Source organism: Leucopleurus acutus, assembly GCF_964270905.1.
Source record: "Leucopleurus acutus genome assembly, chromosome: 3".
Lineage (NCBI taxonomy): Eukaryota > Metazoa > Chordata > Mammalia > Artiodactyla > Delphinidae > Leucopleurus > Leucopleurus acutus.
The window spans coordinates 70,210,817-70,354,995 of record NC_139145.1 but is presented as its reverse complement, the minus strand read 5'-3'; the positions used below and the strand labels follow the sequence as shown (position 1 = coordinate 70,354,995).

Here is a 144,179-nt window from a genome sequence, read left to right as displayed (position 1 = left end):
TGTCAATTATGTCCCAATAAAACTGGAAGAAATTTTTTTAAAAAAACACTAAACATTTAACAGAAACAGATTAGTACCTCTATAATGTACCCAATATAAATCATGTTGTAGGGTAATATTAGGATAAGATTATGTGTTTATGATACATGCTAATGAAAAAAGTAAGTTTGGGAAGGTTATATCATATTTAATCACATTTTTGTTTATATAGACATACGAGAAATTATGACATTGTATAAACTAAAATGTCAGTAGTGGTTCTCTCTGGTAGAATTGCAAAATTTTTATTTACCCTCCTTTTTAAAAATCTCATTATCAAAAAGGAATTTGCGGGCCTCCCTGGTGGCGCAGCGGTTGAGAGTCCGCCTGCAGATGCAGGGGACATGGGTTCGTGCCCCAGTCCGGGAAGATCCCACATGCCGCGGAGCGGCTGGGCCCGTGAGCCATGGCCACTGAGCCTGCGCGTCTGGAGCCTGTGCTCCACAACGGGAATAGGCCACAACAGTGAGAGGCCCGCGTACCACAAGAAACAAAAACAAAAACAAAAACAAAAAAAAGGAATTTGCATTTCTTGTGCATTGAGAACAAAGAAAGTTTTACACCAAAAGAAGAATTAAAATAACATGTGGAATGTTTGTCAGTCCACAAGTTAAGCAAAACTGAAAGCTGTAAAAGTTTAAAAAGAGTGAGAGCTCAGCAGTAGTCTAATATCAATTGAAATAATACCATGGTCATAAGAATGTGAAACAAGAAAAACAAAAACAAAAAACCTCCTGCAAGTGCATTACAGTTTGATTGTCATAGTTATATTGTATAGATAAGCAAGAGGTTTGTCACAACTAATTGGATAAACAATATGTGGTTTGTAAGGCTCACTTATTCTCTGTGGGCAACTAGCCACTGTCTGTAACCTCACTCATTCAATAACTATTTAATTCAAAGTATAAGTCCAACAGATAATAAACATACCCTGGAGGGATGAAGTATGCTAAAATCTAAGCACACAGTGATATACTGTCATTTATATTTAAAGCAGATGGTTGAAAATCACCGAAAAGAAAACATTCAATGGAAAAGTAGAAAATGATCAGATTGCATATTGAAAATATTTTTGCAGAAACAGATTAACTAAACCATGATTCATTCAAATATAAAACATCAAAGTCAAACTCTCTCTCTAAATACCTGCATGGCATCTCACCCTTTCTAACCTGTTTTATACCAGAGAACTTTAATCACAAGATGCAGTTGGCAGTATTTCAGAAATGCTGTTCAACAGTGCAAAAGCCTTTCTTTGGAAACTAGGATTAGCTTACGGCAAATATGGGTATGTAAAAGTAGGCACTGAGTTATGCAATATTTATGCAAGTGGAATTCTTCCAATATTTTCTGGAAGAGAGGTACTTTTCAATAATGCCATTCTGTAGGCCAACATCTTAGAGAAAGTGCTTATGAGTATGCTTTTTTTTTTAAATGAGTGTTCTTAAGAATAAAAAGGCAAGAAAGTGTGAGAGCAAGATAAATCTCAATTTTTAAGTAACTGATGACTAATTTCAATAAAGTTTATTTAGAAATAAAATAAGCTCAGGATATATTTTATATGTAAGTTCTCTCCACTACCTTTTATCCATTGATTAAATTCTGAAAAAAATTGCTCAGATTTACAAGCTTCTAACCCCTCTCCTTCAGTTCACAATAGCAAGCTTGTGTGTCAGGAACGAACTATCTCCACCTACATCATGTGTGCAGTAAGCCCTCTCCATCACTGTCTCCATCTCTTCACTGTGTATTACCTATTTTCATCTTGAGCCTCTTCAGTCTGATCCCTGATCTGATGGTAGAATTGAACTATATGTCCCCTCCCACCATTATACATAGCCCTAAACTCCTATTTTCCTATGTTTCTTTCTTTTTTTTTTTTTTTCGATACGCGGGCCTCTCACTGTTGTGGCCTCTCCCGTTGTAGAGCACAGGCTCCGGACGCGCAGGCTCAGCGGCCATGGCTCACGGGCCCAGCCGCTACGTGGCATGTGGGATCTTCCCGGACTGGGGCACGAACCCGTGTCCCCTGCATCGGCAGGCAGACTCTCAACCACTGTGCCACCAGGGAAGCCCCTATGTTTCCATTTTTTATTAGTTTTTTCTTTTTCCTCTTGACTCCTGAAATCTGATCATTATCTGAAATTCAGTCTATAGCCATTGGTTATCTCTTCAAAAGTCTTCTTTTAGAGAACTTATTCACTCTCAAGTTTTCAACTCTCAATTTGATTCCTAAATCCTAGTCCCAACTGCCAGCTGGGTATTACCATTAAATTATGACCTCATCTAGAATAGAACTCATCATCTCGCTCTCTAAGGTCACTATTCTCATTCTTCATTATTTTATTACTGAGTTCTAACAATTCTTTCATAGAGTCTCTGAAATCCATCTCTCGATTTCAGTTTACAATTACCTTTCTTAGGCCATGGCCTTATCATCACATTGATTTCTCCCTGCCTGGTGTCTGACATTGGGTCTCTCAAAAGAAAAGCTAAGATAGGCTTGCATATTAGCAGTTTATGTGGGCAGTGATCCCAAGAAGCATGATTAAGAGGCTGAGGGAGTGGGACAAAGAAGGAGGGAGAGCCAGTCCAAAGATGCCTTATTGAATTGGCCCCTACTGTGAGTAACTGATGCCAGGTCTCACCAGGATCTTCTAGTGAGCCTTATGAAATGCATCTCTGGAAATCCACTGGGAGATGAAAGGAGGAAATATTTATTTATAAGATCCTGTCCCCCATTGATTAAAGATGGCTCTGCTGGCAATAACCCCCCTGTACTTCCTGACTGTACATGCATGAGACTATGCATTTCTACTGGCCTTCGAGAAGCTCTGGGCAGGAAGTAGTAGGTAACTGGCAGGAGCTTACATGAGTTTTGTCCAGTTATAGGTCTTTTGTCCAAGACCTATAAGATGTGGCACAGAGGGAAATGAGTAGCTTATAAAAGGCATATGATGTATCTTATTAATTTGCCGTGTGTATGTCTCTTGTCTCTTCAACAGGACTCTAAATGTCTCGGTGGCATATACCTGATCAGTAGAGAATTTTACCAACAAATACTACTGCTACTTCCAGGCTCTTCCACCAGTATTGATGCCAAAGTACCCCCTGCCACACACACACACACAGAGTTTTTAAAGTTTGTATTTCGAATTGGTTTTTTCATGATATCACTGTGCTCCTATTATCTGGTTTCCTTAAGACCACAGAACATGTATGTAGGAAGTCTGGCTAATTTAGCAACATAGCCTCTGGCTAAAGAAATATACAAAGGGAGTGGACTGTCTAAAGTTGGAATGCTGGACTCATTATCCTTCACATTCCAGCCAACTAGCCTAGTAACTTAAATAACTAACCTAGTAACTTAAGGTTAGTTTTCATCACATTTTCTTATTTTTACATCCTACAGCTTAGACAGATATTTTTTGCATTCTCTAATCTAGTCCATCAAGATGGGTTGGAAGACTTTAGCTGTTATAATGATCTCAAACTATGTTTATGTCCTACATAAATAGAGTTTATTTCTAAAATGTTCTAAAAATGAAAAGTGAGAAGACAAATTCACCTTTTTAGCCTCTGGCTACAATATAACATCCATAGAATTTATCAAGCCCTTTACTTACTTGTCAGTGGTTTTCAAATGTTGAAGACAAGTTAGCAGAATACCTCTCCTAGAGGAAGTCTGAGGAGTTCTTCTGACCTGCAATAAATGTCCTTAACGTTTTTAAGGGAGAAAAATTCAAGAATTTGAAAAATGTATTCATTCACTTAACAAATATTCATCGAGGTTGTTGTGAAAAAGCACTACAGTAGTCCCCCCTTATCCACTTTTGCTTCTCACAGTTTCAGTTACCTGCAGGCAACCGTGGTCCAAAAATATTAAATGGAAAATTCCAGAAATATATAATGTATACATTTTAAATTGTGCGCCGTTCAGCATAGCATGATGAAATCTCGTGCCATCCTTCTCCATTGTGCCTGGGATGTGAACCACCCTTTTTCTGTACATCCCACCCATTAGTCATTTAGTAGCCCTCTGGGTAGCAGTATTGTGTCCTAGTAACCCTTATTTTACTTAATAATGACCCCAAAGAGCAAGACAATGCTGACAATTCAGATATTCTCTTACTGTGCCTAATTTAGAAATTAAACTTTATCATAGGTATGGATGTACAGGAAAAAACCTAGTAGTATAGGTGGGGTGCAGCACTACCTGTGGTTTCAGGCATCCACTGGGGACGTATGGGCCATACCTGCCATGGATAAGGGGGACTACTTCACTTCAAAACCTAGTTTTAATCGCTTCAAAACCTAGTGTTTATTGTTCTACTTATAAAAAATTAACTATACTCTCTGCAAAATAAATAAACAAACAAAAAACTTAGAAACATAAAAGCACCTGTAATCATACCACTCAAAGAGAAACACTATTAATCTCTTATGGATGTCTAGTGCTTCTGTGGTGGAGTCCTCTAGAAAATGCTTTCATGGGAACAAATAGAAGGTTAAAAAAATTCAAGAATCTCTATTCCAGTAGACTCCATGTTTTCCCGTCATCAGGATTATGTTTTACTCTCCATGGTATCTACCCCAAGGGCTGACACATATTATGGGTTAATAAAAATGTTTGGGGGGGCAGTTCCTGAGTCTCATTAAAAACTAAACCAAAAAAAAAAGAAATACATTAATCAGTCCAGTTCCCCAGAGTGTCCGCTGTTAAGTGAGACATTTAGAAGGTTTAGTCACATTAACTCTTTCTGATCATAAAGGGACATTCACCAACTGTAAATAGAGTTTCCATAGGTTCACCACAAGATGATAAGTTTTGGTGTTTATTAGGAATGGAATTTGGTGGCACAGGCAAGAAAAATCTATACTTACCTGGTTGTTGAAAATCAGGAGTGTGGTATCATTTGAAGCACATATGGTGATGGTGTCAAGTTCTCAACACTCCTTCATATCACTTCAATCAGAGGAGTAAGACAAAGACTGATTTATCGTATCAGCGACTCATTTTCACATATGATAAAAGGTGACTATATTGGGGGGATCTTCAAGATGGCAGAGGAGTAAGACGTGGAGATCACCTTCCTCCCTACAAATACATCAAAAATACATCTACATGTAGAATAACTCCTACAGAACACCTACTGAACCCTGGCAGACTTCAGACCTCCTAGAAGATGCCTGAGGGAGACCTACACACAGAGGCGGGGCCAAAACCAAAGCTGAACCCCAGGAGCTATGTGAACAAAGAAGAGAAAGGGAAATTTGTTCATGCAGCCTCAGGAGCAGTGGATTAAATCCCCACAATCAAACTGATGTATCCCGCATCTGTGGAATACCTGAATAGACAATGAATCATCCCAAAATTGAGGTAGTGGACTTTGGGAGCAACTGTAGACTTGGCATTTGCTGTCTGCGACTGATTTCTTTCTGATTTTTATGTTTATCTTAGTTTTGTTTTTAACGCTTGTTATCATTGGTGGCTTTGTTTATTGGTTTGGTTGCTCTCTTCTTTTTTTAAATTATAATTATTTTTTTTTAAATTTTTTTTTCTTTCTTTTTTCTCCCTTTTCTTCTGAGCCTTGTGGCTGACAGGGTCTTGATGCTCCAGCCTGGTGTCAGGCCTGGGCCTCTGAGGTGGGAGAGCCAAGCTCAGGACATTGGACAACCAAAGTCCTCCCAGCCCCATGTAATATCAATCGGCGAGAGCTCTCCCAGAGATCTCCATCTCAATGCTACAACCCAGCTCCACCCAAAGGCCAACAAGCTCCAGTGCTGGATGCCCCATGCCAAACAACTAGCAAGACAGGAACACAACCACACCCATTAGCAGAGAGGCTGCCTAAAATCACACTAAGTTCACAGGTACCCCAAAACACATCATCAGACGTGGCCCTGCCCACCAGAAAGACAAGATCCAGCTCCACGCACAAGAACACAGGCACCAGTCTCCACCACCAGGAAGCCTACACAACCCACTGAACCTACTTCATCCATTGGGGGCAGATACCAAAAACAATGGGAACTACGAACCTGCAGCCTGCAAAGTGGAGACCCCAGGGGCTTCCCGGGTGGTGCAGTGGTTGAGAGTCCGTCTGCCGATGCAGGGCACGCGGGTTCATGCCCCTGTCCGGGAGGATCCCAAATACTGTGGAGCGGCTGGGCTCATGATCCATGGCAGCTGAGCCTGTGCATCCGGAGCCTGTGCTCTGCAACCGGAGAGGCCACAACAGTGAGAGGCCCGTGTACTGCAAAAAAGAAAAAAAAAAGGAGACCCCAAACACAGTAGGTTAAACAAAATGAGAAGACAGAAAAATACAGAGCAGATAAAGGAGCAAGGTAATATCCCACCATACCAAACAAATGAAGAGGAAATAGGCAGTCTACCTGAAAAAGAATTCACAGTAATGATAGTAAAGATGATCCAAAATCTTGGACATAGAATGGAGAAAATACAAGAAACATTTAACAAGGACCTAGAAGAACTAAAGAGCAAACAAACAATGATGAACAGCACAATAAATGAAATTTAAAATTCTCTAGCAGGAATCAATAGCAGAATAACTGAGGCAGAAGAACAGATAGGACAGACAAAACACTCTTTAAAATAAAGACTATTACAAGAGACAAAGAAGGACACTACATAATGATCAAGGGATCAATCCAAGAAGGAGATATGACAATTGTAAATACTTATGCACCCAACACAGGAGCACCTCACTACATAAGGCAAATACTAACAGCCATAAAGGGGAAATTGACAGTAGAACAATAATAGTAGGGGACTTTAACAACCCACTTTCACCAATGGACAGATCATCTAAAATGAAAATAAATAAGGAAACAAAGGCTTTAAATGACAACTTAGACCAAATGGGCTTAATTGATATTTATGTGTCTTTCCATCCAAAAACAACAGAATACACTTTCTTCTCAAGTGCTCATGGAACATTCTCAAGGATAGATCATATCTTGGAGCACAAATTAAGCCTCGGTAAATTTAAGAAAATTGAAATCTTATCATGTATCTTTTCCGAGCACAATGCTATGGGACTAGATATCAGTTACAAGAAAAAAATGTAAAACAAAATGAACACATGGAGGGTAAACAATATGCTACTAAATAAACCAAGAGATCACTGAAGAAATCAGAGAAGAAATTAAAAACTTCCTAGAAACAAATGACAATGAAAACACGATGCAAAACCTATGGGATGCAGCAAAAGCAGTTCTAAGAGGGAAGTTTATAGCAATACAATCCTACCTCAAGAAACAAGAAACATCTCAAATAAACAACCTAAACTTACACCTAAAGCAATTAGAGAAAGAAGAACAAAAAAAACCCCAAAGTTAGCAGAAGGAAAGAAATCATAAAGATCAGATCAGAAGTAAATGAAAAAGAAATTAAGGAATCAATAGCAAAGATCAATAAAACTAAAAGCTGGTTCTTTGAGAAGATAAACAAAATTGATAAACCATTAGCCAGACTGATCAGGAAAAAAAGAGAGAAGACTCAAATCAATAGAATTAGAAATGAAAAAGGAGAAGTAACAACTGACAATGCAGAAATACAAAGTTTCATGAGAGATTACTACGAGCAACTGTATGCCAATAAAATGGATAACTTGGAAGAAATGGACAAATTCTTAGAGAAGCACAACTTTCTGAGACTGAACCAGGAAGAAATAGAAAATATGAACAGACCACTCACAAGCACTGAAATTAAAACCATGATTAAAAATTTTCCAATAAACAAAAGCCCAGGACCAGATGGCTTCACAGTCAAATGCTGTCAAATATTTAGAGGAGAGCTAACGCCTATCCTTCTCAAACTCTTCCAAAATATAGCAGAGGGAGGAACACTCCCAAACTCATTCTATGAGGCCACCATCACCCTGATACCAAAACCAGACAAAGATGTCACAAAAAAAGAACACTACAGGCCAGTATCACTGATGAGCATAGATGCAAAAATCCTCAACAAAATATTAGCAAACAGAATCCAATAGCACATTAAAAGGATCATACACGATGATCAAGTGGGTTTTATCCCAGGAATGCAAGGATTCTTCAATATATGCAAATCAATCAATGTGATACACCATATTAACAAATTGAGGGAGAAAAACCATATGATCATCTCGATAGATGCAGAAAAATCTTTCAACAAAATTCAACACCTATTTATGATAAAAACTCTCCAGAAAGTAGACATAGAGGGAAGCTACCTCAACATAATAAAGGCCATATATGACAAACCCACAGCCAACATCGTCCTCAATGGTGAAAAACTGAAACCATTTCCTCTAAGATCAGGAACAAGGCAAGGCTGCTGACTCGCATCACTGTTATTCAACATAGTTTTGGAAGTTTTAGCCACAGCAATCAGAGAAGAAAAAGAAATAAAAGGAATCCAAATCGGAAAAGAAGAAGTAAAGCTGTCACTGTTTGCAGATGACATGATACAATACATACAGAATCCTAAAGATGCTACCAGAAAACTATTAGAGCTAATCAATGAATTTGGTAAAGTAGCAGGATACAAAATTAATGCACAGAAATCTCTTGCTTTGCTATATACACTAATGATGAAAAATCTGAAAGAGAAATTAAGAAAACACTCTCACTTACCACTGCAACAAAAAGAATAAAATACCTAGGAATAAACCTGCCTAAGGCGACAAAAGTCCTGTATGCACAAAACTATAAGACACTGATGAAAGAAATTAAAGACAAGACAAACAGATGGAGAGATATACCATGTTCTTGGATTGGAAGAATCAACATGGTGAAAAAGACTATACTACCCAAAGCAATCTACAGATTCAATGCAATCCCTATCAAACTACCAATGGCATTTTTCACAGAACTAGAACTAAAAATTTCACAATTTGTATGGAAACACAAAAGACCATGAATAGCCAAAGAACTCTTGAGAAAGAAAAAGGGATCTGGAGAAATCAGGCTCCCAGACTTCAGAATATACTACAAAGCTACAGGAATCAAGACACTATGGTACTGGCACAAAAACAGAAATATAGATCAATGGAACAGGATAGAAAGCCCAGAGATAAATCCACGCAAATATAGTCACCTTATGTTTGATAAAGGCAGCAAGGGTATACAATGGAGAAAAAGACAGCCTCTTCAATAAGTGGTACTGGGAAAACTGGACAGCCACATGTAAAAGAATGAAATTAGAACACTGCCTAACACCATACACAAAAATAACTCAAAATGGATTAAAGAACTAAATATATGGCCAGACAATATAAAACTCTTAGAGGAAAACATAGGCAGAACACTCTATGACATAAATCACAACAAGATCCTTTTTGACCCACCTCCAAGAAAAATGGAAATAAAAATAAACAGATGAGATGAAACTTAATGAATGAAACCTAATTAATTAATGAAACTCAAAGCTTTTACACAGGAAAGGAAACCATAAACAAGACGAAAAGACAACCCTCAGAATGGGAGAAAATATTTGCAAATGAAGCAACAGGCAAAGGATTAATCTCCGAAATATACAAGCAGCTCATGCAGCTCCATATCAAAAAAACAAACAATCTTATCCAAAAATGGGCAGAAGACCTAAATAGACATTTCTCCAAAGAAGATATACAGATTGCCAACAAACACATGAAAGGATGCTCAACATCATTAATCATTACAGAAATGCAGCTCAAAACTACAATGAGGTATCACCTCACACCAGTCAGAATGGCCATCATCAAAATATCTACAAACAATAAATGCTGGAGAGGGTGTGGAGAAAAGGGAACCCTCTTGCACTGTTTGTGGGAATGTAAATTGATACAGCCACTATGGAGAACAGTATGGAGGTTCCTTAAAAAACTAAAAATAGAACTACGGTATGACCCAGAAATCCCACCACTAGGCATATACCCTGAGAAAACCATAATTCAAAAAGGGTCATGTACCACAATGTTCATTGCAGCATTATTTACAATAGCCAGGACATTGAAGCAGCCTAAGTGTTCATCGACAGATGAATGGATAAAGAAGATGTGGCACATATATACAATGGAATATTACTCAGCCATAAAAAGAAATGAAATTGAGTTATTTGTAGTGAGGGTGATGGACCTAGAGTCTGTCATACAGAGTGAAGTAAGTCAGAAGGAGAAAAACAAATACCATATGCTAACACATATATAGAATCTAAGAAAAAAAAAAAAGAAGTGGTTCTGATGAACCTGGGAGCCGGATAGGTATAAAGACTCAGACATAGAGAATGGACTTGTGGACACGGGGAGGGGAAAGGGTAAGCTGGGACGAAGTGACAGAATAGCATTGACATATATACACTACCAAATGTAAAACAGATAGCTAGTGAGAAGCAGCTGCATAGCACAGGGAGATCAGCTCGGTGCTTTGTAACCACCTATAGGGGTGGGATAGGGAGGGTGGGAGGGAGACTCAAGAGGGAATTTACATGGGGATATATGTTTGCATATAGTTGATTCACTTTGTTATACAGCAGAAACTACCACAACATTTTAAAGCAATTATACTCCAATAAAGATGTTTAAAAAAGGTGATTATATTAGTAAAATTATCATTTTAATATTTGTGCCAGAAGATTGAAATCAAGCCCATTATTTTCCTTTTGTTTGGGAATTACACAGTACTTTCCTTCAGAAAAATTTGTTTTCCAGCAGTTATTCGTATTATGGATATGAACAATTAGCCTTTTTTAATATGGAATATTTTCCCTTCTACACTAGTATTCAAAGGAAGATTCTGATACATCTTTGGAGAAGAGAACCCATCTTTGTACCCTCAGGACATAAAACAAATATTTCCAATCTTCTTCAAAGAATGGAGATGAGTCCCATGTTTGTAAAACCAAGTTCTCTTTTTCCCTGAAGGAAATGAAACCAGCTTTTGTTTTTTGACAATAACTTTTGCTATAGTTTTACTATGCAGTCAAGCTTTTTATGACAGGAAAGCGTAGATCCTTTGAGTTGAGAGATTAAAAAAAAGTAATAGGTCTGACACAGGAGGCCTGGGGGCGATGGATGATGGTACCATTAGAATCAGTTATGTATGACTAGTTGATGCCTGTGATAACAGAATTCAACCTTGGTCCTAAGTCCCTAGCACTGGTTTGTTTAGCTGAATTTCTTCCTCGGTCCTGGTTCTCATTCTGCTCCAATACCGCAAGAGTAAGAATCCTGTCCAGCCTGTGTGAGGCTCCTTTACTGGGGCTTGGTATCAGCCTCTCCCCTTGAATGGCAGGTCAGTAAGGAGGACCATTATTTAGGGACAGGCCATGCAGGTGTTACTTCTGGTTTGTCTTCCAAGGCCAGCTAACTGCTTTACCTAGAATCCATGTTGAACAGTTTTTTTCATCAAACCGTCTGTACCAAGATGGCAGATCATCGGTCATTGAGAAGTCAGGCCTCTTCCTCACCTCTCCACCTTGTGAAAAATCAGCTTTATCCCAGTCAGTCCTGAGAGGGCCAAGTTGTTCAGTTAAGAGGACAGGTTTTCAGACTATCCATCTGTTAGCTAGAGAAAATAATATGCTATGGGATGAATGGTCAATAGCATAATATGAGAAACTAAGAATAATCAATGTCTTTAAGATCCCATCAAGAAGGAAAAATATATGCAAAATAGCTTCAATCACTAGTTTGTAGCAGTTTTCAATAAGGCACCTCTGTTTTAAGTTATGTATCTCAAAATGTGACAAATGCCACTTTTTCAAAATAAGGCTTAAAATCCTGAAGTATGGAGTTTGAATTATCAAGTCATCTGAATGGTATAGTAAAGGAAAATTCAGGCTAATTGACTGAAAAAGCCCTCAATTACCTTGGCAATTTAGAAAAATTGTCCTATCCTGATTTACCCAAGTAATTATGGTTATAGACCTGAACTATTGCCTTTTTATTGTAAATAATGTTCTGATTTGAGTTGGCAATCTTTTAAGTGACGTTTTAGGGGTCAGCTTCTTTCTCAGGAGACAGAAAACTTAAGAAAGAGGTCTTTTAGAAGACCTTGCTTTGTAATAGTTGCTAGTAAACCAGGAATAAATTCCACAACCACAGAGACTGAGTCCGAAGTTGAGTCTATGCTGACATTTCATAGATAAAATTCTAATTTTCTAGTGTAAAAAGACATAATCAAATGCAAACATAACTGGTTTTAAAAGAAGTTAATGATTTATTTAATTGAAAATATTAAAATTGTTTGTTTCTAATCAAATTTCCCAAGGCTGCCAAACTAGCTCTCTCTTACGCATTTTGTCAGGCTGTTGTAAATGGATCTTGACTTTATTTTATTCAAGTCTACTGTAGAATCACTGAGGGGTTCTTAGCTCTAGAATTCACTCCCTCTGGTGGTCCAACAAACTGTAAACTTACTAGCCTTCAGGGAATGGCATTAAATATTTTCATCTTGGCAACTTTGAATGCAAAATGATATAATGCTTTCATGTCAAATGACCAACTATAGTTTTTTTAAATGCATTTTCATAAACAAAATACAGTATATGTTTTTAGAAACTAGTAAATAATCCTATTAATATATTTATACCAATTGTTTAATATCATAATAATAAATAAAAGTTTTATTGACAAACAAAATAGCAATTACCAATTTAAAGTAGTCAGTTAATAAGCCTGTTTATACTCCATTGCATTTGTGTAGACAGCACCTAACATATTTTTATATTGATAATGCTTTCCCAGGCAAAGTAAACCAAATATTTATCTGGTGAGTTGAGGCAGCAGAAGAGAACTTTGGCAATTTATGTGTTCAAGCCAATTTGAAGAGAAGTTACATACCTCCTGCAAGTAATATAACCTAATATCCAAATCTTCTGACCTATCCTAAACTTACTAGGATTTTGCTTACTCCAGCTCCTGAGACCGTCTATGAAAGTCTATAACATTATCAAATGGCAAAAAAGATGATGTCTATTAATAAGGTGTATTTTTCCCAGTAACTCATAGGGTGCTATAAATGCTAAGCATTTATAAAACAACCGATGACATGAGAGGATTACCAAAGCAAAGATAACATTTTTCTGTTTCTCCTTTGAGGGCCAAAAAGCCAAATAAAATGAAGAGGATATAGGTAAAAAAAAAAAAAAAAAAAAAACCCTCAAAAAACCCCACCTTGAGTGACAACCCAGAACATCCATGGGAAGCCAGGTAGAAGGTACAAAAGGTAGGAACAGATCTTAGCAGATATTAATTTTCTTGAGTCACCCAAATTATTTAGGACAACTGCAATTAATTCTAAGGCAAGTTTAACACTCAAGAAGAAACTGATTTGGAAAAGTTAGGTTGAGAGTTTAATTGCATATGAGCAAAAAGGGATGAATCAGTAATTGAATAACTATATAAGAAATGCTGATCCAGGAATTAAGCAAACTGGCTGAGATCTATTAAACGGTTCAATCTTCCCATAGTTTCTCATCTGCTACTGGTGTCAAGGCAGAAAGACTAATTTTCAAATATCGATAGTAACCGCAAATATATTTGGAGTGCTGTGCTAAGAGCTTCACCAGATTAACCTCAGTTATTCTCACAGCATCCTGTTGAGACCTACTCAGACCCCCAGAGTTGGTAAGAAGATAATTTTAAACTAAAGACAGTTGAGATTTATTTTTGAATTTTATTTTATTTTTTTATACAGCAGGTTCTTATTAGTTATCCATTTTATACATATTAGTGTATAAGACAGTCGATATTTAACAACAGATGCAGAAAGAAGCCTTTTCAGAGCTTCTCTTACCAAAATAAAGGGAGAACTTTCTGGGAGTGAGGATGTCATAAATTCCCTCTCTAGGGGAGCTTTACTGGCCAGAAAGAAGATGGAGAAGACCACCGGCACCTGCATCAACAAACATTATCACAATCTTTCTTACTTCCCATTTGTTCCCCTAAAAACCCATTTGTTCCTCCCATAGAAGCCTTTTCTCCCCCTGCTCATTCCTATTGACTGTTTGGAGAGTCTCATTTTACCTTGTGCTCCCACGTAAATAGTTGATTAAAAGCTGTCTTTTCTCTTGTCTTTTCTCTTTGTCAGCTTAATTCACACATCCTCAATTATTGAACCCAAGAGGGTAGAAGAAAGGTTTTCCTCTGACAAATCCTGCAATGTAAGTAATTTCATCTTCATTGTAGACATGAGGAAACTTAAGACTCATAGAAATTAGGAAACTTGCCCGAGTTCACTGAACCAGAGGAATCAAGATCTAAATACAAGGCTATATTGCTCCAGAGTATATATGCTAGTTATCAATTCATTTAATTATTCATATTGGGTCTAAAGTTTCTACCATCCCAAGTGCTTAAACACAATTCTTCCAAGACCCTACCATTGAAGTCTTCATTCTGAATGTATTGGTATTTACCAGGAGGGACATTATTCGGATGACTGCAAGGTTTACCCAAATTTTGGGGTAAAAACAAAGTAAACAAAGCATTTAACTTTATTTTACTTCCTTCACAAACTGGTTTCTAAGGTTGGTATGTTTAATTCACTGGAAGAAATTCTTTACATACAATTGGAAAACTGACTCAAGGTGAAAGAATCTAGCATGAGTAAGACTGCATTGGTCACATGTTACAATGAGGAAATTGAGCAGACAATACACAGGACCTAGAGCAGTCAGAGACCAATGTCTCTGAAGCCCTAGACATGCCCCAACTTTGCAAAGGTGAAGAAACTGCCCTAGAACATCCATTACTAACCGCCATAAAGGAAGGCAGCCAGCCAGGTCACAGAGAATTAACTGCAGCTCAGAGGATGAAGATTAAAGGAGGAGTAATCTGGAGATGGGGGTCAAAGGGAAGTAGGATAGAGGTGCAATGGCAGAAAGGAACTTCTTGTGATGGACACAGAAAAACAAGTAGCCTGCAAAGCAGTGGAGTAGGTAGCACCGCAGAGCTAACTGTGTTACAAGAAGCTGGAATAAATATTACCACCTTCCTCCAGTGGAAACAATTGGGATGAACATGGAGAGATTTCCAGGATATTTTTGAGAAAAAAATCAAATAACAAAACAATATGTACAATATGACACTATTTTTGTTTTTAAAAATCCATAAAGTATCCAAAGAAGACATACAGATGGCCAGTAGGCACATGAAAGATGCTCAAAATCACTAATTATTAGATAAATGCAAATTAAAACTACAATGAGGTACCACCTCACACCAGTCAGAATGGCCATTATTAAAAAGTCTACAAATAACAAATGCTGGAGAGAGTGTGGAGAAAGGGGAACCCGCCTACACTGTTGGTGGGAATGTAAGTTGGTGCAGCCACTATGGAAAACAGTATGGAGGTTCCTCAGAAAACTAAAAATAGAATAATCATATGCTCCAGCAATCCCACTCCTGGGCATATATGCAGAGAAAACTCTAATTTGAAATGATACATGCACCCCTATGTTCACAGCAACACTATTCACAAAAGCCAAAACATGGACACAACCTAAATGTCCATTGACAGATGAATGGGTAAAGAAGATGTGGTACAGATATACAATGGACTACTACTCAGCCATAAAAAGGAATGAAATAATGTCATTTGCAGCAACATGGATGCAACTAGAGATTATCATACTAGGTGAAGTAAGTCAGAAAGAGAAAGACAAGTGCCACATGATATACTGACATGTGGAATCTAAAATATGGCACAAATGAACCTATCTACAAGACAGAAACAGACTCACAGACATAGAGAGCAGACTTATGGTTCCTAAGGGGAAGGGGGAAAGGGAGAGGGATGGACTGACTGGGAGTTTGGGTTGGTAGATGCAAACTATTACACTTAGAATGGATAAACAATAAGGTCCTACTGTATAGCACAGGGAACTGTATCCAGTCTCCTGGGATAAACCATAATGGAAAAGAATATAAAAAAACCAATGTGTGTATATATATATATATATATATATATATACATATATATATATATATATATATATATATATATAGCTGAGTCACTTTGCTGTACAGCAGAGATTGGCACAGCATTGTAAATCAGCTATACTTCAATTAAAAAAAAATCTATAAAGCAGTATATATTTCCCAAGGGTACATATGAATATCCATCTGTAAATGCATAATAAAAAGACTGGAAAGCTATTGTGGAAATAAACAAATGAGAATGATAGAAGGATATTTATACAGGGCTTGCTATAGCAAGGGAGTCAGCCACCATCACTGATATTTGGCAGAGGCTGAAAGACAGGCAGGGGAGTGGTAAAAAGAAGTATTATAGTGGGAAAAGGGAAGTCTTCAGGTATTCTGTGATCAGAAATTGTTGGCATGGAAAGCTAGAGGCTGGCTCACTTGAAGCAGGGGTATCTTATGTGATTGGTTTAGGGAACGTACTTTGCTCTCTCTAGTTGGTCCTGAGTTGGAAGCTGACAGTCATCGACCAAGCTCAGACACTTCTGGACCAATTGCTGCCGAACTTGTGGTTTGACTTACCAGTCTGGGTGCTAGAGAGAGTGTGTGTCAGAGTTCTATTGATACACATGGTCTGGCTCTTGTTCATTTGTATATTCAGTCCCTCGTTATGCACTAAACTGATATTACTAGTTACCATTAGCAAGGTGGGAAGGGGTATGGGTCATCAAAGACTAAATTCCTTACCTGTAATGTTTTACTTTCTTATAAGGAGAATACATTTACTCATTTTTTAACTGTGCAATTTTTTAAAATTCTGAAGCAAAATGCAGAAGGACAGTAGTTGCCATTTCTAATTTTTACAACACTGCAAGATGGGTCCTATTGTTATTTACTCTTGAGAATACTAAGGCACTAGGAAGTTAACCTGCCCAAGATGACACAGTTGATAAATAGCAGGCAGAATTTAGTTCCAGGTATATCTGATCCTAAAAGCTACTTTTCATTATGCCATGCTGCTGCTTACAAAGGTATAGTTATTCCATCATTAAAAGACAGAATGGTCAGTTATACCATTTACAAAGGGTAAGCATAAGACATTTTGGATTAGCACAATATTAGCATCTATTAGTACATTAGACTCTATCCACCAATATGATATTAGAACTCAGAAATGATCGCTGCCCTTTTCAAATTGAATTTATAAAGCTATCATATAACAGTCCTGAATGAATTATTACAAGTCTGATCCTTCGTATTTCTGGAAGGGTAGCTTTGGCTTTTGAAAGAGATAGCATCTAAAATGCAGTTATAACTAGTGAGAAAACGGGATAGTATAGAACCTTTTTCTATCTTTCAAGAATTCCTTGCAGAGCACAATTTATCACCTATACTGCTGAGGAAATGGCATGTGCCAATTTCTCCTCTAGGAGATGCTAATGAATCCATTTCCTATAGGTTTAAAGCACATGCACAAGTTGACTGTTTTTCATGTGTTAATGTAGCTAACCTAACTTCATCAAGTTGATAAAGAGCTTATAAATGTGTTATATTTACCTCTGGCTTAAGGAGTGCAAACCAACACTGAATTCTCCTCTTTCTTTAAATCTTTAATTGGGATCACAGGTTATGATGGCCTATGAGCTTTTAAGTAATTTTCATAACAAGTAACTATAGTATTCACATGAGACAACAGATTAATTATCTATAAATATTTTTGTTATTTTTATGTCTTGAATATTATCTCCGTGATTTACACAATAATCTAGTGGTTCCACACTGAAAAGGCACATTAAAGTCATCTGAAGAGTTTAAAAAATAATATCACTGCTTCACCCCTCTCCACCACCAACTCTCACCCAAGAAATTCTGATTTAATTGGTCTAGGGTAGAGTCTCTGCATCTCTATTTTTAAAAAGCTCAGCAAGTGATTCTAACCTGCAGCATGAGTTGAAAAGCACTGCTATAGATAGACTGTGAAAATTAATAAACAGAAACCTTAATTAAAATAGAGTCAGGAGGCCAGAAGGGGGAGCTCTCATGCCCTAAGAGGAGAGCAGAGACTAACAGGACTCCTTCTTCCTGCTTGGCAAGAGCTCAGCCAGTGAGAGACTGTCACAACTCAGCCAATGAAAAGTCACTATACTTCCAACTCTCAATTCTTCCAAAGGACTCTTTGTTCACTGTAACTCTCCCAACTTCCTTTCCCCTCTCAAAAGAATTCTCCTCTCCTTGTGGTTGGGGACTTGCTCAGGGCACACGAAAGTGGTAGACTCCAAATTGCAATTCTTTTGTTGATCCCAAATAAAACCATTCTCGCTGGAGAAATAACTAGCAGTTTATTTGTTTTAGGTCAGTTAAGACCAAGATAGTTGTAATGCAAAGGATTTCATGACGCAGTTGTTTAGTTTGTTTGCCAGCATCCATTCCTTTGGGGAACCATTGTCTCCTCTGCTATGAGGTCTTGGCAAGACTGACTTTACCCCTACCCATCCACAGCCAGTCCTAGTCTTACGCACACAACCCAGTTCAAGGTAGTCCAGAGCGTGGCGGGACACCTCCCCCGAGAAGTTTCTGTCAGTTAATGGAAAGTGTGAATGACAAAAGATGTTTATCCTCTACCCATCTTAGGTTCAATGGCCGGGGTTTAAACTGACAAAAGAGAGATTAACAAGAGAAAAACATACAGAAGTTTATTAACACATGCATTGCACATACACACGGGAGAGTTCAGTGATGAATAAGTAACTCAGAAGTGTATTTAGAAGTGGGGCTTGTATATGCTCTTAACAAAAGAAAAAAATTTGTAGAGAAGTGACAAGACAAAGGAAAGGGTTTTAGACTTCTAAGGGTAGCAAACTGTGGGAAGGTAAATATATGGGGAAAACTAATGGAAGATAAGGGCTAGTTGGTAAGGTATAGTATGTAGATTCCTCTGGTGCCATCCCAGGGCTGATAAGAGTCTAGAGTTATCGCCAATGACTAAGGGTTGTTCTGCCCTTTGTGGTACAGATGGGGAGGCCAGAGAGTTTTTCTTGTCTCTGTTTTTTCTCAATTGCCTTCAGCTCAAAATAATCCATAGGCCAGAGTGGCATATTTTAGGGTGGTACACTCTGAACCCTTTCAGAAGTCCTCTTCTGTGACTGTAAGCTGTAAGGACAATGTCAGGAATGGCTTATGGCATCTTTATTACTGCATGGAGGAATCCTTCACCAATGGAAGAGAAGTAATGCTAACGTACGAAGAGAAAAAAAAAATCTAGAGTTGGAGAAAGAGCTCTGATTTTCATTCAATAAATATTTATTTACTATGTGTGTTGGCTGGTGGTGAAACAGAGCAGGACCCTATGGTCCTTGCCCCTTACGTCCTCCACCTGCCTTTTGTCTGTGGAAAAACTTCAGCCAAAGAATAAGTTTAATCAGAGATGTGAGAAAATGCAGAGACAAAGGAAAACAGTCTAACAAGACTAAAAATTAATAATTTAGTCATTAAGCATAGTTAAGGACCTTCAGTTCCTTCTCGATTGTTATAGGTAATATTCTGAGCCATACCCTGTGAGCTGCCTTGTAGATACTGAAACCCTCACCAGATGGAAGAAGTTAACTACATGACTGACCAGAGTAGAGCCATGACATAAGCTGCCATAATTCTAAGAATTGGCCTCAAGGAAATGGGAACAAACTGACCCTGGAACTAAAGATGAATTGTACTTAAAACAATCAAGATGTCGCTGGTCAGACTACCAATGACCAATTTCAAGATGACTGTCAGAGCTGACTGTGCTGTCTCTGCATGTAGCCCCCTCTCTCTGTCTATAAAACTCTTGCCCACTGATAGTCAGTAGTCAGTGGTGGGGTGGGGGGAGTCGGCCTCAGGCGTCCCCTCCCCCACCCTACCCCGTTTGTTGTCATCCAAAATAAAGCAAACTTTCCTTTCCACCAACCTTCTGGCCCCCACTTTCGGTTACAGTGGTAGATGACTGATAATGAGCCCCTGGATCCATCATTAGAGTTTCTATTAGATGTTCTATAGAACTAGCTTAAGCTATTTCATGCCAGTTTGAGTTGGGTTTCTATCGCTTGCAACCAAAAGTGTCCCCAAAAATATAATACGTGTTTAACATTTTTGTAACATCAGAACCATTTTTTGAAGTCATGGAATAGCTTACTCCCCTCTCCTGTCTTCCAATCATGGTTTTAAAATCTTTTTGTGTGTGAAATAGAACAGCCTTATTGCCAGTTGGAGAAAGTTTTAGTGGTCTGGATAGAAGATCAGATGAGCCATAATAACATTCCCTTAAACCAAAGCCTAATCCAGAGCAAGGCCCTAACTCTCTTCAATTCCATAAAGGCTGAGAGAGGTGAGGAAGCTGCAGAAGAAAAGTTTGAAGCTAGCAGAGGTTGGTTCATGAGGTTTAAATTTAGAAGCTGTCTCTATAACATCAAAGTGCAAGGTGAAGCAGCAAGTGCTGATGTAGATAGAAGCTGCAGCAAGTTAACCAGAAGACCTGGCTAAGATGACTACACTTGGCTACACTACACAACAGATTTTCATTGTAGATGAAATAGCCTTATACTGGAAGAAGATGCCATCCAGGACTTTCATAGCCAGAGACGGGAAGTCAATGCCTGGCTTCAAAGCTTCAAAGGACAGGCTGACTGCTTGCTGTCAGGGGCTAATGCACTTGTGACTTTTAAGTGGAAGCCAGTGCTCATCGACCATTCTGAAAATCCTAGGGACCTTAAGAATTATGCTAACTCTACTGTGCCTGTGCTCTATAAATGGAGCAACAAAGCCTAGCTGACAACACATCTGTTTACAATATGGTTTACTGACTATTTTAAGCCCACTTTTGAGAACTACTACTCAGAAAAAAAGATTTCTTTCAAAATATTGTTACCTAACTAAATTTGTGTCTGCTCACCTGCATGCAGCAAAGCCAATCTACTGACACCAGATTGGGGTGAAGGAAAGTGCAGCATTTATTGTAAGGCACCACACAAGGAGTCCAGGACAGCTAATGCTCAAAAAGCCTGAACTCCCCATGGATTTCAACAAAGCATTTTTAAAGGCAAGTTGAGGGAGGGGAGTCTCAGGGTAAGTGATCAGCTCATGTACAATTCTCTGATTGGTTGATGGTGAGGTAACAGGGTGGTGTCACAAGGGTTAACATCATCAATCCTTAGGCTCCAGTAAGCCTGAGGGCCTGGGGGTCATCAAGTAGTTAACACCTTCCATTTGGTGGGGGTTTTAGAATCTGTAAAACAACCCAGGAAATGGGCTTTAGATACTACTATCTAGGTACTTCCGAGAGGAGCTAAAGTAGAGGATATGGGGGAGAGGTCTGTCCCAGGAAGCCCTCATAGGATCCTGCTTGGTTACAATATTACTGCTCATAGACCATGCACCTGGTCACCCAAGAGATATGATGAAGATGTACAATGAGATTCAAGTTGTTTTCATGTCTACTAACACAACATCCATGCTGCAGTCCATGGATCAAGGAGTTATTTCAACTTTCAAGACTTATTCTTTAAGAAATACATTTCATAAGGCTATAGCTGCCATAGATAGTGATTCATCTGATGGATCTGAGTAAATTAAAAAACCTCTGGAAAGGAGTCACCTTTCTAGACGTCATTTAGAACATTCATGATTCATGGGAGAGATCGAAATATCAAAGTTAACAGGAGTTTGGAGGAAGTTGATTCCAACCCTTGTGGATGACATTGAGGGATTAAAGACTTCCGTGGAGGAAGTCACTGTAGATGTGGTAGAAACAGCAAGAGAATTAGAATTAGAAGTGGAGCCTGAAGATGTGACTGAATTGCTGCAATCTCATGATAAAACTTGCATGTATGAGGAATTGCTTCTTATGGATGAGCAAAGAAAATGGTTTCTTGAGATGGAATCTACTCCTGGTAAGGATACTGTGAAGACTGTTGAAATGACAACACAGAATTTAGAATATTACATAAACTTAGTAGATAAAACAGTGGCAGAGTTTGAGAGAATTGACTCCAATTTTGAAAGAAGTTTTACTGTGCATAAAATCCTGTCAAAGAGCATTGCAAGCTACAGAGAACTCATTCATAAAAGGAAGATTCCATCAATGTGGCAAACTACATTGTTATTTTTAAGGAATTGTCACAGGACCCCAGCTTTCAGCAATCACCATCCTGATCAGTCAGCAGCTACCAACATTGAGAAAAGACCCTCCACCAGCAAAAAGATTACAACCCACTGAAGGTTCATATGACGGTTAGCATTTTTTAGCAATAAAATCTTTTAATTAAGGCATGTACATTTTTTAGACATAATGCTAGTGCACACTTAATCAGTTACAGCATAGTGTAAATATAACTTTTTATGTTTGTTTGTTTGTTTTTTTGCGGTACGCGGGCCTCTCACCGTTGTGGCTCTCCCGTTGCGGAGCACAGGCTCCGGACGCGCAGGCTCAGCGGCCATGGCTCCCGGGCCCAGCCGCTCAGCGCCATGTGGGATCTTCCCGAACCGGGGCACGAACCCGTGTCCCCTGCATCGGCAGGCGGACTCTCAACCACTGCGCCACCAGGGAAGCCCTAAATATAACTTTTATATGCTCTGGGAAATGGAAAAAATTGTGTGACTTGCTTTATTGTGCTATTCACTTTATGGGGGTGGTCTGGAACTGAAATTTAGCCGTCTTTATAAATTTACAAAACAAATGACAACATGTGAAATAGGCTTCTAAGCAATTTTCAAGTTATGTACAACCCCCAAACCATAAAAAAGATTAAAACTTAGTCCACAGAAGTTACAAAAATTAACTACAAAATAGGAAAATATTTGTTAACACATAATAGGCCAAAAGTTTATTTCTTTAATTTATCATGAGTTTTACAAATCACTAATGAAATTGAGCATGAACTTGCGGGGCCCTCCTGGACACAAAAGCCTTTCCTTGTCCCCTGTTTCTTGTTTGTAGGAAAAAGGCTTCAGCCTCCTGGACCTTCCAAAGGTACCAAAGGGCAGATTCATAGTTGCTAATCAGAAAAGTGAGGGAATGCAGAAACAAAGGAGGAGCAATCAACAGACAATAGTGCAGCAGTAAAACAGAGTTCCAGCTCCTTTTCAGGGAATACACATAACAATATATCTTTGAGTTCTTCGGTAGGAAATAAGGCCCCCACCCAGGTGGAGGATGGTAACTCCAGGCTGAGCACCGAAGTCCTAGAACATTGTCCTGTTACCTCACCACCAACCAATCAGAAGAAAGTCACACCTGTAGCCCTCACCCCTAATTTTGCCTATAAAAACTTCTCCCAGAAAACCATCTGGGAGTTTGGGGTTTTGAGCACAAGCCACACGTTCTCCTTGCTCGGCCCTGTAATAAACTTTTCTCTGCTCCAAACTCCAACGTTTCCATTTGTTTGGCCTCACTGTGCATCGGGCACATAAACTTGCATTCAGCAACACTAAGAGAAAAAAATGCAACTACCCAATACAAAAATAGGTAAAGGATATTAACAGGCAGTTGAAAGAAAAAGAACAACAAATAGAATCATCCTTAACTTCACTCATAATTAAGTAAATGCACACCAATATTTTTCAATGATCAGAAAAGCAAGCATAAAGTATTCTGCTAATGCACAATGTTGGCAAAAGCAGGTGATGGAAATGTAAATTGATACAACTTTTTGGAGGGCAATTTTGCAATATCTATCAGAATTTAAAATGCTTGTACACTGTGAACTGTAAGTCTACAGCTAGGATTTCATCCAGTGAATAAACTCTCAACAGTTACCAGGCATATGTTCCAATGTATTTACTGATCCATCATCATTAATAACAAAAACCTGGACATGACCTAAATATCCATCAGTTAGTGTGCTTGGTTGAATAAATTATTATATACCCAAACAATTCAACATTATTTAGTATTGCAAATTAAGAGTTATACATGCTGTTAAAAGAATGGAATCATACATGCTGTTACATAAAGTGAATATAAACAAAAAATACTGTAACAGGAAAGAACAAAATCTGACTCCATGTTGGATCTGTTTCTTTTACTTTAACCTCTGCTCTCAGTTGCTTTTTGTATGTTGTCTATAGCTACTGGCATACATAATGGCCTCCCTGGGGGAAGCCTGCCTCTCTGCCTAAACGTTAAACTACAAGTGCCTTTGCTGATCTCACAGAGAAACATTCTGACCCTGCCCACCTGTGAATGGCTGCAAGAAAGAAGAAATTAACACATCCTCTACCTGAGGCTGGCCAAACCAGCAGATGTTTTGTAAGACTTATGGCCTTTTTACTTTACTTTCACACCTCCTCCCCCTCTCTGTTCTATAAAAATAAAACTAGCATCAAGACCCCAATAAGATGGTACTCTAGGACATTAGTCTGCCATCTTCTCGGACTCCCGGCTTTCCGAATAAAGTCGTATTCCTTGCCTCAACACCTCATCTCCCGATTTTTTGGCCTGTCATGCAGCGAGCAGAGCGAGCTTGGACTCAGTAACAATACCATATATATTCTCATCTGTTTATGTACATGGAGAAATATATATAAACAATTTTCCAGGAATCATACAAAAGAAACTGTTAATTAGGCAGTCAGTTAAGGCAGAACTTTAGGGAGAGGAATTAGTAGAGACTTTACTTTGCATCTTATGACTTTTGCTTGATTTAAAATTTTATTTTACCATATATATTTATCTATATTATATATTTATGCTGTATTACATAGTATATTTGATATATATACATTATATGATTATATTATATGAATATATCATTGATAAATTATATATTATACTATATTTTATATATTAATACTGGATAATTTATAATATAATAAATATTTTATATAGTATATATTAATATATATCATCCATATTGAGATACCTTTTTAAATCATGACTGGGAAAGAATGGGTTTCCATCCTTTCTAGATGGTGTTTTAAAATTTATTTTATAGAAACTAACATAAAGCAACTATACTCCAATAAAAATTAATTTAAAAAAAGAACATCATCCAAAATAGCTTTAACATAATATCATTTTCCTGATTATTTTAATTATTATTTCCTTCTGGGTGCTTATGGTTTGTTCATTCTACAAGCATCCATCTTTCTTAGCAGATAGGCAAAAGAGATGAAAATGTGTGGTGAATAAAATGTACTGTTGTTTCTATAAAATAAAATTTAAAAATAAAAACAAAATTTATTTTATAATAAAATACAATACCATAGTATAACCAGTTTGTTTTCCTCTCTCAAGAAACTTTTAGCAAATATTTGAAGATATGGTAAAGAATCTTAAAAATAATACCATTCTTGGTACAACCACTTGGAAAAGTTTGCCATCTATGGTTTGTCACCTTCTATAGATGGTTTGTCACCATCTATAGAAGGTGAAGAACATACCCTACGAACCAGCAATATCCTCCTAAATATAGACCCTACAAAAACACGCATATATTCACCATCACGTGTACTAAAATGTTCACAACAAAAATGTTCCCAATAGCAAAAACAAAAGCTAACGTGGAAACCACCAAAATATTCATTAACAGTAGAATGGCTACATAAATTGTGATATAGCCATACAAGGCAAAGCTATAATGTTGTGAAAATAAATGCACTATGACACATCAGCGTGGATCAACTGTACAAACATATGCTGAAAAGAAGCAAGACACAACGAAACATGCAGTATGAATCCATTTATATTATGTCTAGGGGTGTATATACAGATAGGAAAACCAAGGAAATGACTATCACAAACTATCTGGGAGTGGGACAAAAGGGCTGTAAGGAGGAAAAGTCACACTTGGGGGCTTTTGGAGACCTGGCAATGTTATGTTTGGTTACCAAATCATGATTTATACAGATATTTGCTTTGTAATTTTCATCAAAATGTACATATATGTTTAAACACTTCCCTGTATCTGTTATATATCATGATTAAAAACTATAAAAATAAAACAAAGCACCTAATACCATTCTGCATCAAAACCATAGTTTACACAAAACCAATATTCTGTCTATGATACCAAAGAATATTTTATGTTAGTTTCCAAGGAGTCGTCTTTTGGGCTTGCAGGATGAATTCTAAGGTTTGGGCATTTATAACCCCAAAATAAAGTACAGAGAAACTGAATATAAAACTGTGCCCATACCATCACAATAAAAATCAGTCCCATTACTGAGTATATTTAGAATAGATGAGAAGATAGAACTTCAGATTATTCTTCATTATTAGATCTTTAATAGTTCTTCCTAAATCAGATATAGGCCATTCCTTTTCAAGAATATAGTATTTCTTGATGAATTTACTACATAAATTGCAAATCCTCTTAAATATTCATACTAATGTATTCTTCCTATCATCATTGCTTATATTTACCCACCCTGCAAAAAAGGAATCTGAGAGCTGAACAAAAGAAGTACGTGAGGTATGTCAAGAGGCTTAAAATCATCTAATTAAAAGAAAATCTCTTCTCAACTTAAGCTCCACATCCAAATATATATTGGTGGTGATGGTGAAGGAAGAGGAAGAGAAGCTTTGAATTGCTATGGTACACCTACACACACACACACACACACACACACACACACACACACACACACACACCATTTTGTATGGGGAAGCCCCCACAAAATGTTAGCTATGTATAATTTTCACTTAATATTTCTAGGTACATTTTCAGTTCCATGTTCAACATAATTGCCATTTTAATAGAATGTTTTATAACCCTTCAAAATGCAGATTTCTACCCACTGGCAGGACTCATCATCAAAGGGAATTCCAATTCCATGGGTTTTGGCTGGCCACATGACTGCCCAGTAAAAGATGACATTTCCTAACCTGCTATGCATAGCCAAGTGCCTAAATTTTGGCCAGTAAGATGCAAGAATGCGAGTATGTGTGTGTGTTAGTATGTCTCTGTGTGTGTGTGTTTGTGTGTGTGTGCGCGCGCGTGTGTGTGCGCACGCACGCACGTGTGTGTTGTTAAGGAAGTTGCTTGTTTTCTACTCTCTAGTTCCCCCTTCCCACTGACTAGAAAAAAGCAAGATAGGAAGCAACTGCCTCTGACCCAGAGATGAGAGCTCCTGATGAGAATGGCGGAGCTACCTGGCCAGCTTGAGACACAGTTCTGCACTACTGTCTGAGTAAAAGATAAATGTTTATCTTATTCCTGCACTGAAATTTGAGTATACTGTTAAAGTAGACTTTAATATAAAAGCCAAAATACTCAAATTATTTGAAGAAAATTATTAAATCATTGCCTTATACCAAAGCAAAAGTAAATGTTATAAGAATTAGGAGATTAAACATAAAATGTTAAACTGAAACATATATACATACTAATTTTATGCACATGGTCTTGTAATGGCAAGGTTCTCTCTAAGCATTTTATAAAAGGTAAAAATCACAGAGGAAAAGATTGAGATACTTGATCACAATCTTAAAAATAACTGCATGTCAACACTAGGATGAACAAAACTACAATGCAACTGATAAACTGAAGAGAACCAATTTAGTTTAAGGTTTATGTCTGTGATACCTAAAAACTCCTAAAATTGGTAAGTAAAAGACATTGGAAAAATGGCAAGGAACATTGATAACTATATATACAGAAAGATGTTCATGTTACTGGTAAGTTTTAAAAATTACAAAACAAAATATATAATAAAGCTTTTTGTAATATCAAAAAGCAAGCCATGGGAGCCAACTCTGGTTAACTTAAGAGTGAATTACTGGGAGAATATAGGAAAGCTAAAAGCAAAGAGAACTGGATGCAAAAAGGACAAGAGAAGTAGTTCCAGAGGGACTACTATACAGACTTTTCTGAGTGCTATCACTGAAATAAAAGGACAGTTCCATGGAAACAGTTTGAGGTGGAAGATGAAGTTTCGCTGGTGACTGCTTTCGGAAGATACTCCTGTAAGGAAATGAGGAGGCGAGACTGGGCAGAGGGAGAAGCCAACTAACGCTGCAGATGCAGCTGAAGCCTTAGCCAACCCCACAGGGCGCTCGTCAGAGTAGTCCCAAGGAGAGGCAAAGGCCTTTGTTTTGTCCCTTTCTCCAGTCCACCCTTCGGCTGCCCATAGACAAGGCAGCTCTCTAGTTAGGGAGGCAGTGAAGTACAAGCAGCTAACAGACCCAGCAACCGGACTTACTTTCTGACTTTGCACCACACCCCGCAAAATTCAAAAGTCTTAGAGAACCAGACTGGCACATTTGGTCATGTGCCCACAGTTAGGCTGGGGCAGTCAAGGTCCTCCAATGTTCTGTCCTTCCAAAACTGCACAGAGAGGCCATACCCAACACCCCACCGAAAAAACATTTGTACGCTATTACCAAAACAAGGCAGAATGGAAGCCAGACTTCTAGGATACAGAATATGTCTATTATAGATATCAACAGGCAATTCAGAAATAATGATATGTAAATGATGAATAAACTTTTAAAAGTTCACCCTCACTAGCAAGTGATGATCTGAAAATTAAACCTTGCTAATGAGACTGACAAAGATTAAGAAGGATCTTTCTCAGAATTTCTAAGGATGGTGGGAGACAGGCACTCAAATACAAAGCTAATAGAAGAATAAACCGATATAACCTTTCTGAAAATCAATTTTGCAATGTATGCCAAAAGTTTTAAAAATACACATACCCTGAAATTTCACGTCTAGGAACTTAGCCTAAGAAAATAATCAATTTTAAAAAAATTTATATGCACAAAGACATTCAATGCAACATTGCTTGTTATATTTATAAAGGAAGGAAATAAACTAAACATTAAAAAACAGGTGATAGATTCAGTAAATTATGGAAAATCCAAATACTGCAATATTATGAAGCCATTAGGACTCATGCATTTGCAAGATAATTATATATACAGAAAGATGTTCATGTTACTGGTAAGTTTTAAAAATTACAAAACAAAATATATAATAAATCTTTTTGTAATATCAAAAAGCAAAAGGTAAATGCTATTGTAGGGTGATGGCATTATAAGTACTATTTCCCTTTGATTTTTCCTATGACTTCTTTATTAAACATGTGTTACCTTTATAATTAGAAAAATATTATAAAAATCTAATTAATTGACCTCATAAATGTGGATTTTTAAATTTATATTCTGGAACTTTATGTCTTTAGAAATTGGTTGAAATAGTGGTGGACTTTCAGTTCAAAACTCTTAAAAAACAAAAAACATTTTTTGACTTATCGGAAGAGTTGTTACTCAGGGCCATCTTCGAAGTCAGATGTGGTAGCCCAGTTTCAAGAAAAAATAATTACTTGAATTGTAAGTCTGTCCTTAACTTTATGATCATCTGTTGTTTTTTCTGTTTTGTTTTGTTTTTTAAATTTTGGCTGTGCTGGGTCTCAGCTGCAGCATGCGGGATTTTCCTTGTGACATGTTTTAGTTGAGGCATGCGGGATCTTTTATTTGCAGCAGGCGGACTTCTTAGTTGCAGCACGCAGACTTCGTAGTTGCGGCATGTGAACTCTTAGTTGCGGCATGCATGTGGGATCTAGCTCCCCAACAGAGGATCAAACCCAAGCCCCCTGCGTTGGAAGCACGGAGTCTTACTCACTGGACCACCAGGGAAGTCCCTGTTGTTTTTTTAAGTGGAATATTGAATTTAATAGTTTTGGCCCACATATAAAGAAGATTAAATTACTTGGAAAGATCCCAGAGAAAAGTAATAAAAATAATTATGTACCTAGAAATTGGGCTCTATAATGACGTGCAAGAGGAAATCATTTAGAAAATAAAACCAAAAATAACCTTACATTTTATGGGTTTCCATAACCTCTGAAGGACATGAAGCAAAAAGTCTGAATTGTTACAAGAATAATTTAGTTTAGCCATTAGGAAGAATATACTGTTCTTAAATAAGTATTTGAGCATTTATTACATGTCTAATACTATGGCTGTAAGGACTTGTAACCATGAGTATGTGTTACTAAAGGAAAAAAAATTTGTTTTTTTAAATGTCAAAGGTAGAACAAGTACTCTATTCCTCAATATAGGGGTTTACTATATAATCCTTTAAAATCCCTTCCATATTTATGACTTTGAATTTCAGGAATCTTACACAATTACAAAAACATATCTCAATTATACTTGTGGCTTTTTGAAAGCGAAAAACTGGAGTAATCATTAAGGAATATAATAGAGGATAAAAAGTTAGAGATTTTTCATTAAGAGTGCAGAAAATGTAGGGAATTCACTGGTGGTCCAGTGGTTAGGACTCTGCGCTTTCACTGCCAAGGGCACGGGTTCAATCCCTGGTCAGGGAACTAAGATCCCACAAGCTGTATGGTGCGGCCAAAAAAAGACAAAAAAAAAAAAAAAAAAGTGAAGAAAATGAAGGTATGTAATTTAGTTATGGGGTACATTACAATATTTGACTCCATAAAGTAGGTGTAATTTAATTCTTAAGGCCTGTGTGTTTTGTTAAAGTGTTGGTGTGTGTATTTTTAATCTTTATTTTTGGGAAAGTATAGTGAAATACAGACAAAACATTCCTATAGCATACTTTAGTATGTAACATACATTTAGTGCATAATGGTTTTAGTAACAAACCATTAGTTTTAAAGGGCACAGTAGGAGGAAAAAATGGATTTAAGGTGAATAAAAAAGAAATCCTCAGTCTGGGCTGCTGTTCTATCTTCCAAATTAAGTGGCAGTGCGACTAAGGAGCCCATGTGCCGCAACTAAGGAGCTGGCAAGCCGCAACTAAGGAGCCCATGTGCCGCAACTAAGGAGCCCACATGCTGCAACTGAGGAGCCTGTGAGCCACAACTAAGGAGCCCACCTGCTGCGACTAAGACCTCACGCAACCAAATAAATAAATATTAAAAAAAAGATTAAAAAAAAACAAATTAAGTGGCAGCAAAATAATTATACTAACAACTGCTTAAAAAACCCCAAATCTGTAACAGAAAAAGACAGCTTACATGCTACTCAAAAATCATTTAAAAGCTTCTCAAAATCAAAATGAAAAGCAAAATTTAAAACTAAACAGGACACACTCCCCCAAAAGATACAATTTAAATGTTTAGCCTTAGAGCCATTTTTTTAAAGTTTCAATAAAACATTATAATGCTTCAAATAATTATTTAATGTTTATATATATTAGGGCTTACCATGTATCAGGCACTGTCCTTAGCACCTTATAGATAGTAATTAATGTAATCCTCATAACTCTATGAGTTAGCTATCATCATTATCTCTATTTTACAGATGAGGAAACTGAGGCACAGAGGTCAAACTAGTCCACGTCACATGACTAGTAAGTAACCAGTGAAGCTGAGATTCAAATCCAGGTTGTTTAGCTATGGAGACCATGATTGTAATCACTTAGCTATTTTGTAAAAGTATTTATTTGACATATTAATATTTGATAACAATTTTGAACTTTACTGCAAATGTTCACAGCCTGCAGAATTAGAAGTAAATCAGTGCAGACACAAATAACTTTTCCAATACAAAATTTTAGTGACTTCCTTGATTAGCTCTTTTTTTTTTTTTTTTTTGCAGTACGCAGGCCACTGTTGTGGCCTCTCCCGTTGGGGAGCACAGGCTCCAGATGCGCAGACTCAGTGGCCATGGCTCACAGGCCTAGCTGCTCCATGGCATGTGGGATCTTCCCAGACTTGGACATGAACCTGTGTCCCCTGCATCGGCAGGCGGACTCTCAACCACTGCGCCACCAGGGAAGCCCCAAATTTTGTTTCTTATAGTTAACTAGGAGTTAACAACATTTATCACTTAGAATATTTCTATTAATTAATAATGTTGGAAAAATATTGCATATCTTTTCTGGATTAGCTTTATGACAAACACGTGTAGGTGGAGGTAGGGAATGAGAAAAGAGATTGTGTTTACTTTAAACGTATTTGTCATGAATTTACTGCTTGGATAAACAAAACATAAAAGATTTCGATTCAGTAAAATCTTGGGCTATGTTTTCTGAAAGACATAATTTACAAATACTAACAAGTGTTATTTAGATAAAAAGCAAGTCAGATTTTGATTAATGTTTAATTCTATGACTGACTTTAAAATCTTTATATTTTTAATTTAAGAAGAATATGATCAGACTTAGATAAGAAAACAAAATTGTAACATTTATAGCATATACAAGCTTCTCTAGGGTAACTTATTTTTCCCATGATAATCAATTTCTCAAGGTCAATACCATTGACCTAACCTGTATGCTGATTGCTAGCTAGTAAAAATGGGAAACCATAACCAGGTAGAATGTGAGCACAGCAAGCACATCTAGCTAAAACGCAGTGTAAAAAAAAGATAAATAAAAACTGTGACTTTAAAGCTCCACAAGGTTTTGTATCTCACATGCTCTAATGGTGCAAGATGTGAAGAGTTGCAGGTCAAACATAATTTTTATCTCCTTTTAGGACATTTTAGCATTTGTGAAATGAGAAGCTTGGAACAACATCCTAAGTCCCTTCTAGTCCTAAAATTCTCAGTACATTCGATACATAGTAAGGATATTGGTACATACATGGCCAGACCGACTTCCTGGCAAAAGGGGAAGATGAGCAAAATGCCTGGGTTACTCCTCCATCGTGGCCCTTACAACAAGTCTGTTCTCCTCAGAGTGTCTCTAAATTGACAACTGGTAAATCTGATAAATGTTTGGTAGCAGTGAACTACATGAGACTTCTCCTGACAGTGTTTCTACAAGTTTCACATGCATACTTTGATTCTATCTCCTGGAGCCCTTGCTCCCTCTCTCATTACCCTCTCATTATGTTGGCTAATATATGTTACTAAATTCAATATATATTCACCTCTCATCTTTTTCCACCTCTTGGCCCAATTTAACACAGCTGATCCTACTTTGCAAATGCGTTCATCTGGTTTTCTTCTCATATCTCAGGCCACTTCTCCTTTAATCTAGTCATCAAATGTTGGAATCACACAAGTCTGGGCCCTAGGCCTTCTTTTGAACTCTATACCTATGCTGTTTTATATGGAAGCCACTAGCCCATGGGGCTGTTTAATAAACTTAAGTTAACAGAATTTAAAAATTCAGTTCAATTGCCCTAGGCATTTCAAGGGCTCAAAAACCCCAAGTGGCTCATGGCTATTGTATTGGGCCACACTGATACAGAATACTTCCAACATTCTATTGCACGGCGTTGCTCTATTCCATCTTACTAAGTGACCGTATTCATGCCCATGGTGTCAGTTACTATCATCTATTTGCAGAAAACCCTCACATTTGAACTCTCATACAAACTTCTTTTTGAGCACAAGACCCATGTAGCCAAATGCTGTCTTAATTTTCCACTTGGATGTCTCAAAGCCCAAAATGCCCCAGACCAGCTTTCTCATATTCATCTTCAAACCTAGCTTTAGAATGTCCTTCCTCACTAATGTCACTGCCAACTAACTCCAGGTGAACAAGTTTGAAAACTCGTTATCCTTCATTTTCCCTCATTCCTTCAATCTGTTTCCAAGTCCTCTGAGTTACATCTTAAGTACCATATCACTCAAATTTTTCCCCTTCCTCATTTCCCTGCATCCTCCATAATCCAAACTCCTATAACTTGATTAGTGGAGAAATCTCCCTGGATTTAAATCTTGGTTTTGGCTGAGTGACCTCAGACAAGTTTCTTAAACTCTTTTCCTTAACCAAGCTTTTCATCTGTAAAATAGGAATAATACTATAATGTTCTTCATAGTGTTGCTGTAAGAATTAAATAAGACTATGAACGTAGAGTTTAGCACAGTATACAGGACATAAATTCCCTATAAATGTTAGCTACTATTATTACTATCAGCTCATGCCTAGATTACTGAAATTGTATCCCGACTTTCCATACTTATTCTTGCTCCTCTCCAATCTTCTGCCCACAATATAATAACTAGAGAGAATTTTAGTAAATGTAAATCTGATCATTTGTGCTCCCCACCCCAAATCTTCCTGGAAACCCATTTTATAGGTTTTATAGGGCTTTTAGAATAGACTCATCTTTTATTACTCTTGTCCCTTAATCCCTATTCTTTAACCAAACTGACCAAGTTCATTCCAAGAGGCCTTTTGCTCACCGTATTTCCCTTTTCTCAAACCCCTATGAAAGTTATAGTTTAATCCTAGTCATCCTTCAGATCTCACTGAAGAGTCACTTCCTCCCTGACTAAGTTTGGTCCCTCTCTTTTGCATTCTCATTGTACCATATTCCTGTCCTAGAACTTCTCGGTTTGCCATCACACGTTTATGAGTGACTATTATTTGTTATTACTATACATTTCTTTGTTTCCTCCAACAGACATATCCGTTTGAGCTCATGATATTCCTCCAACCCAAGCCTGCTCCATTCACCATCTTCTACATCTCAGAAAATAGCAATACCATTCTTCCAGTTGCTCAGGCCAAAACTCTTGGATTCTCTACAATACTCCACATCCATCAGCAAATTCTATTGCCTCCACTTCAGAGCTTGACCACTTTCCTCCCATTTCCACTGCTACACACAGTGGTCAAAGCCACACCTTCACTTCCCGGATTGCAGCAATACCTCTTAACACATCCCCTTGCTTTTTTCTTTGTCACCACTGCTTACCCACTTGTGTATTTACAACAAGGCAGCTAGACTGATCCTTTATATATCATCAAATCATGTCATTCCTCTACTCAGACCCTCCAATAACTTGCCGTTGCTAGGGACTGTACTGTGTCTCCCCAAATCCTTATGTTGAAGCGCTAACCCATGTGACTGTATTGAAGATATTGCCTTTAATGAGGTGATTAATGTTAAATGAAGTCATAAGGGTGGAGCCCTGATCAGATAGAAATGGTGCCCTATAGAAGAAGAGACATCACAGTTCTCTTTCTACCATGTGAGGACACAGTGAGAAGGCAGCCCAAGCTAACATACCATCCCACTCAGAGTAAAAGCCAAAGAGGTGCTATACATTCTGGACTGTCATGTCCCCAACCCCTAAACTCTCTGACCTTTGATTCTCCCCATCCCTTAAGCAGCTTCAGCCACACTGGCCTACGTGCAATTTCATCAACATTTCAGGCATGCTCTCACCTTCAGGCCTTTGCTTTTCCTCTGCTTGGAACACTCTTTTCCCAGGTATTTGCATCACTCATTTCCACACTCAAATGTCACCTTCTCACTGGGGCCATCCTATGAAAAATTTTACCACCTCCATCTTACACACATACCCCATTCCCCTTTGCTTAGCACTCACTACTAGCATGCTACATATTTTACCTATTTATCTTGTTTATCGCCTCTCCTGCTAGACTATGAGCTCCACGAGAGAAGGGATTGTCTGTTTTGCTCATTGCTAGATCCCCATAACACAGAGCACCTCATAGTAGGTGCTTACTATTTGTTTAGACCAGTGAATGTTGAATACCCACAGCCACCAAATTAGCTCTGGAGCTAAAAGGTACCACATGCATCAACTACTAAGGCAGCAATCTTGTAGTAGAAACTGTACTGCCTAAAGGACCACCTGATTGTTCTGGCTTCTTCTAGTTTTCTAATATTACTACAGCTCATGAGGGACTTTAAAAACTGTGGCTCCATGATCCAAGAGCGGTTCCTTCCTCTCTCCATCTTTACAACAGAGATAATAAACTGAGATGAAAAGTTGTGAATGTCAAATAAAATCACGGATAGGACAATTTTTTGAAAATTGCCTGGTTGCATCTTTCTTGACGGTATTTCCAAACAGTTCCGCAAACTCAGCCTCTCTTTGATCATGCTTCCAGGATTCAGCAAAGGATGTGTTTATCCCCATAAATAAAATTTAAAATTACGTAAACATCAATACAAAACTAAAAGACAAGTGATGGAAGAAACCATTCATGGTTATCTGTTTATGTAGGGCTGTGGGTAGAATTTAGGTTAAAAATGGATTCTACCGCTAAGAAAGTTGCAAAGTAATTATATTCCCCTATTTTTTAAAGAAGAGAAAATAGGCCTGCACAGGAGAAGTACCTTTCTGTTTTACTTGAAATAGCGGAATTCTTCACAACTTAAACCACGTCGAAACTTCCCGGTTAGTGCTCCACGGTTAGTTATTGCTCTCAATGTATTCATTTCTATGCTTTTTGGAAATGCCTCCAGTTAAAAATCGTCTTGAAACAATACGGTATCACAACTAGGCTCCCTTCTCACCTTCAAACATCACAGCTTTTAAAATGAAGGTGTCATAGGAAATGTGGATACACCCAATGCATCACGACTGGAATTAGTATCTGGTTATGGAAATCTAACGCTGCCAGGCAGGTAAACGCCTCAAAGGCAGCACAGAGGAAATCCTGCCTCCCTCTAGGCTCAGGCCTAGAGTGAGTGAAGGGAGTCGCGGCGGGCCGGAGCTCCGAGCAGGCCTCGCCGGGGGGCGCGCCTCCCCGGGAGGCGCACCTTGCCCGCAACTTCGGAAGCACCTGCGGTCCGGACGGGATAGCCCCTGGCATCACCCGCAGGAGCTCAGGGCCGCCCGCCGCTCCTGCATCGCCTCGGGTACCACGTGCCGCAGGGTAAGCGGCCCGGTAGCCCTGGCAGCATCTCGCGAGATCTCGCCGGCTCAGCCCCATATTGAGAGCTTAGAACGTAAAAAAAAAAACAAAAAGCGAGCGGGCGACTGCCTCCGGAGCCGCCGCCGGAGCATCAGCAGTCGGCGTGAGCCGAGGCAGGGCCCGCGCGCCCTTTCTCTGGCCGGGTGGGCCGGACACCGTCCGCAGCCTGGTCTGCCGTGGCCTGTGCCGTCGGCCCACTGACGCGCTGACCCAGGGGCGGGGAGAGAGGGAGGAGGCGGGGGGCCCCGCTCCTCTTCGCCGCAGAGCGGGGCGGGGGAAGGAGGTGGAGGGGTGGGAGGAGGGCGACGGAAGAGGAGGTAGCGGCGCAGAGATCTTCCCGGCTACGGCGGCGAGGCGGCGCTTGGCCGCTCCCGGATCGCGCTGCTCATGCTGCCCGAGGCCCGGCGTGGACGGGCCGGACGCGATCCCTGAGTGGGGTAGCGCAGGAGCCAGGACTGGCCGGGAGCCGAGGGAGCCTCCGCCGCGCGCCACTGCAGGACCGCGCCTGGGCGGGCTGAGGGGCGGACGAGTCGCGGGCCCCGCCTCCCTCGTGCTGCAGCGGGAGACACCAACGCCGCGGCCCCGCCGAGGCTTTAAACAGCGGGGCCCGCCCCGCGCCCGCCGCACTCGCGCGCAGACTCCACTGCCGGAGGCGTTCGTGCCGGCCTGGGCTAGCGGCGGCGCGTGCGCGGCTTGGAGAGTGTGACTCCCTCACCTGGCGTTGCGGCCGCAACCACCGCCGGCCGGGGGCGCGGAGGGCGTGCAGCCCGCCAGGTCCGCCAGGCTCTCCGGGTCCGCCGAGCGTCGGGCGACGATGGAGCCGGGGCCCACGGCGCCCTCCTCCGGCGCCGCGAGGCTGGCGGGGGTCGGGGAGACGCCTCCAGCCGCCGCGCTGGCCGCCGCCGGGATGGACATGCCCGGCACGGCAGTGCCCTTGGTGCCGGAGGATGCTGCGACTGCGAGCCGGGGCGGCGGCGGGGTCCGCGGGGAGGGCGCCGCGGCGGCCAGTGACGGGCTGGGCAGACCCCTGGGGCCCACCCCGAGCCAGAGCCGCTTCCAGGTGGATCTGGTTTCCGAGAATGCCGGGCGAGCGGCTGCGGCTGCGGCGTCGGCTAACGCTGGGGCGAGGGCCAGGGAGACCCCCGTGGACGGGAAAGCTAGCGGCGAAAGCGGGCTAGCCAAGGGCAGCGAGGAAGCCAAGGGCCGCTTCCGCGTGAACTTCGTGGACCCAGCTGCCTCTTCGTCGGCAGGCGAGAGCATGTCGGATGCAGCGGGGATCGGAGGCGACGGGCCCAACGTGAACTTCCAGAACGGCGGGGACACAGTGCTGAGCGAGGGGAGCAGCCTGCACTCGGGCGGCGGCGGCGGCAGCGGCAGTGGGCACCACCAGCACTACTACTATGACACCCACACCAACACCTACTACCTGCGCACCTTCGGCCACAACACTATGGACGCCGTGCCCAGGATCGACTACTACCGGCACACGGTAGCGCAGCTGGGCGAAAAGCTCCTCCGGCCCAGCCTGGCGGAGCTCCACGATGAGCTAGAAAAGGTGAGCTCTCCCGGCCCTCTCTGCAGCCCTCTCGCCAGCCCCCCCCACCCCCCACCCCAGCCGCTGGTCCGCGCTGACCGCGGGATGTAGCTGCCGGCTCTCGTCTGCTGAGGCGGCGTGAATGGACGTGCACAACTCGCTGGCATCTCTGGATTCAGCTGTCAAGGGTGGAATTGCAGAGGAATGTAACTTAATCTCTTAAAAGTTGGCAGCGGGTTAGGCTAGTTACGTGATACCGGAGAGGCTGCATTTAACAATCTCCCCCATCCAGTTATATATCTTGTGTATGCTTTTTTTTCTCACCCACGCTTAACAATTACCATCCCTCTGAATGACAGTTGTACTTTTAGGCCCCGAGAAGGGAATGTGCAGGAGGTTTAGGTGGTGAGGACGTTTCTCAGGAGGGAGTGGAGAGCACCTACCATCCGTGTCTTTTTTTAAAGGTTGTGTTGTGTGGCTTATGTACACCCGTTAGGGGTCCCAAGAGTGGGAACATTAGTATTTGAAGGGAAAATCTTAGCAGGGTGTGTTTGTGGTGTATGAATTATTAAAGCTCAATTCCTGCAATCTTGATATAGAAATCTTAAGTCTTGGGACAAGCTCTTCCTGATAATGGCATAAATCCACTTTTATAATGTAAACGTTTTGGAAGAGGGTTACATCAAAAAGGCGGGGGGCAGAGTCTAAGAGAGAGAGAGAGAGAAATAGAATTGTTTTTTCTGTGGAAGATGTCCAGAAAGACCTTCTGGGGTCTTGTCTAAGTAGTTATACTTGGTGAACAGAAACCATCCCTATAAACTCTATTGATTTCTGTAATTCTTCTTTTATGGCCGCATACAACTTTTATTTTTTCAGGGTACAAAATCGTTCTTTTGAGATGACATTGATGCTTTTGAGATTTGATTAATAATTTTTTATGATTTAGGATTACTTGAAGACTGCCTTTATAAGTGTATAATGACTACATTGATGGAATTTTGTGAATGCGAAGAGTTAGCACCATATAGTTTGACACGATCGAAGTGTCGGAAAGTTTAAATACAGAAAGTATGTAATTTCTTTTGGATATGATTATTTGACTTCATACAGTCATTTCATACAAGACTGTACTTGTCCCAGTATTTGAAAATGTAACATTCATAACATTCATTGAAATAATTGCCGAGGTCCCAACACTTACAGCTTATTGATTGTTTAAAAGCCTGACATCATTTAGCTTTGGGTAATACTACTTCTTTCATTCTGTTACGGTATTTTGTCATATAAGAAGAAAAACGATTTTTAAAACACTTATTTTACCCATATTCCTGTAGTTTCTTTCCAATCTATTATATTTTCCTTTCAAAACTCAAAATTCTCATAAAGCAGATTATATAGCTGGTAATTTCCCTTTTAGAGCATTTTTATTATTGGAAATATTATATAGATAGTTTCAGATTTCACCAAAGCCCTGTAGTTTAGTAGTAAAACAGTCTGTATTTACCCATAAGTCTTAAAAGCTTTTTTAATTGAAGGATATTATATACCTTGATCTTGTATGCTTCCTAGGAATGTTTTTGTTATTTTAAACTAAATTCTGTCAATAACAAAGCCCTTCCAGTTCTCCAGATTTTCAGGTTTTTGTTTGTTTGGTGTTTTTGGTCAGTTCACAGTATATAAAAAAGAACACCTGTATTGTTTAGATGTATAGTAGTTGAAGAAGTCACCTAGCTTCTCAGCCTCAGCTTCCTCACCTTTCAGAGTTATTTTGAAGATTAGGGGGAAAAAATGTATGCAAAGGCCCACGTTCAGTGCCTGCAAAATAATGCCTAGTATAGTTACCATTTGAATCTTATATTGGCCCTTAAGAAAATACATCGTTAAACTTTAGGACCTCAGTTTTAGATTCTTCTAATTTCTGCATTTTTCAGTGAATGTAGTATCTAAAATGTTATGTTCAGAATTCATTTGTGCAGCATGTAGTGTAATGAGTTCTTTGTAGTTTTTTACCTTTTACCATTCGGGCCCTTTATGGACAGCAAAAAAGGTTTATTAGGTTAAATAAGCATAGAACCTCCTCTTGAAGATACTTTTGTTTAGAATTGAGTGAATGGATTAAAGAGATGTGTCATGTTAAGGAATACAAATCTGGCTATAGATAAACCACTGCTCAAGGAGGGCAGGGGAGGCCTGATAGTATAGGTTGGCTCGATTCCCAAAAGTTGTTCTTCACTTTTTAGATTGACTCTTACTCCTTAAAACCTTTTCTGATGCTTGTAGCTCTAGGTGAAATCATAATACTTAGAATTCTGTAACATTTAATCTTAGCTCTTGAGTGACTGTCATGTAGTCTGCTTGGGTCACTGAATGCTTAAATATCTACCATGGATCTCACTTTGTGCTAGGAACTATGGAAGAACAAAAGAAGTAAAAGAAATGCACTCCAGAAACTTGTTGGGGGAAAGGACTATAGTGTCTTCTACATGAATTCCTTTTTTTGCCCAGCATTGTGACTTTTTAAAGTATTTTGCCTAGAAATCCAACTGAAGGGGAATAGTTAAATAACCATGGTGCGTCTTGCTATATTATGCAGCCATTCTAGGGCCAGGACTTATGAGTTCTCCATTTATCAAATATTTATTGGGGAGAAGAGTTTCTTAGGTGTGGGCCACCTGGCTGTGGCACTGTGGGATGATGCCGAGATTAGCAAAACAGATACTGACTCTGTCATACTCAGGCATACATTAACCAAATGGTTGCACAAATAACCTAGTTACAAACTTTTTTTTTTTTCCCCCAGTGCTATGAAAGAGAAGGGTTAGAATGCTGGTGAGGATATAATAGGACCTAATTTTCATTGGGGTTTGGGAAGCCTTTTTTTTTTTTTTTAACTGTAATTAGGTATTACCAAATAAAGTAATAAACAACTCAACTTAGAGTGCAAAATGAAAGGACCTTATTATTTTAAAGGTGCAAAAGCAAGAAAATACAGTATAAACTTATCCATTTTTAAACAGTCGTCTGTGTGATGGGTATACAAAGTATGACATTGAAGCTGAAACCTGAAGGCTAAGTTGATGATAGGGCAGAACAATATTCCAGGCCAAAGGAACAAAATCTGTGAAGATAGTGAGGTGAGAGAGTGGTATGTCAAAAGAACTATGAGGAGGCCACTATAAGATTTTATTATAAAGGTAGTGCGATGTTATTGAGTTTTGTGTGAGGTAGCAACAAGATCTGTTTTGTTTTGACAGCTTTTGATTGCTGGATGGAGAAGGGTGAGAATGGAAGCAGCTTTTACTGTGGTCTTCTTACAGATAGTAAGGATTGGGGGCAGAATGAGTGGGATGTAGGTGGATTGGATGTGGGAGTGAACGAGAAGCTGATTCCCAGCTTTTGGACTTGAGCAGCTGAATAGATGGTTGGTACTTTGCCTAAGATGGGAAAGGCTGGAGAAGGAATATAGATTGGGGAGGAAAGAAAGAATGCTTTTGAGTAGCCTGCAAGATATCTTAGTCCAAGAGTCATTTTGAGGGAGAAGGGGCAGAATATATTTTATATGTATATGAAATATATGTGTGTATGTGTATATACATATATATTTACATACATATGTACATGTATATATATTTATGTATTTATCATCTAAAGTCGTGCATGAAATTACTTGGGGAGAGTGGGTAAATAAGAGAACAGAAACAGGGTCTGGGATTGGGCCTGGGGAATGTCTAAAGGTCTACTAGAGATTGTGTCAACACTAGCAAAGGAAATTAAGAAGGAGCTGTTAGGCTGGTGAGAAATAGCCAGGTGAGCAGTGTCAGGGAAGCTGAGAGAAAAGTGTTTTAAAGAAGGCACAAAGTCTTCAGAGATATGCCAGTAATTGATTTTTTTTTTAAGTACTTCAAAGAATAAAACCGAAGTAGTGATTCCTGCCCCTACAAGAAGAAAGTAAAAAGTGGGGGGTAAACAAATAAGTATTTGATAGACAACTTCAACATGTATGATGGAAAGCATGATTATCAAATGTGGAAAAGTGTGTGGTGGAGAATCCATAATAGCTCCTACTGGATTTGAAGCAGTTTTAAAGTAGTTTGAAAAGAGTGCATTACCACTGCAGTTTTGTCCGTAGGCCAAGACTTGGAGCCTTTTGCTGGTGGTATGTCAAATCTTTGTACGTGGCCTCTCTATTTTAGCCTCTCTTATTAATAAAAAGGGAAAGGTCAAGGGAACAGCTGTATCAAGTGTCTTATGTTTCACTGAACTTGTTGGTTTTTTCATTTAATTCCTAAGAAATAAGTTCTTATACACATTTTACTCATGATAAAATGGGGTCATAAAAAGTGAAGAAATTGCTTAATGCCACTCTCACAGAAAGTGGTACAGCTGGCATTCACACCCAGGTTTTTCTTATTAATGCCAGGACATAGTAGCTCCTCTTTATTGTTGTTTCTTCTTTCTCCCTATCCCGTGGACCTGCTCTGAGATGGCAGGGACGTTGAGGGGGACATGTTGGGGGTTGCCAACATCACTCTTCTATCTTGACCTCCTGAGAGTAGAATGGTTACATAACTGAGAGAAAAGAGGAGGAATTCTTGTGACAATGTAATTACTGACTAATATGACTGTCTCTTTCACTAGGATCTGAGCTGGTGTCTCATTCATCTCCAGACAGAGAATAGGTAGTTAATAAAGATTCGTTTATCGAATGTATCAGGGTGGGCAGTCCCTCCCACTTAACAGGGACTTTAAAACACTAAACAAGTGTAGCTGCTGCTCTAAATGCGCTGTGCTGAGCCGTGGACAAGAAATTCCACACACTACTAATCATGTCAGTACAGAGCTTGAGTCTTTGCAGGTCGCCCTGGGGGAACCAGAATGGGTCACATCCCTGGGGATAAGGAATAGAGTAGGTCCAGGAATGAGTAAAGGTGGGACCTTGATCAGAAATTGTTGTGCAGGGCACAAACTTGCACTGTTTCACAATTTTGCCAGGGGCCCCACCCTCTAAACCCATGCCACCAGAGCTGAAGTCTGGTTTACCTGTAAGACTGTACACATTCTCCAAATATATACCAACTAACTGCCTGGGGAGAAGGAAAGATAAATTTGGGGATTTAAAATCTGGCAAAAAATCTATACACTGCTGTCGTAATCAGCGTCTTCTCTATGTGTGTTTGGGTTCATAGTCACATTCCCAATCTTGTTAGACCAGAATTTGAAGGACCAAAAGAGCATTTCTAGGTTCTTATGTATTTAGTATGTTTGTTTTCACTAATTTTTAATTACATGTTTCATACGTGTTTGTAAAGTCCGTAGCACTAGTCACATTGGCTCCATGCTGAAGTGAAATGAATATGAATTTAGTTATTCAACAAATCTTGATTGAGCATCAATAATAGCCCTGTTCTGAGTGCTGGGGTTACAGCAGTGAGCACAACAGACTTGTGGAGCTTTCATTCTAGCAGTAGGAGAGAGTAAACAGATAGGTCAGTGTAACTGCCGAGAAGAAACCGAAAGGTGGATAGATGCTGATAGCTGGGGTGGTGTTATTCTGGGGGAGTTAGAGAAGCCCCCTCTGGTACATGAGCAGACACTAGACGGGAGTGAAAGATCAGCCCGTGAAAACACCTGAGGGGAAGAACACTAGGCAGAGGACGGCAAACACCAAGACCTTGAGATGGCAGTGTGCCTGGGGTATGCTTGGCATGACTGAGAAACAAGAGGGCCAGCAAGACTGGAGTGACTAGCAGGAGAGTCATAGGGGAGGAGGTGAGAGCAATAGTGAAAAGCAAACAGTGTAGAACTTGGTATATTGTGATGAAGACTTGGGGTTTTACCCTGAGTGAGGTAGGGAGTCATGGAGAGCTCTGAGCACAGACTTGACATGACCTGACTTACATTTTTAAAACATCACTCTCATGCTGTGTGGAGAGTATCCTGTAAGGGGGTAAGAGTGGAAGCTGGGAAACAAGTTAGAAGCCTACTGCAGTGTTTTAGTTAAGATGATGATGACTTTTATGAAGGTGATAGTGTTTGATACAATGACAGCTGTTTAGATGCTGGATGTGTTTAAAAGGTGGAATTGTTGGGATTTGGTGACTGTTTGGATGGGGGGTTTTCCCCTGTTGAGAATGGAGTCGATATTTATGAAGAGGTGGGAGACTGGGAAGAGCAAGTTTTGGAGGTGGACTCAAGAGTTGGGTTTCATTTCTACAAATTAGTTCTACAATGGGGCAAACACTTACAAAATTGCAGCTACTGGTTTGGGAAATAATAGAACCTAAGAAAATGGGTTTTAATTTGTAGTATAAAAATGTGCTTTTATGCTGCAAATTTCAGGTAAAACCATGAGAACCGGTAGTTTTTCAAATAGAGTATAAAGGGGTGGGGAACTAGTGGGTTGACTCCACAAAGTGAGAGAGTGAGGAATGGACGAGGAAAACTACTTAAATACTGAAGTTAAAAATATATCAATGGTTTCCCATTAAATATGAAATTTATCATCTGCCATTGGATTTATGATTCTTCCATTTTTCACTAGAACCTGTAGTAGTGCTTTCTTAAAGCTATTATGAAAAACTTGGAGCCCATGGAGGACTTGGGGATTTCTGATTAGAAGAAGGGGGAAGTCTGAAAGGCAAACATAGCTTAGTGGAATCTTGTCTCTCAGCAGAAGCTGATTGTGGCTGGTGTAGTCATAGTACCCTTGGGCTCAGAAATTTCTCTGCCTTAAATTTTCACTATGCTGTTCCTGAACACTGACAAATTAGCTATTCATCTAAAGTAAGAATACTAGAAACCTCTGGATGGTTCTTTGTTGGGTTGGTATGAATTGGTTCCTTCAATGATGTAGCTTCTAACAGAGTTTAGCGTGCGAGTCACTTTGGGGCTTTTTTGTGGGTAGGTGGCTTGGTAGAGCAGGCTTTATTATACTCCAGTGGAGGAAGACTTAAAGGACCTATGAGGACCCTGATCATCTGCTGTAGCATAACTTTTACCCCATCGTTTCACCTAAATAGTTTTTTTTTAAAAAAATTTATTTATTTTTGGCTGCATTGGGTCTTCGTTGCTGTGCGCGGGCTTTCTCTAGTTGCAGAGATTGGGGGCTACTCTGTGGTGTGCGGGCTTCTCATCGCGGTGACTTCTCTTGTTGTGGAGCACGGGCTCTAGAACGCAGGCTCAGTAGTTGTGGCACATGGGCTCAGTAGTTGTGGCTCACGGGCTCCAGAGCACAGGCTCAGTAGTTGTGGTGCATGGGCTTAGTTGCTCTGTGGCATATAGGATCTTCCTGGACCAGGGCTTGAACCCATGTCCCCTGCATTGGCAGGTGGATTCTTAACCACTGCACCACCAGGGAAGCCCCTCACCTAAATAGTTCTTATTAAAGTCACCAGTGACCTTCTCCATCCTTATCACCAATTCCAGCAAACGTTTTTTCTCAGCAGCATTCAGCCTTCCAGCAGCATTTGATATTCTTTTGAAGTCTTCTTGATACTTCCTTGGCTTCTGTAACATCACTCTCTCCTTTAGTTTTACTTCTTTCTCTCTGGCTCTTTCAGCCCAATGTCTTCTGCATTTTCCTTCGTCTCTAAACTGGCCATCCTCTAGGCTTGATTCTGGCTTTCCTTCTTCCTCTGCCGTCTTCTCTCTCTGTATATCCCCTGTCTATATCACCTGTAGGCTAATTGCTCCCCAAATTTTGTCTCGTACTAATACTACCTTTGTGAGTTCTGGGCATCCAGAGCCTGCTGGACGTTTTTGCTTCCTGCCTAAAGGACACCCCACACTCACAAACTTATGATTTTTCTTCCTCTACCTCTGAAAACAAAACCACCCAGGCCCTCTTCCTGTGCCCTGTGTCTCTGTGAATGGTACCACCATTCATCATATTGCACAAGTGAGAAAACTGAGTGATCCTTGACACTTTTTTTCACCTCTCTTCATCCAGTCCATCACCGAGTTCTTTGTATCACCTTTATTTCCTAAATATTATTTTCATCCTCACTGCTACCATCCTAGAGCAATCTGCAGCATATCTTTCTCCAGTAGCCTTCTATGGTTTCCCCTATTCACTATGCCCTCCTATTACTATTGAGCCTGGAGTGATCTTTCTAAAACAAAATTGATCATGTTATTCCTTGGCTTAAAACTAGCCCTGCATTGTCTAGTTCTGGCCTGCCTCTTCTTTAGTGTTTCAATTTCTCAATGGCACAGTACTTCCTCTGGCCATAGTGCCTTTGTATGTAATACTATCCATGAATTCTTCCTCCCTTCTCCTCCATACCACACTGATAACTTTTCAGTCTTAATATTTCACTTCAATCTTTATTTCCTGAGAGAGGAAGCCTTTATTCTCCAGTCTAGGACAAACCTCTTTTCTCTTTGAGCCCTTATTTCACTTAGTGGGAGTATGTCTGTTAAGATGGTTATTTGAGTAAACTTGAGTTGACTTCAAGTTCCATGAGGAGCAGACTATGTCTGTGACTGTTTATCATTATGTCCCTACTACATAGCAGACCCTCAGTCAATACACGTTGAATAATAGAACTATTCTTTATAAATTATTGTAGTACAGAAGAATCTTAAACTCTTTTATGTACCTTATATTGTCATCTAGAATCTCTAAAGGACATTTGACAGGCAGATGGCCCCAGTTTGCACATTTGGAATTTAAGACACAAAAGAACTAAGTAACCTGTCCAAAATCATAAGACCCGTAACTGGCAGAGCCACGGTTGGAACTTGCAACAACCATTTTGACTCCCAGTTGATGTTAATTCCAATGTCCTACAGTTTAATACTATGTAAGTTCTTGCTATTTTGGTTTTTTTTGTTTGTTTGTTTTGTTTTTTTAAATTCCCATGTCAGTTGTGTTTTAGTTCATTGAAGATAAAGTAGAAAAGATTTGGACCCCTCAGTTTCACTGTATGGATAGATCTTTTCCCAATAAAAAATTTTTTTAAAAAAATTTAAGTATAAGAAAGTTTCTTATAAATGGAATCATAATAAGTTTTTTTTTTAAATTTCTTCTGCTTTTCTTATCTGTATCTCCCAAAAGTGTGATGTAAATGTTTAAATGTTCTAGTGTTGCACTTTTCAGTACTATAACCACTAGTCACATTTGGCTGTTAAACTAAATTTTTTTATTTTTTTTAATATTTATTTGTTTATTTATTTTTGGCTGTGTTGGGTGTTAGTTGCAGCACACGGGATCTTTCATTGCAGTGTGCAGACTTCTCTCTAGTTGTGGTGCGTGGGCTCCAGAGCACCGGCTCAGTAGTTGCGGTGCACAGCCTCCAGAGTGTGTGGGCTCTGTAGTTGTGGCGTGTGGGCTCTGTAGTTGTGGTGCGTGGGTTCCAGAGTGCGTGGGCTCTGTAGTTGAGGCACGCAGGCTCTCTAGTTGTGGTGCATGGGCTTAGTTGCCCTGCGGCATGTGGGATCTTAGTTCCCTGACCAGGGATTGAACCCGTGTTCCCTGCATTGGAAGGCAGATTCTTAACCACTGGACCGCCAGGGAAGTCCCTAAACTAAGTATAAATTAAAGTTAAAAATGTATTTACTTGAGCCAGATTTTAAGTGCTCGATACCCACATGTTGGCTAGTGGCTACCATACTGGACAATGAAGATACAGAACATTTCCCTCATCACAGAGAAATCAGTTAGCCAGTGCTGTCAGGGGAAGTGATATTTAAAGGAACTTTTCCCTTCCCTCATTCCTCCTTTCTTGGATTTCTCCCTTCCTTTTCTTACATGTTAAATAGTCACCACTAGTTTAAAATTATTAAACAGTCAAATTTTCTCTAATTTTGCATGAGATCCTTCCTTAAATAAAGTTGTCTAAACATATTAGGCCCTCAACGAAATGTTTGTTGAATCAGTGGAATTTATCTCTTTCTGAGAATGGAGATCTGGGTCTTTAATATTGCAAAGGCTGTGAAGAATTTCTTAATGTTGTATAAAGTGTTAAGTTTCCAAAGCACTCTTAACTCATGTATCTGTATTTGATCTTCAAATCTATCTTTGGAGGAAATGGGTTTTCAGAAGGTCGTAGAGTAGCAGTCATATTTTGCAAGGTTGTGGTTTGCCTAAGCACTTAACTAATACTTGGTAAGGCTGCATCTCTTTGAAACTAGCTCTCTGTCTCCCTTTTCTTTTGGACTAGTGATTCCCAAATTTCTAAAAGAATTACCTGGGGAAAAATTACAGATTCCTCTCTCTCAAAGAATATACATGCCATTTTAAAAAAGCTTTCCTGGTGATTCCCAGAGAGCCAGGTTTGAGAACCAATGTCCTAGACAGACTTTGGTTATCATTATGACAGTAGTACATAGTTATGGGTTTTTTTGTTGCTTTGTTTTGATATGCTGATTGTCAGTTTGAAACATCCTACTATAGGAACCTATCAAAGATCTGGATTTAATCCTTAGATAACTGTATAATGAATTGTATAATGTTACCAATTATTCAACATCTGTCATGTTTCAGGAGCAGTCTGTAGTCTGTGCACAGTAATCTTCCAAACCAGTTAGTTTACAGATAGACAAACTCAGAGGCTAATAGCAACTTGCCTAAGTCTCACAGCCAGTGAGTGGTAGATGCTGGATTTAAACATAGACACGTTAGTGAAAGCTCACATGTGAGGTGCTAGGACAAATCCTGTAGGGAAGTCAGACACACGAGTACTAACTGGTAAGTCTGAATCCTGATGAGTTCACATGGAATAGTTGGAGTGAGATATTACCTCTCTTTTATAGAACCTAATGGTTTCAGACACAAATAATCAGGCTTTACTATTTTAGAAGTTAAGCTTTATGATAAATTATTCTTAGTACTGGCTTACCTGTAAGTTTCCAGAAATAATAGATTTGGCTTGTAGCACTTGAAAAATTATCGTCTCACCTATTTCAGTCCCAATTATTTGCCAGATTTGCTGATTAGAAACAAAGCTGATTCAGTAATTAAGCAAAGCAGCAACAATAACAACAAAAAGGCCTCATTTAAAAGGGTTCAGCACACGTGCACTTGGGGACTACATAGTTAAACTTTATACACAGTTATAACAAATATGGCCTTCTGGTTTTCAGAACGAGGGCAGATTAGAAGGGAGAATGAACACTGGCAGAGGTGGATTCAAAGATGACCAGCATGTTATACAGATAGAAAATAAGAAAATCATAAAAAGCAGAAAATAGCAGTCTTAGAATAGCTCTTGAGTAGACGCAGAGACAGGACCTGAGTTTTGGTTGTCACAGTATCTCCGTCTAGCATAGTGCTGGCACAAAGTAACCATGGTGTTTTAAATCTCAATACAAAAAGAGTCAGCCAACTACACATTTGGAAAATTTCAGTCTCATGTCATCCTAGAGTATTGCATTTTAAGAGGCTAAGTATTAGTCCTTTTCAGAACCAACACTTTAAAAATTTACTCCAAGGGTTTTGTTGTACTTCGTTTATTTAAAATGTTTGTTACCGTATCATTATGAAGAGAAGATAATATAGGAGGTTTGAAAAACAGAGAAAGTTAAAGACCTCAAATCCTTAACACTTTTACATTTTTATACATGTAAAAATTATGATTTTATATCCTACTCTTCCCACCTAGCATTAAATAACTAATCATAAGTAATCAGTTTCCTATGTCACCCATAGTAATCTTCTATTTAAGTGAATGTTTTTATGATAGTCTCATACATGTATCGTATGATATGTGTACCATAACTTGCATTTTCTCTGCAGACTCTTTAGTTCGTTTACATTTATTGTGATTTGGCTGTTATTAGGCATGGTATTTTGCTATTTGTTGGTTTTCATACCCGTTTTTGTTCCTCTAATCCTCTTTTCCTGCCATCTTCTATGCTAATCAGATATTTTTTAATATCCATTTTAATTCTATTTACTTTCTTGTTATATATCTCTTTGCATTATTTCAGTGGTTGTTCCACTTACAGAGAATATTGAATTTTTTCAGCTAAAATATAGGAACCTTAAAACAGAATACTTTTCTTAGTACTTTGGTCATCGTGTAAATTACAAACCCAGCAATACAGTGTTGTACTTTTTGTTTTCAACAAAAGTCCTATGACTTTAAAAAAAAAGGAAAGACTGCTTATATGGTGTTTTATTTCCTTTTTTTTTTTTTTTCCCCATTTCTTCTTGTAGATCTGTGTTGCCATCTGATACTATTTCCCTTCCTTGAGTAGTTGTTGTAAGGGAGGTCAACTGGCAACAAAATTCTTTGTTTTTATTATCTGAAGATGTCTTTACTTCACTTTTGAAGGGTAGTTTTGCTGGATGTCAGTTTCCTGGTTGCCAGAGTTTCTTCTTTCAGTGGTTTGAGTATGCACTTCCAGTGTCTTCTGCCCACCATTATTTCTGATAAGACAACCATTAATCATACCATTGCTCATCTGTATATGATACATTGGTTTTCTGTGGTTGCTTTCAAGATACATTCTTTACCTTTGGCTTTCAGGAATTTGTACATAGGGGCTTTTCTCTTTGTGTGGATCCTTTTTGGGTTTAAATTTCTTCTATCTGTAAGTTAATGGGTTTCACTGCTTCCTCCAGCCATTTCCACTCTGCTGTTGAATCCATCTAATGAATTTTTTATTTCAATTATTTTGATTTTCAGATTAAGAATCTCTAATTTTTAAAATATAGCTTCCATTTCTCTGTTGAGATTCCCTCTCTGTTACTCACTGATACCGTATTTACCTTTAATTTTTTAGTATGTTCATTATAGCTATTTTGAAGTCTTTGTCTCTCATATCTAACATCTGGGCCCACTTGGAGTTCATGTCTAATGACTTTTTTTCTTGATTATGGGTTATATTTTCCTGTTCAGTAATATTTGGGGGTAAAGACTAGACTTCTATGTAGATAACACATTGTAGCAACTTTGGGTAGTTGTTTTTTTCAGTATTCTGCTAAGGATTATTGGTTTTTGTTCTAACAGGTACTTAAGTTGCCTAGATTCAAACTGCACACTGAGTCCTCTATCCCCACTATGCAGTACCTGATATCTCTGTTGTGTCCTGTGTTTTCAGCTGCTGCTTTTTTAGCCTGTCTCTTTGGGTGTGTGTGTGTGTGTGTGTGTGTGTGTGTGTGTGTGTGTGTGTGTGTGTGTGTGTGTGTGTGTGTGTGTGTGTGTGTGTGTGTGTGTGTGTGTATGTGTGTATGTGTGTGGTGCAGATCCTCCCCTGTACCTGTGTGATTTAGTGGTCACCTGAGATTTGGGGCTTACCTTCGCTATCATTCTGTTTTTTTTTCCCTAGAGATGCCCACTTAATTTCTAGTTCCTCTTTTGGCTCTTGGGCTCTCTTTTCTAATATTTCAAGCTAGGAAGGCTTCACTTTAAGCCATCCAAGTTGCACACACTTGGGGAAGTGCTCTCAGTTGAAAAAGAAAGCAAACTCAGTGCAGCTGTATCTACCTAAGAGTATTTCTTTTCTGGTCTTTGCTTTTTTCAATCTGTCCTAGTTTTTTTTCCATACATAAATAGTTTAGCTGTCAGTCAGGGGTTTAAATCTTGGCCTTCCCGCTTAATGCGTGTGTAACCTTCAGAAAAAGAACTTGTCACCTCAGATTCTCAGTTTCCTTCTATAGAAAATGGGAAAGATGGTAATTCATAGTGAGAAATAGCACATATTCATGTGAGAAATACATGAACTATCAAGTGCATACCACGTGCTAAATGTAGTTTTTGTTATCGCGTGGTTCTCCATGTATATTGCTTTTCTAATACTTTACCCATTTAGGATATTGCTAAGTCATATATTTATATCTTTGACAACTTTTGGTTCTCCTTATTTTAAAAATAAAACAATTTGAAATGTAAATGACACAGTTATACCTTCCAGTATCACTTAATAATATAAGTTTTCTGGTAAGTTGAATTAAAATGTTTTTAAGCTATTTGTTGACATTAGCAAGTTGTGTGGGATTTGAAATAATGTATAAATTATGCTATGCATAATGCATTTTGTTGTAACTCAGTCTTGAACACGATGGGCTAGGTAGAGGACTGAATTCTTTGACTGCAATCAGCAGTTCTGACTTGGTTCATTGTAAAGTCACATGGTCACAGCATCCACTTTTATCTGTGGCACTTGAATTTTGAGCTTTGCATTAATGCCACTGGATATTAATAGACCATTGTTAACCAGAGCAGATTGGATTCCTGTAAAACAATACTTTGTTTTGAGAGCATAGTCTGTATGGGGAGCATTACACTGAATACACCAATCACCGACAGCACGGATAGGAAATGTTGGTAGCTTTGGGGTGATATAATTGGCTAGTACTTAAAGAAAAAAGGGTTAGAATAAGCCCAGCCACTTTGGCATCTAAATTTGCATATGTATGCGTCCATTTTTAGTTAGTGATTTGGCTTTGTTTCATAATATTAATTTAACACTTTAGCTTACTTTGGTATTAAGAAGATGCTATTAAACTATATGAGAAATTTTTATCTAAAGTATCTTGTTGGATACTTTAGTTCAGAAGTTTGTTTTTAGGATTTAAATACCATTTTTTGGTGAACTTTAACTTTTTTGAAGTGTAATTTTGGTTTTTTTTTTAAATCAATAATATGCTGCTTGTAAAGAAAGCAGTGAATTCTTTTATACTAACTGTGCCCTGAAATGAAGATTCCCCACTCCTCTGAGTGTCAGTAACAGTGATTTAATTTGCTTAAATAAAGCTAGGCCCACAAGTTATGCTTCTGTTCTCCTACTGTGCAATTTAATATTAACCCTAGCTAGTGTTGCTATGATGTGCTTATCAGTTGCCACCAAAGAAAACAGCACAGGGAGGAAGCTTTCATTTATTAAACACATTTTTAGCACTAGAGAAGTTACAAAAGATTTCTAGTAGTGTGATCATTGGTCCTCAAAGCCAGGTTCTTCACACTATATCCTATTGACTTCTTGATGGTGTAGGTAATAAATCTTTTACCACCATTCAGAATGGAGATGCCACATTTCTATATATAGGTCAGTGTTTTTGTTTATTCTTCCAGAGGTAATCTTAAACTGCCAGTATTATAGGAAGCAGTGTAGTAGAGTCTAGATTAATAATGTTTTGCAGTACTGATTTTTGTGTATTTGTTCAACATCCAGTTATTTAAACTCACCCCATGGGCAGTTGAAATAATCACTTATTTGTTGTTTATAATAATAGCCAAAATTTATCAACCACTTACCCTGTTAATGTCAGACAATGTACCAAGCAGTTAATACATTTTGTTTTTTAATCTTTTAAAAGTCTTTTTATTTTATTTTTTTAGACATTTTGCCCGTTGCTTTATTTATTTATTTATTTTTAAATTTTTATTTTATTTTTGGCTGTGTTGGGTCTTTGTTACTGCGTGGGCTTTCTCCAGTTGCAGCGAGCGGGGGCTACTCTTTGTTGCGGTGCGCAGGCTTCTCATTGCAGTGGCCTTTCTTGTTGTGGAGCTCGGGCTCTAGGCACACGGCTTCAGTAGTTGTGGCTTGTGGGCTCCAGAGCACAGGCTCAGTAGTGTGGCTCATGGGCTTAGTTGCTGTGCGGCATGTGGGATCGTCCTGGACCAGGGCTCGAACCTGTGTCCCCTGCAGTGGCAGGCATATTCTTAACCACTGCGCCACCAGGGAAGCCCTAAAGGTCTTTTTAGAATGGTGGTATATAGCAGAGAAAAAAAATGTAAAGACTAAATGCATAACTTAATCAAGTGATCACCACCCAGATCAAGGAATAGAACATTGCTGGCACTCCAGAAACCCTCTGTGCACCCCATACTGATCTCCCTGTGCCAAAAGTAGCCACTGTCCTGACTTAATGGTGATCATTTATTTGCGTCTGGGTCTTGGTATTTTGTTTGTTTGTTTGTTTTTGTCACCTTTATGTATTCTGGAAGACCATTAGTCTAGTTTTGCCTGCTTTAAAACTTTATAGGGAATCATACAGTGCTTTTTTATCTGTCATCTTTTGCTCACTGTTATGTTTGTGTGTATTTTTAATTCATTCATTTGTATTGCTAATTATCTTCCATTATATGAAATGCTACAATTCTGTAGTTGTGGATGTTTGAGACTGTTTCTGGTCCTTGGCAGTTTTTAGCAATGCTGATATGAACATTTTAATATAAGTGTCCTACTTCATTTAAGTGTTGTTTATCTATAGGGATATATCTAGGATTAGAATTGCTGGGTTAAAAGGTATGCATTTTTTTCAGCTTAAGAAGATAATGCCCAAACTTCTTTTCCAAAGTTGTGTACCAATTTATATTCCCACCAGCAGTGTATGAGAGTTTTTGTGTTCTATACAATCATGATATTTTCTCACTTTATCTTCTCAAACACTATGGGATAGGTACTATTATCTCCATTTTACAGATGTGGAAACTGAGGGCCAGAGGTGTTAAACAACTTGCCAGAGTTCACATAGCTAGAGATAGCAGAGCTAGATTTTGAACTTGGATCTGACTCAGGAGCAGACACTTAAAATTTTACTTGTTCCTATTTCAGGACATTATTTGGAAAACGGGGATTGCCCATAAAGACTCAATATTCATTCACTATGTCTTTGATTAAAAATGACAGGGAGAGGTCTGTACCCTTGTGGACCTTCCATTTTAATACACATTGAAGGAGTGGAGGTAGGTACATATATTACAAGAGCTGAGTAAATAAAAAAAATAATTACTGGCTGTGATATATGCTATGAAGAAGAAAAAAGGGGCACTGCTGAGAAGAAACTATATGTTGGGTGGTCTGGGAAGGAGGCTACACTTGAGCTAAGACCTAAAGTTTGAGAAGGAGCCAGCCATATTCAAAGTGTGTTAAAGACAGGGAATAGCAGGCAAAAAGTCCCCCAGGAGAAAATACTTTAAAATCAACATTTCAGCAATAAAGCAGTATTATATCAAATTAAATATTTGATAGAACTCTCAGAAATTTTCTAACTTAAAGGATAGGATTTTGAAGGTGTATAAAAAACTTCAAGGAAAATTAATAGAAATAATAAAGTGGTGTATGACTGGAAAAATACAGAGACTTCTAAAACAGACTAATATTTACTTTTTCTTTAATCATGTCAAATCTTACTATGTGTGGTAATAAAACATTGATGACAAATCTCAAGGATTCTGTGTGGATAATTTTCTTTTTCAAGGCTTCCTGAAAGGGCATGGATGTGTAAGTGGACCCAGGGGTGAAGAGGTTGCAATGGTAAAGCATGTACGGGAAGAAGGAACCTAGTATGACCAAGAGCATTTGATCAGAAGGAGTTGCTAGCTTGCGCTGCTAATGTCGGTTTTTAATTGGAAAAAGAAAATTCTAGGTAACATAGAAACTGAACGATTTATTGGTCTAACTACCCTGTCTACCACCATAGCCTCCAAATAAGCTCCTAAAGTTAAATAACTCGTATAACTCTAGTTAGGACACAATTTCATATTAAACATTTTACGTGCCTTCCAGGTGGGTTATATCTGTACACTAGCAATTTTTTCTCCTCCGTAGGAGGTCTGATCCAGCTGTCTGTAACAGTCCTGTAGGGCAAAGAGTTTCGCACACACTGTAGACCCTGGGGGAATTTCTACAAAGAGCAAAGAAATTTTTAAAAATACCCTCTGGTGTCATACACAGCACAGAACTTCTGCTGTCATTTTTATGAGAACTGTGTCAGAAATCCTTAGCTTCTGTAGATTTGGAAGCAGAGGAAGGAGGGAAGGATGAAGCAAGGTAAAGAGCGAAAATAGCTGAGGAATTGGGAAGTTTGAGCAGGACAGTTTCTTAAGTTGGGCGATTTGTCTAATGTCTCCTTGTCCAAAATAGGTAACTTTAAATAATTCACCTTGGCTCCCTGTAATATGTGGAATTCTACCATTTAGAAGATTCTCTGCATTGCCACATTAATAGCTACACGGTTTGGGGTAAGTTAACCTGTCAAAAGACTGTTCCCACATTTGTTAAGTGGAGATTAGATCTGTGTCTCAAAGATGTGCCAGTTCAGGGAAATAGGGTGTGAAAGCATTTAGGGAAGTGTCTGGAACACAGTAGTATTTCAGTAAATGTTGGCTGTAATTAAAGGAAGCCGGAGAGATTATGAGGGTCTCCTATACTACAAATTCTTATTTTACCCCATGAGTAATGGATAGCCAAACCTAGATTATGTACAACTGTATTTTGTGTGAAACTTTTGTTTCTTGACAGTAGAAAAACTACTATTTTGATGTATCTTGCAATATTACTTAGAACAAAAAATCTGGTGTATATCACAATAAACTTGAATTGGGTTGGATTCTATGCCAGGGTTCACCTTACCCCAAATATGCAAAACCAAATTATTGCCTAACCTATAAATCAATTCTTATCCAGAGTCAAACTCTTTAAAAGTCATGGAGAAAAAAAATCATCCTTTTCCCTGTTATATTTTCCAAGTGTGTTTGTAGTTATAGGAAATAGTAAGAGAATTGCTCAGAAAAAGATGGAAGAGGCAGATTGTTACACTGCTAAATAGGCTTTTCCATCTTGTTTTTCATTTAGTACAAATATTAATTGGGGAGAATTTAAAACTTCTGGAATGGATTATTGTCTCAGTTCTGTTTATGTGTGATCACCCTTGATGTTGAACTTGTGACCTTTTTGGTAGTTGTAATTAACAGAAATTTTTAGCATTTAGATGATATGGTCTGCCAGAATAATTTGAAATCAGATAATTTGAATGAGGGTAGACAGTTCTGTATATTTAAAAATTTCTCTTATTTCTACCATAGCTACTACCCTGTACATAACATCTTCTAAATAAGTAGTTGTTAAATGCATGCAAAATTTTATAAGCTATATATCTGCCCCCCGAAACGTTGTTTTCCAGTTGAGGTAGTTTTTTTTTTTTTTTCTGTTGCTTAAGATTATTTGGTAAGGTTGATTTACTGTGTAAAAAGTAATATCAGTTGTGATTGGGATCCAAATTTTATTTCATAGATCAAAATGCTAGGATGCAGTGTAGTTCCCTAGTCTTCATTTGGCAGGGTAAATGATTGTTTGATGCATATTTTGTGGCAGCCAGAAAATGATTAGCCAATACATATAATTTTGTTATATTGAAAAAATAAAGCCATCTCATATCCTATCTGTATTCCTTTGCAGCTTTCTTCATCTTCAATAATTTTAGCTTTTTTTATGTAAACGAATACCTTATCTTACCCAATCCTCACATTAACTATGTAAGTTAATGTATTAGTTTAATAACCACTTTCTAGTTACAGAGATAATGCTAATAGAAAATTTTGTTTCCCTATGGACTTCCCCGGTGGTGCAGTGGTTAAGAATCTGCCTGCCAATGCAGGGGACACAGGTTCAAGCCCTGGTCCGGGAAGATCCCACATGCCATGGAGCAGCTGAGCCCGTGCGCCACAACTACTGAGCCTGCACTCAAGAGCCCGCGAGCCACAAGTACTGAGCCTGCGTGCCTAGAACCCGTGCTCCGCAACAAGAGAAGTCACCACAGTGAGAAGCCAGTGCACCACAACGAAGAGTAGCCCCCGCCCGCCACAACTAGAGAAAGCTTACACGCAGCAACAAAGACTCAACACAGCCAAAAAGAAAAAAAAAGAAAATAAAAAAAGAAAATTTTGTTTCTCTAAATAAATGAACCTTAACACAGAAGCATGGATTCATAATGGATCCATAAAACATGATCAAGATTTAATGCAAAAAAAAAAAAAAAAAAGATTTAATGCAAGATATATTTCAGAGATGCAGTGTGGGGACAAAAGGAGGAGGACCCTTAGTTGCAAGAGGAGTTAAGGGATGCTCACTGGCATGGGTTTTGGTCCTCCGTATTAACATGGAGGACCTTTTTATAACATTCATAAAAAATGAATATATTTGGGTTTGAGCTTCCCAGCAGGTGCCACAGGAGCAACACTGACTGGGTGCTGAGAGCATGTACAGCCTCAGGGAAAAGAAAATGCTGCCTTTGCTCTTATAGGGTCAACTGAGTGTGTAATCTTGTTCTTGTTGAGAAGTGGCTGGGCATTGAAAAGCCAGGCCATCTAGGAATAATTTTCCTACTAAGCCTTTTGAAGTGTGTAACTGTGAGTCACACTTTTATATGTCTAACATGGCACTGAAACTTAAACTGCTGTATTATAATCAAGCTGTATCAGTTGGCTTGATAGTCAAGCCCGAGAAACCGCAGCTGCTTTATGTGGCTGTAACACATTGATCTTTATTTACGGTCTTGAGACTCCAAGGAAATGGTACAGGTAGTCAGGGATTATTATCTCCATTTTACAGATTAGGAAACTGTCACAGAGAGGCTGTGACTTGAAAAGAGGCATCAACCGTTTTTTGTTTTTTTTTTAAACTGGATTAAACAATTAATAGAGGCTTCTTGGTATAGTAGAAAATGCCCTGGATAGAAGATAGAAAACCTACCCATCATCTTTAGCCTCTGCTATAAAAATATCAACTCTGGGAGGGCTGAAAAGTCCCTAGCGTGGTTCTTGATAAAACTGATTAATAAATATTTGTTTAATGAATGAGTGGAAAGATGTGGTTGTGGTTTATGCTCAGAAACTGCTTTTTGCAACTGTAGAATCTTCAGGTAACAGAAAAATATCAGAAGTTACTTTAAGGGACTGGTACATTTCCCTCTTCAAAAAGTGTCCATATTTGAGCACCCTTAAGTCTACCTGGAAACAATATTGTGGCAGCCATAGACCTAAAGAGATAGTTTGGTACAGCTTTGCTCAGTTGTTCTTTGAAACACCAGTAAGACAAAATAAAAACCCAAACATTTTCCCCTTCTCCCAAATTTTAAAAAAATTATGTAGGTTACTGTCTTTTGCCTACTATGGCCTGAAATTGCTGAGCTAAGATACTTTTGCCAAGTCTTTACCAGTTTAACTATAAAAAAGAATAAATTTGTATAAAAATGAATATATTTGGTAATAAGCTTTGCCAGAAATGTGTTTTATTCTAACTGTATTCAAAAGTTGCACTGTCTAGACAGTCTTGATTTTTCTTTGTACAATGATAAGCACCTTTATTCAACTTTGGACAAAACATGATCATGAATCATTCTGAGCACTGCACAATCATCTTTCATGGGTATTAACATCCTTGTCCAGTGATGTCGCAAAGACCATCTACACTACCTTGTATACTGGAGATGAAAGTCTTGTGGACTTAGTAACTGGGATGTCTGAAGAAAGAAAATAACTGACATTTTAGTGTAATGTGTACCTAAAGCATTTATCAATGAAAAGTGTGTTGGTGTGCCCATGATGAGGATGTACACAGAAGACAATACTGCACTCTCGGTTACAGAGCCAGTGAAAGCAGTGTTAAGGTTTCTAATTGTAATTTTTTAAAAGCTTGGATAAGTATTTTTTCCTAAAGCTTTATTGTTCATCACTTTAAAAAATCTGTCTTCATCCTAGGTTGTCTCTAAAATACTGAAGAAAATTCTGGTGTTAGGGAAGAAACGATAGCTTGATTTTTTAAGAATTTTTTTACTGAGAAATCATCAATAAGCCTAGCCTTTGTGTTCAGTTGTATTTTTTTTTTTAGGTCAAGCAGAGTGTGAGTTATGACCTTTGATAGGTAAAGGGTAATTTAAATTAGTGAATTCAAAACAAGTTAATTTTTGGATATTGGAAACTGAAAAACTAAAATTTTAAGACGTGTATTGCAGAATAAATCTAAAATCAATTTACATTTTAAAGGATTTTAATTATTAAGAATTTTTTGATGGAAAGTTTATTTTTAATTTTATTTAAGAAATTTTTATATTGGAGCATAGTTGATTAACAATGTTGTGTTAGTTTCAGGCATATAGCACAGTGATCCAGTTATACATGTATCTATTCTTTTCAAATTCGTTTCCCATTTATGTTACTACAGAATATTGAGCTGTGTTCCTTGTGCTATACAGTAGGTCCTTGTTGGTTATCTGTTTTAAATATAGCAGGGTGTACAAGTCACTCCCACACTTCCAATCCATCCCTCCCCTCTCCCCTTCCCCCCGCCCCCATGGGTAACCATAAGTTCGTTCTCTAAATCTGTGAGTCTAGAACATACTATATTTCTCATCAGATACCTTTTTTGATATTTAAGTGTCCACTGAAACCTTTAAGAATTAAAAACTAATCCAAAAAAGAGAAACTGTTTCCCTCTCCTTTTCATTTAGAGGAAAGTTGTTTGTAGTACACTGACAATTTCTTTTTTCTTATTTGGTAAGAATTGGAGTAGTAAAAGTAATGAACTATAAAAGTGGCAACATCAGTATTTTACACACAGGGCTGATATTGAGAGGGGAGGTCTGATCTGGAAAAGTATGGGAGCCGTCACTTATTACTTATCACATACAGATGGTGTTTAAAGCTACAGGTCTGGTGAGATGACCATAGGAGAAACAAGAGTGAAAAAAAAGAGATGGGTCTAAGACCAGGTATTGAAAGGACTCTTACCATTTAACTGCTGGGTGGAAGAGGCTAAGAGAGTGTGGTATTTCAAAAGAAGTTTGAAGAAAGAGGGAGTTGTCAACAGTATCATGAGCTGTTTCAAAAGTCCTTTGAGACAGGGACTAAAAACTGTACATTAGATTTATTAGGTTTGGTAGCAGAGAAGTCCTTGGATGTCTTAAAACTATTCCAGTGTTGTGGCATGGTGAAGCCAGGTTGGTGTGCATTGATGAACGTGGGGTAGTATTTCAGCACGTTTGGGACATTTGGAGGTGGGGTGTGTGGTGTGCAGCAAAAAGATAACTATGGTTAGAGGACAAAGAATGATCAAGTTGAGGTAGAAATTTGAATATACAAGGGAGAGTATCCACAGTGCAGAAATTCTCCTTTTCTCTACTCCCTGCAAAGAAATAAATGACCATGGAAACCAGAGTTCCCTTTCATTCTTATGTTTTCTGTATTCTCAGAAAAATGCTCAGCTACTCAGGTTTTCGTTCCCAAAGTTTCTCTTTTCATTCTTTTTCCATAGCTTCACCCACTAGCTCTTTATCCCTGGCCCCTCTCCTAATTTCCAGTCATGAATTTTTTAACAGCCTGGTGGAACTCTTTGTTTCATGGCTCCTCAAATTAAGAAATCCTTCCAGTTACTGAGGGTCTACCTCTCTGTGTTTTCCATTGTTTCCTCTGTCTCTTCCTCTCTTCCCCACTCTTATTCTCATGCCCAGTCTTTTTTTTTTTTTTTAATTTATTTTTGGCTGCTTTGGGTCTTTGTTGCTGTGCACGGGCTTTCTCTAGTTGCGGCGAGCGAGGGCTACTCTTCGTTGCGGTGCACGGGCTTCTCATTGTGGTAGCTTCTCTTGTTGCGGATCCCGGGCTCTACGCGCGTGGGCTTCAGTAGTTGTGGCTCATGAGCCTTTAGAGCGCAGGCTAAGTAGTTGTGGTGCACGGGCTTAGTTGCTCCGCAGCATGTGGGATCTTCCCGTACCAGGGCTCGAACCCGTGTCCCCTGCGTTGGCAGGCTGATTCTTAACTACTGCACCACCAGCGAAGTCCCTCATGTCCAGTCTTAATCCTTGCTTTGTAGACTCAGATTTACAGTGCTACTTTTTGAAAGATTATTTCCCCAAATAAATTTAAATTAGTTTGTTCCACCTCATTTAATATGGTGTTATCCAAAAAATCATGTTATTTTTGACATTGTATTCATTATGTGAAAAACAGTAAAAAACACAAACCCTTCATTTCTCTGAAAATGGTAGGTAGATTGAAGATTTTATTTATGTACTTTTCTATCAGTATAATTTATAGTTCATAATTGTATATGTGAAATTTTCCTGGTAATAAGATTTGTATACAATATTTTGTGTGTGTGTGTGTTTGTGTGTGTAGATAAAACGCCATACTCAACAATTTCCTTATTTCTCTGAAACTAATGTATTTATAGAAACAAAATGTATTCTACCTTGGTTTCCTGTTATTTCAGGAAATAAATATAAACCCAATTTTATTTAACTTAAATCTGTTGATTGAAATATAAAAAATAACATACTCAATTGATTTTAATTTTTGAATTGTATTTTAAAGATTAGTAACACTTCAGAGCTATTGGAACATGATAAGGAAGTTAAACTTAAATTTTATTTGGATTCATTTTTGTTTTAAAATATGTTATACATGCAGAAAAATCTTACGGTGTTTTTTGAATATAGTTGTTCATAGTATTGTGGAAACTGGTATAATTACTGCTAGATCTTCAATTTTCAGGTGGAATTCTAATAAATACAGCAAAAAGACGCCTGCCTGCTTCTGAATTATTAAAAAGACATGCACATCAGAATTTAGCCTTGGAGAAAGTAGCCTATTAAGTACACACATCTATAGTTTTCTTTTAATAGAGATGGGAATAGAAATACCTCTCTGTGTATAATTATAGGCATTGTATTTTCTTGTGTATTATTATAGGCATTATGTTTTCCTGTAATACTTGCAGGTTATATAATATTTTATGTTATTTTATAACTGAAGAGTACCAAATATCCTAGAGTGAAATCTAAGGAACTTCTGTCTACTTTAAAGTTGATTGAGTTAATAGGCAAACATTTTTGTTCTGGCTTTATTTGAATAATTGAACAGTTGAGCCATCAATTCTCTTTTTTTTCTTTTTTGGGGGCAGCGTTGGGGGAATTCATCAGTGATGTCCTACTGTATAGAACATAAACAACAGTGGACGTAAAGCCAAAGTGGGTTGCTGAGCTACACAGGCCCCTGATTACATTTTTTCCTGTTTGTACGTATTTCTCACACGTTTAACTATTACTGGTTTCCATGTTTATACCAAATTCTAAGCACGAAAGAGGGATAAAAATAGACACATGGATTAAAATGAGGAGTGACAGTCTGCAGACTGATACAAAAGAAGAGGTGGGAAAGACAACCAGAAATAGTCATTGCAAAAAGTATTTCATGGCCCAGAAATTCTTCTAGGTATATACCCAAGGTAAATGAAGAACACATGTCTACACAAAAACTTGTGCACAGATATTCACGGCAGCATTATTCATAATAGCTAAAATGTAGAATAGGCCCAAATGTTCATCAGCTGATGAACAGATTTTAAAATGGGGTATATCCATACAACAGAATATTATTTGGCAATAAAAAAGAGTGATATGTACTATAACGTGGATGAACCTTGAAAACGTTATGCTAAGGAAAAGAAGCCGCACACAAAGGCCACATGTTGTATGATTGCATTATTCCATTTATATGAAATATCAGAAGAGCAAATCCATAGAGATAGAAAGTCAGTAAGTAATTGCCAGGAGCTTCAGAAAAGGGGAAATGGAGAGTGACTGCTCACGGGCGTGGAGCTTCTTTTGGGATGATGGAAATGTTCTAAAATTGACTGTGGTGATAATTGTACAACTTTGTGAATATACTAAAAATCATTGAAATATGCACTTTAAATGGGTGAGTATGTGAATAAGAGCTCAGTAAGGCTGTTTTAAAAAGTATAGAAGATTGGGGTGATTACAGAATTTTTATGAAGTGTCTTATATGCCATAAGCCTGGGGCATCCTTTTTAAAGTACAATAATCATTTGATACAGTAGACAGTAGTTATGAAACTGTGCTGTAAGGGAAATTATGATGATTTATTTCTCTTAGGATCTGTTTTTAAAAGTTTGTGAGCTATCAGAATTAGTCAACATTAAAGTTCATTTTTAAGTTCTTAGTAATCTTAAAATGAGTTATTTTCCATGTATTTCATGTAGTTGAAGTTATAGCTATGTCTTTTAGCGTAAACGTGGAGATTAGTTTAAAATTTGATTATTTAAAAGAGCCTAGGTAAAATAATTTCAAAAAAAATATACTTAAAGAAATTACTGCATCTAAGTTGTTATACTGTTTCTTCTATTGCTTAAAAATCTAAGAATTTGCAGTAGGTACATTATAAAAATATGGAATATAAGAGCTGATCTAGGTTGATAGCACTTTGAAAGGCCATATAGCAATAATGCATTAAGGGAATTAAATGAGTCTACTTGGCTAACAGAAGTCAAAGAAAAAAAGCAAGTTTGGATTATTACATAGTTTTTTCTCTGTTGTAACACAGAACTTGCTGCAGCTCATTTCTATGAAAAATATTATATTCAGAATTCAGTAGAGGGTATAACCACTGAAAATGATTTCTTAAAAAAGTATTGTAGGAAATCTAGATCACAGTGTTCAGGATTAAATGATAATTTAGTTGGCTCTTTTTCATTTAAAGACTGAATGTTTGAAATATAGCTGTACTTTGTTCCCTGCTGTGAGATATGGTTAGAGGAAGAACTATGGGGCTAGTGTTAGGGACAGGATTCTAGATCTAGAACATTTTCTATTTCCCAACACCCTTCCACCCTTCATGATCTGTTTAAGGCACTGCCACTGGTTTGGAAGTTTGTCATGTGCCTTGGGTGTGTTAGGACTGAACAAAAGTTGAGAGCCATGGAGAGAAGGAAAGAGAGAATATAAAGAAGAAAAACTAAGAATTATAGAATCAGACATGAAACATAAAAGCCTTAGAAGGAAACACTAGTGAAAATGCATTGTGTCAACCAGTTCACGTCTGAATCTGAGAAAAATTAGAAAGGAAAGAATGAAGAGTGCTGAGTGACTGAACTCAGGAGTGAGTAAAGGCAGGAGTTAGGGGTGAATCTTGGGATCCACGGAGTCCCGCTGTCAGAGACTATAAAGGGAAAACTGTTCACTGGTGACGAAGAGGAGTTTTATATTGTTAACACTGAAAGTCCAGATAGGGGACGGGTGGCACCCAGGCAATATAAAGTTGTGGCTGGAGAGACAGGTCTGAATTGACTGACCTGGTTAGCCTATACTTAGCAAATAGTATTCTTTGTGTTCTGCAGATACCACCAAAATGTAATTAAAAGTTTAAATTATTAAAATGGGTTTCATGATAATTAAATTTTTAAAACAGTCCTTCGGTAAAATATTCAGAAACCCTTGATTCTTGTAAATACACTAAGTGTATTTAGTGATGTTTGTTTTTATCAGGTGATTTTAAATTTTAAATAATTCTTAAGCATAATTCACATTTCCTCTTATAACCAGGAACCTTTTGAGGATGGCTTTGCAAACGGGGAAGAAAGTACACCAACCCGAGAGGCTGTGGTCACATATACCGCGGAAAGTAAAGGAGTTGTGAAGTTTGGCTGGATCAAGGGTGTGCTAGTATGTACCTATAGACTTAATTTTAGAGTTACACATTTCTGTTTATTATACAATCTTCCTAATATCATCATTCTCGAGATAATGCTTTCTCTTTTTTAAACGGTTTTATCTGATTGTTATGGAGGACCAAATGAATACTTGCACCTCCTTTCCTTGTGGGTATTAAATTCAGTGAAGTAAATATATTTATTAATTTAATCAAATTATATTTGATTACTTCTAAGTTATATTTTATAACCTCTTCTGAATCTCCCATATTGTCACTTTTCAAAAATTAAGTATGGAGCTATTAAATTGATGAGAGCAACGCAATCAAGAAAGCTGGGCAGGTAATATAGCTGAAATATGCCTGCTTCCTTTCCTGCTACTGTATTGTCTTTTGAAGAGAAATGTAGAGATGTTAACAAGCAACAGAAGAAAGGAGACATAAGTGTTGAGATCACTTCAGTAGACAGGTTTAGGTGATTAAGGTTCAGATTTACTTTCTTTTTCTGTGTTTGAATAGGCACTAAGGATCTGACTGGAGTAGAGAGTCTCATTGGGACTTTGGAAGCACTAATATAGAATTGTATTGACATTTAGGGGAGAAGTAGAGGGAAAAATACCAGTTCTAGTAGTGATTTTATTGTCTAATCAGTAGAGTGTATTTTAAGCTCTGAGTTGTGTTGTTTGCCTATTCTTAGATTTTACTATTTTGGAAGGCTGTATTCTATGTACGAGCATAATAAACAAAAGTAAAAATAAATTGAGGATGCTGTCTTACAAAGAGTAGGTTTTCGAAAGATGTGTGAACTGTTGGCATTTTGTGTTGACAGATATTACATAATACTTAAATCCGCTGTAGAAATCATGAAGTGAAGACGTTATAAAAGAATAAGTAAAAAACTGACTTGCATTGATAAGGGGGAACATAAACTCCTTTTTTTAGGGCTGAAGTCTTAAAATATTCCTTGTGCCTTTCTTGTTCTTTTGCTTCTGCTTCAGATAAATGTGTGTGTATAAAGTACATACACACACATATACTTGTATATTACATTATACTTTAATTAGCTCACATTTAAGCTTTCAATAAAGCTCTTTAAAAAAAACTGTTTAAGGGTGGGATAAGAGATTTGAAAGGACCTTCTATAGTTTAAAATGTATGTTATCCTACTATTGGCTAGTTTAGCATTTACTGTGTATTTAATTACTTTTCATCTGTGACTTGGCCTCTTTTTCTAGGTACGATGTATGTTAAACATTTGGGGAGTAATGCTCTTTATTAGATTGTCATGGATTGTGGGTCAAGCTGGAATAGGTAAGTGAAGTGACATACTGCTTGATTCATTTGAGAATGAATAGGGAAAGGGCTGTGTGCATGTGTAGTCTGAACCTCATAAAATTCAAGCAGGTGGAATCATTCTACATTATGTTCTCCTTTGTATCAGACTGTTGTCTTAATGTCACTTTTTTCATAATTCTGATTTGATCTAATATGAGATAAAAGTAAGATAATTTATAGGTTGTAATGTAAATTCAGTATACTTAGACTAACCAGTTCTAGATGTGGCAGGTTTAAATGAGAGTGTAAGTATTCTCAAGTCTCTTTTCTTTTTCGCTAAAGGTCTGTCAGTCCTTGTAATAATAATGGCCACTGTTGTGACAACTATCACAGGATTGTCTACTTCGGCAATAGCTACTAATGGATTTGTACGAGGAGGTAAATTCAGTCTTTTTACATCATCAGCATTGGATTACTGACACTAAATAAATTGAGATTTTAAAATATCTCTAGTTATTTTTTACCTTAAAGAAGCAACATATCAGGTTCTATATAGGCAAGAAAGTTGCTATCAAGTACTTTTTAACTAATATTTTGAATATAAAATTTTAAGTTGATCCATACACAAACATGTATGCTTCAGATTGTTCAGTGTGTTTGGTAACAAGAATGGAGCTTCTAACTGGGTTTCTTCTCCACCAAGGCACCCCTTGTTGCCTTCTCCCAGGCTTCAGCCCTTGGATCAGTGGTGTGCATCCTGCATTTGGTCAGTATTGTACAGGTGTAACCTCATTCCTCCCCACTGAAGGAAACTTAGGCAGAGTTCTGTCCTCATGGTCTAATAGCTTGTGTGAGTTACACCTGGGACTCTGAATCCATGCCCTCAACTCTAGCTCTCTTCTCTGGGTACCCTGAGGCCTATTTTATTGGAGCCCACAAGACCTGCCTTGTGAGGTTTTACTCTTCCCAGGGAGAACACCCAGGACACCAGGAGAATGGCCTTGGGACCCCTGAGAACAAGAAGAAAAGAAATCCATTTTCCAAACAAAAACTAATCATTCAGCTGGAGTGAGGGGAAGATCCTAAGGGAAAGAAGAGAAAATGTATACCAGCTTCTGTAAATTCATCATAGCAGATCAAGTGAGAAAAGAATCTACCTGTTCCATCTGCCTCAACTATTCTGCAGATCTGTATTTGACATTATATACATGCAATTTCTGCTTTTTCTGCATTAGTACTTGGAGAAAGAGAGAACCGGATTGAGCTTTCCATTTTTCCCCAGTCGTCTTCATATTTTTTTATATACCAGAGAATTCAGATCACTATGGCCCTAAGGGAAGCTGGTAGCTCACATCTATAGTTATGACTGTGCTGAGCATGCATCACTGCTGGCTGAAGTTTTATATGTACGTGAATCTGGGTTGAGCAAATTGGGGTCCAAGATGTGGTTATGTCCAACGATTGATCAGACAGTGCTGAGAGATTCTTGGTTTCTTATGTAACTGGGTGCCCCATGCTTCATTTCATTCTGCTGCTACTGGGGAATGGACATAGGGGGAGAAATGGGATGCTGTGTTAGGTATTTGAGAGGATCGGCAAATCATCATAAAATTTCTCCTTGTCTTCAGCCCTTCAAATCTAGGTTGTAAGCCTCAAGGGGAGTGGGGCATGGACCCACTGTCAGCACAAACCCCATTCTGTTCTCTGTGTGAGTGCAAACTTAAGGAAAGTGTAGATTTTCCTGCGTTGTGACTAAAAAGCCATTTCATGTTTCAATACTACCAGTAGTTTTCATATATTTTTATGAATACCTCAGAGACTTGTATCTAGTTTTCTGTCCTGGACACCAAGGAAGTATGAGAATATGGAGTGCATGAAGATGTGTCCCAGCAAAGTACCATATGTTGTTGCAGTTTTGCCTGAGTTCCCTCAAAATGATAGTTCGCAGAGAGTAACTAACTATAGAGAAAAATAAATTGGATTATACAATTTGGAATTCTTCTGTTATCATTTGTTCATAAATGACAAAGTAAATACATTTGCTGAAATAATGAAACCTATAGAAAAAGAGAAAGCCGTTAATTTAAAGAAGTGACCAAATGCTTTGAAGCTTTGCTAGAAGGCATTCATTTTTCCCTTAGATCAGTTAGTGATGTTAGAAAGCTGGCTAATCCTTTATAGAATAATAAATGAGCTGCATTGTCTGCAGTGAAAGTTCCTGGAGATTCTTGCAATAAATGTAAACCCCTGTGTCTCCTCTCCATCTGCTTTGTAGACTTGGAGATCCCTAACAGGATTTATTTTGGTTTCTTGGAAAAACGGTATTTCCACAAGGGAGAAAGTAGATATAGGTATAAAACTGGTGAGATTACATTGTATTCTGTATTCATGGTTCTAAATTGAAAGTATCAGTATGACTCACACATTTTATCCCAAAAGTATATATTTCTTAGCTCTGTCCACAAATATCACCTGTAACAAATGACCAGCCCAGTATCAGTGAACACCCTGAGTGCCCACATTGTGTATTTCCATTCAAAGGAACCAGGGAACCTTGGAGAAAGCATTGATTCCAGATCTGGATAGGAAATGTACTAGAGAAGTCTAGACATCTTTCCACATCAAAAAGTAAAGAAGGTAACAAAGCCTACTTTGTTTCATGTCAAAAGGACCAAGGAGCCAACTTGAAGAAACTAACACTGACTTAAATTTGGATAGAACAGCAATACTACTAATAATAGTAACTGATTTAAATGAGAACATAAAATCCCTAGGTTCACAGACATCACACACACACAAAAATGTCATTTTCACCTTTGAAGAATGCTAGAGAACTAAAACTTATTTTGAAAATTGGTAAAGAATCTAGTGTGAATCAAGTTTTCTGAGTGAAAACTCCTTACCTGAACTCATTGTAAGCAAAAAATTGATAAGAGATTTATCCTTTGGGTAATTTTTCTACAAAATAAGTGAAGAAGAAAAGGGAATATTCCAACTTTGTAAATGCTTTACTTAATAAGACTACCTGTGAAATATCGAATATGAATCACATCATGCCTATAGCTTCAGGAAGCGTAGAGTATTCAGGGGAGAGAGGAACTTACTAAATGACACTGTAGGATGACGACAGCAAATGCCAGACTAGGAATCTCTCTGGAACAAGGAATCCTTGTTCAATAAAACTTTCCAAGGAGCAAAAAACAGAGAGGGAATTATGGTTTAAAACAAACTTTAAGAGACTTAATGTATAGATGCAGTTTATTTGCTGTTCTTCACAATAAGCTTTTTATCTTTTAGTAATATGGGACCAAGGGTGCCTGCATTGGATGCCTTCTAGCCCAACCACTGAGGACTTTATTTGACTTCCTTCCTTGAAAGGGCTGCGTAAGAGGAGAGCAGTAGAGCTAGAGCTATCTGGAGGGTCAGGGTGCAAAGACTTAGATAGGAGAAATGGAGGGATACTCCGGGAACAGAGATGTCTGGAGACCCATCTTAATTTTCTGTGGACTGAAAGTTGACTATTAAGGGCATTAACAAGGAAGTATTTTACTCAAAATATTGCTGAGAGGTTGTGGCTGCTCTCTTTACTAATTTCTGTCTTAAGAGCCCTTGTGTAAACTTGAGTGCGTAGTTATTAATATAAAGAACTATTTTGAGGTAGTGCTTGACATTTTAATTTGTTTTATTTATCTTGACTCTTAACTGAATTATGACATGTATTTTTATATTAACACTGAATAATATTTTATTCTTGTTTTGTGAGGTATATGTACTTCCAACTCCATGTAAGTGTGTGAAATGTGTACTTTTCCTAGTGTTGTGTGATTTATGCCACAGCTATTTAATGTTACTAAATAGCCTTAACGTTGGCTTTAACAGTACATTTTAGAGATTAAACAGGTACCAATCTAGAAAAGTATAGTTTTTTAAAAAATATAAATTAACTGTCAACTTGTGAACAAATGTAATAGTGTCCAATTATGAAGTCTAGGATAAAAATAATATGGAAATATTCAGGGTTTCTGGGAAAAAAAGTAAAAACTTAGAAAATACAAGATTCTGAGTTTCAGTCTTGATTAGACTAGAGTAATATGGGGGGTTGCTATTTAAAGCTACTGGTGGCAGGTTAGAGAACCATCCCCTAGGCCCTCTGCCTCTACAGAATAAAACTAGCACCAGCAACTAGCTGATGGAGTCACTGGCATACTCCCTGCCCTAGCACACATATTCAGGCTCTACAGATTGTTGCACCTGGGAGCCCAGAGCTCTTTCCTGTTCTGCAAGTCCTCCCAGTGTCCTTGAGATCTTGGATTTTACAGAATTTCCTTGGACCGTGTGCAACAGGTTCTGCAACTTAGATGGCGCTGGCCAGCAGCCACTGTCACTCAGGTCTGCATTTCCTAGATTTCACAGACCAGAGTCTCTTCTGTTCTCAGATAATTAACCTCTGAATATCAACTCATCTGTGAAATAGAGGACAACCACAGGCAACCTTTTATAAGATGGAAATGTAAATTCTGCTTGTGGATTATAGTGTATTATGTGAACTGAGCAATAGAAGGGAACAGTTCTTCAACCACTTTCTGGTTTGGAGTATTAAAAGCAGAGGTCAGTACACTTTCACATAAAAGCCCAGGCTACATCAAATTTGTGATGGGCAGTTCTGAGAATCTAAAGTCAATAGAAATCTGCATAAGTGACTAAGATCAAATTTTTATATTCCTTGTATTTCAGTCAATCAACAGATAATTGTTGAGCACTTTGTGTCAGGCACTGGGTTTGTGACAGTACAAGCCAGACAAGACCCTATTATTTTCTTGGAGCTTATGTTCAGATAATAGTGACAGTTATTTTTTGAGATCTAACTGCTAGGCATGGTACCATGGTCTTTGAAATACATTGTCTGATGTCATACAACATTGATGTTGCATTATGCAAAATTAAACAGCCTTTTTTTTAAACAAAATTAATTTTATGCAAATTCTACTGGTAAACCTTTTAAAAATGTCTGCAGTATGACAGAATTACTGGTATCTTTTCCTTCTCTCTGAAATAATTGACCTCCTCACTTTTGTATATAGGTAAAGCCAAACCATTGGAAGTGAGGAAAACTAACATTTTTCACATCTTGTAAGTGACAGAAAGTACTCTCTGTATTGGTAAAAAATCAGATTATCATTGATTGTCAGATTTTTTTGTTTAGCCCATTGTATAACTTTATCAGTTCCTATCATTACCAACCAAGGAGTTGTAAATTAGATTTCAGCTCTGTAGTTCTTTCCTTTTATTGCTAAATTATTTCAAATTGTAGTTTTTCAGATCAGTGAAATGTTTGAAGAAGCTGTAAAAAGCAGTTCTATAACAGTTGGGACTTCCTGGCAGTCCACTGGTTAGGACTCCTTACTTCCACTGGTTCGATTCCTGGTTGGGGAAATTAAGATGCCACATGGCCAAAAAAAAAAAAAAAAAAAAAAGAATAAAAGCAGTTCTATAACTTATATTATGAGTTATTGGACTTAAACATAAACATTGTGTTTTCAGTTCAGTAAAGCACTACTTATGTACCACAAGTAACTCAAACGTGAATCTGGCAAGTAATTGTAAATAATTTGGCTTGGGTTTTCTCTTTGACTCATTTGGTGACCTTTCAATTTTGCCAGTCTTTAATGATTAAAAATACTATAACTTGGTTCCCAAATTGTCTGCTGCAGAATTAGAGCTACATGTCTTTGATTTTAAAGTTTAACGTATTCAAGTGATCAGTCACAATGATAACATAGTACCGAATTATGGTCTGAAGATTACATGTTTGTCACTTCGCCTTTTCCTGTATGGCTTCATAATGGCAACGGAATAGAGGAAATTCACTGAATGTTAACAGGCAGATTCCTTGTTGTGTATTTGTTAACCAGGGTATTAGGATACATTTCCTAGAACAATAACTAAAATGGATGTTGAATCCATTTGGATCCATCATCACCCCATAGCATTCCTAAAGTTGTTCCTCAGAATTTTATACAAGGTGTCTTTGAATAAACTGTTAAGTGAGTGTACAGAAGTAGGTAGCTTACTGCTCTGACAAAGGATTCTGGAGTATTTGCTAATCATACCAGATGAACTCTGAAGAGTAATTGCTGAATAGTTTTCTTTCTATACTCAAATCTTTTGCCCAGTGTTTTGGAGGGTATTGATTGAGTTTATTTTATTGTGGTTTCCTACTATTGAGCTTTGAGTTCTTTATATATTTTGTATACAAGACCTTTTTTAGTATGATTTGCATTTTACCTTGTATCATGTATGTATTAGTCAGGGTTCTCCAGAGAAACAGAACCAATAGGAAGTGTACATAGGTAGAAAGAATAATTGGAAGGAGTTGAGTCATGTGATTGCAGAGACTGGGAAGCCCAAAATATTCCAGAGTGAACCAGCAGTCTGAGGACTCAGGAATGAGCTGATGCTGCAGTTTAATCTGAAGGCCATCAGGCTGAATATCCAGGAATGGCCTGAGTTCACATGTGAAGGCTTATCTACTATAGAATTCTCTTTTGTTGGAGAGGGGATGTCTGTCTTCGTTCTATTTAGGCCTTCAGCTGATTGAATGAGGCTCACACAAATTATGGAGGGCAATCTGCTTTACTCATAGTCCATCAATTTATATGTAAATCTCAGCCCCACACCCTCACAGAAACATCTAGAATAATGTTTGACCACGTATCTGGGCTCTAGGGCCCAGCCAGATTGACACATAAAATTAACCATCACATTGTCACTTCACAAAACTGTTTAAAACTGGAGCTTATTACCTTTCAGACTTTATTAAATTTTAAATGTGTTCATTTTTCTACCTCGTAGTTGTAGTTTGTATTTTAAATTGAATGGGCTTCAAGCTAATCTTTGAAAGAAATTAATTTTGATAGAAAATGTGTGTCAAAGTTTGGTTTTGTTCAGAGATTGTTACCCACAACCTTGAGTCACTGAGGATGTCCTAGACCACATGCTTGCTGTGATTTTTCAGCATCACAATGGACAGTAAGATTTGTTGTCCAACTTTTGTCTAAGAGTGAGCATTAGTTACAATAAATGAAGATTAAATAGTCCAAAAGAAATTAACTTGGAGTTGAACAGGTTTGTTAGTGTTTCTAAAAATTCAAATATTTTTCACATTAATATGAAACATTTAGTCCACCTTAGCACATAGAGCCATATGGTGCTAATTGAGCCATGTGTGATTTATTTTTATTTTTATTGAGATATAATTGACATACAACACTGTACAAGTTTAATAGGGCATAAAATGACTTGACTTATATATATTTTAATAATTACCACATTGTTTAGTGAACATCCATCATCTGTTATAGATACCAAAGGGAAAAATTTTTTTTTCTTTGTGATGAGAACTTTTAAGAGCCACATGTGGTTTAAGAAATGTCTGTTTTGTGGCATAGTTATTAGACAAACATCCAGAGTGCCTGGTCAAAATTTAATCAATACTGCTCCTACCTTCCTGCGTATAGTTGTTTGGGTTTTTTATCTTTGTGCATATTACTTTAAAGGTTCTATGTAGTTTGAGTTGAAGTCAGTTGTTGTGAGTATTCGTGAAAGCTGTATCTGATAATGCCCCTTTCCAGAAATCTCCTTTTGAAGTCTAACATATATGATTACTTCCTGCTATCTCATTTTGACTATGGTACAATTTAAAAAATGTTAGTTGTTGACAGTTGATTTATAGCATATTAAATAAGCATTATTGAAGTAAAATTCACATGTAGTGAAATGCACAGATTTTAAGTTTACAGTTCTGTGAATTTTCATAAGCATGTAAACCTGCGTAACATCTAGCTCAATCAAAACATGGAATATTTCCATCACACTGGAAAGTTTCTTGACAATCAGATCCTCACTGGTAGCCCAGGCTGGATTATACAGAAGGTACTCTTTTTATGTCTCATCTCTTTCACCTAACATAATGTCTTTGGAATACATCCATTTTAGTAGTTTGTTCATTTTTGTTACTGTGTAGTATTCCATTTTATCACTATAAAATTTGTAATAGTAAAAAATGTGTTTATTTAGTGCCTATTGATGGACATTTGGGCTATTTTTTAGTATGAGATTATTATGAATAAGCTGACATGAACATTCTTGTACAAGTCTTTGTGGTTTTGTATGTTTTTGTTCATTTTGGGACACTACCTAGGAATGACTTCTTGATTCATGGGGTAGGTATACTTTTCATTTATAAGAAACTGCCAAGTGATTTTCTACAGTGGTCGTACCATTTTATACTCCCATCAGCAATATATGAGACTACCAGTTTTTCCACATTCTTGCCAACACTTGTTACAGCTTTCTAATTATAGCTGTGTTTATGGAGGTTTAATAGTGTCTTACCGCCACTGCATTTCCCTGATGATTAATGATGATGATGATAAGCATCTTTTCATGTGCTTGTGACCACTTGTATATCTTACCTTGTAATATTTTCATATCTTTGGCCAGTTTTTAAAGTGGGTTATCTTTTTGTTTCTGATTTGGAGGAATTTTTAAAAATATCTTCTGGATACAAGTCTTATGTCTAACATGTATTGTGTATATTTTTCCTAGTGTGTGACTTGCATCATCTTTTTTTATCGTTTTCTAAATCATGTCTTTTGAAGAGGAAACGTTTACCATTTTGAGGAAGCCCAGATTCTCAGATTTATTTATCTATTTAATTTATTGACTAGTGCTTTTATTGTTCTGTCTTGAAATCTTTGCTTATCCCAAGGTCATGATGATATTTCCCTATGTTTTCCCTTAGAATCTTTATGGTTTATTTTTAGATTCTTAACTATGAATAGCCTCACATTATGTGAGACAGAGATTGTTCTTCTCTCCCCTACTCTTATCCCCCCATATAGATAGCCACTTCTTCCAGCACCATTTGTCAACCAACTATCTATTCCATGTTGAATTAGTTTTGGTACTGTTGTTGAAAGATCAGTTTTCTGTGTATTGTCCGTATTGTATCCTGTTCCACTGATTTGTTTGTTTATTCTCTTATGCCAGTTATTCTAAGACTACCCTGTTTTGATTGCTTAGCTTTATATGTCCTAAGTCTTTCAACTCTGTTCTTTTTCAAAATTGTTTTGGCTCTTCTAGGTTCTTTGTATTTCCATATAAATTTTTGAATTAGCAATATCAATTTCTACAGAAACAAAAAACCTTGCTGGGGCTTTGGAATTTCACTCTTAAAAAATCTTTTTGGGAAGAATGGTCATGTTAACAATATTGAATCTTCCAATCTCTAAACATGCTATATCTCTCCATTTATTTAGGTCTTTGGTTCTCTCAGTAATGTTGTATATTTTCAGTATACAAGTCTTGCATGTTTTGTTAAATTTACCCATCAGTCATGTTTTTCATCTGGTAAATGGTATTTGTAAATTTCATTTTCCAATTTTTTTATGATTGTGTATAGAAATGCAATAGACTTTCATATCTTGGTTCTCTATTCTGTGACTTTGCCAAACATAAACAGTCATGTCATCTGTGAATAGAGATGGTTTATACTCTTTCTTTCCAATCTTTAGTATTTTCCTCTCTCCCTCTTTCTCGCCCTCTCTTTTTTCACACTGTTCAATTAGGTAGGACCTCCAATACCATGGTGCATAGAAGTGGTGGGAATAAACATCCTTGCCTGTTCCCAGTTTTAGACGGATTGAGTTCAATATATCACTATTAAGATGTTAACTATGGAGTTTTGGAAGATGTCATTTGTCAGATTGAGACAGTTCTATTTCTGAATTGCTGACTGTTTATTATGAATGGATGTTGAATTTTGTCATGATTTTTTCTATATTTGTTGAAATGGTTATATGGGTTTCTTCTCTTATTCTGTTATTATCACAAATTATATGATACTCTGAATCTTAATAACCTAGCATTTGTGGCATAAACCCCACAAAGATCAAAGATATATTTGGTCAAAGATACTATGCTTTCTGCTACTTTTTACTTGCTAACATTTTGTTAAAGATTTTGTAATCTATGATCATGAGGAATATTTGTCTAAAATTTTCTGTAATAAACTTTGTCAGGTTTTGGCGTTAGGATTATGCTAAACTCATAAGGGGTGTTGGCTAGTATTCCTTCATCCTCAGTTTTCTGAAACAGTTTTTGTAAAATTGATCTTATTTCTTCCTCAACAATGGAGCTACCTGTGCCTATGGTTGTGTGTGTGTGTGTGTGTGTATTACAAATTTAATTTCTTTGATAGCTATAGGATTATTTCAGTTTACTGTTCTTGTTATAGTTTTGGCAGGTTTTTCAAGGAGTTTGCCTATTTTGGCCTTATTGATTTTTCTTTATTGTTTTCTGCATCAGTGGTTTTAACCCTTTATTATTTTTTTATACTTTAGGTTTACTTACTTCTGCTTTCTTAACGTAGAAGCTTAGATCATTGATTTCACCTTATTTATTTATTTATTTTTAATTGAAGTATCATTTTTTAATATAAGAATTTAAAACTATAAATTTCCCTGTAATTCCTGTTTTAGATATATCCCACTAATTTTGATATGTTTTCTTTTCATTATCATTCAATTCAAAATGCTTTTTAATTTCCCTGTGGTTTATTCTTTTACTAGTGGGTTACTTAAAAGTGTATTGCATAATTTAGAAATATTTAGGGGAAGTCTATACATTTAATTTAACACTGTTGTGGTCAGTAATACTGTCTCATTTCAATTCTTTGAAATTTATAGTGACTTACTTTATGGCCAGTAATCATATGGCTCTTGATTAACCTAGTCAGTGTTTTGGTTGTTGATTTGAAATCTAGTGAGAGCTTCAGGGGCATGTGTCCCCAGATCAATGTGTAGTAATAATGAAACCCAGTGTATATAGTATTGTCATTACTTAAGTATCTCTCGTGCCTGACTCATTGATGTCTTCTACACTCAGGAGACAAGGCATTTTATGGCCAAATTATGAGAGTCCATGAGGATATTTTTTCCATATTGACTTCCCGTGTTTGCTTGAGCAGTAGATTTTTTGTAAATAAAATAGTTATTTTTTCTATTGTTGCCTCTTAATTCATCATAATTTTTTTCATACTCTTCAGCTTATTCAATGATAATAAAAAGGCTAATTTAATTATACCTACTGTACCAAGTAAGCACACAAGTCAGAGAGACCTGAGTTTAAGCCTACTTCTTCCCTTACTACTTGCATGACCTTGGTCAAGTTATTTAACTTCTCTAAGCTTTAATTTTCGTATATGTAAATGGGAATGGTAATAGTATAGTTGTCCCTTGAACAACACATAGGTTAGAGGTGCTGATGACCCCTGTTCAGTCGAAAATCCATGTATAACTTTGAAGTCCCCCAAAACTTAACTAATAGACTGACCAGAAGTCTTGCAGATAACATAAACCATCAATTAACACATATTTTGTATATATGTATTATATACTGCATTCTTACAATAAAGTAAGCTAGAGAAAATAAAATGTTATTAAGAAAATCCTAGGGAGGAAAAGGTACATTTACAGGACTGTACTGATCCCATATGTTTTATATCATCTGTTTGCAAGATGTATCATCTGTCACTGCCTCCATCAATATTGTCTTATATAATACAAAACACTGTGTAGTGTATGTTACACATATTACTAACACTAGAGATAAATATGAAAAGATTCACTTTGCTGTACACCTGAAACTAACACAAGATTGTAAATCAGCTATCCTCCAACAAAAAATTTTTTTTAAATGAGAAATTAAAAAAACATTAAAAAAAGAGAGGCTAATGTGGAAAAAGAAATTTGTATTTATTTACAGGTATAACAATTCATACATTGATAACAAAGAGGCAGCAATATGATTGCTTTATTGTAACCCAGTATAATGATACGATTGTGTCAGGATAGCCTAGCCTATACACTGAGTGAATCATTGTACAATTTTTATGGCATATAGCAGTACAGTCATATTCATAATACAGTATTGTTAACATTGTAACATTTTAAAAAAAATTTATCTGTGATGATAGTCAGTTTCTCTAATTAGAAGGGGTGAGGGGAAATATGGCACATACTGAACAGTAATTAATTCTCTGAGAGCGAAGTTACATAAAACACTAAGAAAATTAACACATTAATTTTATATTAAATATCACTCAACTCATACCTATGTAAGGATAGACTGGTATCCACATATATTTTATGCATTCATGACATACGTAACCTTGTCTTAATCTTTTCAATATTTCTATGCTGTGTGATTCGTCTGAGTTTTTTCAAATTGTTGCAAATCTCCAAAAAGTTTTTCAATATATTTGTTGAAAAACATCCACGTATAAGTGGACCTGCACAGTGCAAACCTGTGTCATGCAAGAGTCAATTGTACTTGCTAGAATTAAGTTAAAAATTTAATAAAATTTAAATTTAATAAAAATTTTAATTTAAGATGCCACTCTATGCTGATTAGTAAATAGACCAGTCTTTCAGAGTAGTAGATCTTTTATGCTATCTATTTTGTTGCTAAGGAAAAAAAGGGGGAGAAAGCTGCTCTTAAAACTGGTTACCTCTAGGATGCAGGAATGGAAGTGAGAAGAAATAGGGCAGAGTACTTTTGCTTTTCATCAGGAATTTAAAGTATAGGACGATAAGCAGATGCTTTTATATTCTTCATATGTAACTTTTTCTTAAAAAAAAATAAAAATCTTTTAAAAAGTAATGAAACTGGGTCCTAGGTTTTAAGTTTAGGTATCCCAATTGGAAGAAGATTTTTAAATAGTTCTGAAATGTCAGAATTTGTTACTTATATTCATTTCCCTTCCGATTATCTTTATTCATATAAAGAATATTCATATTTCCCTTCCCATTATCTTTACCCATGTTAAATGCCCCTTAAGATAGATATTTTTGGGGGGCTTCCCTGGTGGTGCAGTGGTTAAGAATCCGCCTGCCAATGCAGGGGACATGGGTTTGAGCCCTGGTCCGGGAAGATCCCACATGCCGCAGAGCAGCTAAGCCCGTGCACCACAACTACTGAGCCTGCACTCTAGAGTCCACGAGCCACAACTACTGAGCCCGCGTGCCACAACTACTGAAGCCCGCGTGCCTAGAGCCCATGCTCCGCAACAAGAGAAGCCACCACGATGAGAAGCCCCCGTACCACAACGAAGAGTAGCCCCCGCTCGCGGCAACTAGAGAAAAGCCTGTGCACGGCAACAAAGGCCCAATGCAGCCAAAATAAAATTAAATAAATAAATTTTAAAAAGAAGATATATATATTTTTAGTAATAGAAAGATTTGAAATTTCATAAAATCAAAACTTTAAACACATAACAAATGAATTCCATGATTTATAGGCTCTCTTGGTGATATTTCTCATTCTAAAGTTTGTATTGTCAACTACTGAAGCACGTGAATGGTTGACTGATTTCAATTAACCTTTTATTGTGACTTAATTTTCTTATCTATAAAATCGGGATAGATAATACTTTTCTTAATTCCTTATTGGTATTGGGATTAAACGAAATAATTTACATGAATTTTGAAAACATGTTTGTTAAATGTAGGCTGTGATTAATTATATTCCAGGGATTTTCCTTGTGATTAATTAAACTTGTCATTATATAAGTCCATTAGAATTTTTAGTGTTCAGAAAGATTTGGGGGAAATTTTTAAGTCATTTCATCTCATAAATAAAGTGAGACTAATACTAAATGGTCAGGTTGCAATTCTTTTTCTTCAGAATTTTCAAGATGATAAAAATTATTAATTAGTAAAGTGAATTACTAAGGTAGTTTTGTTGGACAGGTTTAAAGTATATAATATTTTGAGAAACTTGATAAAAATTAACTACAAAACCTATTACAGATATTTCCAAAATAAAGTTTGCACATTTAGTACTTTATTAAATTGTAGAATCTGTTGTTGCGTTTGTCTTCATTATACTGGGAAAGCAGTAGAAATAAATATTAAGCTGTTTAATGGCATTTCATTATATGGTCTTAAGAATAAATACTCCATCAGTGTCTAGAAAATGTATATAACTTACTGTAACTTCATTATTATTAAAACTAAGTTTTGATTATGACCTAGAGGCCAAAAGTAAATTAGAATTTTAGGAGAGCTCTTAGTGACTTCAACTAAGACTAGACTGACTCAAAATCATCATACTGATTTGTTTTTCAAGTTAGAAAAATACTTGCTTCATGACAGCTTATTTAATGTCTTTGTCTACTCTGCCATTTAGGCAGGATTTATTAGAATACAAACTATTAATATATCTGTTAAGGGTGCCAGTATGTGCTATCCTTTAAGTTTCTTCTGATACTTTCTTTTTTGCCTTAGTATTCACGTTACCAGCAAATTACCACACTAATTTAAGTAACTGGAATCATGTCGATTGTGAATTTAAATGTTACATTAAGATTAAAACTACTACTTAGAAAATCATTGGGAAATGATCTTGGTGTCTCTGAATATGAGGAAGAGGCTGTTACCCATTTTAATCTAAGTTTTAGAAGAGAAAGATATTTAAATAGCAGGATGATTTTATATTTAACATGAGGAGAATTCTCTGGATATTCAGAACTGTTATGAATGAAGTGGGTTGTAAAGAATTCTTTCTGGATGTTTCTTCCTAAAAATATGCTCACCCACTTGCCTATGAGTTTAACTGCTGTATTGACTGGTGGCATGTGCTTTGTGAAGTCTTGTATAATTAAAAGGATTGACATTTAAAATTCTAACATTAGTACTTTTGGCGTGTTTTTTTTCCTTTTCTTTAGGAGGAGCATATTATTTAATATCTAGAAGTCTAGGGCCAGAATTTGGCGGTGCGATTGGCCTGATCTTCGCTTTTGCCAATGCTGTTGCAGTTGCTATGTATGTGGTTGGATTTGCCGAAACTGTGGTGGAGTTGCTTAAGGTAATTCACCTTTTTCCAGTCATTTGTTTCCCAAATCTTTATTGAGGGTTTATGTGCCACTTACCATATATGATACTAGGAAAGCAGCAAGGAACATGAAACTCGCCTTTCAAGACGTTTAGTATGGGAGATAGACAAAAAATTTATTATAAAGTGTCAGAAATGGCTAACTGTAGGGGGCCGTGGCAACACGAGGGGGATCACTTAGTATACCGTCCAGGAGTGGGGTGTCAGAGGAGTGTCAAGGCAGGGTTTTCCAAGGAAGGGAGTCTAGCCATTAGCAGGCAGATAGGAGAGGTAAAGTATGGTATGAGGGGAATAGGGAAGAAAAGGAAACAGATCTAGAAGGAGTAGAGTATGATATATTAAAAAAGAAAAAAGAAAAACAGAATATTTCAGTATGGCTGGAGCACTAAGAGGCAAGAGATGTAAGATGAGAGGGAGAAAAAAGGATCATGCCAGGAAGGGTTTTATTTGCTCTTAAATTTGAATCTTACCTTGACTGGAGTTGCGGATCCATGATAATCAGATTTGGGGCCTAAAGAAATATCTGACCACAGTATAAAGAATGTATTTGAGGGATCACATCTGGAGATGGAGACCATTTAAAAGGTTGTTGTAGCTGTCCTGAGAGGAGATGGTGGCTAATATTAAACCAGTGACCAGTGAGGCTGGAGAGATGTGGGTGTATTTGAGAGATTTTTAAAAAGTTGAGTAAGTGGACTTGATGAATGAGATGTGGGAAATTAGAGAAAGAGAAAGGAAGATTTAGACGGATGGTAATGCCATTTACTGTGAGAGAGGATGCAGAACATTTTCGTTTTGGATGTCTAATTTGGTATATCTAAGTAGTATAGCTAAGTAGAGCTGGCCAGAAAGTGGTTGATAATATTGCTCTGGAGTTGAGAAGAGAACTTGTTTGAAAAGAGTAATTAGTATGTGTGTAGTTAAAGCAGTACAAGTGAAATAGGATTCAGTATTATTAAATGAGAGGAACCTTGAGTGACACCTATAGTCGTCATGTTAGGTTGTAACTGTTCATCTACTGTAGTACATGGTATGTTAGGAAGTGTGACATCTGAAAGGACTGACTCTTGCATTGGCATTGACCTTAGTTGTGTAGGCCAAAGAGACAAAGCAAAGGAAGTAAGAAAGCGGTGTAATCATTAAGAATTCATATTCATTCATTGTTTAATTTAGTATATGTTTTTGATGTCATTGATATTTAGCCACAAGTAATTTTGCTCTTAGAACGGATTGGTGTGATTTGGACAGCTGCATGATAGTGTGTTCATCTCTTTTCCTTATGCAACATAAGAGACCATTAAAAGAATGAGCTCACTAACCACAATGAATGCAAAATATATTTCTGCTTTGTAACTTTAAAAAATCCTATTAGTACTACTTAGTCATATTAGGATTTTTTTCCTTACTTGTTAGCAATTCTTTTTCATATTTGAGTCTGTATAAAATAACAGCAGCATTAATAATTTGATCATATTTTTGATGTCTTCAGCTGCTTGAATGACACCTTAATAGTAAACAGTAATTCATTCCTTTTCCCTAGGTCTCTCTATTCATTCCTTAAGTAGGCATTGATTCAACTTCTGCATGTGAGGCACTGTGATAGTTCTAAAACTTTCAAAGAGAATTGAAGAATTTATCTGAACTAACTAATACTGCTCATCCTATTATTTTCTTTTTGTAGGAGCATTCCATACTTATGATAGATGAAATCAATGATATCCGAATTATTGGAGCCATTACAGTGGTAATCCTTTTAGGTATCTCAGTAGCTGGAATGGAGTGGGAGGCAAAAGTAAGTAGTGATATCATTGGAACATTTGTAAATGTTGAATGTACAAACTTTTAGACCTTGTGTTTTAGGAATGTTCTAAGGTGTAGTAATATTTTCAGATTTTGAAGGTTCCTAAGTGGCCATTTTCAAAGAAGTTCACGTATAAGATCATTTTCTATTTGGCGACGTAGTGAGGATTTGGAGATAACAGTCATTTTAAGAGGTAATCAGAGTATGTAGGAAAAAAAAGAATTATGGGGTATGTCAGAGGGATTTAGTAAAGGTAATATAAGTACTGTGATTTTTTTCCTATATTTTTAAAGTTTCTGTTATTTGTTAACAGGACATGCACATCTTTAATTCATTTCAGAAATATATGGCCTGATCCTACTTTTGCTATTCATTTTGGATAGTTCTTTAAAGATTGTTCATTTAACAAAAATTTATTAAGCACCTGCTTTGTGCTTGGCATTGTGTGAGGCACCAGGGAAATAAGACAGAAGCTTTCCCTCATGGAAGTTATATTCTAGTCGAACTGAATTAATGTATAGACATGATATATTTGATTTTGATTTTTCACGTTTAAAATTTCAGGCTCAGATTGTGCTTTTGGTGATTCTACTACTTGCTATTGCTGATTTCATCATAGGAACATTTATCCCATTGGAGAGCAAGAAACCCAAAGGTTTCTTTGGTTATAAGTGTAAGTAAGAAAGAAAGAATTTTTTTTAAAGGTGCATATTACAGCATTCTAGTGTTAAATAAATTTAGTACATTTTACATAGTTTGTAATGTAATTGAGTTTGGTGTAGTGACTAACAGTAATTGACTTTCCAGTTTAGTTTGGTTCCTCTATGTTTGTTGTGTAATTGGAGTAAAAAAAATCACTTTTATTTACATCTTTCATTTCTGATTACTAGCAACAAAAGGTGATAGAATATAGAGAAATCAGTGCTATTGAGGAAAAGTGCTTTTGTTCTCTTCTCATTTGGAGAATTTGTTACTGAAATTGTAAGTTTTGTTCTAACATCACTTTTTCATTCTTTTAGTTGTATTTAAACACAATAATCTAAAAGTGCCTAAGACTGTGAAAGCAACTAGAAATATTAGTTTCTTGGTATAATTGCAACCTAAGTTTTTCTACAGTTTACATTATTAATTGTGTGAGAATTGTCCAGTTTTTATCTTCCATACCTTCTTTCAGTCTGCATCTAATTTTCACTACAGGTGAAATTTACTTGTCACTTATTGTTTCCTAAAGTGTCTTTCTGCATCTCCTCTTCTCCCCACTCCCTCCATTGAGCAGCCGTTCTGAACCTATCTCTGCAAGGTAGAATGAAAGCCAGAAAGAATAGTTGCAGTAGCATCAGAGGTGCTTATCACCTAGGGTAATAGGTGTGTCTGTCTTAAATTGACAAAAACTCCTTGTTTTGAAGCCTTAGAAGGAAAAGCCTAGCTTCACTTCTCCTGAGTTGTTTAGCCCAGAGCTATGCATACAGATTTGTGAAAAGATGCAGAATGTACAATAAATCAATGCACTTCTTCCTTCAGAAAGTCTTACTGGAAAAAAATTAGTTGACTAAATTTTGGATCCTAGAGACCTAGTTGATTTACCTTCTGGTGTAAGCTCCTTAATCTAATTGCCGACTGGTAACACCACACCATCCTTGGAACATATATGAGTCGCGCTTGTTTGGCCTATGTCTGACACTGACTTGGCTGGGCAGTTTTCACATAAGAGTTGTTTCAAGGTGCTTACCTTAAGCAAGAACACCTGCCTGCAATAATTTTACCTACTCATCCTGACTTGATAGATAGTGTGATGTCTGTTCTGGTTACTAGCGCTTATGCCTACTTCTGAAACCAGGCACTAAATGTCTAATCATGATTTCCTGAATTAGGGGAAGAGGTGTCTTTTAGGCATGCCAGAAGTGAAGGTTAGTATTATTAGTTAGATAATTTTCTGTATTTCGTTCTCTCATAAATTGTATTTGTGACATTTCTTCTAATTATGAATGTGTTTTTTACTTAAATTTTTTTTACATTATAGACTTTTGAACATTCGTTTTTGCCACCTTTATTTCTAAAATTATAGTAGACGGTTACTTCTAAAAAGATTCCTAATATGTATTTTCTGTTTATGGCTTTAATTGATTTAAAAATATCTGTAAATATCTGCTAGGCCATATTTTTCATTTCCTTTTTTTCAGATCCATCCTTATCTAGTATAGTAATAATTTATATTGTATTCAAATAGCACATCTGGGCTTATCTCAATCTGAGGTAAATAAATTTAAATATACTTTGGAATATGACTTTTCCTTTTTAGCAGTTGATACTGCTTGGCCTTCCTTTTATTAAAGTAGTGTCTGCAGTGAACAGGTTATGTTAATAAACTTGTCAGTTCAAATGACTACCTAATAGGGATATTCATTTTCTCCTTTTTCCTTTTTGATATGAGAAATATCTCCCTTTTGCCAAAGACCGGTGCCTCTGCTGTGATCTAGATCCCATTTCATTTACTTTCTCAAAGGCATTTATCCTTTGGTAATTTACTTGCTTCCCTGCATCAAAACTGTCAGCTCTGTATAACCTTACATACTTGCTCTAGTAATTCCCATCCTTGAAAATACTACCTCTGGTCTTTTATTCTCCTCCAGTTACCACCTTACTTTCCAGGCCCCTTTCACAGACAAATTTCTCAAATCCTTACCTCCCATTTATTGCTTGTTATTTCAAAAAAAATTGAAACTTACAGACAACTTGAAAAATTAATACAATAAATTCCTTGGAGGCTTCCCTGGTGGTTCAGTGGTTAAGAGTCTGCCTGACAATGTGGGGCACAGGGTTCGATCCCTGGTCCAGGAAGATCCCACATGCGAGGAGCAACTAAACCTGTGGGCCACAACTACTGAGCCAGCGCTCTAGAGCCCGCGAGCCACCACTACTGAAGCCTGTGTGCCTAGAGCCTGTGCTCCACAACAAAAAGAAGCCAATGAGAAACCCGCGCACCGCAATAAAGAGTAGTCCCTCTTGCCGCAACTAGAGAGAGCCCACGTGCAGCAACGAAGACCCAACGCAGCCAAAAAACAAATAAATAAAAATAAATAAATTTATAAAAAAATCAATGAATTCCTTGCACCCTTTACCTACATTCACAAAAAAATTCACACTTTTATGTTCTTTTTTGCCACATTTGTTTTATCACTCATATATCTAATTGTTATTACTATGATTGCTAAACCTTTTGAGAGAAGTTGCAGAAATCATGACTTCTTACCTATAAATACTTAAGTGTGCATCTACTAAGGAAAAGGACAGTTCAGGAAGTTTAACTTTGGCATAATGTTATATATAACATTTTTCATGTACAAATTTTTCCAACTCTTTCTTTCTTTCTTCCTTTCTTTCTTCTTTTCTTATTTGGTTGTGCCGGGTCTTAGTTGCGGCAGGCAGGCTCCTTATTTGTGGCATGTGAACTCTTAGTTGCGGCATGCATGTGGGATCTACCTCCCTGACCAGGGATCAAAACCGGGCCCTCTGCATTGGAAGCACAGTCTTAACCACTGCACCACCAGGGAAGTCCCTCCAACTGTTTCTGCAAAGATTATGTACAGACTTTTTATTCCCTGTTCCAGGATCCAGTCCATGATCCTGTATTGCATTCACTGTCATGTCTCTTCAATCTCCTTTTTTTAAAACTAGTTCTTTACATAATCTTCAGTCCCCTTTAATCTGAAACAGTGCCTTAGCCTTTTATTTTTTATTTATTTTTTAACAGCTTTTTTGGAGTATAATTGCTTTACAATGTTATGTTAGTTTCTGCTGTATAACAAAGTGAATCAGCTATATGCATACATATATCCCCATATCCCCTCCCTCTTGTGCCTCCCTCCCCACCTCCTAATCCCACCCTTCTAGGTGGTCACAAAGCACCGAGCTGATCTCCCTGTGCTATGCAGCTGCTTCACACTAGCTATCTATTTTACATTTGGTAGTGTGTATATGTCCATGCTACTCTCTCACTTCGTCCCAGCTTACCCATCCCCCTCCCTGTGTCCTCAAGTCCATTCTCTACGTCTTCATCTTTATTCCTGTCCTGCCACTAGGTTAATCAGAACCTTTTTTTTTTTTTTTTTTAGATTCCATATATATGTGTTAGCATACGGTACTTGTTTTTCTCATTCTGACTTAACTTCACTCTGTGTGACAGATTGTAGGTCCATCCACCTCACTACAAATATCTCAATTTCGTTTCTTTTTATGGTTGTATATATGTGCCACATCTTCTTTATCCATTCATCTATAGATGGACACTTAGGTTGCTTCCATGTCCTGGCTATTGTAAATAGAGCTGCAATGAACATTGCGGTACATGACTCTTTTTGAATTATGGTTTTCTCAGGGTATATGCCCAGTAGTGGGATTGCTGGGTCATATGGTAGTTCTATTTTTAGTTTTTTAAGGAACCTCCATACTGTTCTCCATAGTGGCTGTATCAATTTATATTCCCACCAACAGTGCAAGAGGGTTCCATTTTCTCCACACTCTCTCCAGCATATATTGTTTGTAGATTTTTTGATGATGGCCATTCTGACTAGTGTGACGTGATATCTCATTGTAGTTTTGATTTACATTTCTGTAATGATTAGTGATATTGAGTCTCCTTTCATGTGTTTGTTGGCAATCTGTATATCTTCTTTGGAGAAATGTCTATTTAGGTCTTCTGCCCATTTTTGGATTGGGTTGTTTGTTTTTTTGATATGGAGCTGCATGAGCTGCTTGTAAATTTTGGAGATTAATCCTTTGTCAGTTGCTTCATTTGCAAATATTTTCTCCCATTCTGAGGGTTGTCTTTTAGTGTTGTTTACGGTTTCCTTTGCTGTGCAAAAGCTTTTAAGTTTCATTAGGTCCCATTTGTTTATTTTTGTTTTTATTTCCATTTCTCTAGGAGATAGATGAAAAAGGATCTTGTTGTGATTTATGTCATAGAGTGTTCTGCCTATGTTTTCCTCTAAGAGTCTGATAGTGTCTGGCCTTACATTTAGGTCTTTAATCCATTTTTTTTTTTTTTTTTTTTTTTTTTTGTGGTATGCGGGCCTCTCACTGTTGTGGCCTCTCCCGCTGCGGAGCACAGGCTCCGGACCCACAGGCCCAGCGGCCATGGCTCACGGACCCAGTCGCTCCGCAGCATGTGGGATCCTCCCGGACCGGGGCACGAACCCACGTCCCCCGCATTGGCAGGCGGACTCTCAACCACTGCGCCACCAGGGAAGCCCCTTAATCCATTTTGAGTTTATTTTTGTGTATGGTATTAGGGAGTATTCTAATTTCATTCTTTTATATGTAGCTGTCTAGTTTTCCCTGCACCACTTATTGAAGAGGCTGTCTTTTCTCCATTGAATATTCTTGCCTCCTTTTTCAAATATAAGGTGACCATATGTGCGTGGGTTTATCTCTGGGCTTTCTATCCTGTTCCATTGATCTATATTTCTCTTTTTATGCCAGTACCATACTGTCTTGATTACTGTAGTTTTGTAGTATATTCTGAAGTCAGGGAGCCTGATTCCTCCAGCTCCATTTTTCTTTCTCAGGATTGCTTTGGCTGTTCTGGGTCTTCTCTGTTTCCATACAAATTGTGAAATTTTTTGTTCTAGTACTGTGAAAAATGCTATTGTTAGTTTGATAGGGATTGCATTGAATCTGTAGATTGCTTTGGGTAGTAGAGTCATTTTCACAATGTTGATTCTTCCAATCCAAGAACATGGTATACCTCTCTGTTTGTATTATCTTTAATTTCTTTCATCAGTGTCTTATTGTTTTATGCATACATGTCTTTTTTCTCCCTAGGTAGATTTATTCCTAGGTATTTTATTCTTTTGGTTGCAATGGTAACTGGGAGTGTTTCCTTAATTTCTCTTTCAGATTCTTCATCATTAGTGTATAGGAATGCAAGAGATTTCTGTACATTAATTTTGTATCCTGCTACTCTACCAAATTCATTGATTAGATCTAGTGCTTTTCTGGTAGCATCTTTACGATTCTCTAGGTATAGTATCATGTCATCTGCGAGCAGTCACACTTTTCCTTCTTCTTTTCCAATTTGGATTCCGTTTATTTCTTTTTTGCCTCTGATTGCTGTGGCTAAAATTTCCAAATCTATGTTGAATAATAGTGGTGAGAGTGGGCAACCTTGTCTTGTTCCTGATCTTAGAGGAAATGGTTTCAATTTTTCACCATTGAGAACGATGTTGGCTGTGAGTTTGTCATGTGTAGCCTTTATTATGTTGAGATAAGTTCCCTCTGTGCTTACTTTCTGCAGTTTTTATCATAAATAGGTGTTGAATTTGTCGAAAGCTTTTTCTGCATCTATTTAGATGATCATATGGTTTTTATCCTTCAATTTGTTAATATGGTATATCACATTGATTGATTTGCATATATTGAAGAATCCTTGCATTCCTGGGAGAAACCCTACTTGATCATGGTGTATGATCCTTTTAATGTGCTGTTGGATTCTGTTTGCTAGTATTTTTTTGAGGATTTTTGCATCTATGTTCATCAGTGATACTGGCCTGTACATCTTTTTCTTTGTGACATCTTTGTCTGGTTTTGGTATCAGGGTGATGGTGGCCTTGTAGAATGAGCTTGGGAGTGTTCTTCCCTCTGCTGTATTTTGGAAGAATTTGAGCAGGATAGGTGTTAGCTCTTCTTTTAACGTTTGATAGAATTCACCTGTGAAGCCATCTGGTCCTGGGCCTTTGTTTGTTGGAAGATTTTTAATCACAGTCTTAATATCAGTGCTTGTGATTGGTCTGTTCATATTTTCTTTCTTCCAGGTTCAGTCTCGGAACGTTGTGCATTTCTAAGAATTTATCCATTTCTTTCAGGTTGTCCATTTTATTGGCATATAGTTGCTTGTAGTAATCTCTCATGATCCTTTGTATTTCTGCAAATATCCTTTGTATTTCTGCAACTGCAATTTCTGCAGTTGTTACTTTTCCTTTTTCATTTCTAGTTCTGTTGATTTGAGTCTTCTCCCTTTTTTTCCTGATGAGTCTGGCTAATGGTTTATCAATTTTGTTTATCTTCTCAAAGAACCAGCTTTTAGTTTTATTGATCTTTGCTATTGTGTCCTTCATTTCTTTTTCATTTATTTCTGATCTGATCTTTATGATTTCTTTCCGTCTGCTACCTTTGGGGTTTTTTTTGTTCTTCTTTCTCTAACTGCGTTAAGTGTGAGGTTAGGTTGTTTGAGATGTGTCTTGTTTCTTGAGGTAGGATTGTATTGCTATAAACTTCCCTCTTAGAACTGCTTTTGCTGCATCTCATACATTTTGCATTGTCGTGTTTTCATTGTCATTTGTTTTTAGGTAGTTTTTTGGTTTTCTCTTTGATTTCTTCAGTGATCTCTTAGTAGTGTACTGTTTAGCCTCCATGTGTTTGTATCTTTAACAGTTTTTTTTTTCCTGCAGTTGATATCTCATCTTATAGCATTGTGGTCAGAAAAGATACTTGATATGATTTCAATTTTATTAAATTTACCAAGGCTTGATTTATGACCCAAGATATGGTCTATCCTGGAGAATGTTTCATGAGCTCTTGAGAAGAAAGTGTATTCTGTTGTTTTGGGATGGAATGTCCTATAAATATCAATTAAGTCCATCTTGTTTAATGTCTCATTTAAAACTTGTGTTTGCTTTTTTATTTTCATTTTGGATGATCAGCCCACTGGTGAAAGTGGGGTGTGTTAAAGTCCCCTACTAGGATTGTGTTACTGTCAATTTCCCCTTCTATGGCTGTTGGCATTTGCCTTACGTATTGAGGTGCTCCTATATTGGGTGCATAAATATTTACAATTGTTATATCTTCTTCTTGGATTGGTCCCTTGATCATTATGTAGTGTCCTTCTTTGTCTCTTGTAATAGGCTTTATTTTAAAGTCTATTTTGTCTGATATGAGAATTACTACTCTAGCTTTCTTTTGATTTCCATTTGCATGGAATATCTTTTTCTATCCCCTCACTTTCAGTCTGTATGTGTCCCCAGGTCTGAAGTGGGTCTCTTGTAGACAGCATATATACGGGTCTTGTTTTTGTATCCATTCAGCCAGTCTGTGTCTTTTGGTTGGAGCATTCAATCCTTTTACATTTAAGGTAATTATCGATATGTAGGTTCCTATTACCATTTCTTAATTGTTTTGGTTTTGTTTTTGTAGGTCCTTTCCTTCTCTTGTGTTTCCTGCCTAGAAAAGTTCCTTTAGCATTTGTTGTAAATCTGGTTTGGTGGTGCTGAATTCTGTTAACTTTTGCTTGTCTGTAAAGGTTTTAATTTCTTCATCGAATCTGAATGAGATCCTTGCTGGGTAGAGTATTCTTGTTTGTAGGTTTTTCCCTTTCATCACTTTAAATATGTCCTGCCAGTCCCTTCTGGCTTGCAGAGTTTCTGCTGAAAGATCAGCTGTTAACCTTATGTGGATTCCCTTGTGTGTTATTTGTTGCTTTTCCCTTGATGCTTTTAATATATTTTCTTTGTAGTTAATTTTTGATAGTTTGATTAATATGTGTCTTGGCATGTTTCTCTTTGGGTTTATCCTGTATGGGACTCTCTGTGCTTCCTGGACTTGATTGACTATTTCCTTTCCCATGTTAGGGAAGTTTTCGACTATAATCTCTTCAAATATTTTCTCAGACCCTTTCTTTTTCTCTTATTCTTCTGGGACCCCTATAATTTGAATGTTGCTGTGTTTAATGTTGTCCCAGAGGCCTCTGAGACTGTCCTTAATTCTTTTCATTCTTTTTTCTGCTCCCTGGCAGTTATTTCCACCATTTTATCTTCCAGCTCACTTATCTGTTCTTCTGCCTCAGTTATTCTATTGATTCCTTCTAGAGTAGTTTGTATTGTACTTTTAATTTCAGTTATTGTGTTGTTCATCATTGTTTGTTTGCTCTTTAGTTCTTCTAGATCCTTGTTAAGTGTTTCTTGTATTTTCTCCATTCTGTTTCCGAGATTTGGGGTCATCTTTACTATCATTACTCGGAATTCTTTTTTCAGGTAGGTTGCCTATTTCGTCTTCATTTATTTGGTTTTGTAGGTTTTTACCTTGCTCCTTCATATGTAACATATTTTTTTGTCGTTTCTTTCTTTTTTTTTTTTTGATGGGTGGGGCTGTATTCTTGTCTTACTGGTTGTTTGGCCTGAGGCATCCAGCACTGGAGTTTGCAGGCAGTTGGATAGAGCTGGGTCTTGGTGCTGAGATTAGGACCTCTGGGAAGCCTCACTCTAATTAATATTGCCTGGGATCGTAGGTTCTCTGTTAGTCCAGTGGTTTGGACTCAGAGCTCCCACCACAGGAGCTCAGGCCTGACCTCCAGCCTGGGAACCAAGATCCTGCAAGCCGGTCACTGGGGGTTCCTCCCATCCCCTTATGTGTCCATGGTCCCCCACTGGTGCCTGGTAGGTCCCCTAGTTGTGCGGATACATGATTTCCACATCCTCTTGGTCCGCCCCACAGCCTTTTATTTTTCTTTCCCTACATTGACATTCTTCAAGAGTACAGGCCATTTGTTTTTTTAGAAAGTCCCTCCAGTTGGTTTTGTTTGATTTCCATAGATTCACTTGTTTACTTTTGCCAAGAACACTACATGAAGAGTGTGTCTTCAGAGTCTCACATCAGGAGACCCACATGATGTCAGTTTTCCCCATCACTGATGGTGTTAAATTTAATGACTTGGTGAAAGTGCTACCTGAGAGTTTTATCTGTTGTTAGGTTGCCACTTTCTTCTTTGTAATTAATAAGTAGTTTGTGGAGAGATACTTTGAGACCGTGTGTAACTTATTCCCCATGTTACTTTCACCAAATGGTCTTATTTCATTCATTCTCAACCCCTATTAACTGGCTTCTGTCTGTCATGGTCACAATAACATGTTGCTAGGTACAGAGTGCAGTTTTTTAGTCTTCTGACTCTCAGCAACATTATATTTAGTTGTCCCATTCTCCTTGAAACACTTTTCTTGTTTTATTTGATGTCAGTCACTGTGTTCTAGTGAGTTCTTTTCTACCTAATTCACTGGTCACTATATCTATTACTCCTGTACCCCTTCTCTTCTTTCCATCCTCTAAATGTCAGAGTTGCACAGAGTGTTGTCCTGCATCTTCTAACTGTATTCTTTCCTTTGGCAATATCTTTTCTCATGGCTCAAAATGCTCTCAAGAGATTCACATATTTCTATTCCTGCATCTCTCCTTTAAACTCCAGATATAGGTATACATTCAATTGTTTATTTGATGTCCCTCCTACCTAACCATTCTCAGACCTCTCCATCCTAGTAAGTGAAAGAAACCAGGATTTCAGTGTTTTGTACTTGCCCTCTTACTTACTAATCCTTCTCTAATCAGTACATTATTCTCCCATCACTAGATTGAACCACTGCAGTACCTCCTAATTGGTCTCCCTGCTTCAGATGCTGATGCTTTCAGTCCACTGTCCATGCAGCATCCACATAAGCATCATGTCAGTTGTGTGGTTCTACGCCCACCTTGGCGTAGGACAAAATCTAAACTCCTATAAAATTAAAATTTTGCATAATCTCACCCCTGCTGATCCCTTCCATCTCATTACATCTCCCCCTTACTGTGAGGGCTTTGCATCTTTTAGTTTTCCAAAAGAGGTACACTTTTTTCCTGCCTCAGGGCCTTTCTACATATTGTTGGTTATTCCTGGTGTACTCTTTCTCCTGGAACATCACATGGCTGATTCCTGCTCATTAAAGTCTCAGCTTAAGTGTTAGCTCCTTAGTCGTATCTCTTTAGCCTTCTGTAACCACATTGAATTAGTTTGTCTCTCTTTCATTATTTATCACAACACCCTGTTTCCATCCGTACATTTACTGCTATTTGCTGTGACCTTTTTCTTAACTTGTTTTGTAGCTCCTCATTGATACTCTTAAGTTCCATGAAGGTAGCTTGTTGCTGTTGGATCTCTCAGTACTTTGAGATACTGGATGGTTCCAGTACAGGACCCGGCATGTGGTGTATACGCAAATATTGGATGGATGGATGGATGGATGGATGACCGTTAATTGGTTGTTTCAGTGTCAGGGCCTGTCAGAATAGATGGAAACAGCAGGACTAGTTGAATCTTTCATTATTGTTGAAATGGAAAGGACCTTTACCTGGTTTGTCTTAGCTACAAATTATCTGGATGCCTGATGAATAGCCTCAAAAGTTAAACAAGTCACCACTAGGAAATAGAGAAAGCTGTACAGATAGATAGAATATAAGCTGGATGTAAGGAAAAATGTGGTTCCAGGTTTGTTTTATGTCCCTTTTGTTCTTCTGCCTGCTTTCTTGCTTCTTTGACCTCTTGGAGAGATAACAATCAAGTTAGAGGTGCTTGAAACATAATTAGTAAGGTATAAAAAATAGTGGGGCATGAACCAGGTCAAATCATTTTGAATGTAAACCATTTCCCTCATATAAGAAAAGAGAAACACCAATACATACTTGAATTAGGAAATAATTCAAGAATTTACCAGTTACTTGAGCTGAAGAAAAGTCAGGGGTCTTAGATAAACACTTATTCTTAACCTAAATTATCATGGTCTAATCTGCTATCCATTAATTGCCAAAAATATTTTGTTCTCTACAGCTGAAATATTTAATGAGAACTTTGGGCCAGATTTTCGAGAGGAAGAGACCTTTTTTTCTGTGTTTGCCATCTTTTTTCCTGCCGCAACTGGTATTCTGGCTGGAGCAAATATCTCAGGTGATCTCGCAGTAAGTATTTTAATAATGCTGTATCGATTTTATACAAAAAGTGATATACCTATATTTATTTTTAAAGGTAGACTTAAAAAATGTTCTTGTCTTCTAGGATCCTCAGTCAGCCATACCCAAAGGAACACTCTTAGCCATTTTAATTACTACGGTGGTTTACATAGGAATTGCAGTATCTGTAGGTAAATAACCTTACATTTGTTATGTGTTTCAGAAATTTAATGATGTACATACTATAAAGATTCATTTTCATGACATTATATTTCTAACTTTTAAATTAAGAAATAGTTCAATAAAAGGATTCTAAGTTTTGTATTTTCAAAAATACTTAAGTAAACTAGTGGTGATTCTGTAGACATTATCTAAGTCACTAAATGCTCTAAGGTTTTTCCTTTAGGATTTCTATTAATTAGTAAGCTAGAAAGTTATGTAAAATCTTATCTGCAGATTCTTAAATTTCACTGAGATATATTTACAGAAAATGTAATTCATATGTAGAAGTAAATGCATTTTACTTTCTGAGCTTTACAAATTTTGGAATATTTTTGTTTATGATGGTTATTTTATATTTTTATGTAATCTTGTTGTATGAAGATTGTTTCAAGGCTATTAAGAAATACCTGGCATTTTTTACCATAAAACCTAATTTCAATGCACAGGAATTGAATGAAAAATGTTATTAAATTAATGAAAATGGTTTTAAGCCACTTTAATACATTCATGGAATCATAACATTTTAGAACTTGAAGAAAGGACTTAAGTGATCAGCCAGTCTCTAAATCTTTTATAGATAAGGAAGCCAAAGGTCAGAGATTTTGTTACCAACCATATGATAATGGCACTTCCTTTAAAAAACTGTTTTCATGGCAAAGAGGGTTTTGGTGTTTTATTTATTTATAAGCAAATAAATAAATAATTTTAAAAGGCTATTTGTAATAGGAGGTTCTTAACTGAAACAGAGTACAGAAAAAAATTTAGTAACTACTGCTTTTACATATAATTTGCATACATTGACTGTAGATACTGTCTTGTCTTGAATTTAGTACACATTCATGAAAGTACATAGTTTACCTGGAAAACATGTTTTTAAAATGTAAGCATTATCTTTAATATCTAAATTCTAAAATTCAGGTTTTACAGTTAAAAATTTTAAGCATACTACAAGAATAAATCTTAGTCTAGTACTAATCAGAAGAATTACAAACTCCAAATTCATTGACTACAGAATATAAATTTTCCATGTATTTGAGTAAGAAAATTTTTATTTTTGCCATATATTCAGTCATGTGTTGGGAAGTAATGACAGAACTGTTTTTACAAACTGAGCTGCTAATTTGCATAAATGTAATTTTGAAATTTTATTAAACAAGATTTAGAAATGCTAATAATATTATCATGGTGGGCTATGTTAACATTTGAAAAAGTAACTCAATTACATTTATCATTGCAATGCATACAGAAATTCCTGAAATTCATTTTGAAAAAAGAAAATGAATTACATTTATAAGCTTATTAGCAAAATATTTTTGTATTCCCCTAAAAGTTTCTAGCATGCTTGTATACAGGGATCCCCAGCCCCTGGGTTGTAGACCGGTACTGGTCCGCGGCCCGTTAGGAACCAGGCTGCTCAGCAGGAGGGGAGTGGCATGTGAATGAGCGAAGCTTCATCTTCCACTCCCCATCGCACGCATTACTGCCTGAACCATCCACCACCACCCCACCCCACCCCCCACCATCCCCACCCCGTCCATGGAAAAATTGTCTGACACGAACCCAGTCCCTGGTGCCAAAAAAATTGGGGACTGCTGTTTATATACATTATACATAAGCTAGAAAATTTACTTTTAATTTAAAAAATGATATAACTGATTATGTTTCATGGGAAATAATTTGTTATTGCAGGAAAACATTTCTGTTTTTATCTGACGCTCCAATAATGCTTGCCCTTGTACTCATTTCATTCTGTTTACACTAGGGCAACAGGAGTAGCCCTTTCTCCCTGATATTCAGTAGCGGAGTCAGTAAAGATCACCTCTACACTAGTAATTGTGTAACTAGCTCAAGCAATGGAACCTTTTTTCCCCAGACAATTCTGATGGAGAACATCAAAATATGAACTATAAAAGCATAGCTGCTTTAAGGTTAGATAGGGCTCTCTCTGTTCTGCCCTCAACCTCCAGTGGTTTCAGGAGTACCTTTAAGGAGATGGTTTTGCAAACACTGCTCTGAAAGTCCAAAGAAGAAATTTAAGTATGAAGAACTATATACAGACTGTCTAGTCATTAAAAAAACTCTTCCTTTCAAAACTTAATTTTTGTTTTATTGTTTAGTTTTTGTTGTAATGCCTGTGATTTTTACATCATATATGATGAGAAAGCATTGTTAAAGTGCTTCAAAAGTAAGAATATATGAACTCTAAGGAATGGTCATTACTGTTAGTTGTACATCGTACGTTATTCCAAATAATTCTTAATACTGAGGACCATGATGCTTTCCAAATTCTGTTCCAGGTAAACCTTTCTTAATTGTAAATACAATGTATGCTATAATAAGCAAGTATATACAGTCAGCACTGTAATTTCTTTATGGGTGTATATAATTTTGAAATGAATGTAAGCATTAGTTTGATTTTTTGTCCTCATTGTCACTTGTGCTTCAGGTTCTTGTGTTGTTCGGGATGCTACAGGGAACGTTAATGACACTATTGTAACAGAGCTAACAAACTGTACTTCTGCAGCCTGCAAATTAAACTTTGACTTTTCATCTTGTGAAAGCTATCCTTGTTCCTATGGCCTAATGAACAACTTCCAGGTGAGCATCAAATTTATATTATACAGACATTCTGTGTTCATCTAGAGGTCAGACTGCTATCAACTCTGACCATTCAGAGTACAGCAAAAACTTAGAAGGGAGGATTGTTGTTACTTTATACCCAGATATCAATAAAGACTGTACACAACTAATTGTGAAAACAGAAAAATATGAAAGAATGAAATCTGAGCCTGTTCAGAGGCAAAAGGGCCCCAGAGGGCAACACTTTTATCATAGGGTATAATATATAGTACATATATACAGTATACTGTTTCAGAAAGCAAGAAAACATCTCACACATGGTCATATGTGCTGGATCTATTTTTGGATTCTCTGTTGTGTTCCATTGATCTTTGTGTCTATCCCTCCACCAATGCCATACTTTCTTGATTACTATAGTTGGTTTTAAGTCTTAAAATCAGGTAGCTTGATTCCTCCTACTTTATTCTTTTTCAAAATTGTTTTAGCTATTTTAGTCCCCTTTGCTTTTCCAAATAAATTTTAGAATAATCTATGTTTATCTACAAAAAAGTCTTGTTGGAATTTTGATAGGAACTACATTAAACTTGTACATGAATTTGGGGAGGATTGATAGATTTACTATGTTGAGTGTTCCAACCCATGAACACTTACGTTTCTCCATTTATTTAGATCTTCTTTAACTTCTTTCATAAGTATTATGTAGTTTTCAGAATATCAATCCTGTACATATTTTGTTAGACTTACATCTAAGTATTTCATTTTTATTTTGAGCAATTTAAACCCATACTAATTGAAATGAGTTCAGTTTTCCAATTTGAGGTTTCTCCATAATTGCTTTATATATGAATGCCCTTTTAAAAAAGTATTGATTAGTATCAGTAGTTTTATTTCATTAGATCTGGCTATCATATAGTGATGCTGTGTTAAACCACTATTGAACAACAGATTAATAAAATTATTAATGGATGCTTGAAAGTTTGTGAACTATTAAACATATGAACTGTGTGAAGATTAGTATTACTGCTCAAGTATTTGGAGAATATCAGTTTTATTATTACCTCTGTAAGATACTGAAAGCAAAATGAAATTTTTATAAAATTTATGGGTTTTAGATAGAAGAGGAAAAGGAATCACTAAAATTTGGAGGATATTTTGAGAGTTGCTTGATAAGCCTCAGGATGCTAGAAACAAAAGAACATAAAGGTGTAAATTCAGGAGATTAAAACAAAATATTCTGTGGTAAATTGGTACTGCTAATTCAAAGTGGAAAATAAAAATTTCGCTTCCTAGTGTTTCTCCAGTAATGTGTAAACATAATAAACAGAATAGTTGAGGAATTAATGTATTGTAGAACATTATATAGACATTTCATGTAGAATCTATGTATTTTACATTAAAATTTTATAACTTAAATATTTAATGCCATTATTTGTATTTTCTTTTGTATAGTTTCAAGCAATTTACTGCACTTTCAGTGGTTAAAAATATTGAATGCAATTATGTAATAGAAGTTTGTTTTTTCTAGTCATAAGACTAGGCAAAATCGTAGGAATGAAAGAAAGTATTCATGTCCAGCTAATTATTCAGGCCAATTCGGACATTGATACTGTGTGTGAAAGGCACAGATGTTGGTCTCTGCCCAGTGACTGAAAATGCCAATCAGATTTCTGTGTTGTTGCCTTGAAATACAGAAGTGTGTTGTCTTTATCAAGTCTAAGTATGGACTCATTCAAGCAAAGTGTGAGAATTTGGTGTACGTAAAGTTGCTTTTCCAATTTAAGTAAATTAAAAAAAAATACTTTGTAAAGCGATACAGAATGGAAAGAAAATCCTGTAAAATTATCAATTGCTTGTCACTTGGAAAATGAAGAATGGTGAATAGAACGTAACTGAGGAGCATGTAAGTGGAGACTCCATCATGAAATCTATACAAAGGCACACTATATAATACTGTTTTGCATATAGTTGATAAATATATGCATATATAATAGGGTCACTTTATTTTTCTTAAATGTTTAATTTTCTTTAGTTTTATGTTTCTTATATTTCTACATTTTAATGTCCTCTGAAACCTTTGACTCACCACTGCTTAATAAACAAAATGTGAGCTTCTTTGCTCCTTCAGAGCCTTTCATACCCAAACTTAAGTCCCACTGCTTCTATCCAGACTGAACTCCAGTCATTACGTGTTTGTATACGTATACATGCACACGCTTAACCCTACTCTGTTGCTTTATTTGTTGCTTCACTCTGCTAGGAATGCACTGGCTTTTTCTTTTTATATGTCCAAATCTGTCTGCTCTTCAAACCCAGTTCCATGAACATTTTTTTGGACCCTAAATCGTCAACACACACATATTCCCCACACAAAATCTTACCATTCGTTTTACTTGCCACTTTTTTTTTTTTACTTTTTATTAGACTTTTGTCTTTTTTCCCCCCCTTATTAAAGACCAGACCATCTTTTGTTTTTCATCTTTGTTTCCACTATATATTTTTGATAACACTGATGTTACTATTATTTGAATCATTTCATTTACTTGCTACTCATATTTTACCATAAAATGGTGGGAAACACAAAGGTTATTGGATAAATGTATAATTAGAAAACAGGAAACTTGGCAAATCATAGAAGCATAGTTTCTAGATGCTAAGCATGGAGCATTATTTATCTTAATTCAGATATGAGGGAAGAAAAGAAAATGAATCTTTTCCTCAAAACATGAAAGGTGAAATGTTATGATTATATGTAATGTTGCTGGTGTCAGTTTTGGCTTAATCTATCAATGTATCATATTCTTTTTTCTCCCCTTTTTTCTTCATTTACCTCCTGCCTTTGTACTTACTTAACTTTGAAGGCATTACAGACAGACATGGAATTTTGTATTATCTGAGAAGTATATATAACAGAAATCAAGTCTGCTTATTTTTATCTTGGTCCACCTTATCTATCCTTTATAATCTCCTTCCCTAAGGACAGATTTGGCAATGCTAGATAATCTAGCATTAAATAATAACTGTGTAAAAATAGTGATTATGAAAAATGTATCATGTGTATGTAACCACTAAATTGGTATTAAAAGGCTGAATAGAAAATCATCTTTTCAATGAGTTTTTTCTCCCGGAGATTCTCTGAGAAGTCAATGATAATGTTTCTTAAAACTCTTAAATATGTTCTTCAGGTTTAAACCTAAATCTTCTGAAAGATGCAGGGAGAGACATTTAAGTGAAACAAGGTGGTTTATGTATACATGAAACCAGACTTAGGTATTATGGCCAGGGATTGTGCCCAGAGCTAGTTTTACATCAGACTTAATATTAAATTATTGGCAAGTGTATAGTAAACAGCCTAAAACCTGATTTCCTTATCTCCTTGGTCTCAGTTGGCATGTTCTTGGTCAATATAAATGAAAGGTAAATCTCCACTAATGAAGTAATGAATCTAGATGTTGATCATCATTCACTACTGGTAAAATTTATAATGCATAGATCAAGTTGACAGTACCTGAATCCATTAAACAACTCTTAGGAATCAATTTAATACTTTGACAGATTTCAAAGGTTCACAAGGAACAGTGCAATGAAAACCTGTGTACCTACCCTTCATTTGTATTTACTAGTAGTTTATATTTTGCCCCATTTGCCTTATCTTTATATATATATGTATAGTATTTTTCTCCTCAAACATAATGAGAATTATAGACATCACATGACAATCAGATTGAAATATTTAAAACATTCTGTACAAGCACGGTAAATTTTCCCACCCAAGTAAATCAGTGTTGATGAAATACTGTTGTCTAAATATATATTCCATATTCATACTTCCTCTCTTCTTCCAGTAATGTCCCAGATAATTTTTCTCAGATCCAGGATTCAATCTGGTGTCACACATGGCCTTTAGTTACTTTAAAATTCTTTAATCTAGAGGAGTTCCCAGCCTGCCTGTTTTAACCTTTCAGGATGTTGACATTTTGAAGAGTCCAGGCAATTTATTTTGTATTGTGCTCCTCTGTTTGGATTTATTTGATTGCCTTCTCATTGTCTAAGTTAGTGATCCATTTTTTTTAAACTTCATCATAGGGAAATGTTTGAACATGTACAAAGATAGAGAAAGCAATATAATGTACCTAACATACACATTTTCCAAGTTCATCAGTTATCAGCGCATGGCTAATTTTGTTTTATTTATGACTCCCCACTTCCTATATTATTTAGAGGCAAATCCTGGAGTTAGATCCTTTCAGCTGGATATTTCTACTTTTAGCTTTAATAAATAAGTACTCTTTAAAGACAAACAAAAAACATAACCAAAATACCAATCTACTATCTTAACATTAAAAAAAGGAAACAACCTTCCTGACAGAAGTATATCAAACCACCTTGGAATATTCTTGCCAGAAAACTTGTACCTCAGTCTGATCAACTTGTCTAGATCTACCTACCTACCAGTTGACTAGAAATAGAGGTGAGAGGAACAAGTTAAACAAGGCAGTGGAGATTGTCGGCAAAATCCAGAGCGTGGGGTTTCTCTAGGAGAAATGACATAAAAATCATAAAATGTAAAGGAAATGGTGAGCCTGTAGATTGAAAAAGACTTAAGAGACATATCAACCAAATGTAAATGTAATCCTTTTGTGGATCCTGATTTGAACAAACTTTTAAAAAGCAAGAAAAGACAAATAATTTGGGGATTTTGAATGTGATTGGGTATTTGATGCTGTTAAGGAATTACCCAGTTTATAAGCTGTGACAGTGACTTTGTAGTTACAGTTGTTTTTTGTTTTTGCGGTATGCGGGCCTCTCACTGCTGTGGCCTCTCCCGTTGCGGAGCACAGGCTCCGGACGCACAGGCTCAGTGGCCATGGCTCACGGGCCCAGCCGCTCCGCAGCATGTGGGATCCTACCGAACCGGGGCACGAACCCGTGTCCCCTGCATTGGCAGGCGGACTCTCAACCACTGCGCCACCAGGGAAGCCCTGTAGTTACAGTTTTTAAAGGTTTTTACGCATTAGAGGTACACACAAAAATTTATGCATGAAATGAGATCTGGGGTTTAATTCACAATAATGAAAAGATTGGCCCTGTTGAAACTGAGCGATGGATACTTTGTAGTTCAGTATGTTCTTCTGCCATTGTGTGTGCCTTTGACATTTTACAAAATAAAAAGTTTTTTTACATTTAGGGCTGGTGGTAAATCAGTTTCAGAAGTTTGTACGCACGTAACCATTATTACTGTTTACTATTGTTATTTTTATCAGATTTCTCCCAGAATTACTATTAGTGTTCTTCATAGGAATAATAAAGATGAAGTGTTGTGTTCTTTTTTGAATTTTATGTAAGACTTATTTTTCCATTTTTGTCACTTTTTTAAGGTAATGAGCATGGTGTCAGGCTTTGCACCACTAATTTCTGCAGGTATCTTTTCAGCCACTCTTTCTTCTGCATTAGCATCCCTTGTGAGTGCGCCCAAAATATTTCAGGTAAGTATTTTCATGTTACAAATTTTATTAAAGGGGCAGTTAAGGTAATATATTTAAATATGGGATTTTTAATATTTTTAAATTATTTGTTTACTTCTGTCAAGCCCATGTATTGATATTTATATGACATATACAAACACATATATCCAGAGTATCATATTTAATTTTATGCATATGAATGTGGATGTGTATATATAAACACTTGGCCTATATCTACTCTTAGGGTGTAAGTTTTGAGTTGTCTTTCTGGAAGTGGTGATGAATTTTTGCTTTATGGACATACTGTTAGCATAAATTTTCATAATGTCTTACCAAGGATAAAAAGTATAGTCCAAGACCATAAATCAAAAGAATTAAAATATCTTATTCCTATTAGCATAATGCCAAAATTAATGTTTAATTTTATTAATATCTGAATGTCTAATACGTGCTATGCATTATGTTAGGTACTCAGGATATAATAATAAGTATGAGAGACATTGTATCCCTTTAATGAGCATTAAATAAATGGCTGATACTGGATAGAAAATACTTTTTATTACTAAAACAAATGAGATATCAATTCTGCAGCTTTGTTAATTTCCTTTGTTTTTTGTTTGTTCTTAATTTTTTATTGTAGCTAGTTAGTACAGTAGAGGTGTAGAATATTTACTAAAATTATTTTCAGTATTGTTTTAAGAAAGGTGATTATGTTTTATAATTAGGATTTTCATTTGTTTTGAGTCTAGGATTTGGACTTGGTTTTCTTAAAATAGGTCACACGTCTGTCATACTTCTCAAGGTTCCACATTTCTTCTATGTGTATGCCTGCTCCTTTGGCTCTTTATTCATATAAGAATTTCAACCTGGGGTGGAATAAAATGGATAAAAACTTCAGTGTATTCTAAACCTCCTGTCTTTCTGATGCTAGAAATGTTTGAATCTCCTTTACAGTTTGTAGGTGAAGCAGCGTGAGGGGAAAGAAAGAGGACCAAGAATTAGAAACTTGGGTTCCATTCCTGATTAACCTATTGTAACTGTAAGCAGATCTGTATGTCTTATTTCGATATATTTCATTTTAATGTTTACATTTCTTCATTAGGCCTTATGTAAGGACAACATCTACCCAGCTTTTCAGATGTTTGCTAAAGGTTATGGGAAAAATAATGAACCTCTTCGTGGCTACATCTTAACATTCTTAATTGCACTTGGATTCATCTTAATTGGTTAGTCTATAAATGTACGCTAATGTAGATTTTGGTGCATTTATAGTATCAGCTGTCAACACTGAATTGTTAAATTATAAACAAACTGTTACTTTGCCTGCAATACTAAGTTAGTTTCTTTTTGATCCAAGGAAAGAGTATTTAGAAAATAATGCAAATAATAGCGCTTGTTAAATATTTGCTAAAATTCTTACCATCACTAATTCTCCATTAGGGCTAGAGGGAACTCTTAGGTTCTTGTCCCTAAAACAAATATGATAATAGCATAAGGAAAAGGATTCCAGTGTCTTTCATGAAGGTAGAACCTCCGCCGATCTACTCTTTGGTGCTGTTGCCTCTGATCGTAAGGAAGCTAATGGGTCTTTCACTGCTCAAGAAGACTTTGGACTTTTATTAAAAGTCTGATTATACTACTGGAAACTAACTCTCATGTGATATTTAAGAATGTATTTGGTTAAGTTTCCTGTGACCCAACAGTTCTTTTTAGGGGTTTTTACCCTATAGAAACGCACATATATAAGAATATTCTTAGTGTCATTAATTATAATAGTGATAAATGGAAGCAACCTGAGTACCTATCAACAGAAGAGTGAAACTGCAGAATAATATTCAGCAGTAAAAAAATGAATAAACTTGGTTTTCATATATTAATATGGATGAATCTCAAATATAATAAATGTAAAAATAACAAATTACAGAATGATAATATAGTATGATATAATTTACGTAACTTTTAAAACACCCAGAAGAGTGCTACACAATGCTTATGGACCATATATGTGTGTAGTAAAACGAAATGTCATTGGAAAGAATATTCCAACTTTGATGAGTTGAGGTATAAAGGGGGCTTCTACTGTGTACATAAGGTATGATTTCTGAAAATTAAAGTATATAAAGTATATATGGCAAAATTCATTAAATCTGGTTTGTGGATGTAGGAGTATTCATTATGCTGTTATCTACAGGTTTGAAATAATTCATAGTTTTGAAGAGTTAAAAAAAGGTCTAATATGTCAGTTAAATATGCTTCATGTTTCTTTTGCAGCTGAACTGAATGTTATTGCTCCAATTATCTCTAACTTCTTCCTTGCATCATATGCGTTGATCAATTTTTCAGTATTTCATGCATCACTTGCAAAATCTCCAGGTGACTTTACGTTTTTTTAAAAGTTCTGTAAATGTGGTAATGTCTAATTTTAGAGAAAATGAAACTTTTTTTATATATAAATTTATTTATTTTATTTATTTATTTATGGCTGTGTTGGGTCTTTGTTGCTTTCTCTAGTTGCAGCGAGCAGGGCCTACTCTTCATTGGGATACATGAGCTTCTCATTGCAGTGGCTTCTCTTGTTCCGGAGCATGGGCTCTAGGCATGCAGGCTTCAGCAGTTGTAGCGCGTGGACTCAGTAGTTGTAGCTCGCTTGCTCTAGAGCGCAGGCTCAGTAGTGGTGGCACACAGGCTTAGTTGCTCCACGGCATATGAGATCTTCCTGGACCGGGGCTCGAACCCATGTCCCCTGCATTGGCAGGCGGATTCTTAACCACTGCGCCACTAGGGAAGCCCAAGAAAACAAACCTTTAACACATTTTAAAAGATGGCATGTGGAGAATTAGCTCACGAATGCTTCACTCTGCCTTTATAGTTGAGTCAAACTGAGTCTTCAAAGATCTCTTTATCATGAAGTTTATTGGTAAATAATGCCTGTTTCTTGTCTTCAAAGAATTTAAAATAGCATTAATTTTAAATTCTGACACTGTGAAAGAATTACTTTGCTTTTTTCTGCTTTTATTATTTATTCAGCTGATTGCTATTTCAGTTCCAAGAACATTATTATGATATAGTTAACCTATCCAGGAATATTTTTAACACAATGAGTTCTGTGGAGTTCTAATATAAGGGGTCTTTATCAACTGAAAAATTATTCCATATACATTTTTTATGGGTTTTGTTATAAACCATGATAGCAGTTGGACATCAGAGAAGGAAATAAGGAACAAAAGCACTGTTCCTTCTAAGGGTCTAAAAGTTTCTCAGAAAAGGAAAGATAAAGTATGGGAACTTAGGACACAAACACCTTAGCTTCAGTTTTTACTTTAAGAATATAAATTTTAGAGGTGGGTACGGGTGTGGCTATAAAAGGGCAACACAAGGGATCCTTGTGTTGGACTTTTCCTTATCTTGACTGTATTAATATTTTAGTTGTGATATCGTGATATCATTTTGCAAGATGTTATCATTGGGAGTAACTAGGTAAAGGGTGTCCGGAATCTCTGTGTATTATTTCTTACAACTTTGTGTGAATCTGCAGTTACCTCAAAATTTAAAAGTTTAATTTTAGAAAAGAATATAAGTTTTATTGAAATGATTTTAAAATAGTATTTTGGGCTCTGGAATTACCTATGAATGAAAATTTTAAAACACGGTCTTCAACAGTTTTTCGAGTGAGCTTATTAATTCATAAATACTTCCCCAAATGGGAAGGTATGATTCTATAGTCAACTCACAGTTTTTCTAGCAAGTAGATTACTTTTTTAATGATTCTGAAGAAGGTTTGTTTGAATTGTTTTATACATTCATTAGGATATAGATGTGTCTCCTGCTAAAACACAGAAAATAAAACCGCACTATTAAGGACTCAATTTGAAACCTAATGTTTTAATCTTCTCTAGTTTTTAGCATTCACTGGGGTAGGCCGATTTATACTTTTTTGGTAGGGAATTTTTTGAATACAGAAACTAGTAAGATAGGGTAATGTGGACATAAATAGATGTGCCCACTTCATGGCTGTCAGGAATCATGATGTTGTGATCAGTAATGGTCTGTGACTTCACTGTTATTATTAGCCTTATAGTTCACATTTAAAGACCTTTTAGTGTAGCAGCCGCAGAGAAATTTATTTTGTGCATACGTATGTACCACTGTCTAAAGCAGATGAGGTATCCAAGTGACTTTTATTTATCTATTTTGTTTGTTATTGTTAGGATGGCGCCCTGCCTTCAAATACTACAACATGTGGATATCACTACTTGGAGCAATTCTTTGTTGCATAGTGATGTTTGTCATTAACTGGTGGGCTGCACTGCTAACATATGTGATAGTTCTTGGACTTTACATTTATGTTACCTACAAAAAACCAGGTAATTACATTTTGTAATCCAAGTATGAGAGAATGAAGTTTTGGATTAGAATGGTGGCTTTAGAAATGAAATGGACAAAGAAGATACTGTTTTAATCATCTCAGAAACAATTATTTCTCTAATATGCTTATTAAGTCTCTAAAGTAACAAATGTCTAAAATCATCATTTGTGTCCAGACTGTTTATTCAGTAAGAGGTAAAATTTGCCTGTTCAAATAACTTAAACTGTTCAGTACTATAAATAGTACTTTATAACAATCATAGATCTGCCTCTTTCCTTTTAGACCTCTGGCTATATAAGCAGTAATTTTTAAATGTTTTCTTTATTTGTAAAAGGCTCATTTTGAGTTGCATGCACAGCATGTCTGCAGCCCTATCATCCCAGTCTTTTCTAAGTTGTACTTTTTTTTTAAATGTAATTGTAGTTCAGATTGGCATTGTCTTAATTTCATGCCATGAACTTGAACTATTGAAAGTCCTGAGTACAATAGTTTATTTTAGCAATTGACTTTTTAAATGTGAAAGTACTTGTTATTGATGACTTGTTACAACCGGTATTAAGCTGCTGCATGAATACTGTCTTCCCACAGATGTGAACTGGGGATCCTCCACACAAGCCCTGACTTACCTGAATGCACTGCAGCATTCGATACGTCTTTCTGGAGTGGAAGATCATGTGAAAAACTTCAGGTAAGTCATAAGGTAACAGAAACATTTTGTCTTAGGTGGCAATCAGTTCTTCCTTTATTGTTCAGTAACATTTTCATATGCTGATATTTCATGGAAATTTCTCTAAAAGCATAGGGTATTATTTCTTGTTTTGGTTTGATTTGAGCAGTTTATTCAAAAACAAGATTGAGGCTTCTTGTTATCAAAATTTTACAAAGAGATAAATTATCATCTACCCTGCAAAAATGTTGTGAAAGTTTTGGAGGTCTCTCATTTGAAAACTTTTAAATAGTAGGTATCATAAAGTAAACTTTTTTTCCCCCTCTGTGGCCTCAGTAGTTATATAACTACTGAGGATGAAATTCATAAAAATCCCCTTTTTGCAATTTTACTAAGTCAGTAAATATTTTCATGTTAGTGGCTTCATTCTCATTGTGGTACTGGAAACCAGTTTTAGTGATAAAGAATCAATGCCTTAGAGTGAAGAGTATTTCTTATTTTCTTCAATAAATTACTTTATTTTTTATCTTATAATAGTTTATCAGTTATCATTTTAAAAACTATTCCTTAATTTAACATGCTTCTAATAATTGATGAGATTCAGTTACTAAAGCACTGTTGTAAATCCAGGAGTATTGTTTATTTATATAGATTCTTAGAAATTGTAGATTATTACTTATACCAAGCTATAAGTAGGCTTGTCATTTTTAGACAATAGATCATTAGACAGCCATTCTCATACTGTTCATGTAAGCCTGGTTCTGAACAGGTGACTTTCCACAGTCATGAGTAATCACTTCTCACTGGCTTCTGCACAGTAATCACAGAAATAAATTCCTTGTTTCAGTAAATCAAAAGGCAAACTCTTTTTTAAAGAAAACTTCCAGAGTGGATACGTGCCAGAAAAGAAGTGCTCTACCAAATTTCCCCCAGGAAGAAACATCTTTGTATATCTTTTTGTTAACTCTTTGGGTTCTTCCCCCCGCCCTGCCCGCAACTTTCTTCTAGAATGAAAGTTTTCCAGAGACCACAGATCTTCAGCTTAGGAGTAGAGAGAAACTGGAAAAAGAAAAAGAAATGAGAGCCCTGGGAGGAAAACTTTAAATGCAGTACATTTTGACTAGTCGATGCCAAATATGGCAGAAAATAGAAATCATTCCTTTATGTAAAAAGTTGTATTCCAGAACTGAGAGTATGACCAAAAGTCAGAGTTAATTTGCCATTAATAAAAAACTGTTGCTTTGGCTTATTACAGTAATGGGGAAATTTTAAAAAAATTTTATTCTAAAGTGTTTTAAAATTTTTATCAGAATTATACATGAACATAGTTTAAAGAGGAAAAACTTAGGTTTGTCATGAAAATTAGCAATTGCCCCACTTCTCAAATCCCTGTTTCTCTCATGCCACAGGCAACCACTTTTAACTGAATCGTGTAATATTTACTTCATATTCCCAAAGAGAGGGTTTCTCTTGTTGTATTGTTTGAGTTTTAACTTCAGGCGTTATCTGCTGATTTCTTTCATCCATGTATGCCCACCACACATGTGCACCCTTCCCTTTACCCCACCGTCCCAGGGTATTTTTTATGTCATTATTTTGATTATATTAGACTTGATATTTATATTCTGACATTTTAAGCATGATTCAAGAGCCCAGCCATGTAGTAAATTATGATTGCTTTTTTTTCCTGTACAGGCTTTTTGTTTTCTGTGTAGGCAATAAATTTTTTTTTCCTGTTTAAATTTCTATTTATCAGTATCTCAGCGTTCACCAAATTTGCCAAAAGATTTTGTTTTCTTCGCTTCATAGTTTCTATTTCCTTGAATAGTGAGAAATAGTCTTTCTCACTATTTCCTGCCTCTTTAATTTGGGTTCTTAGATTTAGCATTGTCTGAAGTATCTGTGATCCTGGGCCAGGGAAGTTCTGCATTGGTGGCTGGGGCTTGTCAGTGAAGCCCTTGATGTAGATTAATGTGGCTTTGCTGGTTCTTTAAGAAATTTAAGTCATCTTAAAGGTTTTCTATTTTGATCTGATTAGATTTCTCAGAAAAGAATCTTTTAATCTTCTGCTTGTTGATAAAGTTCTGGCTACCAGAGTTCTGAGAGCCAAGTGGGAAGGCAGCTCAGAGATCTCAGGGTTCAGCATATAGTAAATGTTCTCCTAACTCCCCTACTTAAAGTAGCTGCTTATGCCCTCAGACCAGAGATCTGGGACATATGCTTATGCTCCCAGACCAGAGCTCTCTCTAGCAAATAAGCCCTAGCCTAACAGGATTGGAGAGGCACAGGGACAGGGACAGTTGCCCATCATAGTGATGGAAATGGTTTGGGTTCACCTAGGTGCTTCTTATGCAAACTTTAAATCAGTCCTTCTTATTTTAGTTTCTTTAACATATTGCCCCTGCCATTTCCAAAGACATCTATTGCCTCTAAGTCCTAGGCATTTTGATGGTTCTTAGGTGTAAAATCAGATGGCTTCATAGTTTTCTCTTATGCTCATTTGTAATTTAGCCTTTTCCTGATTTGTCAAATCCTTTATTTTTCTTCCATCTGCTTTCTGGCTTTCAAAATTCAATGCTATTGTGTCCTATCCTGTTCTCCATATTTTTGGTGACTTAAAAAATCCCATCATATTATGGAGATTTTTAAGGAGGGAGTAAAGATGAAGGCAGATGTTCATACTCTGTCATTGTTACTAGAAATAATCCCTAATATATTTTGTTCTATACCTTTCTTTAGAATGATAAAATTACACCCAAATTATGCCTTTGTGTGGTGTGTTTACTATTTATTGATAGTAAAGATAGGGACTACAAGTTCATTTCCCTCAGTAATAGGTTATATTAGTAATAGGTTAAACTACCATAACAAAAAGCTGAAAAACTAAAGTGGCTAAACAAGATAGATATCAGTGTTATGTGATAGTCCAGAGGTAGATGGATATTCATGGCTGCTAAGTAGATTGGCTGCACTTGGTTATTCAAGTTCCACATTCCTTTTATCTGTCAGTCTGCCATTCCCTAGGATGTGTTTTTCTGTCCATGTGGTCAAAGATATCACCCCCCCCTCCACCACGGCCTAGCTTACAGGAAAGGGGAAAAAAGTATGGAGGGTGGCCAGCTTCATTTTTAAAGGACAGGACAAGGAATTAGGGACATCGTACGGGCTGGAAATCAGTCATAGGGCCACTTTTAGCTGCTAGGAAGGCTAGGAAATGCAGTGTTTAGCTGGGGAGCCATGTAGCCTGCTGAAGCTCAGGTGGAGAGACTGGACTACTAGCAGTCTGGGCCTTAGAGGAGGACTTCATATTTGATTGCCCCAAAGCAATTCCCCCAAGCAGAACTGGCTTTTCACATAGCTTGCTAAAATTCTGAATGAGTTAGTACCATTTTTAGGTCTTTATTCAGGTTTTCCTGCTTATTTTATAAGTATAGTTAGGAACTACCCTAACAATTTAGTAGGTAAGTCAGAATTTTTAGTCTATTTGCTTTTTGTTAAAGTTTGTTTTAATTATACACATTGTTGTGATTCATTTTGCTGTGCAGTAGAAGCTAACACAACATTGTGAAGCAACTATACTCCAATAAAACTTAATTTAAAAAAAATAATCAAAATTTAAAAAAAAAAAATTTTTCTGAATCTGTTTGAATTCATAACATGGATACCTGAATTTTTTTTCCTCAAACAAGGTTGATTTTTATTTCTCGTCAACAAAAATCAAGAGTTAAAAATACATGAAAGGGCTTCCCTGGTGGCGCAGTGGTTGAGAGTCCGCCTGCCGATGCAGGGGACGTGGGTTCGTGCCCCGGTCCGGGAAGATCCCACATGCCGCGGAGCAGCTGGGCCCTTGAGCCATGGCCGCTGAGCCTGTGCATCTGGAGCCTGTGCTCCACAACGGGAGAGGCCACAACAGTGAGAGGCCCACGTACCGCAAAAAAAAAAACCAAAAAATAAACCCATGAAAGTCTTGCCACTGTCTTGTGTTTGCAAAGGCAACTGAATTCAATTTTGGCTTTCATCATAATTAATTAGTATTAAAACTTTTAGTTCAAATAGAAACCTTTTCTTCACCACAGGTGGTTTTACTCATATGACGTCATTAAAATTAAACTAGATTAGGGAGGGCTGATATTACAAAGTAGAAGTAAGTATGATGTGATCAAGCTAAGAAGGAAAGTGACCTGTTTTTTACATGAAGGCAAGGCCATGCTCTCAGGAAGTTTTGTGGACTCTGTGAAAGAACTGGAATATTTGTTACCTTTATAAGACGAAAATTTGTTACATGTTTTTAACCAGCATGGTCATTTCTTTCTGTAATGCCTCCCAGAATCTTGATGTATAATATTACCTATTAATTTAGGACATTTGGTATGATGGTTGTTCAAAGAAGGTTTTGTTTTTCTGCATTTCTCATGTACCAAGGAACCCTAGTTATGTCATCTTCTGTGAGAATCTTGTGGCCTGTCTTGAGGACAGTTGCATAAAGGAGTGGCTAGTGTAATAATATATTCTTAGAGAAGTGACTTAAAATCATGTCCATGTTATCAAAACCCTAAACTTCTCTTTCTTTTTAATCTTAAATTAGGCCACAGTGTCTTGTTATGACAGGTGCTCCAAACTCACGCCCAGCTTTACTTCATCTTGTTCATGATTTCACAAAAAATGTTGGTTTGATGATCTGTGGTCATGTACATGTGGTAAGTACTAGTTTTGTTTTCTATATTAAAACATTTTTCACTCTGTGTATGTAATTTGTGGAGCTTTCTAGATTTGAAATAATTTGAGTAGGTCTTAGCAACTATATTGCTTTGCTAAGAAAAATTACTTCCCAATAACTAAGGAACCTAAATGGAATTCAGTATGTGTTTTTGCTTGCTGATAAATCTCATAAAGTCCTGAGAATACTGGGAACATATACTTACCAGGAAAAAAAAGAGGCTGGAGGAGGTGGACAAATCATGGTAGATATCTAGTATCTGATATGTAAGAAGAGTAGAGTGAATGCTGAATTTCCAAATTCAAACACTTTAATTGCTCATTCATTTTAGTTTTATTCATGAGCAAGGAAATTATTTAAAATAGGGGTAAACGGTCATCCAAAAGTAGTTTTTTGTTTTTGGCATCCTGGCTATTGAAAACAATTACTAGATGATGGATCACCTTTTCTGCATAAGAAATTGGAGTATTTGCCAGATTAACTTATCTCCCAGGCTCTACTGTTCATTTTATTTTGGTGCTAGAAATGTGTGTTATATGCCCTACGTCCCAGCCCCTGCTAGAGTTGATCTTCTACTTGTATAGTAGCAAAGTGAGTGTGCATGCACGTGCGTGTGAGTGTGCATGTGCGTGCATGTGGGGGGGGGGTAGTGGAAGAACACACTGGGACACTGACTCCACTCAGGACCTGTGGAGTTTCACAGTTTATCTTAGATCAATTCAGGTTGGGGTCTTGAGCATAAGAAATTACAAAGGGGAAATTCTTCTACTAGGAAAGATAAATTGTACTTTTCCTTGTCTTATTCATGTATAATTAGGGTGTACTTTTAATCTTATTTTTAGATTTTTTAAAAATACATTTTAGGTAAAACGTGTAACACATTTTATGTGTTGCTTACAAGGATCAAAATAGAATGGCAAGTTAAAAAAGCCTTTCTTGTGTCATTTCATTGTTTAACAAGTACAAAGAAAAAACGTATTTATATAGCTCACTTTGACTTGTAATGATACTTCTAGGTTTCTGAGAATTAACAACTCAGACATTTCAGACAAACAAAAAATAAGATGGGAAACTTTCCATAGAAAAACAGAAGGCTCTTATTTTTCTCTGTGTAATCTCTTCTCCATTTTCAATAATTTATAATTTCTTTCATTTACTAGTATCAAAACATTTATTTTTCCAAGTCTGTGTTTATTCCTCTCCTCTTCTTCCTTCTACTGGCACCCTCTGTGTCTTTGTTCCATCAACACTGTTTTTTCATAATCTTTATTGGAAAGAATTCACTGACAGGAAAATGAAACGCTATCATTATACTTCCCTTCTCCCCCCACCGCCATGTTTAGACACCTTGTTTAAACCAAGATAACAGGAGGATTTTTATAAAGGGGGAATAGATTACCTTTCAGTTAAAGACATTATTAATATTTTTACCTTAAAGGGCCCTCGAAGACAAGCCATGAAAGAGATGTCCATTGATCAAGCCAAATATCAGCGATGGCTTATTAAAAACAAAACGAAAGCTTTTTATGCTCCAGTACATGCAGATGATTTGAGAGAGGGTGCACAACATTTGATGCAGGTAAATTTGTTACATCTTTCAAATGACAGTATTTTAGTTTTGTGTAAGCTTTCAAAAACTTGTTTATTCCAGGTTTCATTATTCACATTAATAAAAATCATAAATCTTTAAAATATCTTTACTGAAGTAGAATATTACAGTTTGTATAATTTGAGAGTTACAGAAATACTGTGCTGTTGGCTGACAGTGAAGAACCTCTTTGTGAATTATCTTAGCCTATTTCTGTCCTTTTCCTAAGATAGTTCCCATTCACTCCCTGTTGTTTTAAGTAATGGCAGTCCTTATTTAATTTTTTAAAAATTCTAATTCCCTACTATATTTCTCACTATTATTTTACTGGTGCTAAACTTAGACTTCTCTTTCGGTTTTGTGTGTGTCCTAGTAACCAGAATGTGGGATTTGGAATCAGTCCTAGGTTTAAATGCTAGCACTGCTACTTCCTTATTATGGATTTCGGACCAATCAAGTTATTTAATTTCTCAGAAACTCAGTTTCTTCAACCCTTAAAGGTTGTAGGGAGACAGTGTTTGCCAACTTATTTTTATAGGAACCTCTTTCTTCAAAAGAAAGCTTAAGCAAAAGCCCATTGACTGTGTCGATTGTGGAGCTGCTTTGTTAGAGGTGGGGGACTCAGTGCTGTCACTGGGCCCTTTCTGTTTTGTGTTTTTTAAAACTTGACAAGCACGTGGTTAAGAATAGCCTAGGCTATCCTAAGGAATAATAAGGGGTGGGAGTGGGATTGCTTTGCCAGATATAAAGGCTTATTAGCATAAAACTATAGTGATTAAGACATTGTGGTATTGAAGTAGAGACAGACAATTCAACTGAGTAGAAATAGAGCCACTCATATAGGAAATTTAATACATGACAGAGGTGACATTGAAAAGATGAGCTGGGATAATTGATAATTTATGTGAAAAATATATATAACACATCCTTATAAACCAAACAACAAAACATTTCCAGATAGATTAAAGACGTAAACATGAAAGGCAAAATTTGTAAGCTTTTAGAAGAAAATAGAGAATAATTTTATGATCTTGAACTAGGGAAGAAGTTTTTAAATGAGACACAAAAAGTTGAATTATGAAGAAGAAACCAATTATTTTTTAGTTAACATTTATAAAACTGTGCTTCTAAAGAAAGCATGAAAACAAAAAATGAAGCCACAGACCTAAAGAAGATAATGTTACCAGCAAAAGAATGTGGTGCACAATATATAAAGAAATACTAAATCTATAAGAGAAAAAAAGAATAGCAATAGACATGCAAAGAAGAGGAAACCTAAATGACAGAAGTAAAAATTAAAACCGCAGTACAGCTTTATTCCATACCCGTCAGATTGATCAGAATCAGGTCTGCCAATACCAAGTGTTAGAAATGGTGCAGAGCACTTGGAAATCTTTGCACTCCTGTAGTAAATGTAGACTGGACAATCACTTGGGACAGCAACCTGGCAGTATTCTGCGTCTTTGAAAAGTGCAGATATCCTGAGACATTCCATTCTTAAGTGTATACCACAGAGAAATTTTACACATGTGAAGAAGGCTATGTGAAGTTTCATAGCACTATCATTTCTTACAGTGAAAAGGAAATTAAAGTAACTTCAGCAGCCATTAATCACATTATTGAAAATTGTGGCATAATCATGCAGTGGAATTCCATATAGTGGTGAAAAGGTACTATACATATCAATGAGGATAAACCTCAGACAGAAATGTTAAGGAAAATAGCAAGTTAAAATAAGAACATGAGTAATATGAAGATGATGTAAATTTTTAAAAATATGTAACTTAAAAATTCATACGTATATATGCCTAGATAATGGAATATATAGTAAAAATACAAGATCTTGAAAAGGATACGTTGGGTACTTGGTATTTGTGAAATTTGTTTTCTTAAGCTGAGTGGTGGATACATGATTATTTATTACTTTATTCGCTTTTGTATGTGAAATATATAAATATTTCAAACGGAATGCTACCCCTGGTCATAAGGTTGTTTCTAGTGGGTAAATCTTGCTTGCTTTTGTGCAGTTTATAGGAATACTTTGATAACTACTCTATGTATTTAATAAATGTTATGAAGGAAATGAAAATATTTACTTACAGCAATGGTTCTTAACTTCAGCCTGCATCAGAATCACGTGGTGGACTTGCTAAAACACAGACTGCTGGGCCGCATCTTTACAGTGATTCAGTAGGTCTAGGGTGAGGCCCAAGAATTTGCATTTCTAACAAGTTTCCCGGTGATCACGCTGCTGCTGCTGGTCCAGTCCAGGCACTACACTTTGAGAGCCACTGCCCTCGAGGGTTTCTGTGGTATAAATGATGATATCGTAAATTGGCCAAGAGTTAGGAACCATCCTCCTTATCATTCTGCTCTACCTAACATACTCACCCCTGTGGGTCATGACAGTTTCACCAGTGTGGGACAAAGGGAGCATACATAGAACAGTGTCATTTTGAGACTGCCCTATATACCTGGCAAGTGCTATTCCCTTTACAAAGATGCCCAGGAGATGGTTTATTCCAGTGTCAGAGCTGTCTGAGGAACTGTTTAAAATATCCTTACAGATAGGTGAATTGCCTCTTTAGAACTAATCACTGAAATTTTAGTGTAAGTTGCCACTGAGTGTACTTCTCTTTCCTTCGAACCTTCTCGAAACCTGTTACATAAAGTGGAAAATGCCTTTATGTCTGTTAGAGGTTTATAATCTTTGTCAAAATAGTTTTTTGTACATTGATTTCTTTATACAGTGACTTATTTTATAGTTCTAGCGGTGCTGTTTTAGATGGGTTTGTTTTACTATACATTCTGACTTCTCATTTCTTTGTCCCTTCATTTGTCTAGTTATTAGTTATAAGCATTTATTTAGAGATTCACTGTTTTAAGGAGAGGTAGTCTTGTCAATAACTTGCTTATGGAGCCCTTTGGCAGTAAGACATTAACACTGCTAACTTCTTTGTTTAAATGGATTTTTCTTTTGTTTTCTTTTTCTTTTTTTTTTTTTAAGGCAGGAGCCACTTGATTGTCAATCCAATTTTAAACATTCATTTTAAATTAGAAAAAACTCTTGTTTTTACAAAAAATTCAGATTACGTCATGATGCCCTTTAAATCAAGTAGATCTCATTTAGTCTTAGTGTAGCTAAAACTACCTTTTTTCCTGAGCAAAGCTAGTCTAGAATTATCCTGTAATATATGCTGAGTGTTTCTGAAACCTTTCCTCTTCTTCATTAGCCACATTTTGAGGTAAACAGCAATTTTTTTTAAATTTTCTAAAAAAAATGTAGACCGAAATAACATTGCCAATAAGAATATTTAAAATATAAATTATACCCAAGTCCTGTAGCCCCTTTCCAAATATATATACACACATATATTTAATGCCATGACATTAACTAAGGATAATTTAAAGCCATCACTATTAGTTCAACCTTTAAAAACTAACCATCTAGAATATGAAGCCAAAACTCTGCATTTTTGTTCAGTGATGCTTTTTTTCAGCCAATATTTTATTATACATTTCCATTGTCAACAACATTCTTTAATTAATGTAACATTTAATGACTATTTTTAGTGGATTTAGCATAATATGCTAAAGCAATTTCTTTTTTTTTAACATCTTTATTGGAGTATAATTGCTTTACAATGGTGTGTTAGTTTCTGCTTTATAACAAAGTGAATCAGTTACACATATACATATATCCCCATATCTCCTCCCTCTTGCGTCTCCCTCCCACCCTCCCTATCCCACCCCTCTAGGTGGTCACAAAGCACCAAGCTGATCTCCCTGTGCTATGCGGCTGCTTCCCACTAGCTATCTCTTTTACATTTGGTAGTGTATATATGTCCATGCCACTCTCTCACTTCACCCCAGCTTACCCTTCCCCCTCCCTGTGTCATCAGGTCCATTCTCTACATCTGTGTCTTTATTTCTGTCCTGCCCCTAGGTTCTTTAGAACCATTTTTTTTTTTGATTCCATATATATGTGTTAGCATATGGTATTTGTTTTTCTCTTTCTGACATACTTCACTCTATATGACAGTCTCTGGGTCCATCCACCTCACTACAAATAACTCAATTTCGTTTCTTTTTATGGCTGAGTAATATTCCATTGTATATATGTGCCACATCTTTATCCATTCATCTGTCGATGGACACTTAGGTAGCTTCCACGTCCTGGCTATTGTAAATAGAGCTGCAATGAATATTGTGGTACTTGACTCTTTCTGAATTATGGTTTTCTCAGGGTATGTGCCTAGTAGTGGGATTGCTGGGACGTATGGTAGTTCTATTTTTAGTTTTTTAAGGAACCTCCATACTGTTCTCCATAGTGGCTGTATCTGTATCAATTTACATTCCCACTAACAGTGCAGGAGGGTTCCCTTTTCTCCACACCCTCTCCAGCATTTATTGTTTCTAGATTTTTTGATGATAGCCATTCTGACCGGTGTGAGATGATATCTCATTGTAGTTTTGATTTGCATTTCTCTAATGATTAGTGATGTTGACCATCCTTTCATGTGTTTGTTGGCAATCTGTATATCTTCTTTGGAGAAATGTCTATTTAGGTCTTCTGCCTGTTTTTGGATTGGGTTTTTTGTTTTTTTGATATGGAGCTTCATGAGCTGCTTGTAAATTTTGGAGATTAATCCTTTATCAGTTGCTTCATTTGCAAATATTTTCTCCCATTCTGAGGGTTGTCTTTCCGTCTTGTTTATGGTTTCCTTTGCTGTGCAAAAGCTTTTAAGTTTCATTAGATCCCATTTGTTTATTTTTGTTTTTATTTCCATTTCTCTAGGAGGTTGGTCAAAAAGGATCCTGTTGTGATTTATGTCATAGAGTGTTCTGCCTATGTTTTACTCTAAGAGTTTGATAGTGTCTGGCCTTACATTTAGGTCTTTAATCCATTTTGAGTTTATTTTTGTGTATGGTGTTAGGGAGTGTTCTAATTTCATTCTTTTACATGAGGCTGTCCAGTTTCCCCAACAGCACTTACTGAAGAGGCTGTCTTTTCTCCACTGTATGTTCTTGCCTCCTTTATCAAAAATAAGGTGACCGTATGTGCGTGGGTTTATCTCTGGGCTTTCTATCCTGTTCCATTGACCTATATTTCTGTTTTTGTGCCAGTACCATACTGTCTTGATTACTGTAGCTTTGTAGTATAGTCTGAAGTCAGGGAGCCTGATTCCTCCAGCTCCATTTTTCTTTCTCAAGATTGCTTTGGCTATTCGGGGTCTTTTCTGTTTCCATACAAATTGTGCAGTTTTTTGTTCTAGTCTGTGAAAAATGCCAGTGGTAGCTTGATAGGGATTGCATTGAATCTGTAGATTGCTTTGGGCAGTAGAGTCATTTTCACAATGTTGATTCTTCCAATCCAAAAACATAGTATATCTCTCCATCTGTTTGTCTTGTCTTTAATTTCTTTCATCAGTGTGTTATAGTTTTCTGCATACAGGTCTTTTGTCTTCTTAGGTAAGTTTATTCCTAGGTATTTTATTCTTTTTGTTGCAGTGGTAAATGGGAGTGTTTCCTTAATTTCTCTTTCAGATTTTTCATCATTAGTGTATAGGAATGCTAGAGATTTCTGTGCATTAATTTTGTATTCTGCTACTTTACCAAATTCATTGATTAGTTCTAGTAGTTTCTGGTAGCATCTTTAGGATTCTCTATGTATAGTATCATGTCCTTTGCAAACAGTGACAGCTTTACTACTTCTTTTTCGATTTGGATTCCTTTTATTTCTTTTTCTTCTCTGATTGCTGTGGCTAAAACGTCCAAAGCTGTGTTGAATAATAGTGGTAAGAGTGGACAACCTTGTCTTGTTCCTGATCTTAGAGGAAATGGTTTCAGTTTTTCACCATTGAGAACAGTGTTAGCTGAGGGTTTGTCATATATGGCCTTCATTATGTTGAGGTAAGTTCCCTCTATGCTTACTTTCTGGAGGGTTTTTATCATAAATGGGTGTTGAATTTTGTTGAAAGCTTTTTCTCCATCTATTGAGATGATTATAGGGTTTTTATCCTTCAATTTGTTAATATGGTGTATCACATCGATTTGCATATATTGAAGAATCCTTGCATTCCTGGGATAAATCCCACTTGATCATTGTGTATGATCCTTTTATTGTGCTGTCAGATTGTGTTTGCTAGTATTTTGTTGAGGATTTTTACATCTATGTTCATCGTTGATATTGGCCTGTAGTTTTCTTTCTTTGTGACATCTTTGTCTGGTTTTGTTATCAGGGTGATGGTGGCCTCGTAGAATGAATTTGGGAGTGTTTCTCCCTCTGCTATATTTTGCAAGAGTTTGAGAAGGAGAGATTTTAGCTTTCTCTAAATATTTGATAGAATTCGCCTGTGTAGATATCTGGTCCTGGGCTTTTGTTTGTTGGAAGATTTTTTTTTTTTCGGTACGCGGACCTCTCACTGTTGCGGCCTCTCCCATTGCGGAGCACAGGCTCCGGACGCGCAGGCCCAGCAGCCATGGCTTACAGGCCCAGCCACTCCGCGGCATGTGGGATCTTCCCGGACCGGGGCATGAACCTGTGTCCCCTGCATCGCCAGGCGGACTCTCAACCACTGCGCTACCAGGGAAGCCCTGTTGGAAGATTTTTAATCACAGTCTCAATTTCAGTGCTTGTGATTGGTCTGTTCGTATTTTCTATTTCTTCCTGATTCAGTCTTGGGATGTTCTTCTTTTCTAAGAATCTGTCCATTTCTTCCAGGTTGTCCATTTTATTGGCATATAGTTGCTTGTAGTAATCTCTCATGATCCTTTGTATTTCTGCAGTGTCAGTTGTTATTTTCCTTTTTCATTTCTAGTTCTATTGAGTCTTCTCCCTGTTTTTCTTGATGAGTCTGGCTAATGGTTTATCAATTTCGTTTATCTTCTCAAACAACCAGCTTTTAGAGTTATTGATCTTTGCTGTTGTTTCCTTCATTTCTTGTTAGTAATTCTTAAATATGAATCTCATGGCAATACTTAACTAAATTAGATAACCATGATGTTTGGAAATGTTTTTACTTAATAGTCATGACAGAAATAAAAAGCCACATACTATTGGGGAAAGAGTTGTTCTTTCTGCTACAGTAAAAATGGTTATGATGATACACAGAAAAATATTATAACAAACTAAATGCCTTTCTTGTCAGCAAGTTCTGGTGGAAGATTCACAGAAAACATTGCTAACGATTCAAAAAAACAACACAGTGAGAATGTTTTGATTGAAACCGAAGCTATTTGTAATAAGCTTCAGATGACTGCATTTTGCTATATCAGTTTCAATTATGGAAGTCCATGAAGAACTGATTTTCTGTGAGCCTAAAGGAATATGTTCCAGAGAAGACATATTTTCAGTAATGTTATTTCTTTAAAACACATGATGTTTTATGGAAACTGAAAACATTACTTCTAACTGAATAGGTACTTCGATTAGAATTTACAAAGGATTTAGGATGACTGATAGATGTGAAATTTCTTTACTCATTCAAGGGAAAGTTATTACGATAATGAAGTTAAAACAGAAGTGCACAGAGTACCTCTGAATGTTACTGTCAATTTTATAAAAATAAAACCTTTTAATTATAATAAGGTTGTAACCAAAGTTTGTGATGAGAAACGGAGTAACTCTCACAGTATTTTGTACCATCAAGAAGTTGCTGGTCATCTTGTAGCTTACTTCATTAAAAAACAAGAAAACTTGAAGATATTTCTTGGTTTTCTTTTACCAAAAAACCCCAAAAATATCAAAATTATGTTGTGTGGTTAGTGGCTACCTTGCTATGTAACAGTTTTTTAAATAAAAAATAGTCTTTATCTGTCTCCTGAGGGCAAAGCATTGTTTATAGTAGAGTGGAAAAAAAATTCTTATTTTTTGAAAGAAACTTGTGTATGGATAGAACATTTTGAAAATGAATGTAAACTTTACATGGTTAGGCTTATTTCTTTTGTTCCCTAATTATGCAGAGTCTTTATAACAGTGTCTGGCACAGGTCAGCACTTGGTAAGTACTTGAATTAATTTAATCTTTAACAAAAAATGATTTAAGTATATCACCTATAAAAACTTAAGTGTGACCTCATGGCACATAAAATAATTCAAAATGGATCTAAGATCTAAATGTAAGGGCTAAAACCATAAAGCTCTTTAAAGAAAACATAGAGGTAGATCTTCATGACCTTGAATTTGGCAATGGATTCTTAGATATGGCACCAAAAGCACAAGCAACAAAACAAATAAGTAAACAAATTCGACTTCACAATTAAAAACTTTTGTGCATCTAAGGACATTATCAAGAAAATGAAAAGACAATCTACAGAATGGAAGAAAATCTTTTTACATCATATATCTGATAAGGTTTAATATCCAAAATATACATAGAATTCCTAAAGCAGCAACAAAAAGACAGACAACCCAATTAAAAAATTTGCTAATAACTTGAATAAACATTTCTCCAAAGAAATAAAGATAACTAATAAGCACATGAAAAAATGCTCAGTATCATTAGTCACTAGAGCAATGCAAATCAAAGCTACAGTGAGATACCATTTTACACTACTAGCATGTGTGTAATTAAGTAAACAAACAAACAGGAACTAACAAGTGTTGCTGAGGATGTGGAGAAATTGGAACCTTTGCATTGCTGGTGGGAGTGTGAAATGATGCAGCTGCTGTGGGAGACAGCTTAGTAGTTCCTCAAAAGTCTAAACAAGGAATTACTGTATATCCAGCAAGTCTACTCCTAGGCATATACCCAAAGAAATTAAAAGCTGGGAGTCACACAGATATTTGTAGGCCAGTGGTTGTTGCAGCATTATTCACAGTAGCCAAAAGATAGAAACAACCTAAGCATGTATCAACAGATGAATGGATAGACAAAATGTAGTATACACATAGAATGAAATATTATTCAGCCATAAAAAGGAAAGAAGTTCTAATAGATGCTGTAACATGGATGAACCTGGAAGACATTATGCTAAATGAAATAAGCCAGACACAAGGGACAAATATTGTGTGATTCCATTTATAGGAAATATCTAGGATAAGCAAACTCGTAGAGACAAAAGTAGATTAGGTGTTACCAGGGCCTGGAGGGAGGAAAGAACGGGTAGTTATTACTTAGTGTTTACAGAATTTCTGTTTAGGGTGATGAGAAACTTTTGGAAACAGATAGTGGGGTTGGTTGTACAACATTGTGAATGTAATTAATGCCATTGAATTGTACATGTTAAAATGGCTAAAATGGCAAACTGTTTTATTTATCTTTTACCATAAAAAAAAAATCTTATGTGAGTAGCCAACCTTGGGAATAGAATTTTTAGTGTGTTTTAAAATATTATGAAAGAGGACTTCCCTGGTGGCGCACTGGTTAAGAATCCACCTGCCAGTGCAGGAGACGTAGGTTCAAGCCCTGGTCCGGGAAGATCACACATGCCGCAGAGCAACTAAGCCCATGTGCCACAACTACTGAGCCTGCGCTCTAGAGCCTGCAAGCCACAACTACTTAGCCCGCGTGCCACAACTACTGAATCCCGCACGCCTAGAGCCCACACTGCGCAACAAGAGAAGCCACTGCAGTGAGAAGCCTGTGCACCACAATGAAGAGTAGCCCCCACTCGCTGCAACTAAAGTCCGTGAGAGCAACAAAGATACAATGCAGACAAAAATTAATTAATTAATTTTTTTTAAATTACAAAAGAAGAAATTAATTGGATCTGGGAGCATATTTGTATAAGCATATTGAATTGCAACTCTACATGAAGTTGCAAGAAAAACTGATGGAATTCTGAACTGTAGCCAACAACGCATGTATTCAATTTGGACTTCTGCTTCTAGGTTTTAATGGCAAAATATGTAACTGGGAATACCACTGTATTGTTATGATTTTTATGAAAGGTTAAGTATATTCCATCATCTTTCCCTTCCTAAAAATGAAAATTCTGATAAATCATAAAAGTACAAAATATGCATTTAGAACTTTTCAGGTGTTTATCTTCTATTTTTGTGTATGTTTAATCATAAGTAATATAATTAATGTATGTATAATTTATAAATATGCATGCATTGGATGCTCAACTATTTTTGCTGATAAGGGTACACAATTTTATAATGTTTAGGGACTTCCCTGGTGGCACAGTGGTTAAGAATCCACCTGCTAATGCAGGGGACACTGGTTTGATCCCTGGTCTGGGGAGATCCCACATGCCGTGGAGCAACTAAACCCATGCGCCGCAACTACTGAGCCTACGCTCTAGAGCCCACGAGCCACAACTACGAAAACCCACGCGCCTAGAGCCCGTGCTCGGCAGCAAGAGAAGCCACAGCAGTGAGAAGCCCCCGCACCCCAATGAAGAGTAGCTCCCGCTCACTGCAACTAGAGAAAGCCCATGCGTAGCAACGAAGACTCAACACAGCTAAAAATAAATAAATAAAATAAATAAATTTATAAAAACACGTTAAAAATAAAAATGTTTAGAGGCTGTCCATTAGGAGGATATTGTCATTTAAAAAGCATTTTGTGAGTGGCATATCTTTAAAGTTGTATTTTTTCTGTGTTTTAGGCTGCTGGTCTTGGGCGTATGAAACCAAACACACTTGTCCTTGGATTTAAGAAAGACTGGTTGCAAGCAGATATGAGGGATATGGATATGTATATAAACTTATTTCAGTAAGTATCCTTTTAATTCAGTAACTTAGTTGATTCAGAAAATATTAATTTTGAAAGCTTGCACTGGTTTTTGAAGTCTGTTTCTCATATAGTCTCTTCTAGTAGAAGCATAGAATGAAAATAATCATTTGGAAGTTATTTACATTTCTTTTTTTAAAATGCACTTATATGTTTGCTTTTCCACCCCCTTGAAGTATTAAGTTCTGCGTTTACTATTCACTTTTCAGTGGTATTTCCAATGATGTTTATAAGACAGCATAGTTTTGATTTACTTCACTTTAATTTCCTTCTTACAGGTTGTCTAATGAGTTCTTATCCTTTTGTTACTTTGTCTTTCTGATTTGAATCTATCCATGTTATTTTTGGATACGTATCTGTTTAATCTATTACAAAGGTGTTTTGGGACTGAGTTATTTAATGAAAAGAATAAAATTTCTATTTTGTCATATTTTGTTTTTAATCTTGAAAAGTACTTTTTCTAGTATTCCTAGTATTTATTTAGCAAATCTCTTTATCTCATTCACACTGTTTTATAGAGGATAAGGATTCCTTCTTAGTACATCATACTTGAAGAGTAGTCTTCTTCTTGTCATAGATGCTGCTGAAATAGAACTGTTCACTCCTTATAAAGTATTTCTTTATAAAAATTGTCATTTAAAAAAAATTTATATTTGGCAAAATAACTCTAGTACCAGATTCAAATCCTACTTCTCTGTGAAGTTTTATCTGTTTATCCTTAACTCACTGGAGTTATTTCCCTTCCTGGAGCTCCTGTTGTATCTATTGGTAGAACCATATAATTATTTGCCTGTATCACATATAATGCTTTTGTTTTCATAGCTACCTTGAAACATCTTTGTGGAAGTAACCAGATCTCATACTTTACTTTCATAAATCTCTTTATATTCATTAGTAAAATATACGATACTTAAGATTTCCCAAGTAATTGTTAAATGGTTTTTAGTAAAATTCAAGCTCTGCTGGTTTGTCAGAGGTTGTGACTGGTCTTTGGCTTTGGGTTTGTTAACTTTTTCGTAAACAGCACTTCACTCTCCCTTTTTAATTCTGTAGTCTGTACTTTGTACGCATGGGGATTAGGGAAAGAAGGAGACTGTGAAAGAAAGACTACATCATGTGGGCTTTGAGCCAAAGAGTATGCTTTTTTTCTTTGAAGATGTAAGACCAGTGAGATGGAGTAATTATCCTAGAAAATAGAAAAAGTGACATTTTTGCAAATAATTCATTCATTATTAGTTGTAGTTTGTCATAATGGGAGCGCTGAAAGAAAGGAGTCTTTTCTGACACTGATCTTTTAGGAACTGAAGTGAATGTTTGCTCTGAGAGTCAAGTATTAATCCAAGTATTATATGTCAAGCAGCAGTTTAAAGATAGGTAAAATATTGCTCTCTGGTTTCTGGAACCATAGACGTTGATGGCTATTTTAAAGCAGTGATACTGCTTACTCTTTTATCTTGTGACACTTATGTTCTGGTTGTGATTTTAAATACCTTGAACAGTTGAGGTATATTTTATTTACTATGTATGTATTAACAGTATGGAGGGTCTGAAACTGCAAATCAACTTCTATAGCTTAAAGAAATTATATAGATTATAGAAATTTCTATACCTTATAGCAAAAACATTTAGCTATTTTAGTCTGAAGTAGACTGAGAGCTATATTCACTGGATTTTCTTTAAGGAAATTGATTTTGATTCAATTACTTTATTAACTATTTTTTAAAATACTTGTAGTTATTTCTTCTCTAATAGTTAATTAGATCTTTCACAGTACAGCAGAGGAAGGTTAACATGTCTATTAATTTTTTCTCCAGTGAATCTGGAGAAAATATGGATGTCACTGTAATTTTTAAAGCATATTATAAGAATCAGATACTTAAAGCTGAAAGTAAATTTAGAGATCATCTACTATTGCCTTCATTTTATAGAGGAGACAGAAATTTTTGTGATTTAAAAGAATTTTTTTTTGTTTTTTTCTTGTTACAGTGACGCCTTTGATATACAATATGGAGTAGTAGTTATCCGCCTAAAAGAGGGTCTGGATATATCTCATCTTCAAGGACAAGGTAAATCTTGTTTGAAATACATTTTTTATGTTAAAAATATAAATTACTTTGTTAGAAAATTATATGTAATTCTACAAATTCTTTAATAATTTTAATATTTACCATCTAATATGTGTCATATACTTATTGTATGGCATTTTAAGATCAGATCTGATTGGCTCTACCAAAGTTTGGATTTTCTCTTTGTACCAACCTGAATGGTGGCTAGTAATTATTAATAGAATAAAATTCAATTCAAATCATAAGTTTGAGAGAAACAAATATTAGTTATGATTGTAGTTTGGCCAAAGTTATAAAACTACATGATAAATAAAATAATCAGAGGAAAACATTTTAGACATTTTCATGTTTATGGAAGATATACTTTGTACATAGAGGCATATTAATAATGAAAAACTAAACTTTGTTATATCATTTACTCTTTCTTCAGAAAAGACTATATTTTGTAACTTTCTCATTTTGAAGTAATTATAGATTCACAAAAATTTGTGTACCCTCTCCAGTTTCCCCCACTGGTAACATCTTATCTATAGTTCTGTATCAAAACCAGGAAATTGACATTGGGACAATTTACATACCTTATTCAGGTTTCACCAGTTTTACATACACTTGTGTGTACAAATGTGCACACAAGGACGTGTGTGGTTCTGTTTCACTTGTCACATATGTTGTTTCATGTAAGATACAGAGCTGTTCCATCACCACAAAGATCTCCCTTGTGCTACTGCATGATAGCTTCCATTCATACCCTTTCCCTGTTTTCTAACCCCTGACACCCACTGATCTCCTCTCAAACTATATAATTTTTTAAGCTTTTAAAACTTTTTTTTCATTAAGCTTAAAACCTGTTAAAGTATACTTAGCACTTTGGGCAACTTTATAAAAACTATGGAAAATTCCATATCCTCTAATGATTTCCTTGTAGCTTAAAAAATACTGTTAAGTTTAAGAAAATTTGTGTACCTAATATTTTATCCTTATCAATTAATTAACCAGGTCATCAAAATTAGCTAAGGCTAAATAGCTGAGAGGCATATAATGAACTTTCCTCATCTGTTCATGTATTTAAGCTGTTCTAATCCTCCCACTCCCCCCACCACTTTAAGGGTATTGTGCATTTCTGAAAGGAATGCTTTGAGGTCTTTATCCATGTAACACAAAAGTATGGCCTGCTGAAAATGCATTTTCTTACTCTGGAGTAGGCCTTGCAAAATACTATTTATTATGCTTGTTATGCTCTAACAGTAATTTTGGTTTAGGATACCTGTTAATAACTCTGCATAATTATTAGTAGTGTTCCCTTTCACTCTCAAAAACATCAGAGTTTGGCTAATAAATGATATACTCTGTAATTTGCTGAGGTTTAAATGTGATTGGAAGTTCAAGAAAATATTTTCACGTGTTTATAATCATAAGAATTGTTTTGAAAGTCTCCTTATTCATCATTAAGATTTGGAGACAGGAATTTGCTTTAGCACAGGGCTTAAGAGCATAGGCTGTAGAGTCAGATATGCTTTGCAAATTCCAGCTTTTTCTCTTAGTAGTTTCGTAGCTGGGGCAAATTTGTTGACTTCCAAGCCTCAGTTTCCTCATCTTTATTCATAAGGCTATTGTGAAGATACTGTCTGTGAAGCTCTTAGCATAGTGCTGGCACTGAGGCTTACATACTTTCTATTGTTATTTCTCTTAATATACACATATCAGTGATGAGGATTATGGATAGAAGATCAATTTCATATTATGTTTGTCTTTATGATAAATCTTTTTTATTGTGGAAGCTAAACGTTTACTAACTCCTTCCCAAAAAACAAAAAATGAAGAAAGTGCTTTAAAAATAGAGACGGCACTTTCACCATGAGCTTAGGAAAGAACTCTATCCCCTAGTTTTGGCTTTATAGTCATGGGTATAATTTTTCACTGTTGTCTGTCATCTTATATGTATATGAACATTTGTCACATCCTACATTTTTTACATGTGTAAATGACTTTTAGAGTAGAGTTGGTTCACATTTTATACATCATTCTTTTGTCTACCAGATTCTTATGTTCTGTACATCTCACTCATTACTGATTCCCCATCACCTAATTCAAATGTCTGACAGTTAGTTGTGGCTAAAGATATTTAGTTGAATAGTCATTTCAAAATTGATTGTCACATTTGTTTATAATAAGAAATTATTCATTATAAACTTACTTACCATTATCAACTTTGCTTAAAATTGTCATTTAATTGCTATTATACCATGATGCCCTCTTTTGTTAAAAGATTCAGATAACATTTTGAATACTTTATGTCTACAGAAGAATTACTGTCATCACAAGAGAAGTCTCCTGGTGTTAAGGATGTGGTACTAAGTGTGGAGTATAGTAAAAAATCAGATTTAGATACTTCTAAACCATCTAGTGAAAAATCCATTACACATAAAGGTAATTTTTATTCAAACAAGAAGTTTTATTAATGGTAATGTTTTAATTTTGGAAGAAATAGTTTTTATTATATGGTATGTCTTACAAAGTAACCAGTTCTCAAACGTGTATTGTTCATTTCTAGTTGCTCAGGTAAAATTTATGGCTACAAATGATTATTTGTAAGGTATTAAGTAGATCATAGAACAGAAACCATGCCAGTTAATTAAACATGCTCTTGTATGTTTTTATTTATACTTAATTTTAATTTGAAGCATAGATTAATCTGAACTTGGAAAGAAACATGGTAGTTTTGGAGTAATGTGTATATAGCATATGATAACACTGAAAGGAATGATGTTTATAAAATTAGTTTACATAATTTTTTTTGTAAATCAAGATACTTCAATACCAGGGGTTTTGTTTATGTGCTGAGATACTCAGAATATTTTTACATCTACTCTACCTGGTATTGTTCAGGTAAAACAATGTAGTAAAATATCAAGTGTAATTTTATTGCTCAATGTAGTCTCCTCCCAAGAAATGAGCAATTTACGTTTGTCTGCTGAACTGTTGGGCCATAATTACAGAAATAAATACTCCTGGTGGCTAATGTGGTTTAAGCCACAAAAAGATTTCCAAATCTCCTGAGACTCTGGGATAATTTCATCCACAAATCTCTATGTCATGTTTATGAGAAGGAAAGAGGAATGACTTCCAAATCTTACTCTCCCACCCTCACTCTCCTACCTCTGTTCAGCCTAGTATCTCCATCTGTCCTACTCCCAGCTGACATGCAACAAGAAAAATCTGCACTGTAAATCATCAATCCGTATCATACTTTTGCTTCCTGAAAAATAATTACCATTCTTTTTCTGAAATTGATAACCTTGGACAACTCCTATCTCTGAAATCTCTTCTAGATTATTTAGAAGCATTAATGTTGCTTTTTCTTTCCTCCTTATTTACCTTGTTTGCTTAGAGTAGTGGTAGTTGAGAGTTTAGTTGAGACCCATTTTCCGTATCAATTCTTTGCTGGCTTGATTATAATCTTTTTTTTTTCTATTTCACCTCAAAATTCTATAAACTGGTTCTGATAACTCTTATGTTCCTGCATTTATTTTTAGTTTGTGGTATACATTCTTTCATTTCCTCGTTTGTTGTTGTTGTCCTTTTCTCTTGCCTAAAACAGATCCTTTCTTTACGGAATCTGTTAGGAATTAACAGGTAAAACTATGATAGGAGGAGAAGTAATATATTTATCAGGCATCTACTGTTCCTCTCACATTGTAGTAGATGTTATCCATTCATTAGCTCATTAATGTATGTCACAATCTTATGAAGTCTATTTTTATAGAGTAGGGAACTGGGTCAGTACATTTCTACTCATCTTTTTATTATAAAAATGTAAACGCCTTTAACTTAGTTTAAAATCATTTTTCAGTGTCAAGATTTCCTTGACATTTCTGAGCTCTTTGAAATGAATACAGAATGTCCATAGTTATATTTATGTTTTTTATTATCATTAAAAATAGATAATATCAAATATCTACTTTATATGAACAGTAATATTTAATACTATTAAATTAAATGTAATAATTGAAATGTTTCTTGTTCCATAACAGGCATAAAAATTAGCATTCAAAAATAGCATTTATTTTGTGCTTATTTTCTATTTAGCCAATTATTTTCAAAATTAGTAGAGAAAATATAGGAAAGTTTATATAATTTTAAACGTCTTCAGAATTATAAACATTCTGGTATAGTTATTATATTTGGTACGTCTGTCTTATTGAGGCATGCAGTATGCAGAGGGACAGAAAGAGTACCCTTTGAATATATGTTTTGTGCTAGGCACTGAGCTGAGTGCATTAATGCTTGCAATATGACAACCTTAAGAGGTAGGTATTGTTCACCCTTTTAACAAATGAGGAAAGTGAGGAGTTAAGTAAAGTAACTAGCTTAAGGTCACACAGCTAGAAGAAGGGATCTTGGAATGCTGGGAGTCTGACTCAAGAGCCCACTGCAGTGTACTCTTTCCTGTCCAAGTTGGGAGTTTTATGTGCCTTAAACAAAAAGTACAGCTTAGAATACGAAAAAAATTTCAGATTAGGAAAACTATTAACCCTAGGAAATATTTATAGATATGTAAATGGACCGACATATGCTATATACATGCATGTACACACACACGTGTATATATGTGTATATATATATACACATATATGTATATATATAAATTTATGTATTTGAAAAATCACTCCTGTATAACCTTGCATTTTATATAAACCAAAAGACTCTTGTCTCTGATCAAATTCCTAAATATTTCAAGTGGTGATTAATTTTTACAAATACTAAATATATCTATTAAGTGCTTCTAAAATTCCTTGTCAGTCATTTGCACAGTGATGCAGTGGCATGTTTGAAATTTATGTATTACTTGCAACATCAGTTTTATAATATCATATTTCTACTCGATAAGCCAGAGCAACTAATTTCAAGTATGAAAGTTTAAAAGTTTAAAAATTCTAAAGTTTTTGTCCGTTTTACAGGAATGAAATTTAGGGGTGGGTGTTACTCAGTAGCCCTGTTGGAGGAGTCTAAAATATGTTTGCTTTTTCAAATCCTGAACACTCAGTGTAGAAAATATCTTCAGTCTTAATTATTTTTCACACTGTTTCTTCATACTATGTTTTATTTATAAATGTGTTCTAGTTACATTTTCATTATTTTATTAATAAGAAGGCAATTAACTTATATTTTGTGTTTTTTAAACATAATCTAGATGAGGAAGAGGATGGCAAGACTCCAACTCAACCACTGTTGAAAAAAGGCAGGCATTTTTCATCATTTTATTTTAATCCTTTTTCTCATACTGTTAATTCTTTAACTCCAATCTTATTATTTTCTTTCTTTACCTTGGTTTTTATTTCCATGGTGAGGTTATGTTACAGTTTTTTATTAAATGCAGATTAGAAAAATTATCATTAGGCCAACTAAAGCATTAAATTACCCCAGGAAAAGGGGATATATCAAAGACAAATTCTTTTAAATCATGGTAGTATTTCAGAAATATTCAAATCCTGAAAGTCAGTATTTTAATTTTTAAATTTAAACTGCATGGTTTAGATGATAAGTAGAGACACTGAAATAGGTTTATTTACAGTGTCACTTGCATTCTTTACCATCAGTTGTACCCAGCCAAGTCCTTAATTTTGATACTAATATATTTCTCATTTCAAAAATTACAATATTTCTCACAGTACTGCTGCGTTTGGGAGATACAGTCATGTCAACGTACATGAATTTTATGAGAAGGAGATAGAGGTGAGAGTTACGGAGCAGTGTGGTTTGGTAGCCATATTATTTCATCATGCAAAATCATTCGTCATGTTTTGCGTACATCATGGCAGCATGAAAAGTGAATGATAGACATTCTACAAAAGTGATCAGACTTCCTTCTGTGGATTTATGCTTTTAAAATTTGGTGTAGGGATTTCATTATAGTCATTTGCTTGCTCACAGAGTCAGTGCTGATTTTTTTTTCTTCCTTTTTAATTCCTGGGGATACATAATGGGAACTCCCTTGATAAATTGTTCTTTAGACCTACAGTAGATGGGTGCCCTTCCTAGGAGTTCCCACGGTCTTTCTGTGATTCAAAGAAAGATGTGGTGGTTATATGGCTTTAGAATTGGGCCTCACATATTGAGGGGACAAAAGTTAGGTATAGATGAGGGAGTTTTTCCTTAGACTGAGTGGTTTCATTGTGATAACTGCATGACTGTATTGATATGTCTCCCATTTCTTTCTGTCTTTTATATTACAGATAACGTTACATTTAAAATTTTTTTTGAGCTTTAAATTATTGAGAAACCAGATTACAAAAGAAATTATGTTCATGGAACAGGCATAAGCTTAATTTGCCCAGTTAGCCTGAAACAGCTTTTCAAAAATCAAAATCTAGCGATCATAATTTTCTTTAGTAGTTTTTATGTTTCTCTTTCATTCAGAATGCTTCAAAATATTAGAAATTAGGCAAGATAATTTGGATGAGTTTAGGTATTATAGAGATATTATTTATCTGTAACCCTTTTAAAAGTATATTTATTAAATTGTAAACAACTGTAACCTTATGATTGATGTCATATATACAACTACATTATAAACATTTGAATATACAAAAGTTAGGGAACTATGGGAATTTAGCAAAATATACTTTAATATTTACCTTCTCCCTAATATCTTATTTTTCTGCTTGATCCTTCAGAACCCAAAGGCCCTGCTGTGCCTTTAAATGTAGCTGACCAAAAGCTTCTTGAAGCCAGTACACAGTTTCAGAAAAAACAGGGAAAGAACACTATTGATGTCTGGTGGCTTTTTGATGATGGAGGTAAGGTTGCTAACATATGTTTTTAAGTTGTTTAAATTTTCTGAAGTTTTGGGGGTAGTACTAGGAAATGGTATATACTCTTCATTGACCCCATTCCCGTTAAGCCAGGTCCCCCAAAGCAACAGGATTAGTTCCAGAATCAGGCATCACACTTTGTTGTCCTGTCCCTTCAGTATCCTTCAAATTGAAAGTTGCTCAGTCCTTCCTTGAGCTTCATGACTTTAACATTAATTTTAGATACTACAGACCATTTTGTACAATGTCACTTGATTTGGAGTGCTGTTTAATGATTCATCATAATTAGTTTCTGTGGGTAGAAATATCACAGAAGTGATGCTGTGCCCTTCTGTCTGCGTCTTATCAGGTGGCATAGTGTTGATTTGTCTCATCACTGGTGAAGGTAGCTTTGACCATTGAGTCAGGTGGTTTTCCCAAGGTTTATATACTGAAAACTTATCGTTACCCCCTTTTATGATTATGATATTTGGGGCATGGGGAGTTACTTTGAGACTATGCACATATACCATCATTACTGCTATTTTTGGCACCATCTTTAGCATCCATTGATATTTCTGCCTGAATTTATTCTTGCTGTTACGATTGTTGTGGTGTGTTTGTGGTGTCCAAATGGTGATTCTTCCAATCCTGTCATTTCTTCATTTATTAGTTGGTGTTTAACTATAAAGAGGAGCTTTCTCTTTACTTCTGTGTGGGCTTATGGATTCCTGTTTTATTCAGTGGATTATGATTTTTTCATTCTCATAGTTTGTTTTCATGTTGTCCCAGATTTGGCCAGCAGTATTCTCTTTAGGATAACTTCTGTGTCCATTTGTCATGTCCAAATCATTCTTTATTTTCTGATAAAATAAGACATTCCAGGCTCAGTTTTGTACTTTACCTACACCAACACTTGAATCACCCTTTATCCAAAGAGACTTGATTCCTTTTAGTGGAGAATGGTATTTAGAAACAAAGGTCAGGGCATTAGAAATGCCCATTTCTACTAGGGTGTGACTGCTCCCAGGCCCTCTTAGTGGACAGATGTAGGAAACACACCCACCCACCCCCCACACACACACACCTATTTGTATATACAGGTATAGATTGAAACCACTTCCATTGCAACACTGCAGGGTTCGCTCCAGCTTCTCCCTTTTTATGTTTCTCATTCCATTGAGAAATATGGCTCCCGTTAGCTTCAGTGAATACTCTTTTCCTCAGTCCTGATATAACCAGTCTCCCTACCCTGCCAGGCCACTATCTCATTTCTTTGACTTCCTCGCATGGGCCCTGACTCCACTGGGCCTCTCTCCTTATTCAGGCCTGCCAAGTGGCTTTTTGACTGAATTATTAAGGAAGGGCTGAAAGAACAATTTTGTTTCATATTGAGTTATAATAAAGGTGTTTTTAGCAACTAACTTGAATTAAAAGTTCTAAATTGAGAAATTAGTGTTTTAATAAGTGATTTGTTATATTTTTATGATTCAGGTTTGACCTTATTGATACCTTATCTTCTGACTACCAAGAAAAAGTGGAAAGATTGTAAGATCAGAGTATTCATTGGTGGAAAAATAAACAGAATAGACCATGACCGGAGAGCGTAAGTCTGTTTTAAATTGATGGGCATTTATCTAGTAGTACTTCATTATTTCAATATAGATTTGATAGGAATAACAATTAGACGACACAGAAAATGTCAGTCATGTTGCTCTGTTCTGTAGTGAAGCTGAAAAGTCTAGTTAAACAAGTAAAACCTCATTCTCTTTTAGTCTTAACATTTAAGTTTGGATTCTTGGTTTTACTTATATGTAATATTTTTTTAACATATTAACATTTTAGAAAATCTTTATTAAATACTTGCAGCATCAAAGTGTTAAGCAGCCTTTTTTAAAAAGAAAATCGGTAAAAAATACACAAAAGTGATATTTGTATATGCGTTATATTTTGTAGACTTCTAGACAACAGAAATGGAGGATGGCATTGTCCATTTTCTTATTTCTGTCTGTCCTGTCACAATTCTAGTTCTGGTTTCATTGCTTCTCTAAGCACACTGTGTCTCATCTCTGATCATTTCGTAATATATCATGCATATTGCTCCCAATTTCACGTTTAGAAAGCAAAGCTTTGATCATGTGATGCCTCTGCCCCAAATATTTTTAACTTCTCTGTTACACACCACAGAGAGTCTAGGCGACAGGGCCCTTTACAATCTGTCCTCCTGTTTCCTTTCTGTCTATATCTCCTATTCCCCCAAATACGCCTTGTACTTCAGTTTACATTTCTACATCTGCTCTAAACAAACATATGATTTCAGACTTTCACTTCTTTGCCTGCTCTCATCTGTCTACTACAAATAGTTCTTCACTTGCCTCCTCCCTTCTCTGTTAAAATAACTCCCTTCTTTAAAACCCCAGTACTTATTGTCACCTTCCTCATAACGCCTTCCCTGTTTCTTTCTAGTTGTTACATTCCCTTCCTGAAACACGATACACTTGATACCAATCATTACATTCTGAGGCTTGAATTATTTTCTTATCTTAGATTTGAGTTTTGTGAGTCCTATAACACATATTAGGCACTTAGTAGATTTACACTGGAGTTGAGCTAAGTGTTTATACATTTCAAATCATGAATTATGCAAGAAATACTAGTAATTTAAAAGTTAAACCTATAGCTTATTTGTTTTCTGTTACCTTAATTTAGAAAACTCATTTTATTAAAAATAAAATCCTGTTTTGTTAATTGCTTTTCCTGTATGTGTGTTTCAACTTTTTTGTTGTTACCACCAAAGTTTAATTGCCAACTCTGCCTCCAAAAAGGTATTTATTTACTGAAAAATTAGAGGCTTATTGGAGCTCCTTTTCACGTTTGTCCCAGTTTAAAAAAAAAAAAAAAAAAAAAAGCTGTGAACTTAATCTGCCATCAGTTATAGCTTCAGTTTTGCCCGAAAAGTCAGAGTTGGACCTTGAAATATGCATTATTTGTGGATAGAAGAATAATCCAAAAATAATTTTAAAATAACTGTTTACTAGTTTTTACTGAAATACATATACTTACCAATATAATTTGACTAAAATTAACTTTAAAAAAACTAGTTGCCATTCAGATTTCATTATTAATGTCTTGCTCTGTCCATTCATTATTGGATACTAAGGAGAGATTCAGAGAAAGTAAAAGAATACAACACAAGTTTCTACTCAGAATTTAGATGTCTACTTTGTAAGTTAATTCAGATGGACTCTGTTTAGTACCTATCGATTCAGCCCTAAATAGAATAAGAATACTTCTATATACATCCTTCATGTGTCTCAATGCTTTGTTCTAGGATGGCTACTTTGCTTAGCAAGTTCCGGATAGACTTCTCTGATATCATGGTCTTAGGAGATATTAATACTAAACCAAAGAAAGAAAAGTAAGTTATTGGATTAATTACTTTGTATAAATTTCTGATTCTTTTATGGATGACCTACTCAGACATGCTAACAGATCATTTAACTTAATTACCTGGGGACTTTGCCTGCTGTTAGTTACATGTGAAGTCAGCTTGTTTTTAATCTAGCAGATAGTTGGCATGCCTATTGCAGATATTGAAGTAAGTCTAAAGGGTTTTTAATATTTAGAGAAGAATTCAATTACTGATTTACAAGTAGTTTTTGAAAATCATTAGTGCCACAGAAATTCCACATGGTTCTTTAAATTTCCATTGTTCATTATGACCACTCAGTCCTTACTCCACATGTGTAATACTTTCCACTATTTTGTTTTTTTACTGAAATAGGGAAAAAAATCTAAGAATTTGCCTATAGTAATTGCATTCACAATTCTCAAGAGTCAAAGAAAAGTAGACTTGTGGACTATTCTACCTGGAAATGGTATATGGAAGTTGTTATAATTATATATATTTATATTACTGTACATAATTTTAATTACTTTCAGATATATGTTGAATATATGATGAAGCTGGTATAAAGAATTCATTTTAAGTAGAGAACAGTAAGGTATACCTTGTAAGGTTGTAGTCAGGGAGACATTTTTTTCTCTTATAGAAGAATATATACTAGGAGATTTGTATGAGACTGGTTCTGAAAAATATGTTTTTCACATTCATAGAGGTTTAGAATGCTGTTCATGTTCTTCCACTATCTTTTGTCCTTTTTAGTATCTTTGGACCTACAGCTTAATTCTGGATCTTAAATGTTTAATATCTGCCCTTTCCTCCCTTCAAAATGTTCTAGTACCTTTTCTTACACTACTTCTCTTCAGTGGTACTTGAACTGGGAAAGCAATTGAGTGTTTTGAGTAAAGGAGTAACACAATTAGACTTATTGTTTAACAGGATCATTTTGGCTTATGTGATAAAATTTATTTAGGTTGGCGGGCTGGGGTATAGGAGCAGGGGCAGATACAAGGAAACCTGCACTAGCAGTTAAAATTGCAGTTCTTTTATTATGAATATGATTCTAAATTTCTAATCAGTTAGAGAAACTAGTGATTGCTATTTTCAAAATAAATTGCCAGAGTGATTGTTATAGTCAGAGTATGGAAGGGAGCACGATGGTTGGAAAACACTAACTTCTATAGTTATAATTACACTAACTTTTCAAGTTATAATTTAGTGTTTAAGATCTTACTGTTAAGTAATTCAGCATAAGGTTAATTATCTGTATTCTGTTTTTCTAAGTATTGTAGCTTTTGATGAAATGATTGAGCCATACAGACTTCATGAAGATGATAAAGAACAAGACATTGCAGATAAAATGAAAGAAGATGAACCATGGCGAATAACAGATAATGAGCTTGAACTTTATAAGACCAAGGTATTCTTTCTCTCCTGCTTCCTTTTCATTAATCTTACATGTGATTTTTTAAAAAAATAACTTAAGACATATGTATCAAGAACTGCAGTGGGACATTAAAAGGATCATACACCATAATCAAGTGGGGTTTCTCCCAGGAATGCAAGGATTCTTCAGTATTTGCAAATCAATCAGTGGGATACACCATATTAACAAATTGAAGGAGAAAAAGCATATGATCATCTCAATAGATGCAGAAAAAGTTTTCGACAAAATTCAACACCCATTTATGATAAAAACCCTCCAGAAAGTAGGCATAGAAGGAACTTTCCTCAACATAATAAAGGCCATATATGACAAACCCACAGCCAACATCGTCCTCAATGGTGAAAAACTGCAAGCATTTCCTCTAAGATCAGGAACAACACAAGGTTGCCCACTCTCACCACTCTTATTCAACATAGTTTTGGAAGTTTTAGCCACAGCAATCACAGAAGAAAAAGAAATAAAAGGAATCCAAATCGGAAAAGAAGAAGTAAAGCTGTCACTGTTTGCAGATGACATGATACTATACATAGAGAATCCTAAAGATGCTATCAGAAAACTACTAGAGCTAATCAATGAATTTGGTAAAGTAACAGGGTACAAAATTAATGCACAGAAATCTCTAGCATTCCTATACACTGATGATGAAAAATCTGAACGTGAAATTAAGGAAACACTCCCATTTACCATTGCAACAAAAAGAATAAAATATCTAGGAATAAACCTACCTAAGGAGATGAAAGACCTGTATGCAGAAAATTATGACACTGATGAAAGAAATTAAAGATGATACAAATAGATGGAGAGATATACCATGTTCTTGGATTGGAAGAATCAACATTGTGAAAATGACTCTACTACCCAAAGCAATCTACAGATTCAATGCAATCCCTATCAAACTACCACTGGCATTTTGCACAGACTAGAACAAAAAATTTCATAATTTGTATGGAAACACAAAAGACCCCGAACAGCCAAGCAATCTTGAGAAAGAAAAAATGGAGCTGGAGGAATCAGGCTCCCTGACTTCAGACTATACTACAAAGCTACAGTAATCAAGGCAGTATGGTACTGGCACAAAAACAGAAATATAGATCAATGGAACAGGATAGAAGGCCCAGAGATAAACCCATGCACATATGGTCACCTTATCATTGATAAAGGAGGCAAGAATATACAGTGGAGAAAAGACAGCCTCTTCAATAAGTGGTGCTGGGAAAACTGGACAGGTACATGTAAAAGTATGAAATGCGAACACTCCCTAACACCATACACAAAAATAAACTCAAAATGGCTTAAAGACCTAAATGTAAGGCCAGACACTATCAAACTCTTAGAGTAAAACATAGGCAGAACACTCTATGACATAAATCATAGCAAGATCCTTTTGAACCCACCTCCTAGAGAAATGGAAATAAAAACAAAAATAAACAAATGGGATCTAATGAAACTTAAAAGCTTTTGCACAGCAAAGGAAACCATAAACAAGATGAAAAGACCACCCTCAGAATGGGAGAAAATATTTGCAGATGAAGCAACTGACAAAGGATTAATCTCCAAAATTTACAAGCAGCTCATGCAGCTCAATATCAAAAAAAAACAACCCAATCCAAAAATGGGCAGAAGACCTAAATAGACATTTCTCCAAAGAAGATATACAGATTGCCAACAAACACATGAAAGGATGCTCAACATCATTAATCATTAGAGAAATGCAAATCAAAACTACAATGGGATATCATCTCACACCGGTCAGAACGGCCATCATCAAAAAATCTACAAACAATAAATGCTGGAGAGGGTGTGGAGAAAAGGGAACCCTCTTGCACTCTTGGTGGGAATGTAAATTGATACAGCCACTATGGAGAACAGTATGGAGTTTCCTTAAAAAACTAAAAATAGAACTACCATATGACCCAGCAATCCCACTACTGGGCATATACCCTGAGAAAACCATAATTCAAAACGAGTCATGTACCACAATGTTCATTGCAGCTCTATTTACAATAGCCAGGACATGGAAGCAACCTAAGTGTCCATCAACAGATGAATGGATAAAGAAGATGTGGCACATATTATACGATGGAATATTACTCAGCCATAAAAAGAAACGAAATTGAGTTATTTGTAGTGAGGTGGATGGACCTAGAGTCTGTCATACAGAGTGAAGTAAGTCAGAAAGAGAAAAACAAATACCGTATGCTGACACATATATATGGAATCTAAGGAAAAAAAAAAAGTTCATGAAGAACCTAGGGGCAAGACAGGAATAAAGACACAGACCTACTAGAGAATGGACTTGAGGATATGGGGAGGGGGAAGGGTAAGCTGTGACAAAGTGAGAGAGTGGCATGGACATATATACACTACCAAACGTAAAACAGATGGCTAGTGGGAAGCAGCCGCATAGCACAGGGAGATCAGCTCGGTGCTTTGTGACCACCTAGAGGGGTGGGATAGGGAGGGTGGGAGGGAGGGAGACACAAGAAGGAAGAGATATGGGAACATATGTATATGTATAACTGATTCACTTTGTTGTAAAGCAGAAACACACCATTGTAAAGCAATTATACTCCAATAAAGATGTTAAAAAAAAAAAAAGAACTGCAGTTGGTTATGAGAGGAACCAGTGGTGTAAACTAAATCTACTTTAAGTTGTAATTATATTTGGATAGTGCAAAGCATTAATTTTTTAAAAAATTCTGGAAAAGATATTTTTATTATACCAAAATTGATTTTGGTTTCTTTTTGTCTACTTAATAGCTTTATGAACCAGGGTAAATTCCAGTTTTCAAAAGGTCTAGTGATGACTTTGTTCTGTTTTATTTCAGACATACCGGCAGATCAGGTTAAATGAATTATTAAAGGAACATTCAAACACCGCTAATATCATTGTCATGTAAGTAATACCTATACAAAGATTTCCTTGGGTATTCATTTTATGATAATTCAATTAGGATTCATTTCTATTACCAAGTATATATAACATCCATAATGACTTTGTGGTTATGAGGAAAAATACTTATTAAATATACGTTGCTTTAAACATATGAAGAAATCATTTAAGATAGGAGGAAAGAAAAACAAAAATATTAACCTTAAGCTTGCATGAATCTAAGTACTTCTTTATCATAATAGTTTAATCTGCGATTTTTCCTTTATCCTTTTTCCCACTTTTAAAAAATCCCTTAGCTTTGGAAACACCACAGCATAGCCATCAACATTTGTGGGGTATGAGGGCTGCAAGTTAAAACGTCGATCCCAGGCAGCTTCTTCATAGAAATAACTCCATCAAGTTACGTGGAGGATTCAATTTAAAAAGTAGTTCCTATCTCAATTCCCACCAAGTTCCCACACACAAAATTTACATCTAAACGCATTGTCTTCACATTGAATATCGATGCTTATGCTTACTCTGGCTTTTCCTCCACTAAACCAGGTTAGCTAGATCTTTCTTGAACCCAAATTTTCTCAGTCCTGGAGCCTGGGCCCTTATATAGGTAAAGAAGGCTCAGATCTCTGAAACATGCCAAATGATGAAATAAAGTAATACCAAAGGATTGTTAGTTTGATTAACAACAAATATTTAATACAACAGAAAATTTCAGATTTTGCTGATGATAATTAAGTATCTGTAATGGAAGTCACTAAAACATAGAAAGCTGGAGAGAGACACTCTGTGGAGCAACTGGACATACTATCACTATGTACAAATGGAAATGAAGAGTCCAGAGAGAGATAAAGGAAATTGAACATTAATATGTAGAATTATGTTTGAATTTCATTTGTCCATGTATAGATACCACTATCGAAATTCAGATAGAAGAATTTCTATCTAAAAGAATTCTAAGGGGAAATTTGAGGTTTAATGTTAGATACCAAATGTGTTAGGGTTTATAGAAATATTTATTTGCTATTCTTATTTTCGAGAAATATTTTGTTCAAACTTGAAAAAAATGGGAATAATTATATGTGAGTATAGTAGTTACTACACTATATGCAGAATTTCCCTGCACTCAAAAATATTCTGTAACTATAGTAATTTTTAGTTACTATACTGTGACTTAATTTGTAATTCTTACATTTTATTCTTCTCAACGTAAATGCATTGTCTAATTTCCTTTCTTTTTTTGATACCAGGAGTCTCCCAGTTGCACGAAAAGGTGCTGTGTCTAGTGCTCTCTACATGGCATGGTTAGAAGCTCTATCCAAGGACCTACCACCAATTCTCCTAGTCCGTGGGAATCATCAGAGTGTCCTTACCTTCTATTCTTAAATGTTCTGTCTGCACAGTGGACAGCCCTCCAGACGGTACTTCAGTGCCTAGTGAAGTAACTGCTATCACTGAAATCTTCAATGACACGTTAACATCACAATGGCAAACTGACTTATTTTCACTGTTTCATTAATTTGAAAGCACACAGAGAAGTTGCTCCATTGCTATGTGTATGGAGACTTCAGTTTTAGTCAATTCCTTATCTCTATCTTAGTGAATGATGATTCCTTGTTGTTGGACTGAAGCTTGTGAGAGTAAAGTTTTCCTTTGCTACTTGAATAGCAATAAAAGTGTGTTAGTTTTTGATTGATGAAAGGAGTACAAAAAGCCTTTAGCCTTGAGGTGCCTTCTGAAATTAACCAAATTTCATCACTATATCCTCTTTTATAAATTTGTAGAATGTCAAACTTTGCCTTCAGCTATTTTTATTTCTAGTCTCTTTCACCTTAAAATAAAATGGACACTGCTTTTCTTTTTCCATTGACCAATTAGTGTTGAGTACTGTATGTTTTCTATTACTTTTGTAAAGGTGTCTGTCAGATATTAAAGGTGAGAATTAGGGCGAGTTAATGAAAATGCAAGAAAAAAAATGGGAACCAAAAAGTGACCCCAAGTTTAGGTTTTCATGAATCTGTATCAATGTAGATCTAGGGGAAAAAAGGCCAAATAGACTTCTTTTTTTTAAACCTCTAACTGGCTGTTATTTATATCTTATTTGATTACTATTTCTTGAAACCTTAGGGAAGGTTGAAGATTTATCCAGTACTTCTATATACCATGCTGAAAAATCACATATTGTCATTCTTTAGACAAAAATCTTTTAAGATCGTTAGACAAAAATCTTTAAGATCGTTTGTATTTATTAGAAGAAAGATCTGTCCTAATTTAGAGTTTTCCTCAAATCTGA

The 144,179-nt window shown here is 36.4% G+C and overlaps 1 protein-coding gene across 2 annotated transcripts; it reads left to right on the top strand.

Annotated features, from left to right (window-relative positions):
* Positions 1-37,343: 37,343 nt before the first annotated feature.
* SLC12A2 (solute carrier family 12 member 2) lies at positions 37,344-143,272 on the top strand (the record flags this gene model as incomplete). Of its 2 annotated transcripts, XM_082835225.1 has the most annotated exons (27): positions 37,344-38,084; positions 65,131-65,250; positions 66,472-66,547; positions 66,854-66,949; positions 81,300-81,439; positions 83,148-83,258; positions 83,832-83,940; positions 94,888-95,015; positions 95,113-95,197; positions 97,675-97,826; positions 103,184-103,291; positions 104,373-104,496; positions 105,542-105,643; positions 107,479-107,634; positions 108,225-108,324; positions 112,889-113,000; positions 114,459-114,599; positions 125,168-125,274; positions 127,279-127,358; positions 129,660-129,785; positions 132,550-132,597; positions 134,033-134,155; positions 135,644-135,755; positions 137,481-137,567; positions 138,837-138,972; positions 141,828-141,895; positions 143,137-143,272. In XM_082835225.1, 27 exons carry the CDS (start codon positions 37,344-37,346, stop codon positions 143,270-143,272), a joined length of 3,624 nt encoding a protein of 1,207 aa, XP_082691351.1. The 2 variants fall into 2 exon arrangements, with proteins under 2 accessions (XP_082691351.1, XP_082691352.1); XM_082835226.1 differs by lacking the exon at positions 132,550-132,597.
* Positions 143,273-144,179: the final 907 nt, after the last annotated feature.